Source organism: Garra rufa, chromosome 11 (genome assembly GCF_049309525.1).
Source record: "Garra rufa chromosome 11, GarRuf1.0, whole genome shotgun sequence".
NCBI classification, from domain to species: Eukaryota; Metazoa; Chordata; class Actinopteri; order Cypriniformes; family Cyprinidae; genus Garra; species Garra rufa.
Window position 1 is genome coordinate 27209761 of NC_133371.1, and position 144179 is coordinate 27353939.

At 39.1% G+C, this 144179-nt stretch overlaps 2 protein-coding genes across 3 annotated transcripts; one reads left to right on the forward strand and one right to left on the reverse strand.

Annotated features, from left to right (window-relative positions):
- Positions 1-37934: 37934 nt before the first annotated feature.
- Positions 37935-39708, forward strand: LOC141346020 (ras-related and estrogen-regulated growth inhibitor-like protein). Its single transcript, XM_073850941.1, has 4 exons — positions 37935-38013; positions 38139-38192; positions 38279-38355; positions 38746-39708. The coding sequence occupies exons 1-4, from the start codon at positions 37941-37943 to the stop codon at positions 39172-39174; spliced, it is 633 nt and encodes a 210-aa protein (XP_073707042.1). The 5' UTR covers positions 37935-37940; the 3' UTR covers positions 39175-39708.
- A 2798-nt stretch (positions 39709-42506) lies between these two features.
- plin1 (perilipin 1) lies at positions 42507-89829 on the reverse strand. 2 transcript variants are annotated; one of them, XM_073850611.1, is made up of 9 exons: positions 89612-89829; positions 89152-89347; positions 81960-82042; positions 80558-80659; positions 80395-80467; positions 71958-72148; positions 61853-61927; positions 60339-60530; positions 42507-45319 (listed from the first exon to the last, which is right to left on the reverse strand). In XM_073850611.1, the coding sequence occupies exons 1-9, from the start codon at positions 89654-89656 to the stop codon at positions 44960-44962; spliced, it is 1317 nt and encodes a 438-aa protein (XP_073706712.1). In that variant the 5' UTR covers positions 89657-89829; the 3' UTR covers positions 42507-44959. The 2 variants fall into 2 exon arrangements, with proteins under 2 accessions (XP_073706712.1, XP_073706711.1); XM_073850610.1 differs by having other exon boundaries at positions 80395-80659.
- Between the last annotated feature and the right edge of the window lie 54350 nt (positions 89830-144179).

Here is a 144179-nt window from a genome sequence, read left to right on the forward strand (position 1 = left end):
CAAAATCTGAGCGCACGGATTGGAAATTCGTGGGTATGGTTTGTTAATCCGTGGGCACGACTTGTTAAACCGAGGGAACAGTTTAAGAATTCGTGAGTACGGTTTATAAACTGAGGGAACGAATTGCAAAACCGTCCCCACGGATTAATTATTTTTCTTCTACAGGTGACGTAAGGGGCTCCGTAGTACGGGGCTCCGTACTGGAGCGATCTCTCTCATTAGAGAACTAGTGAGAGTAATGCAAAACCAGAAGTGGATCTCAATCGAGCGGAGTGATTTCAGAACGTATTGAGCGGGGAGGGGAAATCTCTGGCGCTCCGTTCCACTCATTCGCTCTTCCCGACCGGCTTAACTCCGTACAGTGCATTGCTTGGTCACTCACAAAGCTTGATGCTGTTGCTTTTGGAACTATTTTTGTTGGTGTTGAAAAAACATCCAAACTAACAGTTTACAACATACGAGTTCTATTAATTAATTAATTAATTACTTTTTGAACAAAAACAAGCACACCCACAAGCAGATTTACTGCAATGCTGATACAGAGTCCACTTCTAATAGTTCTTTTGCTCGTGTGATAATTCTTAATGGTATTTTTATTGATGTAGATTTAAAATGACTCACGTATGGTTATCTGTCATGCATGTACTGGCCCACAGCTTACTATGCAACTTATTTCTCAGAGCCTGACAGCTATAATCTCTGCTTATGTCTGCTGAGGCAGCTGCTTTATTTCATCAACACTCGTGATGTTCGCTTCTTTTCGCCTATTTTCTTCTTTTCGCCGTGAACTTAAGGCATGGCATGTTGTAGAATGAATGATTTAAGATCATTACACGATTATGTCACTCACATCCGTGTCACGTTTCTCGCCATGCACTACGTTGCACTCAAGTACTGTAAGGTTAAGGTTGAAAAAAAGGATTAGAGTAAACAAAATGAGCCAAATAAGTTCAGCAAGTTCAATACAAACATACAGTCATTTCCAGAGCCTGAAGTGTAAAACCAATTCAAAAGAAAAGGAAAGCATCGCTTTACTCACCAAGTATGCGCCCACGGTGCCCTGTGCCAACACCAGAGCGCATTCCGCCACTAAAAATATCTTAATATTCGAAAAACATGAGGGTTTTTTCTTCATATCATCCCGTTCAGGGTCCTCAGAGCTTCTTTGCTTTTTCACCTGCATCTTGAGCAATCCAACGGAGCGATAAACTATTGTAAACAGAGAATAAACGCTAAAAATCAAGCGTGTCTTTATTTATCTGTAGCACTGACTGTTGTTTACAGTCAGACTCTGAGCTGTGTGACAGGTTGTAGACTTTTCATTGAAACTCCGCCGATGAATGAAGCCGAAGTAAACTCTCCTCCTTTGCACACTATCGCGGAAACGGAGGGTAAAACGTGGCTGTTTTTTACTCCAAACATCTTTCTGTCCCTCTGAGACTGTCCAAGCTCCCGTCGTGTTAGTGTTTGGCCGTATTCCGTCACCATCGCTCTAGTCCGCAGGCTTGATTCTCCGCCTCGGTCATTATGACTGATATGTGAGCGTTGCTACCGGACGGCTGTCTTGTACAGTAACGACACATACATACCTCGGTAGAGGCGCTGTGCAGCAGGGATCATAAACTAAATGCTTTACTGACTACTGTAGTTATAATACAGGCATATGAACGGTAGATAAACAGCATGTTTTAAACAATTTCTGTCAGTAGTTTTCTTGGTGTATTCCGTTTGTATTACGCACCACGTCCCTGGCTTTTGACGCCTAGCACGTACAATTAACGTAACGTTTAAAACAGTTTTTTTGGTAATGTTTTGATGCGTAGGCTAATACATCATAAATTGAGCGACCTTGTAAGCATACTGTATATGTGACATTTTATGAAATGTCTTTTTCTGGAAGCTGAATAAATAGGCTTTCCATTGATGTATGGTTTGTTAAGACATGACAATATTTGGCCCAGATACAACTATTTGAAAATCTGGAATCTGAGGGTGCAAAAAGATCAAAATATTAGGAATTAGATTTTTAGAAAGTAATCTATGCTGCATGTATTTGATCAAACAGCCTACAGTAAAACAGTAATATAGTGACACATAATTACAGTTTAAAATAACTTTTTCTATTTGAAATATGATTTAAAATGTAATTTATTCTTTTGAAAGCAAAGCTGAATTTTCAGCAACCATTGATTTGCTTTAAGGTAGTTCTCAAAACTAATATAGGCTACTGATTTGGTGCTCAAGAAACATTTCTTATTATTAATGTTGAAAACATTTTTGCTGATTATTATTTTTGTGAAACATTCAAAAAACTTGTTATCATTCCAAAAATGTATAACACGTATAAAAAACAAAACAAAACATAGGCCTACTTCAAAGACTTGTTTTTATAAAGGAATATTTCTTATTATTATAAAAAAAAAAAAAAAAACTACAGCATATTGGTACTACAATGGCGTTTTAGTGCCACATAAAAAAAAAATACTAAGATTACGAGATTAAAGTTGTACATTCACGCCTCCTCGCATACAGCCATTCTAAACAAAAAGTGTCTTTAAAAATTTAAATCTATATACTGTTTTGTGAAAACAAGTGAACTAGATGATTTTCACATCATTTGGTAGAAAAAAACCTAGCCTACCACATCCAGTTCTCAAAAGTCCCGTGAACAAATATTCTGTATGTTACATGACCTTATTTCAGTGACTTCAAAAATGAAGTTTTTCACTATGCACGCATAAACGTTGTTTTCTCAAAAACTCAAAAATGTACATTCATGCTGCTTACATATTTTTGTAGTCCAATTTGTGCTGATTACAATGTATTTAGATTTAGGCCATTAATAGGTTTTTAACATACTGAAAAAAGCACAAATGTCAAGGCATGTCAAAACTTCTTCAGGGCCCCAAAACACCCTCAGACCCCAGAGGGTTAAGAAAAAAGTCAAATTTTTCTAAAATATTTTCTATAATATTCCTAAAATATTTTGACTTTAGTCTCATAATTTTGACTTCATTCTCAAAATATTGACTTTATTCTTGGAATTTCGACTTTATTTTCAAAGTATTTCGACTTTATTCTTGTTATTTCGACTTTATTTTCAAAATATTTTGACTTTAGTCTCGTAATTTTGACTTCATTCTCAAAATATTGACTTTATTCTTGTAATTTCGCCTTAATTTTCAAAGTATTTCGATTTTATTCACATAATTTCGACTTTATTTTCAAAATATTTTGACTTTAGTCTCGTAATTTCGACTTCATTCTCAAAATATTGACTTTATTCTTGTCATTTCAACTTTATTTTCAAAGTATTTCGACTTTATTCACGTAATTTCGACTTTATTTTCAAAATATTTTGACTTTATTCTTGTAATTTATATGATTCTCAAAATATTTAAACTTTATTCTCGTAATTTCAAAATAATGCAACTTTATTCTTGTAATCTCATCTTTATTTTCAAAATATTGTGACTTTTTTTCTCAAAATATGACTTTATTCTTGCAATTTAACTTTTTTTTAACGTGGCACTAAAACGCTGTTGTAATTTTAAAGTTATTAGGCAAAAAAAAGCATATTGGAATTACGACGGCGTTTTAGTGCCACGTTAAAAAAAGAAAGAAAGAAAAAAAAAGAAAAATTCTAAGATTATGAGATTAAAGTTGTAATATTCTGAGAAAAAGGTCAAATTTTGACTTCATTCTCGTAATTTTAACTTTATTCTCAAAATATTTAGACTTTATTCTCAAAATATTTAGACTTTATTCTCATAATTTTGACTTTATTCTCAAAATATTTAGACTTTATTCTCAAAATATTTAGACTTTATTCTCATAATTTTGACTTTATTCTCAAAATATTTTGACTTTATTCTTGTAATTTTGACTTTATTCTCAAAATATTTAGACTTTATTCTCGTAGTTACGACTTTATTTTCAAAATATTTTGACTTTATTCTTGTAATTTTGACTTTATTCTCAAAATATTTCAACTTCATTCTTGTAATTTTGACTTTGTTCTCGCAATTTAGACTTTATTCTCATAATTATGACTTCATTGTCAAAATATTGACTTTATTCTTGTAATTTCAACTTCATTTTCAAAGTATTTCGACTTTATTCACGTAATTTCGACTTTATTTGCAAAATATTTAGACTTTATTCTCGTAATTTCAACTACATTTAAAAAAAATATTTAGACTTTATTCTCGTAATTTATTTGATTCTCAAAATATTAATTTCAAAATACTGCAACTTTACTCTATTTATTTCATCTTTATTTTCAAAATATTTTTACTTTTTTCTCGAAATATGACTTTAATCTTGCAATTTAACTTTTTTTGTAAAGTGGCACTAAAACGCTGTTGTAATTTTAAAGTTATTAGGCAAAAAAAAGCATATTGGTACTACGACAGCGTTTTAGTGCCACGTAAAAAAAAGGAAAGAAAAATTCTAAGATTATGAGATTAAAGTTGTAATATTTTGAGAAAAAGATCAAATTTTGACTTTATTCTCAAAATATTTTGACTTCATTCTCGTAATTTTGACTTTATTCTCAAAATATTTCAACTTTATTGTTGTAATTTTGACTTTATACTCAAAATATTATGAATTTAATCTTGTAATCGTATTTTTTTTTAACATGGCACTAAATTGCCTGAATTACTGCAGCAATGCGGCGTGGCATGGAGTCGATCAGTCTGTGGCACTGCTCAGGTGTTATGAGAGCCCAGGTTGCTCTGATAGTGGCCTTCACCTCTTTTGCATTGTTGGGTCTGGCATATCGCATCTTCTTCTTCACAATACCCCATAGATTTTCTATGGGGTTAAGGTCAGGCGAGTTTGCTGGCCAATTAAGAACAGGGATACCATGGTCCTGCAGGTACTGGTAGCTTTGGCACTGTGTGCAGGTGCCAATTCCTGTTGGAAAATGAAATCTGCATCTCCATAAAGTTGGTCAGCAGCAGGAAGCATGAAGTGCTCTAAAACGTCCTGGTATACAGCTGTGTTGACCTCAGAAAACACAGTGGACCAACACCAGCATATGACATGGCACCTCAAACCATCACTGACTGTGGAAACTTTACACTGGACCTCAAGCAACGTGGATTCTGTGCCTCTCCTCTCTTCCTCCAGACTCTGGGACCCTGATTTCCAAAGGAAATGCAAAATTTACTTTCATCAGAGAACATAACTTTGGACCACTCAGCAGCAGTCCAGTCCTTTTTGTCTTTAGCCCAGACGAGACGCTTCTGATGCTGTCTGTTGTTCAAGAGTGGCTTGACACAAGGAGTGCGACAGCTGAAACCCATGTCTTGCATACGTCTGTGCGTAGTGGTTCTTGAAGCACTGACTCCAGCTGCAGGCCACTCTTTGTGAATCTCCCCACATTTTTGAACGGGTTTTGTTTCACAATTCTCTCCAGGGTGTGGTTATCCCTATTGCTTGTACACTTTTTTCTACCACATCCTTACCTTCCCTTCGCCTCTCTATTAATGTGCTTGGACACAGAGCTCTGTGAACAGCCAGCCTCTTTTGCAATGACCTTTTGTGTCTTGCCCTCCTTGTGCAAGGTGTCAATGGTCGTCTTTTGTCAAATCAGCAGTCTTCCCCATGATTGTGTAGCCTACAGAACTAGACTGAGAGACCATTTAAAGGCCTTTGCAGGTGTTTTGAGTTAATTAGCTGATTAGACTGTGGCACCAGGTGTCTTCAATACTGAACCTTTTCACAATATTCAAATTTTCTGAGATACTGAATTGGGGTTTTCATTAGTTGTCAGTTATAATCATCAAAATGAAAAGAAATAAACACTTGAAATATATCAGTCTGTGTGGAATGGATGTATACATTATACAAGTTTCACTTCTTGAATGGAATTAGTGAAATAAATCAACTTTTTGAAGATATTGTAATTATATGACCAGCACCTGTACATATACATTATCACTGTGGTGAAATGTTTTCTTATTACGAGAATAAATAAAATATTTTTTTGCTCAAAATGTTATGACTTTAAACATGAGTATTATATTTTATTTTTAATATTTATTTATTTTTTTATTAACAACAGACTTCAGTATTCTGTTAAACAGTTCTTGTCACTTCCGGTTCACACGTTTTGCATATGCGCTGTTAAATATGAAGATGCCTTCAAAGTAGATACCAAAGACGATCATAACCAATGTCATCACAAATGTGGATTGATATCTAAACGTTTTTTATTTTCATTCTTTTTTTTTTTTACTAACATTTAGATATACAAATCTATTAAAAAAAAAAAAAAAAAACTAGCCTAACTGCATACCTTAAAAGTCCATGAATATCACCATTACTTATTATGAATATTATGAGACCATGAGACCTGTTTATTGGGTTTAGTCAGGTGACGTTCGACCCTGTGGAACTATACAGTACAAAATCTCATAAGCAGTTCACATGCAGTATATGAGTTGGCCCCCTTGTAATTGTTTTATGCTGAATTATTATCAGACAGAATTTAAAGACGAATCATCATAAAGATAGTCCTACTTAAACTTTCACTGCAAGCTGACATAACATACTTAACAGCTTGCTTAACTCAACAGCTGAAGTTTTTACGGACTAGCTTTTTGTTTTTGATGAATCCCTGGCAAGTGTGATCATTTCGCAACATATTACTGCAGCAGATATGCCTCACAAATTGATTTTTGAATGAGTGTTATTTGTCTCTTTGAGATCCATCTGGTGAACAGCTACTAGTTTCATGAGTTTGAACAGAAGAATGGCAGCTGTGGTTAGATTACGAACACACAGTTCTGGTCAGAGTTTTGAGGAAGAAGAGTGTGAAATTCTGACTCATGCAAGGTTCAGTTATACAGTTAGAGACCGATGCTCACCACACTCACTTTGTGAGCTGCTGCACACAGGCCTGATGACACACTGCTGTGTTTGGTTACCATAGCAAACACGTTACAGCAGCTGGTAAGTCATAAAATCCTGTTTTCTTTCTCTAACTATTTTGAAGGTTTAACATGCATGGGTGTGTTTTTTAGGTAACTGAGAGAATCAGTGGTAAATAGATGAATAGCTAATACTGGCTTGTTAGTATCCAAGTGTATTTTAAAGGAATAGTTCACCCAAAAATGAAAATTCATGTCATTCCAAACCCGTAAGGAAAACAAAGATATTTTTAATGAAATCTGAAAACTTTTTGCAGACATTCATAACACATTCAAGGCCCAAAAAGGTAGTAAGGACCTTGTTAAATAGTCCAAGTGACATCAGTGGTTCAACTGTAATGTTATGAAGCTACGATAATACTTTTTCTGCGCAAAGAAAACAAAAATAACAACTTTTCTCAACAACTTTCTCAAAGAGTAGTTGCGTTGCTGTCTATGCAGGGTCAGAAAGCTCTCGGATTTTATCAAAATATCTTAATTTGTGTTCTGAACATGAACGAACATCTAATGGGTTTGGAACGACATGAGGGTTTTAATTAAAGGAGTAGACACTTTCAGAACAAAAATTTACAGAAAATGTACTCACCCCCTTGTCATCCAAGATGTTCATGTCTTTCTTTCTTCAGTCGTAAGGAAATTATGTTTTTGAGGAAAACATTTCAGGATTTCTCTCTATATAATGGACTTCTATGGTGCCCCCGAGTTTGAACTTCCAAAATGCAGCTTCAAAGTGCTCTAAACGATCACAGCCGAGGAAAGAAGGGTCTTATCTAGTGAAACGATTGGTTATTTTCTAAAAAAAAAATTACAATTTGTATAACCTCAAATGCTCATCTTGTCCAGCTCCGTGTACTCTGTTTAGAGATTAAAAAATATATAAATTGTAAATGTTTTAGAAAATAACTGATCGTTTCGCTAGATAAGACCCTTCTTCCTTGGCTGGGATCATTTAGAGCACTTTGAAGCTGCATTTGAAGCTGCATTTTGGAAGTTCAAACTCGGGGGGCACCATAGAAGTCCATTATATGGAGAGAAATCCTGAAATGTTTTCCTCAAAAAACATAATTTCTTTATGACTGAAGAAAGAAAGACATCAACATCTTGGATGACAAGGAGGTGAGCACACTACTCCTTTAATGACAGAATTTTCATTTTAGGGTGAACTATCCCTTTAAGTGAAACTTACTTTCCAAAAATTCCTTGAAATTCCAAAAAAAATCCTGGAAAGTTTTCAAAATGTCTGGAACTAAACCTGAAACTGAAATAAAAACAAATTCAACCTATCAAACAGTAATATTACTGTTAAACTATAAAAATGACAAAAGCACAGAACAAAATTACTAAATATCTAACTAATAAAAAAATGAAAGCTAATTCAAAATATTATTATACATAAATAATACTAAAACTGATGATGCAACATGTTTTACAGTTTGTTCTTTCAACAGGATATGAGTCAGGCACAAAAATGAATGTGGGTGTACCAGCCTGAATGGTGATGCAGCATATAAATAGACTAAATAAACATAAAGATTGCTTTTGCTCTATAGACATGTTATTTATAGGTTTATAAAACCTTTTCCAGACATTTTGCATTGTTTTATATGGATAAAAAAGTAAAACTAAGTGGAATTCTCTCCATTGAGAGGAAAGAAAAATAGTAGAAAAATATTGGTATTATAAAATTGTATTCACATTGAGCAGAGAAACTCGGGGGGTAAGATTCAAACGGAAAATCAATGCTTGGCATTGATTGTAGCGATGACATCAATGGTCTTAAACGGTATTTGACTCTTATGGAACAAGTGGTAGGTCTCCCATGAGGTCAATATTTCAGCACTATTGTGAGTGTAGCAACAGAGGTGAAACTAAATCTCATTTTAATGATCCAATCTGATGCTGCTGTAGGCCTGCTAAACTAAACGAGCCTCTGCTCAAACTGCGCAAATTATGTTTTTACAGCAAACTGGATGATATTAACATCAGAAATCAATCCTTTTATCTAATATGACAGGACCAAGAAAGTATTAATTCAGTTTTGAACATGTTGTGCTTGTTGGGCCGCTGATGTTACCTCTGAGACGTGTGTGGGTTCCCTGGCATTTCACTCTCAATTGTGAAATCATCAACCATGACAACGGATGATTCCTTGCAAGCTAGATATGACTTTTAAAAGCCTCTTTAAAAAAGAAACATCAGGTTGCCATTAACTCAAGTGTGGGTTCAAGCCTAATAGGACACAAATGCATCAAAACACAGCTTTATAAGATCCAAAAACATGCTTTTTTTGTAAATGGATTAGATGCAGAAACACTTACCATGCAGTTCCATCATGTACACGAGAGGAAAAATTTTAAATCACTTTTTCAGTCACAGACTTGACATGTAAGCATCCATTAGTAAATACAAAACATGCATTAAAGGTCCCATATCGTCAAAATCAAAATTTCCTGGCTTTTTTCATGATAACTAAGGTCTAGGGGCTATCTAACTACCATATGAGTTTCAAAACAGTCAATCCACAGTAAACTGCACACAGCCTGCTTAAAGTAGCTGTTCATTTTCACGAGCAGCTGTGACTTCCGTAACGATGTGACGTCCGATCGACTCAAGTCACCGCCTTCAGTCACAAACCAACGTCCCACCCTCCTTTTGTCAAACCCCCAGACAACAACGCATCCATTCCATTGAGCAACAACAACAGGAAAACAAGTGGAGAAAACCCTGTTCAGTCGATAGATGTCAAGCTACGATCATTACACAGGCTTCAGAACAACGTGAATATAAGAGACCAGCGGCACGTCAACTTCAGCCTCTTTCACACAGCGATTCCGGTAAATACACGGATAATGTGTCCCACGATTTGTTCCGGAATTGTTTAATTTGGTTCATTCACAGTTGTTTTCCGGAATCTGTGCGTGCTTTACACACAAACCATAAAGACATGTGACGTTTGGATGAGATGTAATGCGACGTGTACGTTTCACTAAACTGAAACTAACCTGAACAAACTGTGCTTCAGCGCTGATAGTGAGGAGCTGGCTCTGCCTGATGATCGCTGCTTCATTCCACTTTGCACGTAACGTTATTTTTCGTTGTGAAGAGTCGCTTGATAACGTGCATCATTACTACAACACTGCCTTTAGGTTCTGGCTTTGGTTCACACAGTTCCCGTAATTTTCCAGAATCAGCGCGCATTGTGAAAGGGGCTTTACTAAAGCAACAGTTATGTAGCCTACTGCATTCGGTGTTTGTAAAAGAAAAAACATTAATGATCATTCTAAAATATCCTGTTGAGTATCAGCTCTCTCTATTGCTCTGATATCGCTTACGCTTACAGCATACATGACCGTAGTTACCTGTGATTGGCCTGGTTGTGCGTCACTCAGAAAACAACAGGCCAATCAGAAGAGAGGCTCATGAATATTAATTAGATGGGCCAAAATCGACCTGTTTTTGACAGAGCTCCTAAAAAAGGAGCTGTAAAAATATATTGAGATGGATTTTGGCACTTATACCGCAAATATATATTCTTAAGGACATCAACAAATAAAATAAACCTCCAGAAATGTGTACGATATGGGACCTTTAAAGTGACTTGCTGGGGGGTGGAACATCTTCACAGCATAAGCAACCCTTCTGACAATGTTCCATATGGCCCATGCATTTTTCATGTGAATGTGAAAAACAATGTGACAAAAAAAAAAAAAAAGATGAAATACTGCTTTAATTTCTGTTGAGAATTATCTTATAAAATGATACTATCAAGAATTATGTTTTATATGGGCCACTCATATAAATATCCTTTGGGGAATTAATAAAAAATATTCATAAAGTCATGAAGTCATCAACTTTTGGTTTACATTACGTTCCTTTTTGCACGGAAATAAAATGGTGCTAATTGCAATGCTGTACCAGGTGAGCTACTGAGCAAGTTTACCATGTCAGACAAACCACACATTTGGAGCTGGTTATGTGATGCAAACATGACAATGTACAGTGCCTTGCAAAAGTATTCATACCCCTTCATTTTTTTCATGATTTATGTGCAGCCTTGTGATAAACTGCTTTAAATTACATTTTCCCCACATCAATCTACACTCCATACACTATAATGACAAAGCAAAAACAGGTTTGTAATAACTTTGCAAATTTATTAGAAATAAAAAACTGAAATTATTTCATTGCATAAGTATTCATACCCTTTTCTGGGACACTTTAGCTCGGAGGCATTAATATTGCTTTTAGGTGTTACTACACTTCGAGTGAAGTTAACCTGTGGCAAATTCATTTGAATGTGTATGATTTGGAAAGGCACACACCTCTCAATAAAAGGTCTAACAGCTGAAAATACATATCAGAGCAAAACCAAGCCCTGAGGTCAAAAGAACTGTCCGTAAAGCTTAGACACAGGATTAGGTCAAGGTGCAGATCTGGGGAGGAGATCAGAAAAAAATTCTGCTATATTGAGGGTTCACAGAAGCATGTAGCCTTCTTTATCCTTAATGGAAGAAGATTGGAACAACTAGGACTCTTCCTAGAGCTATAGTCTCCTGACCAAACTGAGCAACTGATGGAGAAGGACTTGTTTTAGAGTGGTGACCAAGAAGCTGATAGTCACTCTAGTTGAGCTCCATGATCAAATGTGGAGAATGTAGGAGAAACCTACAGAAGGACAAACATCACTGCAACACTCCACTAATCCAGTCTTTATGGCATTGTGGCCAAACTCAATCTTCTCCTTAATGAATTCTGGAGAAACCTGAAAATGTATGACAGAGCTTGAGAGGTGAAGAGGTGAGGACAAGAACGGCAGATAATTGCCAAATGCAGATGTGCAAAACTTGTTGCATCATACCCAAAAAGATTTGAGGCTGTAAATGTGCTTCAACGAAGTGCTGAGTTAAGGGTATGAATACTTGTGCAATGTGCTTATTTCAGTGTTTTATTTTTAATAAATCTGCAAAGGTGTTACAAATCTGTTTTTGTGCTTGGTCATTATGGTGTATGGAGTGTAGATTGAAGTGGAAAAAGTAATTGAAAGCAGTTTAACATAAGTCTGCAACAACAAAAGGGGGGGGAAATGAAGATCACCTTATTTGTTACCAGTTATGATGGTGACCAAGTCAATTGACTTCCCTTTAAAAAGAAGTCATACGACAGATTGCAATCAAGCAAAGAAGTTTCTTTCATGGAAGTCTTTAAAAATGCCTTTACTGTGGAATATGTATTTGTATACAATGCTAATAAAACCAAGCAGCAATAAAACATGTAAAAGTTAACTTTACTATCCACCCATAGAATTCTAAGAAAGAAAGAGCATTTAAAGCCCTTTCTAGAATTACTGCTTCAATTATATTATCACAACAACATGCCAGACAAAGGTTACATATAATCATTAGACAATTTAACAACAACATGCCTCTGCACAGCTCACTAAATTATACACACAATATCCAAGATAACCGAGCACATCTGAAACTGATTTGAAACTGTCTCCTAAGGAATTAAATTGCCTATATTATATAATAGATTCACTTCTGCATGCACCAAAGGACCTATTAGTTCAATTAAAAGATTTTTGTGTGAAACATCTTTGGGTTGGAACAAAAAGTTGATTGGCATTATGTATAAAACGATGAATACCAAGTAACCAAAATAACAGATAAACACACTCCCTGCTCTCCTGGAAGTATTTCCACTCCTCATTCCATGCATGGAAACTCCCTTTATACAAACAAAGAAATACAAACACTTGACATGTTTCCGGTATGGGTTCTGGTCTCATGTATTACACATGTGCACATAGTATCATAATATATTGTATTTTTACAGATTTCTTTTCCTTTTTCTTTTCAGAGATGATCAATAATTCAATATTTATTATTAAAAGAAACATCACACATTTGTTAACTTTATCCCATCTTAATATTTCACAGCTCAACAGCTGCGGGATATCAAACAAATTGAGAAGAAGTGTTTTCACATGCATTAGAGTTCTCCAGATGCATTAGTACATATCTAGGCACTCCATTGCCAGCACACATTATGGTGAAGGCAGTCAGCAGGCTTTATCGACTCTAATGACTTCTCCATGCGTAACGAAGGCTTGCTCATTACACTAATGTGCTTTATGGTGCACAAACTGCATGATATTATGACAACACCAGTGGCCCTATATTTTACTGGTAAGCACAAATGAAACACAGGCTCCCACAGCTAAAATCAATTTACATTTAATTAAATGGCCTGTCGTGTGTTTCATAATGAAAAGTGGCACTGTGGTTTCAAATAGATGCAGCAATAACGCTGTTCTGGTACAAATGGGAACAAATTATAAAAAGAACAAATTGATGGTTTGGTGTCATTGTGCCTCATTTGAGCTGTACTGATGGGCCTCTGAGGCTATAGGACAAAAATGTTGGGAAACACTGGCCTAGATTTCTCCACATTGTGGTTCTAAAGACTGTCTCACCGTGCCATACTCAGAGCCAACAGTCAGGCGCTGAGGAAATCTGGCCTGTGGCGCAACATAATTACTCACGCAAGCGGGATGGAATTTCACCTGGAGACTGAACATATGTGATGTCTCCAGATGCCAGCATTTAGCAGATACTACTGCAAGTTCCCTACAGATTCTTCCACTGACCATGAATGGAAGCCAAAAACTGAGTAAGTACATGTTCATGTAGTTCACAGTGAAATTTAGAGTTTTCCCTCAATAAAGTTGTTAAAGTGATAGTTACCCAAAAGTGAAAATTACTCCATGATTTACTCACCCTCAAGCCATTCTAGGTCTATATGACTTTCTTCTTTCAGATGAATATAACTGGCGTTGTCCTGGCTCTTCCAAGCTTTATAATGGCAGTGAATGGCTGTTGAGATTTTGAAGTCCAATAAAGTGCATCCATCCCCCATAAAAAGTGCTCTACATGGCGCCAGGGGGTTAATAAAGGCCTTCTGAAGCAAATCGATGTGTTTGTGTAAGAAAAATATCCGTATTTAAAACCTTATAAATCTTAATCTCTAGCTTCTGCTATCTCGTAAGAACCACGTTTTGTTTACAGCAAAGGAAAACCATGTCTCATCTTGGCTTATGTTGAAATCCCCTGACATTTTTCTTTACAAATCCTCGTTTTGTACTTATAATTTATGGCCAGTGTTTGGTTTTGCTCTCTCTTCTGCGCTTCTGCATTCGCCTATGTCCTACATCATCCGCTGGAACACCACTCTCTCGTGAACGACAGTAAGCGGAAGCTAGAGATTCTGGTTTCAAAATCTCAACAGCCCTTCACTGCCATTATAAGGCTTGGAAGAGCCAGGGCATTTTTTTTTAAATAACTCTGATTAGGCGTATGTGTAGTATGCGTTCAGTCTATGGGTGTCTGCGCAGACACACAGTGTTTGTTTACAAAGTGATATTGGCCACTACTGGCCAAGCATGCATAATACAGTTTTAGTCGTTTTTGCGGATGTAAACAGGGATTGTTTTGACAACACTCTTGTCTGTTCACAAATCTTTTCAAAAATATAAAGGAAAAACTTCCATTTTAAATACATGGTTGTTGTTTAAACGTACCCTTGATGTCCTTGACAACCTCTGTAGTGGCATTTTCCACTTAAAAAAAAAACAAACACAAGGGAGTACTGATGGATTTTATGTTGTAGAATAAAATGTAAAAAAAAATTATATACATAAAAAATTATACATATATTAAAACACACGCACGCACGCACGCACGCACGCACACTCACACACACACACACACACACACACACACACACATGTTGGGTTTACATGTTTTATGGGGACATTCCATAGGCGTAATGGTACTGTACAAACCGTATTTTCTATGGCCCTACACCTACCCTACACCTAAACCTAGCCCTCACAGGAGATTGGGCACACAAGCACACTCATGCTTTTCATGTTCATACTTTTCAGTTGGCCAAGATTTCTAAAAATCCTTTCTTTGTATTGGTCTTAAGTAATATTCTGAGATACTGAATTGGGGTTTTCATTAGTTGTCAGTTATAATCATCAAAATTAAAAGAAATAAACACTTGAAATATACCAGTCTGCGTGGAATGAATGTATACATTATACAAGTTTCACTTCTTGAATGGAATTAGTGAAATAAATCAACTTTTTGAAGATTTTCTAATTATATGACCAGCACCTGTATATATATTTTTATATATTTATATAAAATGTATTTATTTATTTATTTTTTAAACCACATACTGTGCAATGGAACCGGAAGTGCCTAAAATGGTAAAATGCTAACTTGTTTCTGAATTGAGGCCTACAAAAATACAGCATCCCTGCAGAACTCTTTAAGGACCTGGTTTGTGTGTGTTTTATACAAATTACTAGTTGCAGGCTGGCACTCCCTCATTCAGAATAATCCAGATTCATTAACAGAACAAATTTATATGTGTATCTGTTGTGGAAATTTAAGCTTGAAAACTTTTTCTCGCCACAAAAATATTTGACTTGCTTGGAATAATTAATGAATACCAAAGATACTGATCAGCTCCTGCCTTTCGTACTTCTTACTTTTGTACAGTCTTGATTGTTGAAAAGTAAAACACAGGTAGAAATTCACAGCACTGATTTTCAGTCTTCCCAGGAAAGGAGAATTTCAAACAATAACATACAAAGAAAACAGGCTAATAACCTCAGGGTCCAGCCTTGTACTCTCAAACATTCATGATAATACCTCTGATAAAAAGCAACAGCACCCTTGGGAAAAATCCTGATTATAAAGATACAACACTGGCATTTGAAGGCTTAGCAGATGTTGACTGAGAAAATGTCAGATGACTTTCTTTTTTCAGTATTGCTGTCCTAGCTATTATTAGAGCATCAATATCTGTTCTGTGTTCAAACCACCACACACACACACACACACACACACACACACACACACACACACACACACACACACACACACACACACACCAAGACTCTTCCATCTATTTTTACCTCGGTATCAATAGAGAGGCCAACATGTGCTTTTAAACTTCAGTGGCACTGCAGCGAGAGGGTTTCAAATATAGAGCCTTCCACATGTGGAATAATGGGTTGTGATATCCTGCCTGGGTAAATCACAACACTGTTATGCTGTCTCATGTTCTCAGAGGAAAGAATGACGCTAAGCATTCACAATCTCAAACGGTGTTGGTAGTTCTGTAGGTGTTATGTTCAATATTCAGGAGTTCAATAATCTGGAACAAACTGCTACCTAACTGCTTTTTCTGGAAGGTCCTGCCATGCATACCGAATTGTTGACTCTGAACCGAATCTGCACCTTTACTTCTGGGAAAAACAATAAAGCCACACACTGGTGCAAGAAGCAAAACAAGCTCAAATGCAATGGGAACGCCTCTGCCTATTGATTCCCTCAGCGAGTAAGCAAAAGCAAACAAAACAAAACTGAAAGGTGCTGAAGAAGTGACAAGCAACCTTTTACAGGTGCCACAAGACAGGCCGGACAAGTTTAGCCATTGTAAGTCAAAATAATGCTATTTAGTCAAATGTGAACTCGCCATCTGCAAGTCAGAGGGAAATGCAAACAGTATAAGCATTAGTAACTCAAGCTGATGTGTGGGAAAAGCTGGGGTCTACAGAGAGACATGTCATAGTGCCACATATTCCCATAATCCTCACAAATCTCCTATTTCTATGAAATCTGCAACTGAAGTTATTGGACATGAGGCATTAGTTTTTAGCATTTCAAATCCCTCTTCTGGTCTGTCCAAGTTATTATTTCCTCCACCATAGCTGAGAGGAAGGAGCATTATTTCTGGCAAAAATTTACCACTGGAAACAAACAAACAACAAACCACCAGCAACAATAAACTAACACATATTTTAGTTAGGCTTGCTCGGTTATTAATTCATTCATCTGTTTCCTGTTATTTATTTCAATTAATCACATCCAATGTTTTTTTATTTACACAACATTGAATCCTGAAATTCATTTAGATTCAACATAAAGAATATATATTTTAAATAATATTTGTTGTGAATCTCTTTTCTAACTTTATAGAAATTATATTTAATATATTATTTTATTAATATTAAAAGTTCTATTTTATTATTTGTTACTTATGGTAAAATAAATAACCATACCCATTCAACAGTATATTTAGAATTATCTAATAGTCCAGTGCTTTTTATGAGGGCTTATTTGCATGAATTCGTATGACCTTACTCATGCAATTTTGTAAGATTCCAGATTTTTCACAAATTGTACGAATTCATACAACCTCACTTGTACGATTTTCTATGATTTCTGTGAGGGGTAGGTTTAGAGGCAGGGTTATGGGTGGTCCTTCATATGAATCGCCACCTCAGAAAATATATAAGATTTTTCACAAAACAAATTTGTACAACCTCACTCGTACAATTTCTGTAAGGAGTGGGTTTAGGGGGGGGTCCTTTGTACAAATTCCTACAAATCTGTCAACTCTGAAAATACGTACGATCTTTCACAAAGCGTATGTATTCATACAGCCTCACTCGTACGATTTTGTGCGATTTCTGTGAGGGGGTAGGTTTAAGGGGCGGGATTAGAGGTGGTCCTTCATAATTAATATGAATTTACCACCTCGGGAAATACGTAAAATTTTTTACAAAACAAATTTGTACGACTTCACTCATACGATTTTGTAAGACTTCTGTTTAGTGGTCCTTACGAATTCCTACGAGTCTGCCACCTTAGATAATGCATATGAGTTTTCACAAATAGTACAAACTCGTATAACCATACTCAAAGACTTCTGTTTAGGGGCGAGGTTAGGGGTGGTCCCTAACGAATTATTCTTACGAATTAGCCAACTCAGAAAATACATAATATTTTTCACAAATCATACGTATTTGTAAGACCTCACTTGTATGATTTTGTACAATTTCTGTGAGAGATAGGTTTAGTGGCGGGTTTAGGGGTGGTCCTTCATAAGAATTCCTACGAATAGGAAACTTTAGATAATGGATAAGATTTTTCACAAATTGTACAAATTCATTTGATCTCACTCATACGATTTTGTGTGATTTCTGTGAAGGGTAAGTTTAGGGGAGGGTTTAGGAGTGGTCCTTCATACAAATTCCTATGAATTTGTCACCTTGGAAAATACATACAATTTTTCACAAATCACATGAATTTGTAAAACGATTTTGTGAGGTTTCTGTGAGGGAATGGTTTAGGGGCAGGGTTAGGGGTGGTCCTTCATACGATTTCCTATGAGGTTTAGGGGTGGGGTTAGGGGTGGTCCTATGCACAAACTCCTACGAATTTGCCACCTCGGAAAATATGTGTGATTTTTCACAAGTCATACAAATTTGTAAGACTTCACTCTTTCCTACAAGATTTTGAATTTCTACGAATTTTCCAACTTGGAAAATACGTAAGATTTTTCACAAAATGCACAAATTTTGACTTGATTTTGTACGATTTCTGTGAGGGGGTAGGTTTTAGGGGCAGGGTTAGGGGTGGCCCTTCATATGAATTCCTACAAATCTGTTACCTTAGATAACGCATATGATTTTTCACAAATTGTACAAATTCGTATGACCTTACTCATACGATTTTGAGGTTTAGGGGTGGGGTTAGGGGTGGTCCTTCATACAAATTCTTACAAATTTACCACCTCGGAAAATACGTTTTTTTTTTTTTTAATCTTACAAATTCGAAAGACCTCAAAGTTACAAGATTTCTATGAGGGGTAGGTTTGGGTACAGGAGTGTGTTTAAGGGTGGTCCTTCATACGTATACCTATTGCCACCTCAGGAAATACGTAAGTTTTTTCACAAACCGTGCAAAATAAAATGACTTCACCGATACGATTTTGTATGATTCTTGTGAGGGGTAGATTTAGGGGTGGTCCTTCGAACAAAATTCCAATGAAATTGCCATCTCTGAAAATATTTACGATTTGTCCAACCTCATTTGTACGATTTTGTACAATTTCTGAGAGAGGTAGGTTTAGAGGTGGGGTTAGGGGTGGTCCTTCATACTTATTCATACGAATTTGCCACCTTGGAAAATATGTTTTTATGTTAAGCTTTTTCACAAATAGTATGAATTTCATCAGACCTCTCTTGTACGACCTTGTACGACGAGGGGGTCCTTCATACAAATTTCTATGAATTTGCCACCTCACTCGTACAAATTGTGAACTGTACAATTTGTGAAACAATTTACGATTTAGTCACTTCGTAAAATATGTACAAAAGGCTATGAGATTTGGTTAAATAATCCTTAACTTGTAAATTATCAAACTATTTGCATTATGTATTAATAATTATATCAAAACATGATCATTCTTATACAATTTCATTTAAACAAACTATCATGTAAACCTTACTTTATGTGTTAACATTAATGCTAAATAAGTCATAAAATCACTAGTTTAAAACACTTAGTATCGAGTGGCTTCTTTTCACACATTTTATCATATTCAAAACCAGTCCACAGAAAATCCCCTTAAATCAAACCAGATAATGCGAAAAGTCTGCAGATTCTGCACATTACAAATTCAGCACACAAATTACCATCCATATCTGCGAGCTACGGGTTTGAAGTATTTTTGATGGTCATGCAATAGCTAAATTGTCCTCAAAATGACAGCCTCTAAGGCCCAAACGCCACCATTCTAATGCCCTGTCCCTCAAAGCACAAACTGACTTTTCTAATCCACATATTTATGTGATGTCTGCATTATGACCAGCGACACAGGATTAGCAATCATTAGCTGGGCACTTTCTCATGAACATGATATGTGCTTTGATTTCCGAGCACTGACAGTCTAAAATTGCACTTTATGATTAAAAGATTTCGGAAATTAAACTTCAGCTGGTAGAGAAAAGACTAGCGCTGAACTGTCACCGTCGGCGCTTCTGCACTCTAATAGCGTTGCCATACTGTGAGTGTTGGATCAACCCCCAGTTTTACATTTCACTGGGTAAATAATCCCTTTAATTAAACCTTCCCACCCAGGCGTTTAAAAGCTGGCAACTAGAAATAAACAGACATGCTATCAAATATCTCCACACAAGGGCCTACACACAGAAGTCTTAATCTTTATACATGGAGTTATTTTGCCATTGGGAATGACTGAAAATCTCCTCCTGTTTATTTATACCTCTAATTAAGAGTTTAAAATGAAGAAATAAAACGGCTGCTTAAAAATAATGTTTTGAAATCTTAAACCTTTAAAAATTAAAATGTGTGTGTTGTGATATCTATAAAAAGAGAATATCTGACTATGAGTATATTTGAAGTGCATCTTGGATGATCTGAGGGTGAGTACATTTTGATTTTTGGGTGAACTATTCCTTTAAGAGTGGTTTAAAGATACTTTTATCCCAGGGTGTGGCAAACGTTGAAACAGACAGAAAACCAAACAGTTCAGATAAATGATACTGTTATTCTTACTGGGAGTTTGATATTTATGCTGTTCTCTCCATGACTGATACAGTTTTATGAGCATGGTGGATTTTACAGCATGGGACAGACAAATTGCTATAACCTCCTTTCAAGAGCACATAAAATGCACTAAAGGGGCTCTGTTCTTTCTGCTGGCACAGAGTGAGTTGCCACCATGAAGGAAATAAACAGCATATTTAGCAATTCAGAGTCTCTCACTCTGGAAAACCCCAATAAATTCAGAGTTGAAAAGCTGCTGACTATGCTTTCACAGGCCTGACTATGACAGCAGTTTGGAGACAGGGTGCCGTGCCACCTCTCAATTCATTACAGACCCATTGGAAGTATGTGGATAGATGAGAATGCACTGAAGGGCAAACATAAATGTCTGTCATGTCATGACTGGAGCCACATCTTTTACTCAAAGTGGCACAGTTGTAAGCAATACATCTTAAAGGGATAGTTCACCCAAAAATTAAAATTCTATTGTTAATTACTCACCCTCACTTCGTTCCAAACCTGTAAGACCATCCATCTTCAGAAGACTTAAATTAAGATACTTTTGATGAAATAACCCTGCATAGACAGCAATGCAACTGACACATACCCATAAAGGTAGTATAGGACATCGTTAAAATAATCCAAGTAATTTGTATATATAAATATACAATGTGTTGCATTTCTAACTACACAGAAACAAGATTATAGCAAGTATAGTATACAGATTATAATAAAAGATTGTAATAACGTGTTTATTACATCTTTTTCTGCATAGTTAGAAAATACTGTACTTCGTTTGTGAAAATAGTTTTGATAGTTTGCATTTTCACACACACCCTGTTGGCTCACATCCTGTGCAGCTCTAAAGAAGGAAAAGACTCCTTGATTTCATTTGTCTTTTAAAACAATGCAAGCCAAGCATGTACTCACCCTTTACTCATGGCAACCGCCTCGGCTTTCATTCAGCCAGTGACATTCTAGAGATATTTATAAATGTTAAATAGTTGTCTCTGTGGACACAGTCAGAGTTGTTGCAATTCAAATGTGTCCGAGGAGAAAAATATGGGAAATACAATAGACATTGAGTCATTCCACTATTCATGATAATAAACTAAGCAGCTAAACGCATTGGTGCATTCATGTGAGCTGAGAAAGATAAACTTGAAATTGTTTAGCCAATTCCTGTTTAGTCTGTCACAGGTTTTACTGGCAGGTTAAAGGGAGAAAAAAAACTGATCGCCAAGGCAAAGGCAGTGCTATTCCAACAATCTGACCCAGGTTTTCCTCCAGTATGAAAAGTTTTTTAAAGCTTGGCCTTATCATACAGTAAGAGTTCTGTTATCCATTTTACAGTGTTTATTAATGAAGTAACGGCAGAGTTGCACTGAACCAATCATGCATGCATAGTAAGTACAAACAAGTGAGTATAAAAGGAGGGAGCAGGGGAGTATTGTAGTAGCTTTGGTGAGCGTTTAGGGACCATTTGAAAGCACTTACCATATTTGTGCTATGAATTATTCATTTGTTGCTTATCCCTCAAGCATGCACATATGCCAGATATCTAGAGTCAAATTCAACTAACACACATGCTCTGTTTCCAGACAACTGATTGGCTGGGTATTCATGTGGGTATGCAGACTTAGTTCTATAGTGATGGCAACTACAGCATTTTTTTTACAGAAAAAAGTTTCTTATTGCTTACCCATGCAGGCTGCATTTATTTGATCAAATGCATGTGCAATGTGAAACATAATTACAATAATAAAAAAAATCAATTTTAAGCTGAATTTTCAGCAGCCATAACTGCAGTATTCAGTGCCACATGATCCTTTAGAAATCATGCTAAATATGTTGATTTGGTGCTCAAGAAATGTTTTATTATTACCACTGAAAATAGTTGTGCAGCTTTCTTTCTTTCTTTATTTGTGCATGAATGTATTTATTTATTAAGGATTTTAAATGTTAACATTTTAAGAACACAATTTATTTTAAACATAAATACTTTTTAAGTAAAATTTTACTCTTTACTTTCACTTTTGATCAGATTGCATCCTTGCTGAACAAAAGTGACTTTTCAATAAGGTTTATTATTTAACATTAGTTAACTACTTTAGTTAAAATGAATTAAATTAACAATACTTCTACAGCATTTATTAATCTTAGTCAATATTACTTTCCACATTTACTAGTGCATTATTAAAATCAAATTGTCACAGTCCTGTCTGTTTTTTCCACATGGTCTCTCCCATTGTCTTCCCCTGTCATTCTGTCATTATTGGTTTCGCCCTCATCAGCCTGTCATCCCCGTCACCTGTGTGTAATTATTAGTCATCTGTGTCACCTGTGTTTATTCATCTAGTCTCCCTTTATAAGTCTGTCTGTTTCTTGCGTTCGCTGTCGGTCTTTATATTGTTTAGATGTTTTACGTGTGTGGATGTTCCTGCCTGTTCTGCTTGTCACACTTGAAGATTTATATTAAATATCATTTTTGTTTGTTATCTCGTGTCCCGTCTCGTCAGTCCAGCACTCCAGACCCTGACACAAATGTTGTTTGTTAACATTAATTAATGCACTGTCAACTAACAATGAACTGTTTAATAAATGTATTGTTCATTGGTTCATGTTAGTTAATACATTAACCAATGTTAACAAATGACACTTTATTGTAAAGTGTTACCATATTTTTTTCTTTAAAAAAAAAATATGTGAACATGAATTAGCAAATGAAAAAAAATTGGCCTCCTTTTTACATGCAGGTTGCCAGATCTGTGTAATAAAACAAGCCCAATTGGTACTCAAAATTAGTTTGGTTGTGATTCTGGAGGAATGGGGTTTAGCTTCAACTGACAGACTGAAAAAACAACTCATGGTAACAGTATGAAAGTATCCCAATTCTGTAGGAAAATTTGGCAACACTGTTTTTGAGGTTCTCAGAGGTGAAATCTTAGATGAGTAAAATTATATAGTGGTGAACAAAAACTACAACAAATATGGTTTCTGTGTTCTCATTTGCCCCAATAACAATATTTTGTCCGATGTTAGTTCCTAATACCTAATGCATTAATACCTAATGCATCGTATGCCATTTACTCCAAGTTTGTATGATTCTTATGGTCTTCATGAAATATCTGCAACATACTTTGGTTAAAATTCTTCAATGGTCATGCAAAACAAAACAATTTTCACCTTGACAAAAACAGCTCTGTTCACAGCGACCCGTTTCAGTGCATGGCTCCTTAACTTCATTGTCACTGCGGCTACAGATTCACGGGAGTATACAGTGAGAAATTTTTTTTTTGATCCCCTGCTGATTTTTTAAGTTTGCACCCTGACAAAGAAATGATCAGTCTATAATTTTAATGTTAGGTTTATTTAAACAGTGAGAGACAGTTTGATCCCCTATCAAACAGCAAGATATCTGGCTCCCAGGTGTCTCCTAATCTCAGTTTGTTACCTGTATAAAAGACACCTGTCTACAGAAGCAATCAATCAATCAATCAGATTCCAAACTCTCCTCCATGGCCAAGACCAAAGAGCTGTCCAAAGATGTCAGAGACAAGATTGTAGATCTACACAAGGCTGGAATAGGCTACAAGACCATCGCCAAGCATCTTGGTGAGAAGGTGACAACAGTTGGTGCGATTATTCGCAAATTGAAGAAACACAAAATAACTGTCAGTTTCCCCCGGTCTGGGGCTCCATGCAAGATCTCACCTCGTGAGTTTCAATGATCATGAGAACGGTGAGGAATCAGCCCAGAACTACACAGGAAGATCTTGTCAATGATCTCAAGGCAGCTGGGACCATAATCACCAAGAAAACAATTACAGTAGTAACACACTACGCAGTGAATGATTGTGAACTGGGTGAAAGTGTTGTGGTCAGATGAGACCAATATCAAGCTATTTGGCATCAACTGTGTTTGGAGAAGGAAAAATGCTGCCTATGGCCCCAAGAACACCATCCCCACAAGAAACGTGGAGGTGGAAACATTATGCTTTTGGGGCGTTTTTCTGCTAAGGAGACAGGATGACTGCACCGCATCAAAGGGACGATGGACAGGGCCATGTACCGTCAAGTCTTGGGTGAGAACCTCCTTCCCTGCATTAAAAATGGTTTGTGGATGGGTATTCCAGCATGACAATGACCCGAAACACACGGCCAAGGCAACAAAGGAGTAGCTCAAGAAGAAGCACATTAAGGTCCTGGAGTGGCCTAGCCAGTCTCCAGACCTTAATCCCATTAAAAAAACTGCGGAGGGAGCTGAAGATTCAAGTTGCCAAACGTCAGCCCTGAAACCTTAATGACTTGGAGAGGATCTGCAAAAAGGAGTGGGACAAAATTCCTCCGGAGATATGTGCAAACCTGGTGGCCAACTGCAAGAAACGTCGGACCTCTTTGATTGCCATCAAGGGTTTTGCTAAGTCATTTTAAATGCGAATAATACTAATGTCACTCATTAAAATGCAAATAAATTTATAACTTGACACTGAAATGTGTTTTTCTGGATTTTCTCTCACTGTTTAAATAAACCTTAAAATTATAGACTGATCATTTCTTTGTCAGTGGACAAACATACAAAATCAGCAGGGGATCAAATAATTTTTTCCTCACTGGATACACTTGAAGCATTTGTACAGCATCACAAAACTCTGTATTGCTTATGAGTCATTGTTGCCGCTACAGTTGCTCGAGCATGGAGAAAATGGTGACTAACTGACTAAGGGCGGAAATATGCAAATACGGGACAGTCAAATCAGTGTCATGGGCAGGGGCCTGAGCAGTGTGATGTCATACTACTCTGAAAATCAAAACGGCTTGATAATTAAAACTGTTTTGGGGATTAACAAACAAGGAGTGAATGTATTTTTATCACTGTAGGATGGTTGTGTCCACACACTGCTAAAACACACTTATATGCAAAAGTGAAAAAAGTGAATTTCGCATCCGATGTCCTCTTTGCAAATTAATTCTTATTGTAAAGTGATACCATTATTCCTTTTGTTATGATTCCGTCAGAATGAAATATACAAATTACCCTTTCAGAAAATTTCCTCATGACGCACTCAAGCAACAGACATGAGCAACAGGATGTCTCATTTAAATTCAGCGGCAGTTTCTCATTGATATACACACAACGATAAAGGGACGGGTAATGGAAAGTACGACACGCATTAACGTTGAACTGATAACACTTTCTGGCATATTGAGGAGTGCAAGGAACAGCTTCCACTCCCTTCTCACCAAAATACATCTAGTGGCACTACAAGCAGCTGTTTGTGAAAGGCTGGGCCGTGCGATTCTGCCTCCTCGCTGCACAGCTTGTGGCTCTACAGCAAAGTAGCTCAAGCGTTTCCTTCCTGAGGGGGATATGAAAAAGCAATGGGCTCATCTTTTCCTTTTGTAACGGTTCCTCTGCAGATGTCTAATGATGTCTAATGAAAGCTGTGCTTCACAAAGGACAGTGGTTAACATCTCAAGACAGGCAACATGTAGGGTCAAGAAGGGGAATTGGCAAGGAAAAGAAGAAATTGTTGAAAAAAGTAGTTATTTTTGTTTTCTTTGCACACAAAAAGTATTCTCGTAGCTTTATTAAATTATGGTTGAACCACTGATGTCACATGGACTACTTTAACAATGTCCTTACTACCTTTCTGGGCCTTAAACATGTCTATGCAGAGTCAGGAAGCTCTTGGATTTCATCAAGAATATCTTAATTTGTGTTCTGAAGATAAACATAGGTCTTACGGGTTTGGAACAACATGAGAGTGAGTATTTAATAATAGGATTTTCATTTTTGGGTGAACTATCTTTAAGCTTAACAGGTGACATTACAATAACACAACAGGTCATTTTAATTTCCACGTAGTATCTCCATGCATGACCACCATGAATCACCTGTAATAAAACAGCAGAAAGGTTTGAAAAAGATACGAGTGGCCTGTGTTCAGAAAGGGCCAAACATATTCCTTTGAAGATTATCCTCACCTACTGAAATAGCATTAAATCTCATCACTCACAGTTCAAGATGGGCAGTTCATTGGACGGTTCCTTAAGAAAATCCATCCAGCTTAATTGAAGTGTCTGAAACCCATCCATGAATTTGCAAGAAGGGAATCAAAGTGTCTCAACCTCTCTCTTCCATCATCTTCCTGTGGGAGTCAACAGCACATCTGGGTTGCAGAGAAAGAAACGCTCATTGTACAGCACTAAAGACCTCTGCCTCAGCACAATGGATATTACTGAAATTAAATGCAGTTGAATTAAATCAAATGTGCTAATGGGTTGATAGAAAGATCTGTGTGTGCCACTGCTTCTAACAGACTTGTAATAAGCATGCAGCTTTGACCTGCTTGATTAGTCTAATATGCAAAAGCATGTACTTTGACTATAATCAAATTATTTTGCTTTAACATTAGACACATTGTATAAATTTAGAATTTGAAATAGTTATTGATTGCTACTTTAAAGGTCCCATATTGTCAAAATCAAAATTTCCTGGCTTTTTTCATGATAACTGATGTCTAGGGGCTATGTAACTACCATATGAGTTTTAAAACAGTCAATCCACAGTAAACTGCACACAGCCTGCTTAAAGTAGCTGTTCATTTTCACGAGCCACTGTGACTTCCGTACAGATGTGACGTCCGATCTACTCAGTCACCGCCTTCAGTCACCAACCACCGTCCCATCCTCCTTTTGTCAACCCCAGACAATATTGTGTCCATAACATTGCTAAGCAACAACAACACGAAAACAAGTCGAGAAAACGCTATTCAGTTGATAGATGTCGAAACTACATCATTACACAGGCTTCAGAACAATGTGAATATAAGAGACCACTGGCACGTCAACTTCAGCCTCTTTCACACAGCGATTCCGGTAAATACACAGATAATGTGTGCCATGATTTGTTCCGGAGTTGTTTGATTTGGTTCATTCACAGTTGTTTTCCGGAATCTGTGCGTGCTTTACACACAACCCATAAAGACATGTGAGGTATGGATGTGAGATGTAATGCAACTTGTATGTTTCACTAAACTGAAACTAACCTGAACAAACTGTGCTTCAGTGCTGATAGTGAGGAGCTGGCTCTGCCTGATCGCCGCTTCATTCCACTTTGCACGTATTTTTTCGTCGTGAAGAGTCGCATGATAACGTGCATCATCACTACAACACTGCCTTTATGGTTCTGGCTTTTGTTCACACAGCGCTCGTTCCCGTAATTTTCCAGAATCAGCGCGCATTGTGAAAGGGGCTTTACTAAAGCAACAGTTATGTAGCTTACTGCATTCAGTGTTTGAAAAAGAAAAAACATGAATGATCATTCTGAAATATCCTGTTGAGTATCAGCAGGCTAGGCTCTCTCTATGGCTCTGGGCTCGGCTAAAGCATACATGACCGTAGTTACCTGTAGTTGGCCTGGCTGTGCGTCACTCAGAAAACAACAGGCCAATCAGAAGAGAGGCTCATGAATATTAATTAGATGGGCCAAAATCGACCTGTTTTTGACAGAGCTCCAAAAAAAGGAGCTGTAAAAATATATTGAGATGGATTTTGGCACTTATATACGGTGGCCTCAAATATATATTCTTAAGGAGATCAACAACTAAAATAAACCTGCAGAAATGTGTACAATATGGGACCTTTAATATTTCCTTCTACAGAAGGAAACAAGTGCTTCTGGGAAACATGTAAGTAACTTCTGTAGATTCTGAAGTGCGGTACTAAATGAAAATATATATATATATATGATATTTAGGCAAACTAAATTTTTTTTACACATTTTCATTTTGTTCAAATTTTACACCCCTGGCTCTTAATGCTTTGTTTTTTCCTTCTGGAGCATTAGGAGTGTTTGAACCTTCTGTAATAGTTGCATACGAGTCCCTCAGTTGTCCTCAGTATGAAAAGATGGATCTTAAAATCATACAGTCATTGTTTGAAAGGGTTCAAATACACAGAAAAAAAAAAAAAAAACAAGAACTGAAGAACAGCGGACAGTTTAACTGCTCAGGACAAACAAGGGACTCATGAACAACTATCACTAAACAAAAAAACACAGCTGTGGATCATTCAGGTAACAACACAGTATTAAGAATCAAGTGTATGAAAACTTTTGAACGGGGTAATTTTTTTAAATTCAACTATTTTTTAATTCAACTATTATTTTTCTCTTGTACGTCTTTTATGTGAAATATCTTATTCAGGTAAGTGCTAAATAAAAAATAACATGCATTTTGTCACAGTCGCAAAACTGATTCTCTCCAGTGTTGTCACTTTAAATAAACTGAATGGAATAATGTTTAACATTTACAAGAGGCTGTAAGTCATCGAAGTCGCTCTTTGGTTTGCTTTGGACAATTTATCTATAAGAATTGTAAATCCAATATATATTTCATACAGGCCTTCTGCTTAAACGGTCTAATCTCACACCTTTACTCAGCCAATATGCCATACACTTAAATCAGGAAAGAGTGGAATTATCAAATATGGAAGAGGGTTTAGATTAGTCCATAAGAAGATTCATTTGCATAAGCGCAGGCACGGACTCAGCTGCTTTACTGGAACTGGCTTTGCATGAATAAATGACTGAAATAAGTGGAGGTTTAGAAGTATTGGGTTTGTAAAAGGATATCAAAGTTCATGCAAAATCCACCAACTGCAAATCATTAGTCTGGTGTCTGTTATCATTTAAATGCCCAACATTTTCTCAAATGAACACTTGCTTTGAATTAACACTTATTGCATCCGATACTCACTTTTTGGTTGTGGGACAGCAGTGTGCATCAATTCTGTAGAATGGCCCATACATATATATTTTTAGCAAAGTTAGTGAAGCAAAACTGAAATCATATATAAACTAAAATAAATAAAATAAATTAATAAAATGTTAAAGCTCAGCCTGTATGGGAATAAATGTCACTCACCTGTGTGGTATATGATCTCTGGGATATACAGTCTCGAAGACACTCCTGCAGTATTTCACACATGTGTGTGGCAATTAGAGCAAATATAACCTCTGACAGCTCAGAAATTGAAGAAGTGGCCCCAGGGTGCGTACAATATTATCTACATTCCCTTTGGTACCACCAGCGTATAATATATATACTTCATTTCACAGGGCATTAAAACATTTTCCTAAGAGAATCATAATGACCTCGCACGCTGTGCACTTCTAACCCTGCAGCGAGAACGCAGAAGAGAATACCACATTTTGCTGTCTGTCAAGCATGTAATGAGCTAGATCACATTATATGTGTTCATATGGCCAATTTCTTGTCATTGCTTTGACTTTTACAGATTTTTTTTTAAATATAGATGGCTAAAAATGGAAACATTCAACAATTCAGGTGAGACTAAGCTGTGCACGGGTCATTCATAAGCAATTCATAAAAATATGATTTGAGTGTGTTCAAGAGAGGACAGTTTTAGAGTTTTTCATTTCACCAGAGTGGCCTCGAATTAGTTTGATAGGGCCTGTTTTATGAGATCAGTATGGAAATAATAATTGTAGCTTTGCCACTGGGCTCTAGGTGGGTAATAGAGAAGAAGAATTTAAGATAACATTACTCTTTTAGATTACAAAGTAAATTAATATAAATTAAATATTTGAACTCTATTCATCTGCAGTATCTTCAACACACAAACAGCCTTAAACATACAAGAACAGTCCAAAAACAACAAAAAAAAGATATTAGATGATTAAGACCTCAATGTATCATCACAAGCCGCAGGGTTTAAATTGGTTTTGTCCGTATATATATATATTTTTGCTCTTAAAGATTTGATAACAATTGACTGCCGTTATATGACTGACAGACCACAACGGTTTAAGTTAAAAGTCTTCATTTGTGTTCTACTGAAGAAACAAAGTCACCTACATCTTGGATTCCCTAGGGGTAAGCAGATAAACATACCATTTTAATTCTTGGGTGAACTATCCCTTTAATATACTTCTAATTAGCTATGAAAAATCATTAACAAACCATATAAAGTTTGTGTGATTCCAGGCTTAATAACTCATAACTATAATCCATTTGAGCATATAGCAGGGTTTTTAAAAGATGAAACACGTGACCTGACCTTTTCAAAGCAGACAGGCTAGACTTACAAGTTGACATTTTGAACCAGTACAATGCGTACCTTTATTTGCCTCTAATAGCACCTTAAAGGGATAGTTCACCTAAAAATGAAAATTCTGTTATTAATTACTCACCCTCATGTCGTTCCAAACCCGTTTTGCCCTGCATTGAGAGAAACGCAACTGACACATACAAGGCCTAGAAAGATAGTAAGGACATTTTTTAAATAGTCCATGTGACAACAGTGGCTCAACAGTAATTTTATGAAGCTACAAGAATACTTTTTGTGCACAAAAATAACAACTTGATAGCCAGAAATCAATCTTAGGGGCAAATAGTACGTATAATTGAACTGATATGTGGCCTTGCATGACTCCAATTTTGATTAGTGGAAAAAAAGAGTGCGCAGCTTCACGCCATCAGTCACAGAAGAAATGAATCACACATACCAACAGCTCAGTCAGGGAGGGACAGCAGGAGAAGTTTATGAGGACCCCCTAGATACTGAAAACTTTAGGCACAGGCACTATTTAAAGCATCCCATCAGGTAGTATTACCGCCTGGCATGGGAGCAGAACAACTTCGGACGACAGAGACGTGCAGACTGAGTGTATGACTGAAGGTATAGTACAGGCAGTAGTTCAGGGATGATTTACAATTATATTTACATACCAAAGCAAATTGTCAAAGAACCAACTACAGAAGTGGAGAAATATACAGTCAAGCCCGAAATTATTCATACCCCTGGCAAATTCTGACTTAAAATTACTTTTATTCAACCAGCAAGTTTTTTTTTTTTTTTATTAGAAATGACACCAGACGTCTCCCAGAAGATAATAAGACGATGTACAAGAGGCATCATTGTGGAAAAAATTATTACTCATCTTTTATTTACATTTGAACAAAAAGTGGCATGTCCAAAATTATTCATACCCTTCTCAATAATCAATAGAAAAGCCTTTATTGGCTATTACAGCAATCAAACGCTTTCTATAATTGCTGACCAGCTTTTTGCATGTCTCCACTGGTATTTTTGCCCATTCATCTTTAGCGATGAGCTCCAACTCTTTCAGGTTGGAGGGTCTCCTTTCCATCACCCTGATCTTTAGCTCCCTCCACAGATTCCCAATTGGATTTAAGTCAGGACTCTGGCTGGGCCATTGCAGAACGTTAATGTTTTTGTCTGCCAACCATTTCTTCAGCACTTTTGCTGTGTTTTGGGTTGGTGTCGTGCTGAAATGTCCACTGGTGCCCAAGGCCAAGTTTCTCTGCAGACTGCCTGATGTTGTTGTTGAGAATTTTGATGTATTGCTCCTTTTTCATGGTGCTGTTTGCTGTGATTAGGTTCCCTGTTCCACCGGCTGAAAAGCACCCTCAAAACATTAGGATCCCACCACCATGTTTGACAGTGGGGATGGTGTTCTTAGGGTTGAAGGCTTCTCCTTTTTTACGCCGAATGAAGGCTACATTATTGTGGCCAAACAAGTCAATTTTTGTTTCATCTGACCATAAAACAGAAGACCAGAAGTCTTCTTCTTTGTCCAGATTTGCATTTGCAAAGCCAAGCGGGCTTTTACGTGCCTTATCTGGAGAAGTGGTGCCCTCCTTGGTCTACGTCCGTGGAATCCAGCGGTGTGCAGTGTCCGTTGGACTGTCTGCCTTGAGATGTTGCCACCAGCAGAGCCCAGATTCATCAGGATGGCCTTGGTGGTGATCCTTGGATTCTTTCCCCCCGCCCCTTACTATCATCCTGGCCAGCACAGGTGTCACTTTTGGCTTCCGACCACGTCCTCTGAGATTTTTCACAGTGCGGAACATCTTGTATTTTATATTAGTATTTTGCACTGTAGCCACGCAAACTTCAAAACATTTAGATATGATCTTATAGCCCTTTCCTGACTTGTGAGCAGCCACAATGCGCAGCCGCAGGTCCTCAGTGAGCTCCTTTGTCTTAGCCATGACTGTCCACAAACCAACAGCAGAGAGCTTGTTTTTCACCTGTTGAGTTGATTAAAACAGCTGTTCCCAATGAATCAGGGTAATTAGGATGCTTTAGAACAGCTTGGACTATTTGGAATGGTATAGAACTTTGGATTTTCCCATAGACTGTGACAGTTTGCAAAGGGTATGAATAATTTTGGAAATGCCTATTTTTGTTCAAATGTAAATAAAAGCTGAGAAATATTTTTTTCCACAATGATGCCTCTGGTCAAGCCTGTGTCATTTCCAGTCCAAAAAAAACTTGCTGGTTAAATAAAAGTAACTTTAAGTCAGAATTTGCCAGGGCTGTGAATAATTTCGAGCTTGACTGTATACTATATTGCCAAAAGCCAAAAGTTCTAATGAACAGGTTTGACTAATTTAGTAATTTCCATGAGTACAAATCTTAATGTTTAAGCATATAATGATATTCTAGGGGATTGTGTGCTTAATTTTACAGCAACAGTTTTGAATTCTTTTCATTTCTAACTTGACAATGCCTTTGTGTATAAGGCAAGGTTCAAAAGGAAATGCGGAAGACCTGATTGGTCTGAACACCTCTGGTGGGACTTTAAATGCAGATCTTGAGCCAGAAACTCATCACCCAACACCAATGACTTGTACATACACTATATGGATTGGGACACCCCTTCTTTAGAACAAAAAAAGACTCTTCCAAAAATGTGGCAACAAAGATGGAAACAATTCATGTATTTATAAATTGTATTTTCATCTCTGTTGCAACCGTTTTGGAAGTGTCAAAAATGACTGTAGCCATAATTACAAGTCATTGGTGTTCGGTGATGAGGTTTTGGCTCAAAGTCTGCATTTAAATTCACCCCAGAGATGTTTAGCTAGGATTAGGACATTACTTTCTGCAGATAAGTCAAGTTCTTCCACACTGACTGAATCATTCATTTCTTTTTGAACCTTGCCTTATACAAAGAGGCTTTGTCATGTTAGAATAGAAAACGGTTGCTATCAAACTAAAAGAACACAACCCCCTAGAATATCATTATATGCTTAAACATAAGGATTTTTACACATGGAAATTACTACAGTAATCAAGCCTGTTCATTAGAACAGGGTGTCCCGATACTTTTGGCAATATAGTGTACATTTTTCTTTGTGTGTGTGCTTTAAGGGTGTGGGGTGATTAAGTGCTTGTGGAAAAAGTGTGTCTTCAGCTGCTTCTTGAGGAATTGCCAAGGATCCCAGCCACCCAGACAATAGCATGTTCTCACTGCTGCAGTCAGGAAAATGGTACTATGTTCTTTGGACCAGTACATAAATCATAAGGAGCTACTTCCTCCAGGCCACCCATATCTTTAATGAGGATGCTGCATGCTATGGCCACACACAAACTAGAAGTGAAACACTGTGGGCACCTTCATCTGTGTGTGAATGCTTAGCATACAAACGGCCATTATTCAATAAAGCAACATATGCTTGCATATGCTTGTATTAACACTATATGCATACTGATGAAGGTGCCCACAGAGTTTCTGATCTGGTTTCTGTGTGGCAATATCACACAGTGTGCTATTTTAGATTTTATATGCAGTATTATCAGTTCTGTATTTTATTTTTGATTTTGCATGATATTATTAAGACACATATTTATTGGTGAACTTAATCTAAATACTGCAGACAAACGTTTTTGTTCTCATGAAAAGATGTCTAATTATTGTGATTATACTGCACCCTAGTGGTCAGATATGGACAATGCGATCTTACAGTGAATTTCTTTTTTACCTTTCCTGGCTTTCATCACAGGAGAAACAAATTGTCACTGATCAATGCTGTCATCATTCATCTGTAAGAAAAAAAAAACATTATAGTTTTATACTGTGGTGTAAACTCCACTACTCTCTTTTTAAACTTCACTTTTAACACTTTATGGATAGAGTTAATGTTTTAGTTCTTGGTGTGAACCATCATTATTGTCCAGAAAAAAACAAACAGTTAATTTAACATACAGCATGCCACTAGTAGTATTCCTTATGAAAATTAACCATGATTTTACTACAAATAAAAAACAAACAAAAAAAACCTGGTAAATACAAATTAACCATGGGTTTGCTACCCGTAGTTTAACTATGGTATCCTAAAGTGAAACTGTTTTTATACAAATATAATAAAAATCCATGGTTCATTTTCATATGGGATAATACATTGAAATGTGGTTTTACTGTATTCACTTTACCATAAATTTTTTTAGAAGTTTTGCACTTACGTCACGATTTGGTCAGTTACCTGGATGCACGGCCATATTGGCAATACTCAGATGTAAAGAACAGCATGGATTGCATGGTAAATGTACTACTGAATACATTTTCCTGCAAATGTTATGCTGTCCATTGAAAAATGTGTGGAAGCTATTTTTTCATTGTGTACCACTTGCATAAACACCGCACACGTAGGTGCTGACAAAGTGGTTTCGCGGGCTATGTGGTGTCAGAACTCTGAACTGGCAGTACATCATTTTAGTACGAGTTCATGAGTGGGAAGTCACGGGTTTGACTGCCGTTCGGGTGCACTTTCACGGGTAGAAGGTTGGAAAAACACGAGTAACGGGTTGCCTGGAACGTGGCATTAGTAAGCAGGAAAGGCCGCAATATTTTGACACACTTAAATTAATAGGTGGTAAAGATACGTACGAGCAGTATTAATAAGTTATTAGCCTAATATTTCAACTACCTGACCGAAAATGATAAAAAACAAACAATGTTGTCAAGATTCTTGCTCTGGAAATCCTAGATCAGTTTGGCCAACCACAAACACCTTTTGTCCCTCAGACAGTTTTTTGCACTTGTCTCTTTAATTTGTTTTAACTTTTGGCAGTCTGTAGTATTTTAAAAGTTTTTCCCAGTCCGACCGATTAGTATACAGCCCAAAATATGACAATAATTGACCATTTTCAGCAGCAATAATAAGCAAAATATGAGAGTTTTGTTCAGTTCACTAGCATTGTTTACGCTTAGTGCCGCCAAAATGGCCAAGCCATGAAAACTCTCTATGGACACTCTACCAGGGCTGCCAACTCACACAATTGACACTTTTGACACGCTCTCACGCCACACATCCATTTTCTCACACAGTCAAAAGCACCCTCAGTTAAAACTATAATAATATAAGATATTGGCTAAACAGATTTGGCAAAAGCTCCAGTGCGCATTTGTCTTTGTGCTCTGGAAATCGCCAAAAGCGCTGAGCAATGTAGCCAATCACAGACATATCTGTTGATCTAGACCGCCTGTGATTGGCCATTGCATTCTGAATTCACTCACCTTTAAACGCCAGATTTTTTCCTGGCCTGTAAACTTGCCAGTCCTCTCACTGTAAATAAGCGGTTCATTAAGGGACTTCTGCGATAAACTGAAGCGACACGTTTTTAGTGATTATTAAGGAAGGGCTATTGCGCACTCCAAGGCTACATATAATCCGTTCAGAATTTGAATAAAAGTTTTGTTTTTCGTCCTGCTAATGGCTGTATACCCGGTACAAGAAGCAAAGTTTCGGTGGTGATAAATCTCTCATGAATGAAGGATTCATTTTCGAATATGAGAAAAATATAATTTCTCACAACAGCATTCGAATAGATTAACAGAAAAATATTTTAATTTTTGTGTCAAAATATTTTTTTAAATGCGGTTGCAATTTATAAAAGTATAATGACTAAATCTTGAAATTCTTTTACTGTACATTGCTTTTCTTGTTGAGGTAAAAAGTTAACAGTTTTGTAGCACTGCAACAGCTACTTTACATCATTTTATGATAAAAACACAGTATGACTTTATATACATATAAAGTAATAATAATAAGAAGAAGTCAGACAATTCTGTTTTTGATTTAGATGTGTAAATGATAAAATCAAATTTAAATTAAAAAAAACTGCTCATGAACATGTGTCAGGGTTTACTGGTGGTGGCAGGCGTTAGAGTGATGACTCGAGATGAACAGAAGTCGATCCAATGAACGTGTTTATTAAACATCAACTTGAAGAGCACAAAGACCAGTAAACATAACTTTAAGACGACACAAAGCAAACTGGAAAAGGAAACAACTTATAAAGGGTGAGACTGATTACAAACACAGGTGACACAGATGACTAATAATCAAAGACAGGTGATACAGATAATGATTAAACAAGGACTAAACCAAATGATCAACAACAGACGGGGGAAGACAGAGGGAGAAACCAAATGACCAGTGCAAAACAAAGACAAACAACCAGAAACATGAGGATTTTCGTGACAACATGTGTGTAGCATCTTTCTTTGTATCAAGATTAAAATGCAGTGTTTAGTTCTAATTTTCAATTTATTATTACTTTTTTTATTATTATTAAAAAGGTTTAGTTGTTGTAGTAGCAGCCTCTGCAAAAACAGTTTCATGGCCAAGAAAAAATATTTATGGCTGGTAAATTTTCTCAAATCACCAAAAAAATTCATTTGTATCATGATTAAAATGGCAAATATGGCAAAAAAGTTTTAGGGCCTGCTTGAATGTGTAGAAATTATAACAAAAGTATTGTAATTCCCCTACTGTAGAAAAAGGTAAAATAACATACCGGTGAAATACTTGTTTTTATTCACTTTACAGAATTGTTTTCAATATTACTGTCGTTAGAATAATAATATTAATTTTTTATTATTATCATTATTCTTTTTAAATTCTAATTTGTTTGGTTTCTAAATTGTGGGAATTGTGGGAATTCTCACTCCAAGCTGAACTCAAAAGTTGGCAGCCCTGCACTTCACTGTTTGCTCTACAAACCAATGTGTTCATAATTAAGATAATACATCAAAATAATATGGTAAGACACATTTGCAATATCACGCAGCAAACTAGTTGTCTGATACAGCTAAAATAGCTGGATGCTGATGACCCAAGAAATTTACAAATGGCCGCACCTGCTCTTACGGAAAAATAAGGTAGATAGCTACAGTAGCCTACTATAGATAGCTACAAATTGTTATTTAAGTTTTAAAATACACAAACATTATTATAATTTATAATGAAACAAGCATATAAAGTAATTTGCTTAAGAAACACGTGTGACGACTTTATACTTTATACTTATAAAAAACACTATATAGTTTATATAGAAAAACCTAGCAGGTGGTTTCACGTTAAAAGCAGAAGCAATCATTCTCTAACCCATAATGGCCTACTTACACCACCTTGTGGCCTAAAACTGGTTCAGTGTCTGAACAATCCATGTAAACAGCGACTACAAATACAGTATTCACAGTCTCCTTAAAGCAAAGTATGGCAATTAAATGCCGATTACTGACAAACAGACCTTATTTTTAAGGCAACGGACATTCAATATTTATTGTGATTTCTTTGATTTATATGCTCTTTGCAGTTTATGAAACTCATCGGAGGGCACACCAGCGTCACGGGAACGAGCATGTATAAGCTCCGCCTTCCCCGCAACTTTGTTGACTGCTGCGGACACGCGCCAGATCACTCGCAGCATCTCTCAGAAGGACATGACTAGACTAAACGGACAGAGAATGGACGCAAACGTCGTGGTACTCGGCACAGACAATGTGGGAAAATCTGGTAAGTTTATTTTTTAGAAGGTATGCTATGATGTACATTCATAAAATGCATTTATTTCTTCTTCAGACATCTCTTGTAACTTTGTGAACATCTTGCCCTATGCTCACATGACTTGTGTTTTGCAGCACTTATTGTCCGATTTCTGACTCGGAGATTCATCGGGGAATATGGCGATATCGGTATGTTTTCTTTTCACTGAATGATTTATAAGTTTTCCTTAAGATTTTTACATTTCATTATAACTACTACTCTGGTTTCTCCAAAGAGTCCCTTTATGCTCACAATGTTGTTGTGGATGGACGAGAGCAAACTTTGAATATCTGGGATGCACCATATTCACAGGTGATTCAGTGTTTCAGTTGTAAAATGTAGGCTATTTTGTCAACTGTTCAATATTTTTAGTTTTATTCTTATTATTTAATTTATATACTGAATTTTATTCAGATATCTCTGGTGAACAAAGCATAAACCTGCTTAAGATAATGTGCTGGTCTCAAAGCCTGGTCGGAATTGTTTGTTTGCTAGATTTATAAGGTGTTTGGACAGGGTTTTGTAACTTGTCAGCCTAGGTAAACCAACTGTATATTTGTTTGTACAGGCTGGAAGACCATCTTAATCCAGCTTAGACCATCAGACCAGCTTAGGCTGGTTTCATGTGTTTTTTTCTGCATAAATCTAAAATGTTCTAAAGTGAATAACAAATATTAAATACACTATGTGAAATCTTCTCAGCAGGATCTGTCTTCCGAGTCCTTGATGTGTGAGAAAAGAGTCCAGTGGGCAGATGGCTTTGTGCTGGTCTACAGCATCTGTGACCGAGCCAGTTTTAACGCGGTCTCCAGACTCATTCAAATAATCAAAACCACCAAGGACATTCTGGGCTTTGAGAAGATGCCCATCGTTATTGTGGGAAACAAGAGGGACCTACACCATCGGCGTACGGTCCTCAGCGAAGAGGGCAGGCTGCTTGCGCTCTCTGCAGACTGTCAGTTTTATGAGGTCTCGGCTGCTGAGAACTACCACAGTGTCCTTATGGTTTTCCATGGGCTGTTGGATCGCATCAGGGAGTCCAGGGTGTCTGTGAAAAAGTTAGCAGGGATCAAGGGCATTGTGAAGAGCATGTCTGCAGTGTTCGCCCGCAGGCGAACAGATTCGCTGTGAAGCTGATGGGAGCTCTGGAAATAACACTTATGTGGTCTAATATGACCTATTTTAGATCCGCTGAGAGGGACGAGCTGTTGCTGTGGCTTGCATGAGAGTCTGGGATCTCTCATGTGACTACAGCTGGATCTTCTGCGTGGGCAAATAAGAGATTGCCCTAGTATGTCTGCTAAGGTGATGGCTTCCATTGAGAATGCTGAAATCGGAGAGTTCTCAATAAAATGCTTAAGTTGTTATGTGGCAGCAGATTATATCAATCATAAGTGGAGTGAATATGCCATTGAATGAGGGTAAATATGTAATTTAACCTCCTTTTCTTACTTCAAAAGGAATAGTTTAGCTAAAAATGAAAACTTGCTGAAAATACACTCACCCTCAGGCCATCCGAGATTCAGACCTTCAGAGTTTTTAATCTACACAGATTTAAAGTTTAGTATTTGTTCAACAGTGGATCCTCTGGTGTGAATAGGTGCCGTCAGAATGAGAGCTGATAAAAACATCACAATAATCCACAAGGAATCAACATAAAGAACTGCTTTGGATTGTTTTGGACTTCACAAGATCTGAATTGATGACTGTCGTGTTGATTGCTTGTGAACTATTGTGATATTTTTATCAGCTGTTTGAAATCTCATTCTGACAGCACCCATTCGCTGCAGAGGATCCATTGGTGAAGAAGTGATGTAATGCTAAATTTCTTCAAATCTAGAGTTTATAGCATGCAATTCTGAGTAAAAAAGTCAGAATTGCAACAGATACATTTGCAGTTGTGAAAAAAATTCTGTAGAAAAAATAAAAATTTCAAGTTTATATTTTGCAATTCTGACTATAACTCACAATTGTGAGTTTATATCATGCAAAAAATAATCAGAATTGTGAGGTATAAATTCGCAATTGCGCAAAAAAAGTCAGAATTGGAAGATAATTGTGAAAAAAAAGTCAGAATTGTGAGGTATAAACTCGCAATTGCACGAAAAAAAGTCAGAATGATAAGATGTAAACTGGCAACTGCGAAAACAAAAGTCACAATTGCAAAATACAAACTTGGAATTCTGAGAGAAAATGTCTGAATTTTGATATTATATCTCGCAATTCTGACTAAATCTCGATTGCGCCAAAAAGTCAGAATTGTGTGATATATATTCGCAATTGCGCAAACAAAGTCAGAATTGTGAGATATTAACTCGCAATTGTGTGGAAAAAGTCAGAATTACGCGATATTAACCTGGAATTGCGGAAAAACTCAAAATTACGAGCAAATTCTGAGCAGAAAGTCAGAATTTCAAGATATAAACTCACATGCACGAAAAAAGTCAGAATCACGCAATATAAACTCACAATTACTCAGAAAGTCCAAATTGTGAGATATAAACTAGCAATTGAAAAGATACCAGCTTAATTCTGAGGAAAAGTCCGAATGTCAAGTTTAAGTCAGTTCTGACTAAGAATTGAGATATAAACTAACAATTGGGCAAAAAAGGTCAGAATTGCATGATACAAATAATTGCAAAAAAGTCAGAATTGTGGGATATAAACTCGCAACTGCGCAAAAAAAGTCAGAATTGCAAGATACCAGCTTAATTCTGAGGAAAAGTCAGAATTGTGAGTTAAACTCTCAATTGCGCAAAAAAAGAATTGTGAGATATAAACTCGCAATTGCGCGAAAAAAGGCAAAATTATACAATATAAACTTACAATTGCGCGAAAATGTCAGAATTATGCGTTATACTCACAATTGCACAAAAAAGTCAGAATTGTGAGATATAAACTCGCAACGGCGAAAAAAACGTCAGAATTGCAAGATACCAGCTTAATTCTGAGGAAAAGTCCGAATGTCAAGTTTAAGTCAGTTCTGACTAAGAATTGAGATATAAACTAACAATTGGGCAAAAAAAGAGTCAGAATTGCATGATACAAATAATTGCAAAAAAGTCAGAATTGTGGGATATAATCTCGCAATTGCACACAAAAAGTCAGAATTGCATGATACAAATAATTGCAAAAAAGTCAGAATTGTGGGATATAAACTCGCAATTGCGCAAAAAAAGTCAGAATTGCAAGATACCAGCTTAATTCTGAGAAAAAGTCAGAATTTCACGTTTAAGTCGGTTCTTAGTCAGAATTGTGAGTTAAACTCTCAATTGCGTAAAAAAGAATTGAGATATAAACTCGCAATTGCGCGAAAAAAGGCAAAATTACACGATATAAACTTACAACTGCGCGAAAATGTCAGAATTAAGCATTATACTCACAATTGCACAAAAAAAGTCAGAATTGTGAGATATAAACTCGCAACTGCGAAAAAAACGTCAGAATTGCAAGATACCAGCTTAATTCTGAGGAAAAGTCCGAATGTTAAGTTTAAGTCAGTTCTGACTAAGAATTGAAATATAAACTCGCAATTGCGCAAAAAAAGTCAGAATTGCAAGATACCAGCTTAATTCTGAGGAAAAGTCAGAATTTCAAGTTTAAGTCAGTTCTTAGTCAGAATTGTGAGTTAAACTCTCAATTGCGCAGAAAATAATTGTGAGATATAAACTCGCAATTGCGTGGAAAAAAAAAGCCAGAATTGCAAAATATAAACTCGTAATTGCAAAAAAAGTAAAAATTCTGATTTTATGGCTTTTATGAGTCACAATTGTGAGTTTATATCATGCAATTCTGAGAAAAAAAGTCAATTCTGACTTCTTTTCTCCAAATCTGTTCAGATTAAGAAACAAACTCATCTACATCTTAGCTGGCCTGAGGATGAGTACATTTTCAGCAAATGTTCATTTTTAGCTGATCTATTCCTTTTAAACAGGAAAGATGTCAGTGCTTCTGCAAGTAATCATGAACGCTTGAAGAAGGTAAACACTGTTGTGATGACGATCGTGGGAATCTTTCATGAGTCAATGCTAATGCGCTATGGCCTAAAAATATAAGATGACGCAACACAACATTGTCTTATGCTACATTAATCAAAAAAAGCCTCCAATAGTATCAGGTTTTATCATTCAAGGAGCTCAAGGAGGCCGTCTTGCAGTTTAATTACAATGGACTGTTTAATGATTGCGTCTGTGTGCATTCAGATAACAGCACAGAATGTGTTTTTTTCCCCCAGCTTTATTTCTAAAGCTGTTCAAGTGCTTTATGGAGAACATGTGTTGGTTTCTAGACCACAAGCTTTAATAATTCTTGTGCTGTAAAGCTAATGAATCAAAGGAATACTTCCCCTGAGTGCCATTTTACAGTGCAATGTTACAATCAGAAAATGAAAATGCTGTATTTGTATTGTTGAACCAAAATCAGGTTGTCAAAGTATGTTTGTGGTTGATGAAAGATTCCAGATAGAAGTTTAAAAGTAAAAAATTGCATTGAATACATGGTGTACAGCTGACAGTTTATGTACATGTGTATTTATTTATCAACAATCTAAACAAATATTCATTTTATTATACAGTATATTCATAGACCACAATCAGGCATTACAAGTTTGCATGTAAACATTTTGATCGGCTCATTGTGATATGACTAAAAAGGCATTTTGACAAATTAAGTTCAATGTTAATATTAGTTCCATAAATAATCCAAAATGACTGAATAACCTTTGCTGTAATAACTTGCTGTAATTGTCATTCTTTAAAGTGGAAAAAACTCTGAGGGCTGAGGAACAAACAATATGCAGGGATATGGTCAAATATGGTTGTGAAGTATAATTTATTCCTGAACTTAATGGGTTGGTCACAACTTTGCAGTCTTTGCTTAATGAACCTGTCATGTAATTATTAAATCTCATTTCTCACATCTTGGTTTTTCAAGGGACGTCTTACTGAGAAAGTGTATTATCACCAATTGCTGTGACTGTTAATACAATAAAAGTTTTTTTTTTAAAAATAGCCTTGTGTCATTAATGAGATTTGCACCATCTCTGCAGCAATTATAGTTACTTTTATATAATCAGTCACAATAATGCAAAATAACTTTATGTGATTTTGCTAGAACACTTTTTATTCTACTGAAGTCAAGACTTTCAAAGTTTTTTTTTTAGATAATTGTGAGATATAAATTTGCAATTGCAAAAAAAATCAGAACTCTGAGATATAAATTTGCAATTGCAAAAAAAAGTCAGAACTGTGAGATATAAATTTGCAACAGTGAGAAAAAAGTCAGAATTGCGAGTTTATACTTGTGAGAAAAAAAGTATATCATGCAATTCTAAGAAAAAGTCAGAATTGCGAGAAAAAGTCAAAATGATGAGAAACAAACTTGGAAATCTGAGAAAAATGCAATTGCGAGTTTGTATCTCACAATTCTGACTTCATAAATTGCAATTGTGAGTTTATATCACGCAATTCTGTGAAAAAGAAGTCAGAATTGCAAGTTTATATCACAATTCTGAAAAAAAAAATCAGAACTACGAGATATAAACTTGCAATTGGGAGAAAAAAAAGGCAAAATTGCAAGATTCAAACTCGGAATTCTGAGAAAAAAGTTAGAATATTGAGTTTATATCAAGCAAACAATTCTGTAAAGGAAAAAAGTCAGAATTGCGAGTTTATATCTCACAATTCTGAGAAAAAAAAGTCAGAACTCTGAGATACAAGCTCAGAATTGTGAGATACAAACTTGGAATTCTGAGAAAAAAGGTTGGAATTGCAAGTTGTATCGCACAATTCTGACTTTATAACTTGCAATTGCGAGTTTATATCACACAATTCTGAGAAAAAAAGTCAGAACTGCGAGATATAAACTTGCATTTGAGAGAAAAAAAGTCAGAATGGCAAGATACAAACTCGGAATTCTGAGAAAAAAGTTCAAATTTTGAGTTTATATCAAGCAAACAATTCTGTAAAGTAGAAAAAAAAAGAATTGCAAGTTTATATCTATTACAAGGTTATATTACACAATTCTGTGAAAAAAAACAGTGAGATATAAAATTGTACTTGTGAGAAAAAAAGTCAGAATTGCAAGATACAAACTCGGAATTCAAAGAGAAAAAAAGTTAGAATTGCAAGTTTATATCTCACAATTCTGAGAAAAAAGTCAGAACTCCGAGATATAAGCTCGAATTTGCGAGAAAAGAAGTCAAAATTGCGAGATAAAAACTTGGATACAAAGTTGGAATAGCAAGTTTGTATCTCACAATTCTGACTTTATAACTTGCAGTTGCAAGTTTATATCATGCAATTATGTGAAAAAAGTCAGAATTGGAAGTTTATATCACAATTATGAAAAAAAAAAAAGTCAGAATCGCAAGATACAAAAAAAAAAGTTAGAACTTTGAGATATAAGCTCGGAATTCTGAGAAAAAAGGTTGAAATTGCAAGTTTGTATCTCACAATTCTGAGAAAAAAAATCACTAAAATAATATATAAAAATAAACTCGGAATTGAGAGAAAAAATGTCAAAATTACGAGATACAAACTTGGAATTCTAAGAAAAAGGGTTGGAATTGCAAGTTTGTATCTCACAATTCTGACTTTATAACTTGCAATTGCGAGTTTATATCATGCAATTCTGTGAAAAAAAATTCAGAATTGCGAGGAATCTGCATAGTAATCTTGTGAGATTATCTCGCAATTATGAGGAAAAAAAAGTTAATTGTGAGACTTAAACTCACAATTTAGAGAAAAAAGTCAGAATTGTGAGATAAGTGAGATTTTGTGGCGGGAATGGGCTTCCGTAGTTGACGTGCCCCTCTGCCAGCACTTTAGAAATCATGCCCAATGACTGCTTTGCATGACAGACCTGCAGGATAAATACTGAAAACTGCATCCCACTCTTGACTGTCTATGCTCCATTCTCATTCTGCAGTAGGGGAGGCGTTTCTGCTGTTTTGCACTGTACGAGTATAAGAAGATGCTAAGGAGGAGATCTGGGTGCAATCTGTCCTCTGGGATCTGTGGTTGGGTACTTTCTTGTTGCTGCCACCAAGAACTACTTTCTGCTGCATAGGAATCTGCTTCATGACCTTCTTCTTCAGTAGACGGGTCTCCTCTGATATCTCTTTGAGCTCTGTAGCTTTAAGAGGCTGCTTTTGAGAGTTGTGCATGTGGTCTCTTACATTAGACTCTAGCACAAGGAAGCCACTCACACATTCTTCTGATCCATCTTTTTCCATCAGTTGGGAACCTCCTTCTGGCTTGGATGATCGCCTAGGAATCTGTTATAAAAGAAAACAAAGCCATTCTTTAGTTTTCCACATGTGAAGGCTCTCAAAGGTAGCAGAAATTATGGAATTTGGCAGTCAAGTACTACTGTTCATTCACATGAATGTATAAGCATTAAAAACAAGCAGGTGTCATCTAGTATTCTTGATGCTCAGACAACAATAGAGATTAAGATTTCAGAATGAGGCATTAGCATATACTAAACACTGAGTTAAATTTAAGTCCCACTCATATAAACACCTTGACTTGCAGAATATCTGCTTTGTTTTCAATGGCTAGGCCTGAATGAGGTTGGTCTGTCTTTTACTCATTTCAAAGACCATTTTTTTAATAACACTGTAAACCTATTATTTTTGTGAGTAATGATTCTCTAAAATACCAAATGTCCTTAAAAATACCATCAGGATAACACGAGTCACACAATATCTCCCAGTATGTGGACAGATATCCAGCTGCTAGAGGGCAGAGTAACTTTGGTGCCAGACCTATTGGAGTCTCCTCCTTTTGTCTAGCTATTTTATGGGATCCCAAACAGTCCCAGGCCAGGGGTTAATTAGGGAGGGACGGGTCTGTCTGTAGCCAATTACAGCTCTTTGTCAAATTCCCTGACCTCTATTGCCTCTAAAGTCTAAGTGACTGAGCTATGAGCTACAGTGAAGACTTAAGATCTCCTTTATTAAAGGATTTTTATTTTTATCAAAACATACAAATAAACCACAAAACACAAAAGACAGAACAAAACAAAAACAAAATTGTAAAAACTAAATAAAACATAAAAATTAAACAAATATAAATAAAAAATAAATAAACCACAACACAACACAAAATGAAACAAAACCAAAAAATAAACCACAAAACAAAAACAAACTTGTAAAAACAAAACACAAAAGCAAAAAACAAAACAAAACAAAAAACGCAAAAGCAAACCAAAACAAAAATAAAAGCAAAACAAAGAATAAATAAACCACAAAACAAAACAAGACAGAATAAAACAAAACAAAACATAAACAAATATAAAAAATAAAATAAAAATAAATAAACCACAAAACAAAAACAAACTTGTAAAAACAAAAATACAATACAAAAGCAAATAAAAACACACAAAATAAGACAAAATGAAACAAAACAAAAAACAAATGTGTAAAAACAAGACAGAACAAAACAAAATAGTAAAAACAAAAGCAAAACAAAAAATAAATAAACCACAAAACAAGACAGAATAAAACACAACAAAAACAAATTTGTGAAAAACAAAGCACAAAAGCAAAGCAAAACAAAACACAATAAATAAATAAATAAACAAACCACAAAACAAAAACACAACAAAAACAAACTTGTAAAAACAAAGCACAAAAGCAAAAAATAAACATAAAAGAAAAATGCAAAAGCAAAACAAATAAACCACAAATCAAGACAGATTGAAACAAAACAAAATCGTAAAAACAAAACAAACATAGACAAAAAAACCCCACAAAACAAAACATAAAAATGAAAAACAAAAGCAAAACAAAAATAAACAAATTACAAAACAAGACTGAACGAAACAAAACAAAAACAAATTTGTACAAAAACAAAACATAAAAATACAACACAAAACAAAAACAAACTCGCAAAAACAAAAGCAAACCAAAACAAAAAATAAAAGCAAAACAAAACATGAATAAACCACAAAACAAAACAAGACATAATTTAACTAAACAAAACATTACAAACACAAAAGCAGAAACAATAAATAAACCACAAAAATAAATAAACAAACCACAAAAAATAAATAAACCACAAAACAAAAACAAACTTGTAAAAACAAAACACAAAAGCAAAACAAAAAAACACACAAAAAACACGAAATAAAACAAAATAGTAAAAACAAAAGCAAAACAAAAAAATAAATAAACCACAAAACAAAACAAGACAGAATGAAACAAAACAGAAACAGATTTGTAAAAACAAAGCACAAAAGCAAAACAAAACACAATAAATAAATAATTAAGCCACAAAACAAAAACAAACTCTGAAAAAACAAAGCACAAAAGGAAAACAAAACACAAAAGTAAAACAAAACAAAAAATAAACAAAAACAAACAAGACAGAACGAAACAAAATAAAAAACAAAACAAACTCGTAAAAACAAAACACAAAAGCAAAACATAAACAAAAACCAAAAGCAAAACAAATAAATAAACCACAAAACACAACAAAAACAAGACAGAATAAAAACTAAAATAAACCAACAAAATAAATAAACCATAAAACAAAACACATAACAAAACATAAAAATGAAACACAAAAGCAAAACAAAAATAAACAAACTACAAAACAAGACAGAACGAAACAAAATAGTAAAAACAAAAGCGAAACAAAAAATAAATAAACCACAAAACAAAACAAGACAGAATGAAACAAAACAGAAACAAATTTGTAAAAGCAAAGCACAAAAGCAAAGCAAAACAAAACACAATAAATAAATAATTAAGCCACAAAACAAAAACAAACTTGTAAAAACAAAGCCCAAAAGCAAAGCAAAACAAAACACAATAAATAAATAATAAAGCCACAAAACAAAAACAAACTTGTAAAAACAAAGCACAAAAGGAAAACAAAACACAAAAGGAAAACAAAACAAAAAATAAACAAACAAACAACAAAAACAAACAAGACAGAGCGAAACGAAATAAAAAACAAAACAAAATCGTAAAAACAAAACACGAAAGCAAAAAACAAACAAAAATAAAATGCAAAAGCAAAACAAATAAATAAACCACAAAACACAACAAAAACAAGACAGAATGAAACAAAAATAAACCAACAAAATAAATAAACCATAAAACAAAACATAAAAATGAAACACAAAAGCAAAACAAAAATAAACAAACCATAAAACAAAACAAGACAGAATGAAACAAAACAGAAACAAATTTGTAAAAGCAAAGCACAAAAGCAAAGCAAAACAAAACACAATAAATAAATAATTAAGCCACAAAACAAAAACAAACTCGTACAAACAAAGCACAAAAGGAAAACAAAACACAAAAGGAAAAGAAAACAAAAAATAAACAAACAACAAAAACAAACAAGACAGAACGAAACGAAATAAAAAACTAAACAAAATCGTAAAAACAAAGCACGAAAGCAAAAAACAAACAAAAATAAAACGCAAAAGCAAAACAAATAAATAAACCACAAAACACAACAAAAACAAGACAGAATGAAACAAAAATAAACCAACAAAATAAATAAACCATAAAACAAAACACATAACAAAACATAAAAATTAAACGCAAAACAAAAATAAACAAACTACAAAACAAGACAGAACGAAACAAAACAAAAACAAATTTGTAAAAACAAAGCACAATAAAGCAAAGCAATAACAAAGCAAAATAGCAAAAATAAAACAACCACAAAAAAATAAATAAACCATAAAACACACAACAAAAGCCAAACATCCCATAAAATAAAACACAAAAGAAAACAAATTAGAAACAACTAAACCACTAAACAAAAACAAAACAAGACCGAATGAAACAAAATTTAAAACAACATAAAAAATCTAAATAAAACAAAGAAATTCAAAAACAAAAAATAAACCACAAAACAAAACTAAAGAACTAAAAAAAGCAAAACAAAAAATAAACCACAAAACAAAACAAGACAATGAAACAAAACAGAAACAGATTTGTAAAAACAAAGCACAAAAGCAAAGCAAAACAAAACACAATAAATAAATAATTAAGTCACAAAACAAAAACAAACTCGTAAAAACAAAGCACAAAAGGAAAACAAAACAAAAAATAAACAACAAAAACAAACAAGACAGAACAAAACAAAATAAAAAAACAAAACAAAATCGTAAAAACAAAACACGAAGGCAAAAAATAAACAAAAATAAAACGCAAAAGCAAAACAAATAAATAAACCACAAAACAAACAAAACACAACAAAAACAAGACAGAATGAAACAAAAATAAACTAACAAAATAAACCATAAAACAAAACACATAACAAAACATAAAAATAAAACACAAAAGCAAAACAAAAATAAACAAACTACAAAACAAGACAGAACGAAACAAAACAAAAACAAATTTGTAAAAACAAAGCACAATAAAGCAAAGCAATAACAAAGCAAAATAGCAAAAATAAAACAACCACAAAAAATAAATAAACCATAAAACACACAACAAAAGCCAAACATCCCATAAAATAAAACGCAAAAGAAAACAAATTAGAAACAACTAAACCTCTAAACAAAAACAAAACAAGACAGAATGAAACTAAATTAAAAACAACATAAAAAAAATCTAAATAAACCAAAAAAAAAAAAAAAAACAAAAACGCAAAAACAAAAAATAAACCACAAAACAAAACTAAAAAACTAAAAAAAAAACAAGCAAAAGCAAAAAATAAATAAATTACAAAACAAGACAAAACAAAGCAAAACAAACAAACAAAAAAACAATATTGTAAGTTAGGCAAAGATTTATGGCACAGGGCCTAAATGGGAAGGTTGTGGCACTGAAATTCAAAAGGAAAGGCCAAAGAAAGTTTTTGTGCAATTTTCCGCAGCCAGACGGATTACAGTACCTTATCTACTTCGAACGTGAAGAAACGTGTGGCCTTAGCTTTTCACCGTTAACACTGCGGTGCTATCACAGATCTTCCACTCCAGATTTTCCACTCAGTTAAACTCACACAGATCCTTAAGAAACACGCAGACACAAGCATCCACCTATCTCTCCCTCTCACTTCTACAGATAAGCTCAAGAGCAAAAACAAAGAAACTCAGACAAAACAACCTAGATTTTCATAGAATGATAAGATCATCTCTGAGACGTGACTCAGTAACAGAGTCTAACCAAATTTAAAGACAACATTATGTGTAGTAAAGGTACCAAGGAAATAACATGTGCCCAAAAGTATTTTAGTCACTGAATATCGTTAATAAACATGAATTTATGCAACTGTACTCATTAGTTTTTGGTCACATTGTTTTTATGCAGTTTGTTGTATCACAGGCGTCATCTTCCAGCTGCTTTCTGGGTACTGTGATGTAATAACCACCATCTCTGTACCCAATTCTATCAGTCCACATATGTGATGTCTGTGCTAGCAGTCTGTGGCTAATTACAATATCAAGCAACCAGTGGGGTTTGTTCTACTGGTGGACATGTTCCTGTAAGACTCGCCGGCTGTTTTTCAAGGAAATCGAGACCAATATAGCAAGAAGAAAAATGGACAACTTTGAATGATTCATTAGATTCTCTCTGATTTCATCTGGTAGACACACATATAATTAATCAAGAGATCTAAAAGATCTTTTTTATTACATCTTGATGACTACGAGGTTAAAGAATCCACTGCACCTGGGAATAGGTATTAGGCATGTCAGGAGAAACTAAAGCTTTGCTGAAGATCTTTATGAAGCTGTAAATCTGAATGAGTGTTTTTAATATCACATGTAACTTTAGAGTTTTTTATAGACATTGCCAGGTGTTCAATCAAACTCTGCAATTGTTCACAGACAATGAATGAGAAGAAATGAGAATTTATAGCTTTGAGTGATTCAAGGTTGAATTTATTGTAACATTGTGCTCAGTTCCAGTTTTGACCTGCATGGTTCATAAGGATAAAAATAAAAGCAATTCTGATTAAGCTCAAAGACGTTTGAGCTATGATCAAATTCATTCAATCAATTCTACATTCTCATTCTGGTTTGGATTTTATTTTCTTAGTAGGAGGATTTCCTGTGTCAACTAGATTGACACGAAAGAGAAGAAATTGTTAAAGTCATTATTTTTGTTTTCTTTCACAAAAAGTATTCTCTCAGCTTTATAAAACTATGGTTGAACTACTGATGTCTCATGGACTATTTTAACAATCTTTTTACTACCTTTCTGGGCTTTGAATGTGTCAGTTGCGTTGCTGTCTATGCAGGGTCAAAAAGCTCTCCGATTTCATCAAAAAATATCTTGGGTGAGTAATTAATGACAAAATTTTCATTTTTGGGTGAACTACCCCTTTAAGTAATGATAATCATATCTCTCCTCTTTAGATCCATGACAGTTTTGTAAGCCAATAGGACAAATTCTTGGTGTGATTCCATCTGGATCATTTCTGCTATTTTGCAACAGCCAGAAAACAAAGATATAAAGCCAAAATGTTAAAGATTTTAAGGACTTCAATCAGATCTCATTTATCGAACAATTTTTTTTTTCAAATTCTAGATAAAGATAAATAGACAAAGAAATAAAGACTAATAAAAAAATGGCAAAAATAAAGTGAAGCCCATACAAAATACAAAATACAAAGTACACTACACTTTTACTATAGTAAAACCACATTTAACTTTTTAAGGCATTTGTATTTGTGCCTACTTTCTCATAAACTATCTTTTCAGATACGTGATTTGAAGTCTGAATAATGATTCGTGAACCATCATTTCAGAACAGGACTCAGAGCACGTATCATAAATCATTTGATTTAGAACGGGACTTTAAATCGCGTATCGCAAATCATTTGATTTGAACAATTTAATTTGCAAAATGATTCACAAACCCGTTCTGATCTAAATCAAGTGATATGCACTCCAAAGTCCCGATCTGAATCAAAAGATTAGCAAAGTTCCGTTCTAAATCCAATGATTCGCGATACATGGTTTGAAGTCCTGACCTAAGTCAAATGATTTGTGAACCCGCTCAGAAAGTCCCTATATAAATCAAATGATTCCCGATATGCGATTCACGAACCATAATTTCAGATTAGGACTCAGAGCATGGATCACAAATCATTTGATTTTGATCAGGACTTCAAATTTTATTGCAAATTTTTGATTTGAATAATTTAATTTGCGAAATGATTCAAAAACCCGTTCCGATCGAAATCTAATGATTCGTGATACGCGGTTTGAAGTCCCAAACTAAGTCAAATGATTCACAAACCTGCTCAGAAAGTCCCTATCTAAATAAAATGATTTGTGATATGCAATTTGAAGTCCCGAAAAATGATGTGCACACCATCATTTCAGATTAGGACTCGGGGCACAAATTGGTCTTCAAATTGCGTATTGCAAATCATTTGATTTAAATTATTCAGTTTGCAAAATGATTCACAAACTCGTTCCAATCAAATTCAAATGATTTGTGATACGCGCTCCAAAGTCCTGATTTGAATCAAATGATTTGTGAAGTTTCGAGCTAAATCAAATGATTTGTGATACACGGTTTAAAATCCCGACCTAGGTCCAATTATCGCAAACCCACTCAGAAAGTCCCTATATAAATCAAATGATTCGCAATACATGTTTTGAAGTCCCAATCTGCAGAATGATTGGCAAACCATCATTTCAGATCAATACTCAGAGCATGGATCGCAAATCATTTGATTTAGATCTGGACTTCAAATTGCACATCACAAATCATTTGATTTGAATCATTCAATTTGCGAAATCGCGAAATGATTCACGAACCCGTTCAGATCTAAATCAAATGATTTGCGATATACGCTTTATCCCTATCTGAATCTAATGATTCGTGAAGTTCCGATCTAAATTAAATTTTGAAGTCCCGATCTGAATAACGATTCACAAACCATCCTTTCAGATTAGGACTGCGATTGTGAATTATGTGATTTAGATTGGAGCTTCGCAAATCATTTGATTTAAATTAGGACTTCGGAGCATTCGGAGTATCACAAAGCATTTGATTTAGATCGGAACAAGTTTGTGAATCATTTTGCAAATTGAATGATTCAAATGAAATCATTTGTTTTACACTATTTGAAGTCCTGATCTAAATCACATGATTCGCAATCGCAGTCCTAATCTGAAATGATGGTTTGTGAATCATTATTCAGATCGGGACTTCAAATGGCGTATCGTGAATCATTTAATTTATATAGTGACATTCTGAGTGGGTTCACGAATCATTTGACTTAGGTCAGGACCTCAAACCGTGTATCGCGAATCGTTTGATTTAGAATGGAACTTTGCAAATCATTTGATTCAGATCGGGACTTTGGAGTGCTTATCACTTGATTTAAATCAGAATGGGTTCATGAATCATTTCGCGAATTAAATGATTCAAATCAAATGATTTGTGATCCGTGTTCCGATCCTGATCTGAAATGATGGTTCACGAATCATTATTCAGATCGGGACTTCAGATCGCGTCACAAATCATTTGATTTAGATAGGGACTTCCTGAGCAGGTTTGCGAATCATTTAATCTAGGTTGGGACTTTAAACCATGTATCGTGAATCATTTGATTTAGATTGGAGCTTCGCAAATAGTTTGATTTAAATCGGGACATCGGAGCACGTATCACAAAGCATTTGATTTAGATCGAAAAAAGATTGTGAATCATTTTGCAAATTGAATGATTCAAATTAAATCATTTGTGATGCACAATTTGAAGTCCTGATCTAAATCACAAGATTCGCAATCACAGTCCTAATCTGAAATGATGGTTTGTGAATCATTATTCAGATCGGGACTTCAAATCACGTATCGCAAATCATTTGATTCAGATAGGGACAAAGTGTGTATTGCAAATAATTTGATTTAGATTTAGATAGGGACTTCCTGAGCAGGTTTTCGAATCATTTGACCTAGGTTGGGACTTTCTGAACGGGTTCACAAATCATTTGACTTAGGTCAGGACCTCAAACCGTGTATCGCGAATCATTTGATTTAGAATGGAACTTTGCAAATCATTTGATTCAGATCGGGACTTTGGAGTGCTTATCACTTGATTTAAATCAGAACGGGTTCATGAATCATTTCGCGACAAAGCGTGTATCACAAATAATTTGATTTCATAATTCAAAGATTCAAGATTCAAGATTCAAAGATCGATTCAGATCGGGACTTCGTGTATCACAAATCATTGGATATGAATTCTTCAATTCGCAAAATGATTCACAAACCTGTTCTGATCCAAATCAAACGATTTGTGATACGCGCTCCAAAGTCCCGATCTGAATCAAATAATTTGCGAAGTTCTGATCTAATTTAAATGATTCAAAATTAGCGATTACCGATTAGAGTGCTTCAAAACTCAATCATTTTGCATGAAAAAATATGTGCTTATTGAAAAAAACTAAACACAATATTATTCAATAACTCAAGTATCTTTTCAGGAATATTGTTTTTTTAAGGGTTTTCCAGGCCTTAAATTTCAAGTACTTCAAGCACTTTAGCTCCTTGTACGAACCCTGCATTAGGCTGACTTCTAATTCCAATATGCAAAGAAGATGAGACATTAATTTTAGAAATTTTGAGAGATTTTCTCTGAAATATTCCAACAAAACAAAACAAACAAAAACATGCATTCATTGTGAAACAAGTCATGTACTCAAAAAACATATATCATAAGAAATGATACAAAAAACAGATTCATAGTTAGGTTGAGGACAGTTTGACAATGCCAGAATGTCACTCTTAAACCCTGGATTCCTGAATAACGTCAGCGACAAGCCACCAAAGGAACATCCAAGAATGAACTACTTATTCATGATTGAAACTATTTGTTTCCATATCAGCTGACGTCTCAGATTTGTGTGGTTGTCTGGCATTGTCATTAACTACATGTTTGCCACTGACGCTGCATAGGAAAAATAAATTACTCTGACACATACAATGAATGTTGGACACTGCAGATAACTGACACCAAAAAATGACTAGCCTGTTATAAAGGGCAAAGCATCTTGATTAATAATCCATTTACCAGAGAGTCTGATATTAAAGTCAATAAGTAAAGTAAATATGAAAGTCAGAATGAGATTGTCACAGTGTGCCCTCAGTGGTATTTAAAATATTAAATACCACTCAGGGCACCCTATGACAATCTTATATTGACTTTCACAAGTGCAATAAAGAGTTTGTCAGGCTCTGCGGGGGTCTGGAATGTGTGAACTATATAAAACACTCTGTGTTTATGTGAACTCTCTTGCTAAAAAAATTACCAAAACAACTGATTGAACTGTTAAAAAAATTCCAGTTATCCGATATCGCAGCTCCTTAAGCACTTCAGTGGAGCCTGAAAAGGTCATTTGCCAATCTGATTCCCAAATATATTTCTAAACACGGCTTTCCTGTATCCCCCCTTACGCTTGTTACGCCACACAACAGCTTTTTGTGTTTTTATGTGTTGTGTCATTTATATAAACACTACCAGTCCAAAATTTTTGAACAGTCAGATTTTTTATGTTTTTAAAGAAGTCTCCTTTGCTCACCAAGCCCACATTTATTTGATCCAAAGCACAGCAAAAACAGAACAAGTTTAAAATATTTTTACAATTTAAACTAACTGTTTTCTATTTGAATATATTTTAAAATCTCATTTATTCCTGTTATTTTAAAGCTGAATTTTAAGCATCGTTATTCCAGTCACATGATCCTTCAGAAATCATTCTAATATTCTCAATTGCTTCTTAGAAAACATCGGTTTTTAATATTATGCTGAAAACAGTGGAGTAGAATTTTTTTCAAGTTTCTTTGATGAATAGAATGTTCAGAAGATCAGCAAAATAGAAATAGAAATCTTTTGTAACATTATAAATGTCTGGTATAGTGCATAAATAGTAATGTTACAAAGGTTTTTTTATTTCAAATAAATGTTGATCTTCAGATCTCCATTAATCAAAGAATCCTGAAAAAAATGTCCTCAACTGTTTTAAATATTGATAATAATTATGAAAAAAATCTTTCTTGAAAATAAATGATTTCTGAAGGATCATGTGACACTGAAGACTGGAGAAATGATGCTGAAAATTTAGCTTTGAAATCATAGGAATAAATTACATTTTAAAATATATTTAAATAGAAAGCAGCTATTTTAAATAGTAAAAATATTTCACAATATTACTGCTTTTGCTGTATTTTAAATCAAATAAATGCAGGCTTGGTGAGCAGAAGAGAATTCTTTAAAAACATTTAAAATCTTACTGTTCAAAAACTTTTGACTGGTAGTGTATTTGCTTATTTTATTTCATTTATACAATTAAAATAATAAAAAAATAATTAAAATAAATAAACTGATTCTACTACATAACTAATACCTAAAATGAACTGCTGTCAAAACCAGACAGGAGCAGTATCTCCTCATCTGCCTGCAAAAATACTCAGATCTATAATACAGACGACCTCTACCTCATCTGTTTTTGATTAAATCCTCATGTGGGCATCTCCTTTTCACACAACGCTTCATAAATGCCTAGAAAACATGTCCGCACACGTGCTCGCACTGTGCCATGGATGCCCTGGTTTGTCAAAGAAAGTGAAACTTAACCCGTTTGAGAATAAACAATACAATACAAGCAGAATTAACACGATTTTCAATTAAATTGCATCTATAGGAACGGTAGACTATAGAAGAGGCCTTTCATGGGCAGTACTGAAGTGTGTTGTGACAGGTTGCTGAAGTGTCTACAATGTGAAGTGAGGTAATGAGGACTTTTACAGGACACAATGGGGTCAGACAACCACTCTGCCTAGCAACACCACAAAGAGAGACAGTCACAGACCGAGGACCGCCACGCTTCACGCTTAACAACCAGAAGTGTTGCAGCTCGATTCAGACAAAGGTTAACAGGTTACAGCTTTCTGCTGTGCACATCTCCAATATCATTTACCTTTTCTTAGGAAGGGATATAACTGCAGGAGGACTGGAAATATGGTTGTGCTATGCTATGGTTATTTATTTATTCTTTAAAAAGATGAAGACCAGAGTTGTGTTACAATTATAATACAGCACTGTTAAATGCTTGAATCTAAGGTGTGCAATTACTTTCGGGGAAATGCACAGCAAAAGTAGTTCCAGGCAGGTCTTGAAAGAAAGATTTTATCATGTCATGGGCTTTATCACATCAAAAATTTATATGGGTTTGAATGGAAACTTCTCTTTAAATGGCTTCCAAAATGCTTTCAAAATAGCAGATCTTTTATGCTTCTACAAAGGCATTTGATCTTGGAAGCAAAATGATATTTGCACTGAGTGTGTTAGAACAAACGGGTGTAATTTTTGAGAGGAACACAGGAAGTTCTCAGTAATCAAGTGAAATGAATCTTTGTCACTCAGCCTTTAAGAAATAAGCCCTTGTGGCTGTATTCCTCAAACAAATCAGAGAAAGAAAAGCATTCATAGATTGCAAGATTTTTAATGTGTTTTAAAGAAGTCTCTTTTGCTCACCAAACCTGCATTTATTTGATCCAAAACACTGGAAAAGCAGTAATATCGTGAAATATTTTTATTATTTAAAATAACTGCTTCCTATTTGAATATATTTTAAAATGTAATTTATTTCTGTGATCAAAGCTACATTTTCAGCATCATTACTCCAGTTTTCAGTGTCATATGATCCTTCAGAATTATTCTAATATGCTGATTTGCTGTTTAAGAAACATTTGTATTATTATTATCAATATTTAAAACAGCTTTTTGTCAGGATTTTTTGATGAATAGAAATATCTAAAGATCAGTATTTATCTGAAATAAAACACTTTTGTAACATTAAACACTAACATTATATGAGTCAGTATAATTGTTTTGGGAAATAAATTATAGAAATTAATACTTTAATTTAGCAAGGATCAAAAGATGATAAAGACATTTATAATGTTACAAAAGATTTCAGATAAATGCGGTTCTTCTGAATGTCCTATTCATCAAAGAAACCTGAAACAATTTTGCTGAGCTTTTCAACATAATAATAATAATAATAATAATAATAATAATAATAATAATAATAATAAATGTTTTTTGAGCAGCAAATCAAAATGTTAGATTGACTTCTGAAGGATCATGTGACTGGATTAATGATGCTAAAAAACAGCTTTGAAATCACATTTAAAAATATATTCAAATAGAAAATAGTTATATTTATTAAAAAGTAAAAATATTTCATAATGTACTTTGAATGAAATAAATGCAGGCTTGGTGAGCAGAAGAGACTACTTTAAAAAACATTAATAATCTTACAAAAATTTTGACTGGTAGTGTATTTTCTTTCTTTTTTAAAAATATATTTAAGCAATGATATTGCTTTTATAAAATATGGTTTTAATAAACAAGACGTTAACACTGAGCAACTTAAGCCTTTAAAATTTCATATTAAGAAGTGCACTTGAATGCAAAATTGTAGACTTCAAAAGGGACTTCAAAAAACAAAAATCTGTAATAAGTAAAAAGTATACTTCCTTTTCACCAAATACAATAGATATTACTTTTACAGTGTAAATATTTGCCAAAGCAGAATTAAAGAAGTAGAATCCATATTTTTTAACTAATAAGTTGGCTGAATGATTAAATGACTACCTCACGAATCATTGATTTTTTTCCTGAATGAATCAATATTCTGAAGGAATTGGTTTAGTTAATGACACATAAATCTGTTGTATTAAAACAACTATACTTTTCTGCTCAGTAAAGCAAAATGACTAACTAGATAAACTGCTTAAATTATCCTTTTGCTTAAAGGGATAGTTCACCCAAAAATGAAAATTACCCCATGATTTACTTACCCTCAAGCCATCCTAGGTGCATATGACTTTCTTCTTTCAGACGAATACAACTGGAGTTTAGTCCAATGAAGTGTATCCAATAAAGTCCAATAAAGTGCATCCATCCATCATGAAACGTACTGGGAGTTAATAAAGGCTTTCTGAAGTGAATTGATGTGTTTGTGTAAGAAAAATGTCCATATTTAAAACTTCATAGCTTCTATAAAGCTATATGCTTCTGCTAACTGTCGAACGTGCGTTTATGAGAGAGTGGCGATCCAGAGGATGACGTAGGATGTAGGCACAGTGTAAGCTCCGGTGAAGTGACGAACACAGAAGTAAAAGTTATTAAAAGTGCAAAACAAGGATTTTTAAAAGAAAATTGTGGAGGATTTCTATAAAACCCAAGAGGTGACTGATTTTCCTTTACTGTAAACAAAACTTGGTTCTTATAAGACTAGCATATTCTTACCGGAGCTTACGCTACACACACGCATGACAGTGACAGATTACGGTTTATAAAGTTGTATATATGGATATTTTTTCCTACATAAGCTCATCAATTCAGAAGGCCTTTATTACCCCCCGGAGGCACGTGGAGCACTTTTTATGATGGATGGATGCACTTTATTGGACTTCAAAATCTCAACACCCATTCAACACCCTTAAAGGTCCACTGAAGTGCCTTGAAACACGCAGCGTTATGTTATGTGGTGACGTACTTTTAACTGAAACAAAAACATATCGCCCAGCCCCGCCCACTAATTTTGAATAGCCAATAGCGTTCCATTAATATCTGCTCGGGCAAGAGCCGTTGAGCTCGGTAAAGCCGCATTTGTAAGCTTATGACAGCCACAGACTAATAAATTACCCCACAGATTCAATATGAAACTTGCTAAAACGAAATAGTGATCATAATCATGCTGAGGCTGTGTAATTTAATACATGTCGTCCGCACATGATCTGCTCCGGGTTAATGCGTCTCTGTGTAGGGGGCGGGACATTACGGACTCGAGAGAGCATTTGATTGGACAGAACGTTTGATGAGAAACTGAAGTGCACGGTGATATCATCCAAATCCTTGATTCATATTGGCGGAAGTGACGAGACTGTAAGTTTTGAATGCCCATATCTTGTCAAAGCGAATTTTGTCTTTGTTTTGCAGCATACTAGCTTATAGATAACCTTAAGGCTAATATATTCATACTAAAAGCCAAAAAACTTTAATTTTGATTTCAGGGGGACTTTAAACTTACAAAGTTGTGAAGAAAGGTCATAATTTATTGAAGTAATTCAATGTTGCTCTCAGTCTAGACAGAATCTATACTGGAAATATCCCCCTGATATGCAGAGCTGGGTGTGTGATCACAGCAGGGGCGAGTCGAGGTGTGTGTGTTTGTTTGTGTTGAAGAGGGTCTATGCACATGTGAAGAGTCCACGTGAACTAGATTCCAGTCAGTTCAAAGCACGTGAGGGGCCAAATCAAATCAAACCCGAGGATGACTGACTCACTCACCAGCCTGTAATAAGAAAGATTGTGCAGCGCTCTCTCCCTGACTGAGCCAAAGGACCGCAGGACAATGCTGACTCCCTCCTCAGCCAGGTTGAAGCTGGTTTGATGGGTTTTCGTTACATTAGCCACCACAGACCTATAGACCTTCAGTAACTGCTGCCCTAATCCACTGACCAGCCTCGGTAGCCCATTATCCTGCAAGAGAAAATATATGTGTATGTGCACAAGTATCTTAAAAGATTAGCTCACTTCAAGAATTTAGTCAAAAAGAAATGTTTTTGAGAGAAAAAAAACATTCCAGGATTTTTCTCCATGTAGTGGACTTCAATGGGGATCAACAGGTTGAAGGTCCAAACTGCAGTTTCAGTGCAGCTTCAAAATGCTCCACACAATCCCATCCAAGCAATAAGGGTCTTATCTAGTAAAACGATTGGCCATTTTAAAAAAAAAATACAAATGTATATACTTTTTAACCACAAATGCTTTTTCTCAGGTAAGACCCTTATTCCTTTGCTGGGATGGTGTAGTGCCCTTTGAACCTGCACTGAAACTGCAGTTTGGACCTTCAACCTGTTGGCTCCCATTAAAGTTCACTATATGGAGAAAAATCCTGGAATGTTTTCCTCAAAACCCTACTATTTATTTTTGACCGAAGAAAGAAAGACATGAACATATTGGATGATATGGTGGTGAGTAAATTATCAGGAAATTTTTATTCTGAAAGTGAACTAATCATTCAGTATGAGTGTGTTGGGAAGATTAAGGAAACAGACAATCCAACATTTTTCTTATGCCAATTTGGAGGACTGTTAGTGAACTATACAAAGGCTTGCCAGGTCTTCTAGAATCAAGTGTTGCATAATATTCCTTATATCTTCTTGCCTATCATTATACAGTCAATTCTGTAAAATCTCACGGACAAAAAAGGTCTATTGTCTATTGTCAATAGTGTAGTGAAGCAGTTTGAACACAAGTTTTGCTTTGCAGTGTGTAAATTACTGGACATAAATAGAGTTTTCAAGTTATTTTTTAAAGAACTGAAGTGAAACTAAAAAGGCTAAAGGTTTAAGTGTATATATTGTCATGATCGGGGCTGTGGGTCTCCCCTCAGCCTCCTGAGGTCGCTGTTCACACTGCACTTCTGATAGCGTTCACCTGTCCTTGTCGTTAACACTGATTCACTCACATCTGTTCACTATTATCCGGTCTTTAAATACTCTCACCTTTCTCTCCTGCTTCATGTCTGCATTGTCTTTTGTCTTGTATGTACTGTTCTATTCTTGATCCTGGCCTTAGACTTTGTTCCCTGTTTTGTTCAGTTTATGCTTAAGTTTATGTTCAGTTGTGCCATGTTGGCCTTTTGTTTGTTTGTTTATTGTTTTATTATTAAATACTACTCACCCTGCATTTGGACCCAGACCTCCTTTCTCTCACGTGACATATATGTGGTAATTATTTATAATGGTCTTAATTTACAATTTATAGCAGATTTAGTGATGCTGAAAAATGTCACTAACCTCGAGCTGCTCATGCTCATTATTGGCCATCATTAAATTTCCTATGGTTTTCACTGTCCTCATGGTATATTCAACCTTCAAAAAGAACCACAAGAACATCAGGTTTTACACCACAGGCATTAGTTATATTTTGTTTTTAATTTAGTTTTTTTTTAGTTAGTACGACTTTTTTTTAAGAAGGACACATTCAATTGAATTTAATTCAATTTAATATATTATTTAAAATAAATGCTGTTCTTTTGAGCTCTATCCATCATAAAACTTTAAAAATGTATCACAGTTTCCACAAAAATAGTAAGCAGCACACACACACACACACACACACACACACACACACACACACACACACATACATACAGATTTAAATTATACATTTTTCAAATGGCACTGACTGTATATGACACAAATGTTTCAGGAGTTAAGGACACAGAATAGGGCACATGTTTATTCTATAACTGTTTTTTTCTATTTGAGTTTATGTTAATTTGAGTTTAAGATTGCCTGTTTTTTTCTATGGCATTGATAGACACCAGCTTGTCACAGCTGTCTTACAGTTTTTTCCAATTGCTAACACACTAAAATGACATGCACAGCACAATTATTTAAACTGACACACAGAGAGCAAAACTTCTTCTCAAGTCTCCAAAATTCTAAACAAATTTTCTGCTTTACACACATTTTGCAATTCAAAATGACACTTTTTAAATGCACTGAAAACAGTTCTCTGCATAAGACACAACAATCTGACATAAAGTCACATGCTTGCCATTTCAAAACCCTGCTATTCAAAATGACACTGCATGAGCTAATTGGCCAATTACATGTGCCACCTATCCAAACACCTCAATGGTTAATTGTGAACACTTCAATCAGGATGTAAGCACTGTAAAAAGACCACAGCTGAGAACTTTTTTTTTTTTAAACTGTAATTTTATTTTTCAGTTTACTGTTTTTTTGTAAGAATATTTGGTAACACTTTCTATGAAGCCCCTATTTATAACACATTATAAGGGTATTTCTAAGGCATTATAATAAATGCATAATGCATTATAAGAAACCTTATAATATGTTATACTATCTCATGAATAATCATAATAACAATTATAATACTTGAGTATTTGAGGTTATAACTTTTAAGATTATGATCATTTATAACACACAATGAACGGCATATTAAATCTTTTTAATTTATAATGGACTATATCATATTACATTTATTTTTTTACATTATATTACGCTTTATTTTGATGGTCCCCTAAGTCTATTGACTATAAGCTTAAACTTTCTAACTACATGCCAACTAACACTCCTTAGAGTATTAGTAGGCTTAGGTTATGGTTGGGCTAGGTAGAATGTTCATGTACTTGCAAAGTTACTTATAATATAACATAATAGTTTGTCTTTTGGGGAAACATCGAAATTTAGTGTTAGCATATATTTAGCATAATAACAATTACTGCTAGCTGACATGCAGTTGCAGAGTTACTTATCAAAAGCTGTCTGAAGGGTACCATCAAAATCATCAAACTGTTCATATTACACATTTATCTAAACTGATACCTGATCTTAGGGTTCTTTGGGAAATATTATAATTACTTATAAGTGGTCTTTGTATGCTTTAAGTAAAGTGACATGAGAAACATGGCAAGATATGAGACTTATAATATGTTATAACTATGTGGAGGTAATCATTCTCTTAAAAGCTATAATCACAAAAAAGTACAAATTATAATACATTAAAACTGTTCTTATGAATACTCATGAGATGATATAACATAATATAAGGTTTTTTATAATTCATTATGCATTCATTATAATGTCTTAAGAATACCCTTATAATGTATTATAAATAAGGGCTTCATAGAAAGTGTTACCGAATATTTTTGTTCAGTCCCATGTAAATATATCTGCTGTGCATATGTTGCACTGACTTGTTTACTGTAGTGAAAAAAAATAAAATAAAAAAATGTTGCAACAGGATGTGTGTGTATCTGCATATTTCTGTGCATGTGAACAATCTGGTACATATTTTAGTATTATGGCAAAGCATACTAAAGATGGGGGTGCTTTTCATTATGCCCAAGAGTGTGTAGTTGGTTAGGCAAAAATCTGGTAATATGAATGAAGTGTGTGCCATTTCATGCAAAAGTTTGATTTTGATAATGCTATGTGTAGTTTCGGTTGCAGTGCTTCATTTTACAGGATATATGAGGTATTTTGCAGTTTGGGTGTGTGGTTTTGTGAATTGTGTTAAGTATTTTGATAAAACCAGACCAGTTTGAAAAATTGTGTGTTAGCAATTGGAAAAAACTGTAATTTTAAATCAGTATTTAACCTCAAAATGATTGTCACGTATCTGGTCTATCCTGTCATCATGAACTCTTGCACCACACATCATGGACTTCATTCCCCACAAGCCACTGCACTAATCACTGCATTCACCTGCTCTCACTTTACTGATTACTGCTCACAGCTGCACCTCATCACACTGACTGCATTTAAGCTTCACACACACACAGCCACTCTGCGAAGTCTTAAGGTGCGTTCCATTCGACCGTAAGTGGACTGCGAAGTGGACTTCACAGGGTATTCCGCCATCTTAAGTGAGATTCCAAACCGAAGGGAGCGAACATGTTCAGTTCGAAGGGCACTGCGAACGGCATAGGGAATAAGGGAACATCGCTACTTCACTTCACAGGAAGTGGACGGGGAAAACTACCCAACTGTCATTGCGCACCGCGTCACCAGTTCGAAGTAATGATGGAGCAGAGCCGTTGGAGTTTTTTTAAAGGCTCTGAAATGGAGCGGTTGCAATAAATGTTGTTATTATTATACAAATTAGAATGTTTATGAATGGTTATGGCGATTCATGTTACATTTGCATATTGTATTTTATGAATGAAAGTAAAACTGGCGAGGTGAAGATCTGTCTTGTTTTATTTAATGTTACCACAGGATAGTTAAATATAGGCTGTGTGTGGGGGAAAAAAGTGCGTGAGATAAGACCACAAAAATCTGTTAATCTGTTAACGGTCTAAACATATACATTTGGACTATATTTTTTTTTTAGATACATACGTTTATATGTATTTTATATGTATTTAAATTTGAAATTAAAACAAATTACAATATTTATTTATGTTAAATCATAATCTGCATGACCCTGCCGTTGATTTGCTTTGATGACGTTCCAGGGCATTCCAAATGAGCGATTATTGTCAGCGAAGTCCACTTCAACAGATATACCGTGCTAAGGGAGTAGGGAGCAGTGAACACTGCATAGGGACCCTGTCGATCGGAACGCACCTTTATTGTTCCTTCTGGTCATTATTTCCGAGCGTTTATTCCCGTGTTTGATTTCCTGTGTTTTTGATTCCCGGACTCCTTCCCGTGTTTTGATTCTCGCTGCCAGCCCCGACCTTTCTGCCTGTTTTGACCACGATTTCTGCCTGCCCCTTTGTGTTTGTTTGTTTGGAATAAATGCTGCGAATGGATCCGCACGTCTCAGTCTGACCCTTCCTTGTGACAATGATCTCACTAAAACAAAAAACGGTGCTAAAGTCAGATTTTGTGGTGCCTGTTCTTTAAATTTTTAAGTTTTATCTTAATTCATGATGAAGGGTTTTGAAAGCCTGAAATTAATCAGTGTCTGGTCTGGTTTACATATTTGAAAATATTTAACAGTTGAAAACATTAATTAGAAATTTAGAAAACTAATCAAAATGTAATCAAATGTAATAAGTTACATTACTTTAACAAAGTAATTAAAATAGTTACAAAATAAAATTAGCATTAGTGCGCAATTCCATAAAAGCGCAGATGGGAGGGGAAAATTCTGCGTGTGATTTTCTGATAATGCACACATTACAGAACACAGACACATACAGATTTTTTTTTCTATAATGACCAACACAAATTACCGCCTGCTTTTTTTGGCTGTTAAATAATGCCGCAAATACTGAAAGGGAAACTTTTGTAAATGCATATTCAATAAGGTCAGACGAAAAAATAACTGTATCCACGCCTTTTCAGCACTAATTCTTCACTGAACGTCTTCAGTAAATCCTGACAGTACTATTTTAACTCCAAAAAAAAAAACGGTTTGTGCTGGTGCAAGCTGTTAGTAAATCTGGCCCTAAAATAGTGATCCTAATCATGCAGAGGCTTTGTAGTTTAATACATACCAACTCACGCATATGATCTGCTCTGTGCTCTCGCGTCTCTGGACCGGAGCCAAAGTCCTGAGTACACTGTGCGCGCTTCAGCGGTGTGCATGACACAATACAAAACCAGACCACATTTGCCCCAATGGAAAGCAAATCAACACTGTCTGAATCATTCCCTATCACCTACATTGTGCACTATGCGATTTACCATACAGAAAACACTAACACTGTGAACAAGTGACCGATCTCAGCCACAGCTTCAACATCTGTTTATAGTGTTGGGGGCGGGACGCTACGGACTCTAGAGAGCATTTGATTGGACAGAATGTTTGATGAGAAGCTGAAGTGCAGCATGATGTCATCAAAATCATTGAGTCTGTCATGAGTCTGGGCTGCGGGTTTTCCCCGTCGCCGCTAGGGGTCGCTGTCTCCCTTCCTCCTGCACCCCACTCCTCTAATTGGACACACCTGAACTCATTTACACTCACAGCTGTTTCCCATCACTCAGGTCTTTATAGTCTCCTCTCTTTCACCACGCGGTGTGGTTGCATTGTGCTTTCTGGGTTCTGGTTCCTCTTCAGTCTGTCCTGCTCTTAAAGTCTTGTGTGCCGTGTTGGCCTTTTTGTTTGTTTATTTTGTTATATATTCATTAAATAATTCTCTACTGCATTTGGACCCAGACCTCCTTTGTATAACGTGACAGAATGCAGACATCGCAGATGGGTCCAGCGGGGAAGATTTTTTTCGGGGAGGCGGCGTCCCCCCGTTTGGCAGCGGCGTGCGCTCGCTTGGGGGCGGCGACCACCCACTCTGTTCCTGAGACAGCGGGGATGTCTTTTGAGGAGGCGTCGGCTGCTCGCTTCGAGTTCCTCTACACCTGTCTGGCGCGGATGGACGCCTATAGTGCCGAGGCTGCGCGGAGGTGCCCCTGCTTTGCGGCGGGGGCGGAGACGCTCTTCCGTGGGAAGGCGGCGGCGTCCGCTATCTCGGTCCCCGAAGCGGCGGCGACCGCTATCTCTGTTCCTGACGCGGAGATGACCGCGCTGTCTGTTCCTGATGCGGAGATGACCGCGCTCTCAGTTCCTGACGCGGAGATGACCGCGCTCTCAGTTCCTGACGCGGAGATGACCGCGCTCTATGTTCCTGACGCGGAGATGACCGCGCTCTATGTTCCTGACGCGGAGATGACCGCGCTGTCTGTTCCTGATGCGGAGATGACCGCGCTCTCTGTTCCTGACGCGGAGATGACCGCTCACTCTGTGCCTGACGCGGTGGTGACCGCTCTCGCTGTTCCTGATGCGGCGGTGACCGCTCTCGCTGTTCCTGATGCGGCGGTGACTGCTCTCGCTGTTCCTGGTGCGGCGGTGACCGCTCTCGCTGTTCCTGATGCGGCGGTGACTGCTCTCGCTGTTCCTGATGCGGCGGTGACCGCTCTTGCTGTTCCTGATGCGGCGGTGACCGCTCACTCTGTGCCTGACGCGGTGGTGACCGCTCTCGCTGTTCCTGATGCGGCGCTGACCGCTCTCGCTGTTCCTGATGCGGCGGTGACCGCTCTCACTGTTCCGGACGCGGCGGTGACCGCTCTCTCTGTTCCTGACGAGGCGGTGACCGCGTTCTCTGTTCCGGACGCGGCGGTGACCGCGCTCTCTGTTCCGGACGCGGCGGTGACCGCGCTCTCTGTTCCGGACGCGGCGGTGACCGCTCTCTCTGTTCCTGACGAGGCGGTGACCGCGTTCTCTGTTCCGGACGCGGCGGTGACCGCGTTCTCTGTTCCTGACGAGGCGGTGACCGCGTTCTCTGTTCCTGACGAGGCGGTGACCGCGTTCTCTGTTCCTGACGAGGCGGTGACCGCTCTCACTGTTCCGGACGCGGCGGTGACCGCTCTCTCTGTTCCTGACGAGGCGGTGACCGCGTTCTCTGTTCCGGACGCGGCGGTGACCGCGCTCTCTGTTCCGGACGCGGCGGTGACCGCGCTCTCTGTTCCGGACGCGGCGGTGACTGCTCTCTCTGTTCTTGACGAGGCGGTGACCGCGTTCTCTGTTCCGGACGCGGCGGTGACCGCGCTCTCTGTTCCGGACGCGGCGGTGACCGCTCTCTCTGTTCCTGACGCGGCGGACGCGGCGGTGACCGCTCTCTCTGTTCCTGACGCGGCGGACGCGGCGGTGACCGCTCTCTCTGTTCCTGACGCGGCGGTGACCGCGCTCTCTGTTCCGGACGCGGCGGTGACCGCGCTCTCTGTTCCTGACGCGGCGGTGACCGCTGACGTTCCTCTAGCGGTGAGGCCAGCTCACGTTCCTCTGGTGGCGAGACCAGCTCACGTTCCACTGGCTGCGGTGCCCGCGGACGTTCCACTGGCGGCGAGGCCAGCTCGCGTTCCACTGGCGGCGAGGCCAGCTCGCGTTCCACTGGCGGCGAGGCCAGCTCACGTTCCACTGGCGGCGAGGCCAGCTCACGTTCCTCTGGCGCCGGTGTCCGCTCACGTTCCTCCGCTGCACGGGCCTGGCCCGCCATCCCTCCCCCTGTTTCACCATTCCTCCGCTACACCTCCCTCCACACACTTGACTCATGGAACGTCTGGAAGCCATTCCGTAGAGGAGGGGTACTGTCATGAGTCTGGGCTGCGGGTTTTCCCCGTCGCCGCTAGGGGTCGCTGTCTCCCTTCCTCCTGCACCCCACTCCTCTAATTGGACACACCTGAACTCATTTACACTCACAGCTGTTTCCCATCACTCAGGTCTTTATAGTCTCCTCTCTTTCACCACGCGGTGTGGTTGCATTGTGCTTTCTGGGTTCTGGTTCCTCTTCAGTCTGTCCTGCTCTTAAAGTCTTGTGTGCCGTGTTGGCCTTTTTGTTTGTTTATTTTGTTATATATTCATTAAATAATTCTCTACTGCATTTGGACCCAGACCTCCTTTGTATAACGTGACAGAGTCATATTGGCGAAAGTGAGAGACTGTAAGTTTTAAATGCTCATATCTTCTAAACGTGAATTTTGTCATTGTTTTGTTGCACACTAGCTTATAGATAACTTTAAAGCTAACATATTCATTCTATAAGCCAAAAAACGTAAATTTTGATTTCATGGGGACTTTAGAGGGATGGTTCGGAGTAGATTTGACTTCATTGCTATGCACTCCGAAGCCCATGTAAATACCCCATCCAACGTTTTTTTTTACCTTAGTCAAACATTGAGGGAGATATCAGAGTTTTTCGAATGGCTTGCTACTGCCCTACATGGTACATGTGATGTATCTCGTAAATTGCACCACTAAACGTGCACGTAATCTTACCAAACTTCTACAGTAGTGTAAATAGGATATGTACTCACAAAACGCTGCATCGGAAAATTTGTAAGTCCACCATGAGTGTTTTAAAAACTAGTTTTACCCGATCCCTTCTACTCTCACAAAACTACAAATGGTGACACGTCGACGTCACTTCCCTGCTTTGGGAAAAGCACGTAAAAGTCCACCTTCTACGTCTGTGTGCATGTCAACGTATTAGCTTGAACTTTTACCAAACTTTTACGTTTGGTAAGATTACGTGCACGTTTAGTGGTGCAATTTACGAGATACATCACATGTACCATGTAGGGCAGTAGCGAGCCATTCGAAAAACTCTGATATCTCTCTCAATGTTTGACTATGGTAAAAAAAAACTTTGCATGAGTATTTACATGGGCTTCGAAGTGCATAGCAATGAAGTCAAATCTACTCCGAACCATCCCTTTAAGGCCCAGAAAGGTACTAAGGACATTGTAAAACAGGCCACTATTACAGTTTTTCTCAATTGCTAAAACACTATAACCAGTCTTTTGAACTAAAATTTCAAAACTATAATGCCATTTTTGAAAAAGCACACCCATTTCCTTAAACTATAAACACTATTCCCTGCTTTGACACATGAGTTATATTTGGTGAACTGTTACTTCAAAACTCTACACACAAATCCCTACATTTCTCAGTGCTTACACCATGAGGTCATTTAGAAAGCACAAGCATTCAATATTGTTCACTCAAGTCTGCGAAGTTTGAGCTCAATTAGCACACAATTACCCAACTGGAAACACTAGGAGTCAAAATTTAGCACACACCAATCAGAACCTTCGATGGAGATAAAAGGATAAACGTTTTTCTCAGTCACTTTGGTGCATTTCTCAGATCAGAAATGAAATATACATTTGTCTGCAGTTTCCTACATTATCAGTTGCTATTGTCATGTTGCTCAAAATGTATTATATACTGTAGTTCTCTGTGCAATAGTCTTACCCCTCAAAACATCAAGTCATTAGCTCATCGTATAAATCATTACCTAAATGCAAAATTTTTGATCTAGTTGTCCTAAATTGTCAATCATATATTCTACACATTTCTATTAGACTTTTTGTAAATTTGCCATGAATTATTCAAGTGAATCTTGACTTTCACTAATGAAGATAATATAGATCAACCAATGATAAAGCAGTTCTCTGAAATAGATCAAAGGTACATCTCATGAACCTTCCATTGGAAAGCATATAGACAGAGGACAACACAGGAGTTACAAATTCTGACAGTGGACTTTCTTATTTTTATTTTCACCTTTGTGCCCATATTTCTTTTTTTTCTGTTTCACAATGACGTTGTGTGCTTTTATTTTATTTTTTTATTTTTTGTCAGACCACTAGTACAAGTGTAACTGTGAATCCTATCCAGTCTTTTTCAATCAATATCCCACATACAGTAATGTGTAATTTTGAAGAGGAAGAGTAGGAGGTGAAAGAGGAAGAGGAGGAGGAGAAGGAGGACGATGACGACAACAACATGGAAGAGACAGAGGAAGAGCAAGGGCAAGAAGACAAGCAGTCTCATATATTTTAGTTGATGAGTGCCAGGGTTGGATCAGGCTTGCAAGAGGATTTTACCCCTGCTGCCTGGCCAGGGCTAATTTAGCCTGTGATGCTGAAGAGGTTCTTTGGCCTGTCCCAGACCAAAGACAGGATGCTGGGCAGAATAATTATTTTGTTGTTTTTTGCTGTTTTGTACTGTACTCTACAGTGCATTAAATTAAGGAATAAAACACTTGCAAAGGAATAGATTTGTTGTGTTCATCATGTGAAAAGTTCTTTATTTGTATTGTTTTTGTAGTATTGTTTTGAATTTATCTCATCAGTGTGTAAAACTGTGTTGTAGTGTGTTTGTTTTTGAGGATTTGTGTGTCATGTCTGAAAGCAAAGTTTGGTTTTTCAGCAAGATTGAATTGTTTTGAGTGGAGAGCTTCATTTTGACCTCAATATAGGAAGTTTGGGGAAATGAGTTAGGAGTTGTGGATTTGTGTTTAGAGTTTCGCAAATAAGAGGCATAATTTCAAGAAATGTGTTTAAGCAATTGAGAAAAACTGTAATAAAGAGACAGACATAAAATGAAAAAATTGTTAAAAAAACAAATGGGCCTTGAACGTGGTTGTGTTGCTGTCTATGCAGAATCAGAAAGGTCTTACAGGTTTGGAACGACATGAGGGTGAATAATTAATAACTGAATTTTTACTTTTGGGTGAACCGTCCCTTTAACTTTTTTTCCGAAGCTCCCTCTTGTGTTTCCCTGGCTTGATCAGTCCTTACAACTGTGTTTATAATTGGCAGTTTGACAATGTTACTACAGCAGGAGAATGCATGTGTTGGGGCATGTGCTGAGTTGGGCTCTCTGTTTGGGTCTGCTGGCGTAGCACAGTGTGGAATCACAGTAATTTGCTGTACTAATTGAGCGAGAGGTATGCGTAACTGCGGTTTCCAAAATGAAGGAGATGTACAACCCAGATGGCCATTAATTTGTGGTGGCTCTGTGAAGAGTTGTACACAATTACATAACCTAACACTTCAATAAAGAACATGTGCGCAACACTGAAGCCACATTTTGCTCTTGGAAGGACAAACTAACACTTGAATACGGTTTGCTACTTACCAGTGGACTCACGCCAGGGATCTGTGTGACCAGTCCCTGACCTTGACGTTTGGAGCGTTGGAGCTGTGCAGCTGCCTTCTCAAACGCCCGTCTGCAGATGGTGCCGGCCAGCACTCCCAGCCTGCTGAAGCTGGGCTTTGGGCCAGAGGCTCCAACATCAGGCTCCTGCTCTCCCATACTCCCATCATCCTCTACAAAAAAAAAAAAAAAAAAAGTCCTTACATCTTATGTGAGGATATAAAAAGCAGAAGGGAGGAATTTTGACTGCTTTCATGCTTTCTTATAGTGGTCCAAACACTCATCTTATTCACTCAGTCTCTGTGACAACAAGATTAGTGGGAAAAGGGTCACAGAATGGTTAAAATGACTTTATCCAATGGAAATACAAAATAGTAGGAAGTAAATTGTGGAATTTAAAAACCTCAATGGAATGGACAGATAGGATAAGTTGAAAAGGCTATTAAAATTGAGTAATATATTTATTTACTATATACATATAGTAAATATATATATAAATAATTGTAATTCAATAAATGTAATTCATAAGATATAAACTCACAATTGCCAGTTATAAAAAAAAAAGTCGGAATTGCGAGATATAAACTATATAAACTGACTTTTTCCTCAGAAATGCATGATTTAAACTCACAATGTCGAGAAATTAAATCAAAATCGTGAGATAAAAACTCAAAAAGACTTTTTTCTCGCAATTCTGACACAATTCTGACTATTTCTAATTTTAAGGGGGGAAAAAGACTGATATGTTCTCAGAATTGTGGCTTTATATCTCACAATTCTGACTTCATTTCTCAGAATTGAGAGTTTGTCTTGCAATTCTGACTTTATTTATTTATTTTTTTAGAATTGAGATTATTTTTCAGAATTGAGTTTATGTCTTGCAATTCTGACTTTATTTCTCAGAATAGTGGAGTTATTTGTCAGAATTGAGTTTTATTAACGTTTTATTCATCAAAGAATCCTAAAAAGTATTACAGTTTCCAAAAAAAACTGTTTCCAAAATTGATAATAAAACAGCATATTAGAATGATTTCTAAAGGATCAAGTGACACTGAAGATTGAAGTAATGATGCTGAAAAGTCAGCTTTGCATCACATAATTAAATTACATTTTAAAGTATATTAAAATAGAAAACCACTATTTTAAATTGCAATAATATTTTCTGTATTTTAAATTAAATAAATGTAGCCTTAATGAGTCTTTAAAAAGCATTCAAATCTTACTTATGCAAAACTTTTGAATGGCAGTGTACCATTTCATATTTTTCTTTTATATTTTTTCCATTACATAAATTGGCTTGTGCATGCTTCACTGTGACACCATCCTTTATATGTGACAACTACTGTGACAACTATAGCACTGGTTTCCCACATAGTGGGAGGAAATGTATTCATTCAGGCTAGAAAATACAAAAACAAAAAGATGGCAGAAGTAAAGAAAGAGAGTTTCTTTCTTAGCACTATACCTTTAGGGCAGATATATAGAGGATCTAAATGCATAAGGGTTAAAAAGAGAAGTTCCTCAGGAAGCACTTCCTCTGGTTGTATAAACAGAACAAACAGCACCCAATGTAATAACGCCACACATGACCACTAAGCTCAGGGCTACAGAGGCATTCAGGCCCTCTCGCTCAATATCCAACATTAAATGCAATCAAATTCAATTTACAAAGGCAGACAAAACACACGCTAAACAGATTCTCTCCACTGAATGTACCATTAAACATGGCCACAGAAAGACAGAAGCATGAAAAAATGCTCTAACTGTATTGGGATAGAAATAACCAGCAGCGTGCTGCTTCTTTAGGGCCACGTGAGGAAGGAATTATCCCGTTCGACACACTTTCACACTCATGGATAAACAAAGGTTAAACCAAATGGTTTCACTTTCTAAGAGAAACCATTGCCTCTGAGCAAACAGGTATGTAAGTCACTAAAGTAAATTATCGGACCACATACCATAATGCACTGAATGCAGAAGCTAAACAGGTCAAGAGCACATGTACTGTAACTCGTGTCTATTGGGTAACATTTCATTAAAGGAACAGTTCACCCAAAAAGAAAATTAGCTAAAAATGTATTCACCCTCAGGCCATTCAATATGTGGATGAATTTGTTTCTTCATCAGAACAGATTTGGAGAAATTTAGCATTACATCACTTGCTCACCAATGGATCCTCTGCAGTGAATGGGTGCCGTCAGAATGACTGTCCAAACTGTTAATAAAAACATAATAATAATCCATAATTTATGCAAGTATACTCAAGCTGTGTGTTAGTACTATTTAACTTCGAATTATTGTTGGTAGATTTTGATGTGAGAGGACAACAGTCAGTGTTATAATCAATTATGGACAATAATATTGTGGCCAGAAGCAATGTTTTATAGATAAACACAAAATGATGGATTTTTTTTCTTACAAACATGCAGCTTCTCACTTTAAAAGATGTTAACTGATGGCCTGGATTTGTATAGACTGCTTGTGGATTATTGCAATGTTTTTATCAGCAGCGAGACTCTCTTTCTGACGGCACCCATTCACTGCAGAGGACCCATTGATGAGCAATAAATCTCTAAATCTGCAAGAATTCGCCAAATCTGCTCAGATGAAGAAACAAACGCCTCTACATCTTGGATGACCTGAGTAAATTTTCAGTAAATTCGAATTTTTGAATGAACTATTTCTTTAAGATGATGTAGTTACATGTTAAATGTACTTACTATAGTAATGACAATATATGAAGCATAGTTACAAGCAACTTAATGTAAACCAAACCCTAATTAATTAAAAAAAGAGCTTTTATTTTTTTATTTTCAATTTTTTTTATTTATTTTTTTGCAATTTTGTAATGTATTACATGTATGTAATATTTAGGTTTAATGTATGTTTCAGTTTTAGTTTTAGCTTTAGTTAGTTTCTATTTACCTCCAGTTAGTATTTTGGTGCTTCATTTTAGATTTATTTTAGTAAGCTGCCATTTTAGTCAGTCCATCCATTCAGCAACTGTATTCATTTTGTTTAATGTTTTTTTTTTTTTTTTAAGTTTTAGTTTTATATAATCACCATCTTTTTTTAGACATCAAACACTGAGAGCGAAGCACCAGGGATCAATTCAAGCCAAAGCCAAAGTTCAAAGCCTGAATAGTTCAGTTTCATAAGATAGCTGAAGGTCTCACATGAATAGATACTAAATAATAATGTGATGAAACACCCTCTTTAAAACATCCTGTTAACAGATGATGCAATTTATAGCCATGAATGTGAATACGTGCCTCCGGACACATCTCTCTAGAAGAGCAGATGCACAGTGGACACTTAAAGATGAAATATTATAATAAACAGACAGAAAGGCTACTACAGTTCTTCCAGGCAATGAGTCACTAAACTAGATCAACACTTATTCAATCCAGGGCTCTATATTAACTTTATCTATGGCTCTATGACTTGAACCACAACAGAATGAAAAAGTATAATATAATACAATAAAATAATATTGCAAATGGCATACATTTAACAGATACAATTGCAAAATACTGGTCTAACTTAGGGGTGTCCAATCCTGCTCCGGAAAGACCACTGTCCCGCAAAGTTGAGCTCAAACTCCAATTAAACACATCTGAAACAGCTAATCAATGTCTTCAGGCAACTTCCAGTCTGTCTGGAATGACATGAAGAAACAGAACAAACTGAGACAGACTAAATCGAGAAGAACTGTGGCAATATCTCCAAGATGCTTCAGGAGACCTACCTGCAAAGCTACCTGAAAAACTATGCACAAGTGCACCTATAGGGTAAAAGCTGCTTTAAATGCAAAGGATGGTCACACCAATTGATTTAATTTAGTTACTAGAAGTTAACTGATAAAAACACACTACAGCAAAATATTGATTAAACTGACTTAAACCCACTTAACCCATGGTGAAAATACTAGTGTTCTAATAATTTTGGCCATCACTGTAAATATAAATAGTATGTCATTATTTTGCAGATTAATAACTATGTTTTTCATAAGGAGTGTTCAGCAACAGAGAGAAAAAAGAGGGTGAAAGCAATGTAGTCAAATTTATGGTTTCAGTGACATCTAGTGTCCACCTTTAAAAGCACATGCATTTTGCTGGAGCCACACTGAATTATTTGAAAAGAATAATTCATGACATATGACTTTCTTCGAAGGAATACAAATATAGGAATATTCAACAAATAAATACAGCTATATACTGTAAAAAGAAAAGAGCGATAGTTAAAGCGATAGTTTGACAAAAAAATGAAAATTCTGTCATTAATTATTCACCCTCTTTTCCAAACCCGCAAGACCTTCGTATATACGCATACATTGTTATACTCTTGTGAACATGCATCAAAGACGGACACGGAATAGTAGAAGGTGTTGAATAAAGTCATTATTTTTGTTTTCTTTGTGCACCGAAAGTTCATAAAAACTTCATAAAATTACAGTTGAACCACTGATGTCACATGGATTATTTTAACAATATCCTTACTACCTTTTTGGGCCTTAATTGTGTCAGTTGCATGGCTGTGTATGCAGGGTCAAAGAGCCCTTTGGATTTCGTCCAAAATATAATAATTTGTGGGTTTGGAATGACATGATGTGAGTAAATAATGACAGATTTTTTTTTTTTAGGTGAACTTTCCATTTAAGCATATAGAGTATGTCACAAAAGTGAGTACATCCCTCACATTTCAGCAACCATTTTACTATATCTTCTCGAGGGACAATACTATAGAAATGAAACTTGAATATATTTTAGAGCAGTCAATGTGCAGCTTGTATAGCAGTACAGATTTATTGTCCCCTGAAAATTACTTAACATACAGCCATTATTGTCAAAATAGCTGGCAACAAATTAAGTACACCCTAAGTAAACTTGTCCAAAGTGTCAGTATATTGTTTTAGTGGCACCACTGTTATCTGGCACTGCCTTAATCATCCTGGCCATGGAATTGACCAGAGCTGCACAGGTAGTTGCTGGGATCTTCTTCCACTTCTCCATAATGATATCACGGAGCTGCTGGATGTAAGACACATGGTGCTTCTCGTTCTTATACTTGAGGATGCCCCACAGGTGCTTAATAGGGTTCAGGTCTGGGGACATGCTTGGCCACCCCATTACCTTCACCTTCAGCTTCATCAGCAAGGCAGATGTCATCTTGGTGGTGTGTTTGGGATCGTTAGCATGCTGGAAAACTGCTGTTCGGCCTAGTTTCTGGAGGGAAAGAATCTTGTTCTGCTTCATAATGTACAGTACATAATGGAATCCATGTTTCTCTCAATGAACTGCAGCTCCCCAGTACCAGCACCATTCATGCAGCTCCAGACCATGATGCTACCACCACCATGCTTGACTGTAGGCAAAACACAATTTTCTCTGTACTCCTCACCAGGGCATCGCCAGTTCGCCACACATGCTGGACACTAGGGCTGCACGATTAATCAAACGATGTTGTGAGGCGCGTTTAGTCAATGATGCCGGTACTTTGATTAGTAGTAAATCCCCATCACGTGCGTTCAGCTGGAGCGGCAATTCAAACACCCCAGCGTAAATCACTGACAAGCCACGCCAAATCGCGCTCAAAATCGAATTCGATTTTGAGCGCGATTTGGCGTGGCTTGTCAGTGATTTAAGGCTGTGTGTATTAACTGCCGCTCCAGCTGAACGCAAGTGATGGGGATTTACTACTAATCAAAGTACCGGCTTCATTGACTAAACGCGCCTCACAACATCGTTCGATTAATCGTTGCAGCCCTACTGGACACCATCTGAGCCAAGCAAGTTTATCTTATAGTCTCATCAGACCACAGGACATGGTTCCAGTAAGTCATGCTCTTGGACAGGTTGTCTTCAGCAAACTGTTTGCGAGCTTTCTTGTGAGCCAGCTTCAGATGAGGTTTCCTTCTGGGACGACACCTATGCAAACCGACTCTTTGCAGTGTGCGGCGTATGGTCTGAGCACTGACGAGTTGACCTTTAAAGCAATGGCAGCACTCATGCATCTGTTTTTTGAAGCCAGGTTCTGCACCTGATGCACAGAAGAAGTGCTCAACTTCATTGATTGACCCTTGCAAGGACTGTTCCAAATGGAACCCATTTTGTAAAACCTCTGTATGACCCTGACCACTGTAGTGTAATTTGGTTTCAGGGTGCTACTAAACAACAATTCTAATTCTTGTCATGATCGGGGCTGTGGATTTTCCCTCAGCCACATGAGGTCGCTGTTCTGACACTGCAGTCCCTTGATTGTTTCACCTGTCTTTATCATTAACACTGATCACCCACATCTGTTCACAATTATCATCTGGACTATAAGAGATCCCACTACTCACTTCGGATTCATGTCTGCATTGTCTTGTGTCTTTTATGTACTTTGGTGTTCCTGATTCCCTGGCTTTGGATTGTGTTCTAGATCTTGTTTATTTTGTGTTCTAGTTATTAGTTTGTGCCGTGTTGGCCTTTTTGTTTGTTTAGTTTGTTTTTTTATCATTAAAAACCCCTTTACCTGCATTTGGACCCAGACCTCCTTTGTTGTACCGTGACAGAATGCAGACATCCAAGATGGGTCCAGCGGGGAGGATTTTTTTTGAGGAGGCGGGGGACGCGCGTTTGGGGGCGGCGACCACCCGCTCTGTTCCTAACACAGCAGGGATGTCTTTTGAGGCGGCGTCGGCCGCTAGATTTGAGTTTATTTACGCCTGCCTGGCCGAGATGGACGCCCGTAGAGCCGAGACTGCACGGGTGCGTTCCTGCTTTGCGGTGGGGGCGGAGAAGCTCTTCCGCGGGGAGACGGCAATGTCTGTTGTCTCCATTCCTGACGCGGAGGCGACCGCTGTCCCTGTTCCTGACGCTGAGGCGGCTGCGCGTTCTGTTCCTGACGCTGAGGCGGCTGCGCGTCCTGTTCCTGGCGCTGAGGCGGCTGCGCGTTCTGTTCCTGACGCTGAGGCGGCTGCGCGTCCTGTTCTTGACGCTGAGGCGGCTGCGCGTCCTGTTCCTGGCGTTGAGGTGGCCGCACGCTCTGTTCCTGGCGCTGAGACGGCCGCGCGTCCTGTTCCTGACGCTGAGGCGGCCGCGCGTCCTGTTCCTGACGTTGAGGTGGCCGCACGCTCTGTTCCTGGCGCTGAGACGGCCGCGCGTCCTGTTCCTGACGCTGAGGCGGCCGCGCGTCCTGTTCCTGACGCTGAGGCGGCCGCGCGTTCTGTTCCTGACGCTGAGGCGGCCGCGCGTCCTGTTCCTGACGCTGAGGCGGCCGCGCGTTCTGTTCCTGAGGCTGAGGCGGCCGCGCGTCCTGTTCCTGGCGCTGAGGCGGCCGCGCGTCCTGTTCCTGGCGCTGAGGCGGCTGCGCGTCCTGTTCCTGACGCTGAGGCGGCCGCGCGTCCTGTTCCTGATGCTGAGGCGGCTGCGCGTCCTGTTCCTGACGCTGAGGCGGCTGCGCGTCCTTTTCCTGACGCTGAGGCGGCTGCGCGTCCTGTTCCTGGCGCTGAGGCGGCCGCGCGTCCTGTTCCTGGCGCTGAGGCGGCCGCGCGTCCTGTTCCTGGCGCTGAGGCGGCCGCGCGTCCTGTTCCTGATGCTGAGGCGGCCGCGCGTTCTGTTCCTGACGCTGAGGCGGCCGCGCGTCCTGTTCCTGGCGCTGAGGCGGCTGCGCGTTCTGTTCCTGACGCTGAGGCGGCTGCGCGTCCTGTTCTTGACGCTGAGGCGGCTGCGCGTCCTGTTCCTGGCGTTGAGGTGGCCGCACGCTCTGTTCCTGGCGCTGAGACGGCCGCGCGTCCTGTTCCTGACGCTGAGGCGGCCGCGCGTCCTGTTCCTGATTCCCTGGCTTTGGATTGTGTTCTAGATCTTGTTTATTTTGTGTTCTAGTTATTAGTTTGTGCCGTGTTGGCCTTTTTGTTTGTTTAGTTTGTTTTCTTATCATTAAAAACCCCTTTACCTGCATTTGGACCCAGACCTCCTTTGTTGTACCGTGACAATTCTCAAAACCTCAGAGTTCATTGCCATGAGATGCCATGTTGAACATGCAGTTGTCAGTATGAGAGAATTGTACTTAAAGCACCTAATTTAAACTAATATAATACAAAATCCACAGTTTTGTATGGTCCTGTCAAGCAGACAAAAAAATAAACATGATGAATAGGACATGTTGCTTTGCATGGTTAAACAACATACTGCTGTTATAACTACTGCTGGGTGTACTCACTTTTGTTGCCAGCTATTTTGACAATAATGGCTGTATGCTGAGTAATTTTCAGGGGACAGTAAATCTACTGATATACAAGCTGCACACTGACTACTCTAAAAAATATACAAGTTTCATTTCTATAATATTGTCCCTTGAGAAGATAAACTAAAATGGTTGCTGAAATGTGAGGGGTGTAAACACTTTTGTGAGATACTGCAAAAGAACAGAGTACCTGTCTCAGATGAAGATACAGGAAGGACAAAGTCGACCAGGTTTTCCATCAGACTTATAGCCCTGTCAGCTCTCTGTTTGGTCAGGCAGACAAGCTTGCTGTTAAGGACATAATGTATGCCGTCACTTAAGGCATTCTTACTCTGCTGGTACCGAGTAGATACCTTGTCCAACACAAAATTAGAGGTCTGTTTGATTGGACAGGCAACACTATCCTTAGCGGTTTCCAAAGTTGATGACATCAGCTTTTTCATGCCTGCTGCCAGCTGTTGTGGAGGAAGCAAAAAAAAGTTTTTTGTTTCATATACAGCTGAGGCAAAAAGTTTACATACAACTTGCAGAATCTGCAAAATGTTAATTATATTACCAAAATAAGAGGGATCATACAAAATGCATGTTATTTTTTGTTTAGTACGGACCTTAATAAGATATTCAGATGCTCCAGAAGGAAACCCAATGCATTAGCCATGGGGTGAAAACATTTAGAATTTTAACATCACAGTAAATGTAACTTATTTTGTCTTCTGGTACAATCATCATTCTGTTCAAAAGTTTACACTCCCGGCTCTTAATGCATAATTTTTCCTTCTAGAGTATCAGTGAGCATTTTAACTGTCTGTAATAGCTGCATATGAGTCTCTCAGTTGTCCTCAGTGTGAAAAGATGGATTTCAAAATCATACAGTCATTGTTGGAAAGGGTTCAAATACACAAAAATGGACTCACGGGGACTCATGAAATATCACTAAACAAACAAAGAAAAAAAAAACAGCTGTGGATCATTTAGGTTTAGAATCATGTGTATATAAACTTTTATAAACATTTTTATAAACTCACCTATTATTATCTCTTGTGGACTATATTTAAACATCTTTTATCTAAAATATCTTATTCAGGTCAGTACTAAATAAAAAAAATGTATTTACAATGCTCCCTCCTATATTAGTAAAATAATAATTTAGTAAAATTAACATTTTGAGGATTCTGCAAGGTGTATGTAAATGTTTGACCTCAACTCTACAACCATTTTACTATATGTGACCCTGGACCACAAAACCAGTCATAAGGTTAAATTTTACAAAACTGAGATGTATACATCATATGAAAGCTCAATAAATAAGCTTTCTATTGATATATGGTTTGTTAGGATAGGACAATATTTGGCCGAGATACATCTATTTGAAAATCTGGAATCTGAGGGTGCAAAAAATCAAAATACTGAGAAAATCACCTTTAAAGTTGTCCAAATTAGGTTCTTAACTATGCATATTACTAATCAAAAATTACATTTTGATCTATTTACAGTAGGAATTTTACAAAAAATCTTCATGGAACATGATCTTTACTTAATTTCCTAATGATTTTTGGCATAAAAGAAAAATCAATAATTTTGACCCATACAATGTATTTTTGGCTATTGCTACAAATATACCCCAGCGACTTAAGACTGGTTTTGTGGTCCAGGGTCACATATGTCTTGCATCTTGGCTAAATGTCTACCCAGAGTTAAAACAAATCCAATTAACAACTTACAGAGAAACAGTTTTGGACATTTGAAGCACATTACCTCTGCAGGTGGGCACTGCAATGCTGGTACTTTCTCCTCCAGGTGGTCTAATACTCTGCAGGCCACAGAGTTGGCTGATACAACTATGAATAACACAATTTTCATGTAAATGCAGAGCGTCACTGTTTCATAACTTGGTTAAATGTATTAACACATATATTAATGTAAGCATATGCTGATTCATTTAGCAAAAAACATGAACAGTTAATTTCAAAAAGTTTCCCCAGCTAATACTAAGCCTTACTAACACCTCCAGAACTCATGAGGCTGACCTTTAATTTCTGAAATCACTGCTGAAGTGATCTGGAACGTTTTTGTTGCCTTGTAAATGCCTTGTTAATGTTTATTAAAAGAACAGATCCACTATGTGGATGAAATATTGCATATTTAATGTACACTACTTATTAAATGTTCGTTTGAACTTATGAGCAGGGTCATTTTTATAAATTCAACTATTATTTTCTCTTGTGGACTGTATGTAAATGTCTTTTATGTGAAATATCTTATTCAGGTCAGGACTAAAAAAAAAATAACATGCATTTTGTAAAATAATTACCTTTTGGAAGATTTAGCAAGGTGTATGTAAACTTTTGACATCAACTGTATATTATATTATTAGATTTCTGTATATTATGCAGCAGCGGACTACAAAATATTCAGCTACTAGCTCATTACAAAAAGGAAGTCTACACAGGCAAGTAAGAGTGCTAGTAACATGTAATTACGTCTCTCAGCTGATTAGTCTTGCGTAAAACTCAAGTGGACCCTTGAAGGATTCAAATATTTAACATTATTGCCCAATTATTCATCTAATCACAAACACGGTGAGATCAGAGTTCAGTTTTGCAATGCCAGACTATAACCCTGGCTACACTGCGTTTCTCAACTTCTATTTGAATTTATGTTACAAACATATTTGTACAAAATACACAAGAGGACAAGAAACACACTTGCAAAAGATGATGCAACTGAATAGGACTTGGCCTATTTATTGTTATTTTTCAAGTTAAATAAGTGATCTTTTACTAGAATCCATTACTATCAATTAGGATCACTATTAAATGACATCCAGTGCAATGAACAGTTCACGTTTCAGATTTGACACTGACTTGAAGCACAGCATCCTGGCGGACATGTCAGAAGTAATTCATGAGTCATACTGTGTCTAGACAGACTCTCCCCCACTTGAGCATCAATATCCACGTTTGAAGAGCAAAACAGCTCATTAACGTCTCATCGGATTACTTCTACTACTACTAAAACAGACTTTATTGAAAAGCAAAAATAAGCTATTAGTGTCACGACCACACACAAAGGGAGAAGGTGAGTATCTTTCAAGGTATTTATTAACAAACGTGCACAGTTCAACACACGTGCAATCAGGTGAGTAAAGGTCTCTGTGGTCAAATCTTCAAACAAACACAACAGGTGAGTTCAAGTTCATAAGGATCATAGCGTTAGCAATAGTCACTTCCCTCTAACACGATTCACGTGTTTCACAGGAGAACATCAGAGCAATCCACGAGGAGCACAGGAGAACATCGGAAGAATCCACGAGGAGCACAGGAGAGATAACAGGAGGGGGAGAAGATCCACAGAGAAGCATCCATGCAACTTCGATACCAGCCGGTGAGTGAGTGGCAGAGGTAGGTATATAAAGGGTGTGGTGATTGCTGGTGCAGGTGACGGTGATTAGTATTCTGGTGATGGTTCACGGGTGTGCTGTGGTGGTGATTGGCTGGTTGGTGGAGGATCGTGGTGATTGGGGCTGAGGGAACGTGCAGAGGGTGTGACATCACCCCCTCCTCCACGGGTGACTCCAGGCACCCAAGAACGGCGACGGGGACGACCACGACCTCTGGGAGCTGGGCGTTCGGGATGTTGGCGGTGGAATTCCTCGAGGAGAGTCGGGTCCAGGATGTCGTCACGGGGTATCCACGATCTCTCCTCGGGTCCGAACCCCTCCCAGTCCACTAGGTACTGGAGCTGGCCGTTCCGCCGCCGGGAGTCTAGGATTTCTTGGACTTGGTAGATGTTATCTCCAAGGATCTCTGGCGGGTCGGGAGGAGGAGGTGACTCCGATTCTGTGGAGGAAGGGAACAGGGGTTCAGTGTGGCGTTTGAGTAGGGAAACGTGAAACGAGGGGGCGATTCTGTAATGTGGAGGTAGGTTTAGACGGTAGGTGACAGGGTTGATCTGTGAGTGCACGGTGAAGGGCCCTATGTAGCGGGGACTCAGCTTCCTACTGGGCAGCCGGAGGCGTATGTCTCGAGTGGACAACCATACCTGGTCCCCGGGGAGGTAAACTGGGTTGGGTAACCTACGGCGGTTGGCATGTTCCGTATGCCTCCGTACTGCCCGCTGGAGATGGACGTGCGCTGAGTCCCACACCCTCTCGCTCTCTCGGAACCAGTGATCTACCGCGGGCACCTCGGAGGACTCTCCAGTCCATGGAAACAGAGCTGGTTGATAACCTAGAATACATTGGAATGGGGTTAGACCAGTAGAGGTTTGACGGAGGGAATTTTGCGCATACTCAGCCCACGGTAGATACTGGCTCCAGGTGTTTTGATGTTGGGAACAGTACGTCCGAAGGTAGCGGGAGATTTCCTGAATTTTCCGTTCGGTCTGCCCGTTCGTTTGAGGGTGATATCCGGATGACAGGCTGACTGTGGTACCCAGAAGTTGGAAGAAGGCCCGCCAGACCCTGGAAATGAATTGGGGTCCCCGATCGGACACGATGTCTTCTGGGAGTCCGAAGTTCCGGAATACATTGTGGAACAGTGCCTCTGCGGTTTCTAGTGCTGTGGGGAGACCTTTGAGAGGTATTAATTTGCAAGCTTTCGAGAATCGATCGACTACCACTAAAATTGTGGTGTAACCCTGAGAGGGGGGCAGGTCTGTGGCGAAGTCAATGCCCAAGTGTGTCCAGGGTCGGCGGGGAATAGGTAACGGTTGTAATTTACCTTCGGGTAAGCGGCGTGGGGTTGTGTTGACGGCGCAGACCGAACATCCTTGGACGTACCGTTCCACTTCCCTGCTCATGTTGGGCCACCAATATTTCTGCTGGAGGAGCGAGAGGGTTCGCCTGCTGCCAGGATGTCCTGAGCCGGGGGACGTGTGCGTACTATCCAACAGAAGGGGTCTGAGACGGCTTGGGACATAGACACGACCCGGGGGAAGCTCCGGTGGTGCAGGTTCCTCGAAGGTGGCGGCCCGTATATCTTCATCCAGCTGCCATAGTATGGGTGCGAGAAAGACAGATGGGGGTAGAATTGGATCAGGATCGTCAGAGGTAGGTTCAGGTGAGTGCATACGTGATAGGGCGTCTGCTTTGGTGTTTTTATGGCCGGGTTGGTAAGTAATGTTGAAATTGAATCGGGCAAAGAATAATGACCAGCGAGCTTGGCGGGCATTTAGTCTCTTGGCGTGCTGAATGTACTGGAGGTTCTTGTGGTCGGTTATTACGGTGAAGGGGAACTGGGCTCCTTCCAACCAGTGCCGCCACTCTTCGAGGGCGAGCTTTATGGCCAGCAGTTCGCGGTCTCCAATTCCATAATTCTGCTCAGCTGGGGTGAGTTTTTTGGAATAGTACGCACACGGATGGAGGGATCGGGGTTCATCAGACCACTGGGACAGCACAGCTCCTACGCCCACGTCCGCCGCATCTACCTCCACCACGAAGGGCCTTGAAGGGTCGGGGTGCTTGAGGATGGGAGCGGTGGTGAACATTTGCTTTAGACGGTCGAAGGCTTGCTGAGCCTCTGGAGTCCACTGTAGTACCCGGCGTCCTCCCTTTAAGAGGGAAGTGAGTGGAGCCGATAGGAGGCTGTAGTTCTTTATAAAGCGTCGGTAGAAGTTAGCGAAGCCTAAGAAACGCTGAAGCTCCTTCACCGTCTTGGGCTCCGCCCACTTGGCCACTGCGTCCACCTTGCCGGCTTCCATGCGAACTCCCTCCGCAGTGATCACGTATCCGAGAAAGGAGATGGAGGGCTGATGGAATTCACATTTTTCTAATTTTAGATAGAGTTGGTACTCACGGAGGCGTTGGAGAACCTGACGGACGTGGTCTTGATGTTCTTTGAGGTTACGTGAGTAAATGAGGATATCGTCAATGTAGATGATTACGAATCGATGGAGGTAGTCGCGGAAGATTTCGTTCATGAAATTCTGAAATACGGAAGGACTGTTAGCCAGGCCATAGGGCATCACCTGATATTCATAGTGACCGGTGGGGGTGATGAAGGCGGTCTTCCACTCATCTCCTTCTCGGATACGGATCAGGTTGTATGCACTGCGGAGGTCGAGTTTGGTGAAGACGCGGGCTTCCCGTAGTTCCTCCAAGGCAGCTGGCACTAGAGGAAGTGGATAGGCGAATTTCACCGTGGCGTCGTTGAGCACCCGGTAGTCTATGCAAGGTCTGAGCCCACCATCCTTCTTGGGGACGAAGAAGAAACTGGATGCTGCTGGGGACGTGGAAGGTCTGATGAACCCCTGTTGGAGAGCCTCCTGGATGTAATTCTCCATGGCTTCCTGCTCAGGACGTGAGAGGGGGTAGATCTTCCCGTGGGGTAGTTTGGCGCCTGGCAGCAGGTCGATACTACAGTCCCAGGGCCGGTGCGGTGGTAGTTGTGTGGCCCGTTCCTTGCTGAAGACATCGGTGAAAGACTGATAGACGGGGGGAATGGCGGTGGCGGATTGAGTGGCAGGGCTCTCTATGGTGGTGGCGTGCAGAGGGATAGGACGGTATGGAGACTCTGCATCTGACGAGCAAGGACGGTAGCCGTGGTTCTCACACGTCTTGCCCCACTCCAGGACTTCTCCTGTGCTCCAATCTATGCGGGGTTGGTGCTTAATGAGCCATGGTCTGCCCAGGATGACATCCACGTTGGCTCGCGGGAGTACCAGGAGGGTCAGATGTTCACGGTGGTTGTGTTGGGAGACGAGGGTCACTTTTCTGGTCCGGCGAGATATCTTACCATCGCCCAATGGTGAGTTTTGGATTGTGGTAATTTGGTATGTGACCTCATTTTGAACGGTGGGAATTCGATGTTTAGCAATGAAGTGTGATGAAACAAAATTGCCAGCCGCTCCGGAATCCACGAGCACATAGATGGGGAGAGTACGAGAGTTTACTATTAGTTCAGCGGTAATATGGGGTAAGAGAGACATGGCCGGAGTAATAGATACGGTACTCACCATTGGACGAGGCGGGCGGACTGGACAGGCACTGATGAAGTGAGAGGCTTCTCCACAATATAGGCACAGACGATTATTAATTCGTCGTTTCCTCTCCGCAGGATCCAGGCGATAGGAGTCAGTAATCATAGGCTCTTCCGCATCTCGTTGGGGTGACGGTGTTCGGAGTGGAGGGAAGCTGGGTACCGACTTTGTAGAAGGACACGCTGAGAGATGTTGAGAAATGCCTACAGCCTTCTTAATAAAGGTTTCCAGCGGCACATTGTCATCGTAAATAACCATATGCTTGCGGATCTGGGGTTTAAGCCCCTTACGGTAGGCTGCTAGGAGAGCTACTTGGTTCCAACCACTGGTGGCCGCTAGGGAGCGGAAGCGCAGGGTGTATTCATGGATATTGGACGCACCTTGATTCAGAGTGATCAGTTCGTCGTGCACGGAAAGGGGAGTGAGCGCAGCTCCAAACACGTCCTTGAAGTGGGCAACGAAAGCATTATAGGAGATTAAAGCGTCGCTCCGTGAATTCCAGAGTGCGTCTGCCCATTGGAGTGCCTGTCCAGTGAGGAGGGAAATCATAAAAGATATTTTAGAAATTTCGTTAGGAAACTGGTGTGCGTTGGCTTCAATATAGAGGGAACTTTGCAGGAGGAAACCATTGCAACCACCCGGGTCTCCGGAATAACTCATGGGGCGAGAGAGGGGCGTGTTGGAAATCGTCGTTGGAGCAGCAGGTAGAGATTGACGAAGGACGTTTACCATATCCGCAAATGGATCGGGGGTGTCTTCGGTGATAGCGGCGCTCGCCTCCATGAGTGACGCGGTGAGTTAATATTTTACGGGCTGGTATCCTGTCACGACCACACACAAAGGGAGAAGGTGAGTATCTTTCAAGGTATTTATTAACAAACGTGCACAGTTCAACACACGTGCAATCAGGTGAGTAAAGGTCTCTGTGGTCAAATCTTCAAACAAACACAACAGGTGAGTTCAAGTTCATAAGGATCATAGCGTTAGCAATAGTCACTTCCCTCTAACACGATTCACGTGTTTCACAGGAGAACATCAGAGCAATCCACGAGGAGCACAGGAGAACATCGGAAGAATCCACGAGGAGCACAGGAGAGATAACAGGAGGGGGAGAAGATCCACAGAGAAGCATCCATGCAACTTCGATACCAGCCGGTGAGTGAGTGGCAGAGGTAGGTATATAAAGGGTGTGGTGATTGCTGGTGCAGGTGACGGTGATTAGTATTCTGGTGATGGTTCACGGGTGTGCTGTGGTGGTGATTGGCTGGTTGGTGGAGGATCGTGGTGATTGGGGCTGAGGGAACGTGCAGAGGGTGTGACAATTAGGCTATTCATTTAGTTTTGTTCTGCCTATATTCCACAGACTGATTTATTGCCAAACTAGAAACTTGAACTCATTTGCTTACTGAATGTCCCAAAAACACAAATATGTGACCCTGGACCACAAAACCAGTCATAAGGTTAAATTTGACAAAACTGAGATTTATACATCATATGAAAGCTCAATAAATAAGCTTTCTATTGATGTATGGTTTGTTAGGATAGGACAATATTTGGCCGAGATACATCTATTTGAAATCAGAAATCTGAGGATGCAAAAAAATAAAAATAGAAAATCACCTTTAAAGTTGTCCAAATTAGGTTCTTAACAATGCATATTACAAATCAAAAATTACATTTTGATATATTTACAGTAGGAATTTTACAAAAAATCTTCATGGAACATGAACTTTACTTAATTTCTTAATGATTTTTGGCATAAAACAAAAATCAAAAATTTTGACCATGTATTTTTGGCTATTGCTACAAATATACCCCAGCGACTTAAGACTGGTTTTGTGGTCCAGGGTCACATATATTGTCTACAAACCTCACTAATAAGTCACAACTTTAACAATGAAGTTTAAACTTTTAATCAGTTAAAAACCCGATCATGAGTTTTATTAATAATACAGAAGATTTCACTTACGCTGAGGCTCCAGTACATGGAGGGCAGGCTGAATGCTCCGAACAGCCAGGTTGCCAGACCTGCTCACACCTTTCTCATACATCCCACACACAGAACGTAAAATGGGATGAGACTGCTTCGTATGGATGTATGTCTTCTCAATGGATTCCAGAACAGCACTGACAGATCCAAGATTGCGGATTCGAAGAAACACATTCTGTAAGAAAAAACTCATCACAATTCTGAACAACAAAGTTTTGTTTTTTAGCTTTCTACCTCAGTCTGAACACCAGTCATACTTTATGAATTGGTATTAGTAATAACTTTAAACAACCTATACCACATGCTGATAAACAGCACTGACCCTCAAAAAGAACAAATCTATTCATATAAAAAAACAGCACAAGACAATAACTATAAAAATGAAAAACTAATCTATCAGCAGGAGGACAGCAACTGCCACTTGACTTTGAAACATTACCTGTTCCTTCAAAACTTCACTGGTGTCCTTTTTCTCAGATGTCATCTCCAATAGCCTTCAGAGAGCTGCTGAAATATGTAGAGAGAAACTTCAGCTGGTCTAATCTCACGTGCAGACAAATATCTCGTGACAGAATTATTAGATTATGAGTTTTGCTGCATTCTCAAGTAATGAGTAAGTCTAGTAATCTCAGTAAAGATTCTAGACTGCAATCAGCAAATCACAGTAATACACTGAGTCTGAAATGAAATACACCCACCCAGTGAACACTGGCAACCCTTCTATGATTTCAAAATCTCTCCGTAAATGTGTTTTTATTGGTTGGCTAATTCCAAAGACTGTGTTTGCTGTACTCAATATATATTCAATAGATTATACAAATTTCTTACCTGTAGAGCCATACATCTTGCTGCTTGACTGGAAGTTAGCATCATGAAAAGATTTAGTTAAAATAGTCTTAAAATGGTTTACTCTAGCTAGGCACTCAACCTGGCCAAGCTTATCTCCTACAGCTAGCTTGACTAGCAGGAAAACAGTTAAGTGTTAACTGTTGACAGTACGGAAGAATGGAATCCTGTTTCCGTCACTGAATAAAAAATATTTTAAAAAGTAATTGTGATTTTTCATCTCACAATTCTGACTTGTTTTCTCGCAATTGCTATTGCTATTTTACATCTCGCAATTCTGACTTTTCTAGTTATAAAATTTGAGTTATAAAGTCAGAATTGCGAGACATAAAATCAATTCTAGAGAAATACATTTTCAGAAATAAACTCACAATTCTGAGAAATAAAGTCAGAATTGCGAGAAAAACTCACAATTCAGATTTTTTTCAAATTCTTTTCAAAATTGTGAGTTTATATACATTGTGACCTTTTCTCAGAATTGCGAAGTAGAAATAAATTTGCAATTCTGAAAAATAAAGTCAGAATTGTGAGATAAACTAACACGTCTGACTTTCCTTCAGAATTGCAAGTTCATATGTTTATTTTAAATATTATTTATTTAAATATTATTTATTTTTCAGAATTGTGAGATAAAAACTTGCTGTATTAAAAATGGACTTTATAACTCACAATTGTGAGTTTATATGTCACAATTCTGACTTTATAACTCGCAATAGTTATTGGCCAGTCTGACCAGCAAACCATTTTAGGCCTTGTCCACAATACGTTTTCGTTTGAAAATGCGCCTTTTTTCTCCGTTTTGGCCTTCCATCCATACTGAGACGGCGTTTTAAAGAAAATGTACTTGCGATTGCAGTTTGCGGCAAAACCATCGGGAGTGAATGCGACTTGTATGCGTCAGTGAAAGGTGAGATATTTTCCTAAAAAAAATAATCCTGCAAGATGAATTGCATAAAAATGTACCATGTCTGTTCCGTCTGTATCATCTCAGCGACATTTTTTGATGCTGTAAGCATGCGCACTGAGGTTTGGAAGCCCTTTTCCGCCACTGAATAAAAAAATCTATAAATATTGCGACTTTTTAAATCACAATTCTGAGCTTTTTTCTCGCAGTTGCGAGTTTATCTCAGAATTCTGACTTTATATCTCGCAATTGCGAGTTTATATCTGAGAACTGTGACTTTTTTTCTCGCAATTGCGATATATCTTAGAATTATGACTTTTTTCTCGCAATTGTGAGTTTATATCTCAGAATCCTGACTTTTTTTCTCGCAATTGCGAGATTATATTTTAGAATTATGACTTTTTTTTCACGCAATTACGAGTTTATTTCAGAATTCTGACTTTATATCTCACAATTGCGAGTTTATATCTAAGAATTCTGACTTTATAACTCGCGACTGTGAGTTTATATCTCACAATTCTGAGAAAAAAGTCAGAATTGCGAGATAAAAAGTCACAATATTTATTTTTGTATTTTTTTATTCAGTGGCTTCCATACTAAGGCGAATTCAATGTTTTCTGTGGATGAGAAGCTTTTGGAAAACGCTTGAAAAAGCTAGTGTGGACGAAGAGCGTTTTAGGAAACACTGTTTTCAAATGTCACCGGAATGTAGACTTCAGCCTTAAACTGGATGTTTTTTGTCTGTTTGTTTTTAGCGCCTGCTAAAAAGTCCAGCCTGGTCTTAGCTGGTCAGCAGGATGGTTTTAGAGGGGTTTTGGCCAGCTACTTCGATCTTAAACCAGCTAAGACCAGAAAACCAGTTTTTTTTTTCAGCAGCGGTGTATAGTATGGTGGCCTAATAATTGATAGTGGCTTTCAACTAGGTTAAAATACTCATATGTGACCGCAGAGAGACATTTCACCTTTTACTTTCGCCATATAATTATCGCCACTAGATGTCAGAATTTGTCCAGCTCTAGTTGCTTTAATATTCAGATTAAACATGAGAATCTAAGGTTTGGTTTATCTATATTAGCTGTTCACTAACATTTCAGATGTGTTGACAAAAAGAAGGGACAGTTGTCTATAGGATGTAAACTGTGTGGACAGAACAAAAATGTCTGTGTGTGTGACTGATGTTTTGTGTATTCAGTGATATTTCAGTATCACTGTTAATTGTTTTATTACTTTTTTTTTTTTTACATATTTTATGTTTTCACTAATTTTAGTAATTTTGTTTCGTTTTTTGTAATTTTATTTGTTTTTATTTGTCTAAAATATAGTAGTAAATTTTTTTTTTTAATTATGTATTAACTTTAGCTTAACTAGTTAGTTTAGTACTTCAAGTTAAACTAACATTTATTTTAGGTAAGATTTATTTTAAGAAACAATAACAGTCATGATTCAGTGTGTATCCAAATGTATTGAAAAATACGGTCTAAATCAGCCATGCAGTACAACCTTGTTTCTCTCCAAACTGAATTATATTGAGGTTCTTTATTATTTAAGAGTATCATATAACTTAATATTTCATTTAGTTAAGGATGTTATCAAAACTATCCTTTTAGTCCAGCTCAATAACATATAAATGCATTCTAAGATGAATACAGCCATACAGAAACCTCTCAATATTATTCAACTTGGAAATGACGACTACATTCTCGGATTCCCTTTGAAAGGAAAACAGCTTTAAGAACTAGTCATTTCAAAAGGGACAACTAATTGACCTTTAAAGATTATACTAGCTCATTGCACACGCTAAAATAACATCACACATTATTGTTTGGATAAAAATTAAACCGTATTAGACAGGCTGAATAAAAAAGCTTCTCTATAACCTTGAGATAATTGTATTAGTTTAGACTTGGCTAGATTGCCTGTAATGAATGTATGTCTATTCTCCTAAACATGGATGGATCCAGGCAAAAATGACATTGTCCATCAAGCCAACTAAATAATTGTGATCTGCATTTCAACATCGAGACAGAGGTGAACAGGAGTGCTTGTGCTGATAATAGACTCCGTGTGTGTCTCTCTCAGTGATGTGCATCCAGCTGTCTGTGTTAATAATAGCATCTGAAATGTGTTTACAGTCCTTGGAAGGATTGAGAGCTGATGGTGAGAAAAGATTTTGGCTAAAAAAAACAGATATGGAAGACGAGTCCGATGCCAATCAAGGCCGATATAATCAATAGTGATAGCACTACTAATAAAGTCGTCGAAAACACCAAAGAGAATGGACAACAAAATAATTCAAAAGAAAATTGTTGTGTCCTCAAAGTTGTTGTGGAAACACAAACACTCACTAAGGAGTTGCCCATAGAGGCTCAAACCAATAAAGACACAAAACAACAAAAACCAAAGAAGGGGCAGTGGGAGATCAAAGGAAGAAGAAAAAAAAATTGTCATACCGCAGGGATGAAAAATAGATAGGAAGACAAGAATTAAGAACAGTATGATCATTTCAAAGATAGATGGAAACTGCTGTTCTGCGTCTTAGTCAGCTTTTATGCTGATCTGTTGTACCACAAGAGATTTTAAAATTGTTCTTTAAGCTTTCTATTCCTCTGAGAATCCTGAATTGTTTCCACAAAAATCATAATCGGCACAACACTGATAATAACAATAATAGACACAATGTTCCTTGAGCACCAAACTGAGAGGTGAAAAGGTGAGGCGAAGAATATCAGATAATTGCCAAATACAGATTTGCAAAACTTGTCGCATTATACACAAAAAGACTTTAGAACAGGCTGTAAAGGTGCTTCAACTAAGTATTGAGTACTGAGCTTTGTGCTTATGCACTTATTTCAGTGTTTTACTTTTTAATACATTTGAAAAGTTGTCAGAAATCTTGTTTTGTGCTTTGTCATTATGGTGTATGGAGTGTAGATTGATGTGGGGAAAAAGCAAATTAAAGCAGTTTAACATAAGGCTGCAACATAAAACAGAAAAAAATGAAGGGCTATGAATACTTTTGCAAGGCACTGTATGTATTTAGATACGTTAGAATGCCAATCAAGGCTGATATAATCAATAGTGATACCAGTACTAATAAAATCACTGAAAGCTTGTATTTATGTGGAAAAGGCATATTAAAGGAGCTGAAAAAAAGCAGTTTAACATAAGGCTGCAACATAACCAAACATGAAAAAAATATGGTATGAATACTTTTGCAAGGCACTGTATGAATTTAGATAAAACAATACAATGCCAATCAAGGCTGATATAATCAACAGTGATACCAATACTAATAAAATCATCAAAAGTGTGTTTATTGATGTAGGAAAGGCAATTTAAAGCCGTTTAACATGAGGCTGCAACATAACCACACATGAAAAAATATGGTATGAATACTTTTGCAAGGCACTGTATGTATTTAGATACAACAATAAAATGCCAATCAAGGCTGATATAATCAACAGTGATACCAATACTAATAAAACCATCAAAAGCATGTTTATTAATGAGAAAAGGGCCATTTAAAGCAGTTTAACCTAAGGCTGCAACATAAAACATGAAAAAAAAAATGAAGGGGTATGAATACTTTCGCAAGGCACTGCATGTATTTAGATACAACATTAGAATGCCAAAGGTCAATATAATCAATAGTGATACCAATACTAATAAAATCATTTAAAACGTGTAGATTGATGCGGAAAAAAAGCAATTTACAGTTTTTCTCAATTGCTTAAACACATTTCTTGAAATTATGCCTCTTATTTGCGAAACTCTAAACACAAATCCACAACTCCTAACTCATTTCCCCAAACTTCCTATATTGAGGTCAAAATGAAGCTCTCCACTCAAAACAATTCAATCTTGCTGAAAAACCAAACTTTGCTTTCAGACATGACACACAAATCCTCAAAAACAAACACACTACAACACAGTTTTACACACTGATGAGATAAATTCAAAACAATACTACAAAAACAATACAAATAAAGAACTTTTCACATGATGAACACAACAAATGTATGCATTTGCAAGTGTTTTATTTCTTAATTTACAGTAATGTACTGTAGAAAACAGAACAAAACAGCAAACAACAACAAAATAATTATTCTGCCCAACATCCTGTGTTTGGTCTGGGACAGGCCAAAGAACCTCTTCAGCATCACAGGCTAAATTAGCCCTGGCCAGGCAGCAGGGGTCAAATCCTCTTGCATGCCTAATCCAACCCTGGCACCCATCAACTAAAATATATGAGACTGCTTGTCTTCTTTCCCTTGCCCTTCCTGTCTCTTCCATGTTGTCGTTGTCGTCATCATCCTCCTTCTTCTCCTCCTCTTCCTCTTTCACCTCCTACTCTTCCTTTTCAAAATTACACATTACTATAGGTGGGATATTGATTGAAAAAGACTGAATAGGATTGAAAGTTACACTTGTACTAGTGGTCTGACAAAAAAAAAAGCATTACAACGTCATTGTGAAACAGAAAAGAAAAGGAAATATGGGCACAAAGGTGAAAATAAAAATGAGAAAGCCCACTGTCAGAATTTGTAACTCCTGCGTTGTCCTCTATATATGCTTTCCAATGGAAGGTTCATGAGATGTACCTTTGATCTATTTCAGAGAACTGCTTTATCATTGGTTGATCTATATTATCTTCATTAGTGAAAGTCAAGATTCACTTGAATAATTCATGGCAAATTTACAAAAAGTCTAATAGAAATGTGTAGAATATATGATTGACAGTTTAGGACAACTAGATCAAAAATTTTGCATTTAGGTAATGACTTATACGATGAGCTAATGACTTGATGTTTTGAGGGGTAAGACTATTGCACAGAGAACTATATCATACATTTTGAGCAACATGACAATAGCAACTGATAATGTAGGAAACCGCAGACAAATGTATATAATCAGTTGTATGAATGTGCCAAAGCAATCACAACTTGATCAGAAGAAAGAGAAGCTTTTTATGATGTGCACAAGAGACTAGATGATGTGGATGTTGAACAAGTAGTTTTGGCAATTTCATTTCTGATCTGAGAAATGCACCAAAGTGACTGAGAAACACTGTAAGCTGACTTTGGCTCTTTTATCTCCATTGAAGATTCTGATTGGTGTGTGCTAAATTTTGACTCCTAGTGTTTCCACTTGGGTAATTGTGTGCTAATTGAGCTCAGACTTCGCAGACTTGAGTGAACAATATTGAATGCTTGTGCTTTCTAAATGACCACATGGTGTAAGCACTGAGAAATGTAGGGATTTGTGTGTAGAGTTTTGCAGTAACAGTTCACCAAATATAACTCATGTGTCAAAGCAGGGAATAGTGTTTAATGTTTAGGGAAATGGGTGTGCTTTTTGAGAAATAGCGTTATAGTTTTGAAATTTTAGTTCAAAAGACTGGTTATAGTGTTTTAGCAATTGAGAAAAACTGTAAAGCAGTTTAACATAAAGCTGCAACATAAAACATGAAAAAAAAAAATGAAGGGGTATGAATACTTTCGCAAGGCACTGTATGCATTTAGATACAACATTAGAATGCCAATGAAGGTCAATATAACCAATAGTGATACAAATACTAATAAAATCCCTGAAAACGTGTAGATTGATGTGAAAAAAAGCAATTTAAAGCAGTTTAACCTAAGGCTGCAACATAAAATGTGACGAAAAATGAAGGGGTATGAATACTTTCGCAAGGTACTGTATGCATTTAGGTACAACGTTAGAATGCTAATGAAGGTCAATATAACCAATAGTGATACAAATACTAATAAAATCACTGAAAACGTGTAGATTGATGTGAAAAAAAGCAATTTAAAGCAGTTTAACATAAGGCTGCAACATAAAATGTGACGAAAAATGAAGGGGTATGAATACTTTCGCAAGGCACTGCATGTATTTAGATACAACATTAGAATGCCAACGATCAATATAATCAATAGTGATACCAATACTAATAAAATCATTTAAAACGTGTATATTGATGCAGAAAAAAAGCAATTTAAAGCAGTTTAACATAAGGCTGCAACATAAAATGTGACGAAAAATGAAGGGGTATGAATACTTTCGCAAGGCACTGTATGTATTTAGATACAATGTTAGATTCGAATGTAGCTATATACTGTATCAATATCAGTTTGTCCGACAGCAGTCCATAAGTTCATTCCTGTGATGGAAATAAATGCATATTTATGAAATTCTAGGTCATTTAAATATTCATTTGAAGAATAATATAATAAACGGTATCTTTTTGTTCTGTCTTTATTGACTGCATATGTCTTGTACTTCAGTAAAGCACATAAAAACCTCACATACAAAGAATTCTCTTGACACACTCACACACAGACGTCTCCGTCATTATCCCTCTTCTAAAAGGTGTTCATCAAGGACTATTATTAACACTATTAAAGCAAGCACAAATCTTTACTCCAGTAATTTAAGTAGTGTTCCAAATCCATTAGTGCAAATGTGCCCACCTCTATTTGCCACTTCCAATTAAGTCACCGAACACTATTCATGTTTTCTCAGCCGTGAGCTGGATCTAAACGGTGTGTTCCAACAGCAAGATATTTCAGAACAAATATGAAAACCTTACCTTGATCTACAGTATGGGATCATGCACAATAAGAGATCAAAAGATTCAATAACAAGCCATAAAAGACAGTTCGAGATAGGAGAGGTACACTAAAGTATGGTACAATTATATTACAAACATACAGCTTTTCACTTCACAAGACATTAAATGATGGACTCGAGTGGTATGGATTATTTGTGAATTACTGTTATGTTTTAATAAGCTGTTCAGACTCTTATTCTGACAGCACCCATTTACTGCAGAAGATTCATTAGTGAGGAATCACCTACATATTGCATAGCCTGAGTCTGAGTAAATTTCCAACTAATTATTTATTTTCCAAAATGATGCTTTTTAATGTTTCATACCATCGCAGTGAGAATCCACAATGTTTAGTGAATGCCTGTCAATTATTAGTTTATTATATATATGAATGTATAGGAATATTAAAACCTTTCCCTGCAAAATATGAGTCACAGCTGCAGTCAAATGGAGTTAATCTGATTATCAAGTCTGTGAGCCTATTAATAGAGCAGTATGTCACTGAATAATAATGAAGCTAATATATTGTGTCTCCCTGCAGCAAATTCCCCTCTGAACTTGCTTCCCACGAGCATAGAGCTGATGTGACTCACTAAACTCCTGTATACATCCTCTGAAGCTCGTGTGAAGTGAACACAGCAGGGGCTAAAAGGTGCCATCCTGCTTCTGTCTCACATCTGAATCTACCGACAGCCACTGGAGAATCATGTCTCGTAGTATGATTGATGCACACACTCATATCAACTGACACATCAGGAATCTTGCTTTTTTTAATGGGTACATTGCATTGCAATTATCATTTAGTCTGAGTAGGGACGGGAGTCATAAAGAAACTAATGATGCAATTGTTTTAACTTCCGTTAATGATTATTTTATACTTTTAGGGATTTTTAAAATACACTGTAAAAAGATTTCACTAGTTTCAACTTAAAAACTTAAGTTCAGCAGCTGCCTTAAAATTTTAAGTTAAATCAACTTAAAACTAGGGCTGTCAAATGATTAAAATTTTTAATCAGATTAATCAGACTTTTCAGTGGATTAATCATGATTAATCACTATTTGCAACTACACCTGAATCCTAACCATTTTTTTTTTCTGAAATGCATACCAAAAAATAAATAACAGGACACAGATACATCATTTTCCTATTTTCATATTATGTCAGGGCCGGCATCGGGCCTGTTTTAGGCTACTCCTTATTTTTTATATTTTAGACATCCATCAATTATGTCGCGCTGGTGGAAACAACACAATACTTTCGCTTTTACTTTCGAGACCGAGTCGGATGGCGCAACTGGAAGAGATCCGCGTTCAATCGCACGCAGTAGGCTGAAACTTGCCACAAAATACCGGCAAAAATAAATAATAAATGTGTCGGGGAAAGAGTAAGGACATATCTGAATTATTTATTAAGAAAGTGTATTCTGAGTCAATGTCGCAAAGATCCTGCAATCTCATTTTTGGACGCGCCTTGAGAGAGACATTTATCGTTAAGGATTACATAATAAACAAGTTTTTGTTTTCGATTTGTTTTATTTCGTTAAGTAATAATTTAAAGCTTTCTATAGATATGTCTATCATGTCTGTGAGGCATGCATTTAGCTGTATTTTTGTTAAGCACGGCTGTTCAAGAACGAGACGACAGAAAGCGCATCATTTGTTTTCTTTATTTTATAAAAATGCTGCAACGTTTTTTGATGTATTACTCTTTCCTTTGTGAGCAAAAATGACGGCTAATTTTAATTATCTTCCACTCTCCACTCTGTCACGGTGTCAGTCACTGCTCTTTCGAGAATTAACCCAGCATAACAAGGCAGATGTAATTCCCAAAACATAAGAAAAACGAAAGTTTCATACGAATTCTGAATGGATTATGGCATGGAAAGTGCAAAGCGCGCTCCCTTTATTATCACTAAAAGCGTCACAAATCTTAGTTCATAGAGATCTCACAACGTTCCGTTATAATCAATAAAGCTTTCTAAACTACACAATGAATCTTTTATTTACATCGCGTCTACACTTAGTCATGAGATGAACAATGCTGGATCTTCGATTGCTTTGCTTTCGTTTGAGGGTAAGCTTGGCTAACCACTCCAGTTGCAGAGGGGCTGTCCAAAGGCTCACCTTGCTCCATCTCGCCTCTAGCTCCCCAGCCACTTTCCTGACAAATAATTTGTCACACTGTGCAAGTGTGCATGCGTGAAATGCGTTAAAAAAATTAACGTAATTAACAACAACAAAATAATTAACGCCGTTAACGAGTTATTTTTGACAGCCCTACTTAAAACTTTAAGTTATTTCAACTCACGACACTAAAATTAGTTAAAATGACTTGTACTTGTTGATTCAACTTATGAGTTGAAATTACTTGTAGTTTTATGTTGATTTAATTTAAAATGTTAAGGCAGCTGCTGAACTTGTGTTTTTAAGTTGAAACTGGTGACAACTTTTAACAGTGTAGAGACGTGAGATGTCTCATGGACTATTTTAACGATGTCAATCTTTATCTTCTACATACTTCAGAGCATCATTTAAGATAAGCCACACAACAAGAGATGGTGAAGTTGTCTATATGGAACTGAAAAATAATGATATGTTCTCGGAAGTAACACAGCAGAACAGCACATATATCAGTCAGCAGGGGATCCATCTTCGCCATATCACAAGAAGCCCATATGACACATCAATCCTTCTGTAATTCTTCAGTACATTGCATGACATTTCAGTCCTTCCACTAGAAACACGACATAGGACTCTAGAGCACACTCTCTATGGGATAATATCTGTCCCCAACATGTCGTCATCATCCATGAGAGGTTCACCTCCTACCCACTCAAACAAATTACCTCCCTGCCATGATTTTCCCTCTTCCTCAATCTAGCTTGGAGAATATTTTTCTACTTGGTTGGAAAGCTTAATATCTGCACTCTTATCAGCAAGTCTTGAGGCGTGCAGGCTGTTGGCATGCAGGAGATATTCCTCCAGAGCATCAAAATATCTCTGTCATTCAGGGTGATATATTCCCCATTGACAGGAAACATACACTGGGTTACGGATGAAAAATCTGGCCCAAATCCAACATGATTGACAAGATTTCCTAAAACTACTAAATTTTATTATAGATAGACAGACAGACAGATAGATAGATAGATACCGTTTTGGCGCTGGTTATTGTGGAGTGACAGATTGCTGTAGCACCTCAGTTTAAAGGGGTCATCGGGTGCAAAACTACCTTTTACATGTTGTTTGAACATTAATGTGTGTTGGTAGTGTTGACAAAAATCCACCCAGTGTTTTTTTTTTTTAATCTTTAAAAGTAATATCCCCTTTTTAAGGGGTAAGTGTAGTAAGTGACTACTGCTATGTTCATTATTACATCCAACAACAGAACACCTCAATCGCTCAATTAGAGTCTTCCTCTGCACCTGAGTCACACAATGGCAATTGTATTCGGACTGTTCCAGCTCGGTGAGGGCGGGTCTAAATGGAAAGTGCCAATCCTGATCTACATATGCATCTAAATTTGTGTGAATTATTCGTGATGCAGCTTCACCCACAGCAGAAGTGAGTATAAGGTTTTTTTTATGCATCTTTGCAAATGGCCTTTCTTAATAAACTTGTTGGCAAGTTTCACCAATAAATGCGGCTAAATGCAGCTAAAAGCGGCTAAAGTAAACATAATCCCAGAGAGGGGCGGGGCGAGCAGAGCTCGGTGGCATTTAAAGGGGCCATGTCTTAAAATGAGCTGAAATTTTGCAGAGCTGATTTTGACATGGTAAAAGGGTGTTTTTTTTACACTACTATTGAGAATTTTTAACCAAAGTATATTAACCCTTTCAGTGGTGAGTTTAAAATATTCTAGCGGACCCCCCAGAGTAAGTTTTTTCAAGCGACCGTTATTTTAGAACGTTGGCCCTTATTGTTTCCATGGCGACGCGTCATGCTTGTCACGTGACACAACACAGACACAATAACACTGTATGACAGATAGATCGCTTTTATTTCGTTTTTCCTTTTTTATTCAGAATACTCATACACTTGCTTACCATGCCATGAACTATCTGATATTCCGATTCACAAATATGTATGAATTAATGTGTTTCGTCGTTTACAACCCTATATAAATTCTCTGGATCGTGATCAATAACGTTGTTCGCGCTGCCGTTCAGAGAGTCCTGTCAGCCAGATTTACAGCACGTATATTCATCAGTTTCTCCCGAAATACATGCAAGTAAGTGGCTGGTGAACTAGAAGAGGAATAGAGTGAACTTTTTAGTTACTATGTGTATGTGATATGAATAAAACACATCGGCAAATTATATTTGAATAGATTGCTATTTGCTGCTTTCATAGACATATGTGTGTATTTTACAAACTCTAAATGTCTCGTTTTACTAGTACTTATGTGTATTTAAATCTCTGAAACCTAAAATAAGTGTTATGTGGTTAAAAACACTGCATAGTTGTGATTATATGACAAGCACAGAGCTCGTCTGTCTCTGGCTCAGTGCCAGCCAGCGCGCCAAAGCGCAGTTTGAATTTTACAGTTGCGTGACGTCACCAAACGTTCTAAATCCCATATGTGGGACCGTACTCCCATGCAGGGGCACAGAAATTAGAATCCCATATGTGGGACCGTACCGTTCAAAGGGTTAAGAGACTTTTCATTAAGACCCTAAAGAATCATATGAACTTGTGAAAAATGGGCATCCGATGACCCCTTTAAGAAAAGCAGGAGGACAAAGGGCATGTGAACTGATCGTCTCCTCCACTTTACTACTAGTTTCAGCACAAAATAAACATGAATAAACATCAAAAGGTATGTTAAAAGAAATCTGTATCCTGTCTCATGTAATTCTTCAGTGTTTCAACCACACAAAGACGTCAATATAACCAAAGAATAATTGACGACGGGCCGTTGAATTCTTAGAAAATAATGCACACCCGAGGTGGTGATGCAGCCATGAGTGTGCATTATTTTCGAAGAATTCAACGGCCCGAAGTTAATTATTCAGCTTATACTATGGTTACAACACCTCAAGACATAGATCGGATGATATATTTCAAGACATTTGTCTGTTTTTTGTCCTTAAAGTGCTATTGTGAATGGGATTAATTTCTTACGCAGCTCATCCAATGCCTCCATTGCTAATTCCAAAACGTCATTTTCGACCTAGTAACGAAGCTTGAGCCATTGAAAGCAGACTAATGCAGTTAATAATGAAGTTTAGACAGACAGGCAGATGGACGAAGAGAGCGAGATTAAGCTCATGAATTACCTCTCTGAGTCTGTACGTCTCTCAAAAGTGAACGGCAGCAGCGTCTCTACTAATAGTGAAACTTTAAGTTCATTTTCCTCAGGACCACACCATTGTTACCTCGCTTGTGAAAAATGTCATGTAGTTTTTAAGTTGTTAATTGTCAGAGCAGTGCTAACAACACTAGCGCGTATGCTAACATGGGTGCAAACTGTATGGGCCCAATCATACGCCCAGCGCAATGGGGCACCAGGCGCGACGCAAGTGATAAAAGTAATATTGTGGCAGAAACATGGAAATGAAGTGTCGTTTTTTTCTATTGTTTACTGTATTTGTTTGTCCATTATTGTTGTTTTTTGTTATTTTGAAGTTTTAGGCTTAAGGACCTTTGAAATAACTGAAATCGTGAAACAAAGTGATATAGACATGTAATGCGGTCAAGAGTTGCCTGGAACTACGTTCGCTGTGCGTTTCCCTAAAACTAATAATGCACACTTTAGAACATTCATCAGCCAATCAGATTCAAGCATTCAACAGCCCTGTAGTATAACAGCTTATAAACAATGTAAATAAAGTCCCATTTACCTCAGAAAAAAACATATTCGTTGATCATAAACTTGTTAGTCAGCTAGGAAACTCATTTTGATATATATGCACCATATAACATATTCATTATAATTGTTTACTTTTCTTTTTTTGTTTGAATAAATCTGTCAAGTTTTTGTGACAGCCACCATTTAAAAGTTTACGTTTAAAAAAAAAACTAATTGGAGTTGAAATATAACTATGTACTGTATTATTATAAAAACTTAATGGAGTGTAATTTGAATACAAATCAGTTCATTTTAACCTTAAATAGTAATCTGTTACAGACTGATCTAAAATAGTCGATATCGAAGAGGAAATCAAATGGCAAGCTTGTGAATCAGAACTGAATCGAATCGTGAAATTTGTGTCAAAACCCAGCCATGATAGATAGACAGACAGACAGACAGATAGATATTTTAGTCGGGATCTGGCAGCAACAGCACATTTCTCAGTTTGGGTCAGCAATCGAGAACAGCTTTTGCATGAAATCACCCACAATGCCAACAAACTAATGAGAATATGGAACAATAATGATGATTTATAGCAACTGAGCAACAAAGCTGTTATGAAGAGATCCGCTCCCGTGAATCTCTTCAGAACTGGCAAACTTCTGCAGAAAATTACTATTGTTTGGCAAATAGACAACAATTTATGGAAAGTTACATATGCAATACCAGCATTTTATTATGTAAGCTTTATGTTACAGCTCAAACGAAAAGGGAGGTGATGTTTGTCAGGATTCTTGTCTGTTCTGTCATGTTTTTCCTAGTGTTTCCCCCCCCCATATTTCCCATGAAATGGTTTAGTCCTTGTTTTCCCCTCTAGTTTTTAGTCTCTATAATCAAACATTTAGGTGGACATGTCCTGTTACGGGGGTGTTTTACTGTTGCAGAAAGTGGAAATCATGACCGTATGAAGGATATCATAGATTCTTTGAAGTATCAGGTCATTTTTTGTGACCTGTTGTGATTGTGAATTGTGATGTCTTTGGTGCAAAGACTGAAGTTGATGATCAATAGACTTTCCTGCAAAACAATAATCCCTAAGTATACAGTGCCTTGCAAAAGTATTCATACCCCTTCATTTTTTTCACATTTTGTTTTGTTGCAGCATTATGTTAAACTGCTTTAAATTAGTTTTTCCCCACATCAATTTACACTCCATACACCATAATAATGACAAAGCAAAAAACAGATTTGCAAATTTTGCAAATTTATTAAAAAAATAAAACACTGAAATAAGTACATTGCATAAGTATTCATACCCTTAACTCAGTACATAATTGAAGCACCTTTACAGCCTCAAATCTTTTGGGGTATGATGTGACAAGCTTTGCACATCTGCATTTGGCAATTATCTGCCATTCTTTGCCTCACCTTTTCACCTCTCAAGCTCTGTCAGCTTGGATGGGGGCTGGCAGACATTTTCTAGAGTCCTAGTTGTTCCAATCGTCTTCCATTATGGATCATGGAGGCTACATGCTTCTGTGAACCTTCAATGCAGCAGATTTTTTTCTGAACTCTTCCCTAGATCATTGCCTTAACGCAAGTCTGTCACTGAGCTCTACAGGCAGTTATCTTGACCTCAGGACTTAGTTTTTGCTCTGATATGCATTTTCAGCTGTTAGACCTTTTCTGAGAGGTTTGTGCCTTTCTAAATCATACTCATTCAAATGAATTTGCCACAGTTTAACTGCACTGGAAGTGTAGTAACATCTAGAAGCAATATGAATGCTCATGAACTAAATTTCGAGTGTCCCAGAAAAGGGTATGAATACTTATGCAACGGGATCTTTTCAGTTTTTTATTTTTAATAAATTTGCACAAATGTTAAAAACCTCTTTTTTGCTTTGCCATTATGGAGTAGGGAGTGTAGATTGATGTGGGAAAAAGGTAATTTAAAGTAGTTTAACATAAGGCAGCAACATAACAAAATGTGAAAAAAAAATGAAGGGGTATGAATATAATTTCACAAGGCACTGTACATCCAAATGTAGAATGTTCTTGAATGGGCCAAGACTGCAGTAGAGAGGAGACAGAAGCTTCTAAACACTTACAAGCAGCGTTTATTGGTGGTTTTAGAGAATAAAAGATTCTGCACCAAATTTGACTTTTGGGGGTTGAATAATTTTGAACATGAACGTTTTTCTTTTTATTATTCATCAACTTACGTTCTCAGAATTACTCAAACCTGTATTAATAAACTTTCTCTAATAGTGTACTGATGTCTTTGTTGAATTGTTTTCACAAAATTTTGTTCTCTGCAGCAAAATGTCTTGTAGGTCAAGGGGTTGAATAATTTCGATTGCAACTGTAAATATTTAAATATGTAAACTCTTTTTTTAATGCACATTGTATAAGATCTTGAATCATGAGTTTTAAAGCAGAGGTCAGGCAAGGGCTGTCCACTGCAAATCATAGCAGCTCTTTTATGGATCTTTTTCTCCACCAAGCCACCAATAATTGTAAATATAGGTAAATATCTGTAGAATTAAGGGTTTACAAAAAAGCAATGGCGTGAGAACAAATGCAGCTTTTAAAGCTGGAAAGTAATCATTTTTGAAAATGGTACTTTCACAGCTAACAATGACTATTCAGCAGTTTTGTGCATAAATGGCAGGCAGGTGCTGTAAGTGGGAGGACGGCTTTTGATACAAAGAGCCACTTTGGTTCTTGCAAATTAACAACCTTGGGTCTTGAGTAGCAGCTGTCAGATGATGTACAGTAATAATTATTTTATTGAACTGACCAAAAATACAGCATTATTGAAAGGCCTACCAAAAAACCACCTGTCTGAAAAAGTTATCTAGCATAGATTCTAAGAAATGCTACAAGAGAAACTCAGCTGAATGCTGCAGGAACAATAAGGCTTTAGAAAAAGTGTAAGCTTAACATGAAAAACACAACTAGGAACTAATGCACTGCTGAATGAATTGCATGTATGATGCATCATATTGCATCATTGCTTCATATTACCATTTCCAACAGTCTGTCTGCTTTAAAAATCTGACCTAATGAACACTCTTCATTATGTCACAATTCATATTTTTAGCAGGTTGTAACCATCTCCTTAGTGACAATGACAAAGAATGGTGCTATGATTTTGTTTAGTTCACCTCATGGTCAGCAGAACTAATCAGAAATGCCAGGCATTTTACTCATTGTTAAAGCTATTTCCACACAAACCGCTGTGCATCACACATGCAGTTTAACCACGGTGGATATGAATACATCTGCCACCTCCACACGCACTGGAGCTAATAAACGCTTATGTGTAATCCGCTTGTTTCCTAGAAATTGAGGAAAGTTCACTAGAGAATACTAGAGGGTGGAGTGTAGTGAAGCTCAGAGAACTTCAAAAAAAAAAAAAAAAAAAAAAAACTACATTTAGAAAGCGTGAGAGAAGAAAATTATGAGGAGAGCTTGAGTGGGTGAGCGAGGTCTAATGATGGAAATTATAGATGTGCTTAAAGAGGGCACTGTGTTACCTGGTAATATATTCTTAAAAAAACTATTTTTTCCAGAGATAACAACCCCCTTGTTATCTATCTATCTACAGTATCTATCTATCTATTTGTCTATCTGTCTATCTGTCTGTCTGTCTGTCTGTCTGTCTGTCTATCTATCTATCTATCTATCTATCTATCTATCTATCTATCTATCTATCTATCTATCTATCTATCTATCTATCATGTACAGTTGAAGTCAAATATTTACATACACCTTGTAGAATCACAAAATGTTAATTATTTTACTAAAATAAGAGGGATCATACAAAATGCATATTATTTTTTATTTAGTACTGACCTGAATAAGGTATTTCACATGAAAGACGTTAACATATAGTCCACAAGAGAAAATAATAGTTGAATTTATAAAAATGACCCAGTTCAAAAGTTTACATACACTTGATTCTTAATACTGTATTAAGTATTAAAAATACTTTATTTATTTATTTATTTATTTATTTATTTTTTTTCAGTAAAAGTTGTTCATGAGTCGCTTGTTTATCCTGAACAGTTAAACTGCCCACCGTTCTTCAGAAAAATCCTTCAGGTCCCACAAATTCTTTGGTTTTTCAGCATTTTTGTGTATTTGAACCTTTTCCAACAATGACTGCATGATTTTGAGATCCATCTTTTCACACTGAGGACAACTGAGGGACTCATATGCAAATATTATAGAAGATTTATTACACGGCTCTTTGGAATGCTTGATTCTGATTGGTCAGTTGAGACATTTGCAGGTTCCTTCTTTTCAAATAATCACCGCTCCAAAGTAATAACGCATAGCCGGTACTACTTGTATGTTTAAAATCCCTCCGTGCCAACAAAGATTACCGTTTGGCGCCATCTTGTGACAAACACTGGACAACCACAATTAACAATGGAAAATTTCGACATTAATCTATTTAAATTGTCTTACTAACGTACATAGTTTAAATGTTAGTCACGTGGTACTATATCGTTTCGCGGAAGGATAAAAATGTTAATTTAAAACAAATATGCCAATAAAAGGTTTCAAATTCATATTCATGTCCAGTTTTTTTCCTTATGTGGCAAGTAGCCGTGTATTAAGCGGGATAATGTACAGGCAGCCTGTAGTTATCGCGAAATAAGCCCCTTCAGTGTGATACAAGACCCTCCGCTTCACGTCGGGTCCTGATCACACTGTCGGGGCTTATTTCTGCGATAACTACCGGCTGCCTGTACATTATCCCTTACTTATTCCATGGAATGTCTGGATACTGGATTCTGATTGGCTGGCAGGTGTGCAGTAAAACCGTTTAATGCACAGGTAGTTCCAAGTCAGTTTAATCACCGTTCTATATTAATGCGCTGCTTTAATTGATGCAAGCAGAAGCACAGAGAGAGAGAGAGAGAGAGAGAGAGAGAGAGAGAGAGAGAGAGAGAGAGAGGAGATCGCATTGTGCTGCGCACATACATAAACTTCTTGTCAGCGTTTGCCTGCGATCCTTATTAAAATAGCCTAGATACTAGATCGCTACATTATATTCCTCAGCAACGGGGCGGTAAAGATGCTGTTTTTGAATGAATCGTTGTTTGAAGAGAGAGACGCACAGCATGCAGGCAGGTAACGTTACGCACACACACAACTGTCATCTCTCTTGCCTTCACACTCTCTCTTGGTCGATCGATAATCTACTGAAACAAATGCTATTTTTCATTCAAATAAATGTGATTTTACCGGACTATTTAATCTCTGTGTCTGATTTGAAGCGGCCAGAATGCTAGAGCTGCGTGTCATAACTGACTAAAATAACCGTCTTTTTTATCCATTCAGTCAAATTTTGCGCTGCAAATATCAATCCTAGTTTTAATTTGTCTATAACCATGGAATAAGCGGGATAATCAACGGCTTGCCGTGCGTTAAAGGATTTAAAATGCACGACGTGGAGGCTAATAACCGCCCGACGCGAAGCGGAGGGTGGTTGCCTCCGCGAAGTAAAATCCGCATTTAAAATCCTTTAACGCACGGCAAACCGTTGATTATCCCTTACTTAAACACTCACTGATGCTTCAGAAGAAAAAACAATGCATTAGGAGCCAAGGCTGTTTTGAACGGAATGAGGATGTGTACATTTTTCTTATTTTGCCTATATATCATATTTTTTCATTTAGCATTGCCTTTCAAAAGCTATAGAAGGTACTTACATGTTCCCCAGCTCTTTTTGCATCGTTTTCCCTTCTGAAGCATCAGTGAGTGTTTGAACCTTATGTAATGGTGCGTTCACACCATACACAAATGAATTACGCTTTTCACGCATAGTTGGATGCTTGAACATTTTGAGTTTACTTGCTTCATTTGCGCATGAAATTCACTTTAAAACAGACACAAATTCACATCATAGGAGGGGCTTCTGGCACTCGTCAGCAGAAAGTAGTTCCGGAAAGTAGACCTCCTCACTCACTTTCTTCCAAGCAAGATCTTTTTTATTCCCGTTTCACTAGTTCGCTTTTGCATATAATAAACAGCATAAAAGTTAAGCGTGTTTGGCGTGCTGTCCGGGAGAGGGCTCCGAGCTCGGTAGTCATTCCCGAGCCCGGGGCACTCCCCCTGCCCAGGGAGAGGGGTCCGAGCTCGGCATTTGGCCCGAACCCAATAGCGCTCCCCCTTAGCTGGAGGTGAAGAGAAATGAAAAAAAAAGGGGGGGTGGGAGGGATGCTGGAATCAGAGATAGCTGAAGGTAGGACTGCTTGGTTATTTAAAGGGACTGTAGTAATTAGATAGGGAGAGTGATTGGATAGGGAATGATTGCTGATGATGAATTGGCCGTGTTAATTATCTGCGCGAGCTCCTCCTGAAATTTGTTAATGAAACATCACTTCACTAGTTCGCTTTTGCATATAATAAACAGCATAAAAGTTAAGCGTGTTTGGCGTGCTGTCCGGGAGAGGGCTCCGAGCTCGGTAGTCATTCCCGAGCCCGGGGCACTCCCCCTGCCCAGGGAGAGGGGTCCGAGCTCGGCATTTGGCCCGAACCCAATAGCGCTCCCCAAAGTGCAAAATAACTGCAGGACAGCAGCCAGATGACCCCCCAAAAAGCTTAACTTGGCTGAAGGGATGCTGGACGTTTGGAAGTAGACAGAGTGTGGGAGGAGCTTCTGCGGGCATTGCTAGAGAAGAAGCATTTTGCGGGAGTGAAACTTGAGGCAGGTGGAAATTATGAATGGTGCTTTTGAGGGAGCGGGCATAGCTGTTGCGTGGGGAAAAAAAGGCGGTGGCTGTAGCGGGGCTTGCATTGCTGCGCGTATAGAAAATAAGCGGGGGCTTCAACGAGAGCCATGCGTTGCAGGGTGTGAGAGAAAAGCGGGGCGAGTACTGCTATGCCGAGCACTGCTGTGCGTAAGAGGGGCTCCAGCGGGGGCGCGCATTGCTGCGTGTGTAGGGAATAAGCGGGGGCTTGAACAGGAGCCATGCGATGTTGAGCGTGACATGAAAAGCGGGGCGAGCACTGCTGTGCGTAAGGGGGGCTCCAGCGGGGGCGCGCATTGCTGCGTGTATGGGGGAAAAGCGGGGGCTTGAACAGGAGCCATGCGATGTTGAGCGTGACGGGAAAAGCGGGGCGAGCACTGCTGTGCGTAAGGGGGGCTCCAGCGGGGGCGCGCATTGCTGCGTGTATGGGGGATAAGCGGGGGCTTGAACAGGAGCCATGCGATGTTGAGCGTGACGGGAAAAGCGGGGCGAGCACTGCTGTGCGTAAGGGGGGCTCCAGCGGGGGCGCGCATTGCTGCGTGTATGGGGGATAAGCGGGGGCTTGAACAGGAGCCATGCGATGTTGAGCGTGATGGGAAAAGCGGGGCGAGCACTGCTGTGCGTAAGGGGGGCTCCAGCGGGGGCGTGCATCGCTGCACGTATAGGGGAAAAGCGGGGGCTTGAACAGGAGCCATGCGATGTTGAGCATGACGGGAGAAGCGGGGCGAGCACTGCTGTGCGTAAGGGGGGCTCCAGCGGGAGCGCGCGTTGCTGCGCGTAGGGGAATAAGCTGGGGTTTTAACGAAGGCAGGATGTCCCAAGGAAAAGGGGGCGCAAAGGGGGTGGTTGAAGCGGCTAGAGATGGCGTGGACGGGGGTGGGCTGGCGGTAGAACGGGTTGGCCGATTAGGGTTTGGTGGGTTTCCTTGATGAAAGCGCGGTCTGATCGGATATAGCTTTTGAAAGCTTCCGATGTCCACCGGCCGAGCGCTTGGATCTGCTGTTGGGAGAGGCCTTTTTGCGCGGCTGTGGTTGCCGCGCCTATGCGGAATGAATGGCTGGAGAAATTGTCCGCTGGAATGCCGGAGAGGAGCAAGATGGATTTAAGGTGCTTTTGGAACCAAAAGCGAGTGGCGGGGCGGTTGGAGTCGTCTGTAAAAAGAGGGTCGGAGGGGAGTCTGGATTGGGATTTCCTGAGCTGAAGGAAGGCAAGGAGGGTTTGGAAGGGTTGGAGGGGAGATTGAAGGTTGAAAATATATATGAAATGGCCTTTCTTAGTTTGGTCTGTCTTACTTTGTTTAATGAAGTAAGAGATGGTTTCACCGTCTAGAACTGCTAGATCAGAGATGGTGGGGTGGATGGCTGGGTTAAAGCCAGATGTAATGGCGAGCTCAGAGCATCTGAGGAAACCGAAAAAAGCCAGGATAAACATTGCGTCTAATGTGCGGGCGGTATGGATAGAATGGTAACCATTACGGAGCGTGGATATGCATTTGGTCAGGATCTTAAGGGTGATGGGTTGTCTAGGGTCTGGGCGGCTGGGCTGGGTTTTTTGTATGCCTTTGATGAGGAGGGATGTCTGGGAATTGGAGATATGGGGAGAAGGTGAGCCGAATACCAATTTGTGAAAAAATTGGACTCCGCTTAGGTATCCTTTGATGGAACTGGCTTTGAGGTTTTTATTGGAGTTGAGATGTGAAATAAATGAAGTGACAGTGAGCAGGGAAAAATCGGGGAAAGGTAAGCTATAGGCGGCGTGGAAAGTTTTAAAGCATTTCCACGCTGTAAGGTAGGATTGGAGAGTCCTGGGGGAGACTGCTTGGAGAATGGAGTCGATGGATGCTTCGAGAAGAGGCCTTAGGGGGTGGTTTATGGGAATATCAGTTCTGAATAAGGAGGGACTGGGGTTGGGAGCGGGTCCGCTTCTGGAGCCAGCGATCTGAATTTCTGAAAAGCAAAACGAGAGAGAGAGTCAGCGATTTGATTTTTTGAACCGGGGATGTGTTTTGCAGTTATGATAAATTGGTCACAAGCTGAAATCCAAATCAAACGTCTGAGCAAAGGCATGAGCGCGGGGGAGTGGGAACGGCCTTTGTTAATGCAGTGCACGATAGCTTCGTTGTCGCAGTGGACGACGATGCTGGTGGCGGACCACTCTTTGCCCCATAGGAAAGCTGCGGCCACTAACGGGTAGAGCTCAAATAGTGCTGAGGATGAAAGCTGCTGAGGCAAATCTGCCAACTCGGGGGGCCAGGTAGAAGCGAACCAGCGGCCCCGGAGAAAACCTCCAAAGCCGACGGAAGGGGCGGCGTCGGTATATAATTCGATATCGATTGGGGAAGAAACCAAATTGCTGTAAAAGAATGATAAGCCGTTCCACTGTTTAAGGAAAGAAATCCATAAGCTGAGCTCATTGCGGCAAGAGTCAGTTATGGAAATGCGATCCTCAAGGGCGTGGGCGGAGGAGGAGAGGGAGAGGAGATGGGAGATGAAGGGGCGGCCTTGTGGGATGATGCGCATCGCGAAATTTAGATGACCCAGAATGGATAGCAGCTCGCGTTTTGTACAGCTACAATTTGTTAGCAGGGTGGAAGCTACTAGAATTGTTCTGTCAATCTTTTCTTTGGGCAGGGAAGCTAGGAATTTTTGGGAATCTAAATTGATGCCCAAAAATTCGATGGAAGTGCTGGGACCCTCGGTTTTGTCTTGAGCGAGGGGAATCCCGAGTTCTGAGAAAAGCTTTTGGGTTGTCAGGAGGTGTGCGGCTGGGACGGAATCTGGGGGTGAAATGATTAAGAAATCGTCTAAAAGATGGATCAGATAGGGTAAATTGTAATTATTGGAGAGGATCCAGCAAATTGCCTCTGACAGCGTGTCGAAGATTTTTGGACTGCTTTTGCAACCGAATGTGAGGCGTACAGCGAAATAGAATTCGTTTTTCCAGCGAATGCCGAATAAGTGCCAGAAATCTGGGTGGATGGGCATGACTTTGAAGGCGGAAGTAATGTCGACTTTGGCCAACCAAGCGCCGCGACCTGCCTTTTTAATCAAGGTAGTGGCTTGGTCGATGTCGTGGTAGTGAAGAGAGAACTCTTCAAGCGGAATGAGGCTGTTAATGCTAGGGAATGGGGAATTATGCGGGGAAGAAAGGTCAATTATGAGGCGTTTTTTGCTTGAGAATTTTCTGGTGGCGACGCCGATGGGGCTGACTCGATAGATGCTAAAAGGAGGGACAGAAAAGGGGCCTATCATGAAATTTGAGTCTATTTCTTTTTTGATTAGGCCGTCCACTGTTTCGGGTTCGGTGAGAGCGGGGTGGAGATTTGGGCAGATGAGGTTTTGGGAGGGGAGGCTCAGGACGCCGGGGTGGAATCCATGGGTGAGACCTGAAAGAACATAACATACAAAATGAGGATCGGGGTGGTGAAGCAATTCAGCAGATAAGCGGGAAACATTTACGGGAGTCGATAAATATCTTTTTTGGTTTTTATTTGCAGCTTTGTGTACAGGACAAACCATACGTGCATGAGCACCGCCACAAAAACTGCACACATGCATGAAACGGCAGCGCTGTCTGGTGCACCTGCCGTTGTTGAAGTCATTGCAGACTTGGTTGCTAGTGGAAGAAGGGGGGTGGCGAAATGTGGGAGTAGGGGTAGCTGGGGTCTCCATGAGACGCGGGACGTAGCTCGTGGATTTGGGTTGGGATGGTTCGGGGCCGGGAGGAATGGACGGATTGATAAAAGTGCAGTTGGAAGTAGGGTGGGAAAATGAACGGCAAACTGCGCAGGAGATGTTGCGGCAGCCCAGGAAGACTCTGCTATGGAGCTCGGTGTCCAGAGCTCCCCAGTAAGGACACTGGTTCCACTGGGCTACGCGGATGGCACATTTGGCGGCGAACAGCTTATGGTAGGTGTAAAAGTGGGAACCTCCGAATGACAGCGCGAGCTCAGCGACTATTGCGAGATAATCGCTGAGTTCGCGCCTCCTGTGGGGAAAAACGGTGCAGATGATTTCTGCGTAACGGGTGAAAGCCATGGTGAACTCGGCAAAAAAAAGAATGCGTGACTGTGCGGGTGCGGAATTTTTTAAAGTGACTGAAAAATCGCCAATATTGATTTGGCGATCGGCAGGTGAGGGTAAGATTGGTGACAACAGGGTGAAAAGATCTACATCCGCACCTGCTAAAATCTGGGTCCTGATTGAGTTGGGGACTGGGGGAGGTTCCAGCGCTAGAGCGTTTGGCGGGGCTGGAAGGGGAGTGGCTGAGGCCAATGAGAAGGGAGGGCGGACCTGAGGAGGGAGGAAAGTGGCTGCGGGGACTGGTAGCGGCTGTAAGCGTGCGCTGCGGCCGTCTCCTGAAACGGGAAAGGGAGGAGGGAAGAGAGGGGGAATGAGAGGCACCGGTGCTTGTGGCATGAGCGGGGGAATGCTGGTGCTATGAGTGGAAGGCGGGGCTGCGGGCCATGAAAAGGGGAGAGAAAGGAGAGGCACGGGTTGCGGACGAGAATCGGCCACGGGAGTGGGCGAGTTCGTGCTGCTGCGGCGGCTCGTGGAGGCGATGGCTGGCTCTCTGCCAGCGTGAGCAGCAGGTTCCCGCTTCGAAGGTCGAGCTGGGTGGCCATGGCTGGAGACTGCGGTGTCCGGGGCGTGGCCCGAACTCGGTGACGGCCTTCTGCTGCGTCCTGACGTCGTGTAGGGGGCGCTGCGGCCTGAGCGCGCCCTGCCTGACGCCCTGGTGGGAGGGGTGGATGCTGGTTTTTCCTGCTGCTGGAGAGATGAGTAGAGTGCGAGGAGTTCTGCTTTTGAGGAACGGCGTGTAAATGATACGCCGGCGCTGGTGAGGGCCTTACGAAGCTCGGCTATGGTCCATTTCTCCTTGGCTGGGGTGCAGGAGAAGGCTGAACCGTAGGAGGACGCTGGGGATGATGCCCGGCGTTTGGAAGGTGGTGGAGACGGCGTGAGCTGGCGTCTCGGAGTGCGAGCAGCGGTGGTGCGTGAGGGCCTGCGGCCCCGTGATGCAGCCGCGGGCTCGCTTGATGGATCCTGCTGGGCGCTGGTGGCCTGAGCGGCGACCTGGATGGAGGCTGGAGGAGCTACAGGAAGCTCGGCGTCTGAGGAATAATCCTCGGAGGAGTGAATCTCAGACATGTTCGACGGCAATGATGCTGGAATCAGAGATAGCTGAAGGTAGGACTGCTTGGTTATTTAAAGGGACTGTAGTAATTAGATAGGGAGAGTGATTGGATAGGGAATGATTGCTGATGATGAATTGGCCGTGTTAATTATCTGCGCGAGCTCCTCCTGAAATTTGTTAATGAAACATCACTTCTATAAAAGTACGAAGATGTATCTTGCAGCTCAGAGTATCTACATACAGTGACAATGATTTTTTCCTCCATTGTTGTTTTGGATTTCTGCCTCCGTCACTACTAGAGCAAGCTCCTGATTGGTTAATGCGGCACAAATTTTCACCAAAGTTCAGATTTTTCAACTTGCGCGAATCACGCATCAAATGCCTGAAATGCTCAATTCGCGCCACAGGGAGGTCTATCGCGTCTTTGCAGTGACTTAACAGGTAAACCACTCGCGCTTAATGGTGCGTTCACCCCAGACGCGACTTGCGCAAATAAATCACGCTATTCGCCCATGGTTGGACGCTTGAACATTTTGAGTTTACTCGCTTCATTCGCACGTGAAATTCACTTCACAACAGACGCGAATTCGCATCAAGGGAAGGGCTTCTGTCACTCGTCAGCGGGAAAGTAGTTGTACTGTAAAATACGGCAAATAAGCTCAATTTGCTGGCTTTATCTGTCACGGGAGAGAAGGACGAGATCTGGGTCCAAATGCAGGGAGTATATTTAATAACAATAAACACAAATAAACAGAACAAAACAAAACCAAAAGGCCAACACGGCACAACACAACTAGAACTGGGCAAGATACACAAAACAGGGAACAAGATCAAGAGCAGGGATCCGGCACACAGAGACACACATACCAATACACGAACACAATGCAGACTCAACAGGGTGGTGGGAGAGTGGAGATTATAAAGACAATGGTGATTGTGAACAGCTGTGGATGTGATGAGTGCTGATGACAAGGACAGGTGATAACAATTAGGAAGTGCAGTGCAGGGAACAGCGACCTCAGGTGGCTGAGGGAAACCCCACAGCCCAGATCGTGACATTAACTAGCTTGTAGACTCAATATGTATATATACATAGCTCAAATTGAGTAAAGACCGTTTTTTTACAACTTACCAGATTGTCCGACCTCCTCACTCACTTTCTCCCAAGCAAGATCCTTTTTATTCCTGTTTCTATAAAAGTACTAAGATGCAAGCTCCTGATTGGTTAACGCGGCGAGAATTTTTGGCAAAGTTCAGATATTTCAACTTGCGCAATTTGTGCAATTCGCGCGAATCACTCGTTACGCACATCAAACGTCTGAAACACTCAATTAGTGAATCACGCCACAGGGAGGTCTATCGCGGCACGAATGTTCGCCAAAGTTCAGATTTTTCAACTTTTACGTGAGTCAAACGCCTGAAATGCTCAATCCGCACTGCATTATTTTATATCTATCTCAATACTTTCAGTTCAAAAGCCCTGTTTTGTTGTCGCTTCAGTTTACCATGAAAAGATTTTTTTCTCTGTATCCTTTAGAAATCATTCTAATGTCTTAGCAGGCAGTTGAACAGTTCACTTCTACTTAATTAAATGTGGAAAATGCAATATATTCTTTTATTACTTGTTGAATTATTGAGTATACTTGCGTTTCTATTCTAGGCATGGGTGTGCATTTCTGTCTTGAAAGAAGACAGTCAACTGGATCAGACATCAGGACAGTGATAGAAGTGGACGGCTCAGATGCACAACAACAAGAGACAAGTACATCAGAGGCTCTAGTTTGAGAAACAACTCATAGGTCCTCAGCTGGCAGAATCAGTACAGACCAAATAACATGACCATACACATAAACAGCTAAAATCTGCAATTAAGAGCAAAAATGAATTCTTTGTGAAAAAGAAGTGTGTGTGTAATAAAAACAGCTGTCTATGCAGGGCCAGAAAGTCAAAGAAATGACAAGTCACTAATGACAATTTCATTCACTATAATTATCCTATCTTTTAATACCATAGAATTGTCAAACATGAAAAACTTCCACAATTTCAATATGGATTATGTACAATTGGCGAGAGTAGGAGGATTGGTGACATGCCATTAGGAAGCGATACAAAAAGCATGCAAGAAACTCTGAAAAGAATAATAAACTCACTACCTAGTCTGCAAAGTTGTCTTTTCTTCAAGTAGAGGATTCATCAATGAAACAGAATTTATTTGCAATAATACATACGGTATGGAACAGCCATTTATGTCTATCCATCGGAGTCAGGACCTCCCAGTCAACACGTGAGATCATGCGATGATCACAGTGACATCACACAATCCTCATACTGTGATCCTCACCATGTGTGTAAAGCGTGAGCTCAATGTGAGTTCATCTGATCCTCATACTGTGATCCTCACCATGTGCATAAAGCGTGAGTTCAACGTGAGTTCATCTGATCCTCATACTGTGATCCTCATGTGTGTAAAGCGTGAGCTCATTGTGAATGCTTCACATTCCAGACCAGTTGGCGGTGGTAAATGCACCATCTAAGCTGGTCTTCCAACCACCATAGAACATGTAAAGAAGAAGAAAAAGTTGTGCATGGTATTGTATACAGAAATGGTGAGTGGCCTATTTACATACTTTTAGATGTGCAATGTGGTCTGGTCTTTTTTTTTAGCAGAGTACTGCTCACACATGCTACATGTGCACCAGCCATTTTACCTATACTAATTGTTTGGTATGTGATATATCAATTAGACATTATTTATTTATACAGACATAAAACATCATTTGCTATATAACAATCTAACTTTACAATTTTTCAGATCTGAATACTAAGATACTCCAACAAATTCAAATGCTGGAATAGAGAGACAAGCTGTCATCATGAATAACTTGGCAAAAGTTAAGTCTGTTCTCATGAAGCGGGCAGAAGAAGATGCCTATGAGGAACTTTTTAAACAACAACAGTGCTCCAGCTTTGAAACGTTTGAAGCCTTCTGTCAGAGGCTTGAAGAAGACAAAAATTATCGAGAGCTTTATGTTAGTACTACTATATAAATTTAGCATTTATTTTTACAACAAAGCCACAGTTTTATTCTTTTTTTTTTGCAGCAGATACCATGTAAAATAAATGTTGAAGCCTGGTATATTTTAATCATGACAATATTATGTATGTTTTTGTCAGGTACACTATCTCATCCATACTCACGGCAGTGATCACAGTATGAGCACACAGTGAGAGCGCAGTGACCTCACAGTGACCACAGTATGAGCGCACAGTGACCACATTATGAGCACACAGTGATCACAGTATGAGCACACAGTGACCACATTATGAGCACACAGTGACCACATTATGAGCACACAGTGATCACAGTATGAGCACACAGTGACCACATTATGAGCACACAGTGATCACAGTATGAGCACACAGTGACCACATTATGAGCACACAGTGACCACATTATGAGCACACAGTGATCACAGTATGAGCACACAGTGACCACATTATGAGCACACAGTGATCACAGTATGAGCACACAGTGAGTGCGCAGTGACCTCACAGTGACCACAGTATGAGCACACAGTGACCACATTATGAGCACACAGTGATCACAGTATGAGCACACAGTGAGTGCGCTGTGACCTCACAGTGACCACAGTATGAGCACACAGTGAGAGCGCAGTGACCTCACAGTGACCACAGTATGAGCACACAGTGAGAGTGCAGACCTCACAGTGATCACAGTATGAGCACACAGTGAGTGTGCAGTGACCTCACAGTGATCACAGTATGAGCACACAGTGAGAGCGCAGTGACCTCACAGTGACCACAGTATGAGCGCACAGTGAGAGCGCAGTGACCTCACAGTGATCACAGTATGAGCGCACAGTGACCACATTATGAGCACACAGTGATCACAGTATGAGCACACAGTGACCACATTATGAGCACACAGTGATCACAGTATGAGCACACAGTGACCACATTATGAGCACACAGTGATCACAGTATGAGCACACAGTGACCACATTATGAGCACACAGTGATCACAGTATGAGCACACAGTGAGAGCGCAGTGACCTCACAGTGATCACAGTATGAGTGCACAGTGACCACATTATGAGCACACAGTGACCACATTATGAGCACACAGTGATCACAGTATGAGCACACAGTGATCACAGTATGAGCACACAGTGAGAGCGCAGTGACCTCACAGTGATCACAGTATGAGCGCACAGTGACCACATTATGAGCACACAGTGATCACAGTATGAGCACACAGTGACCACATTATGAGCACACAGTGATCACAGTATGAGCACACAGTGACCACATTATGAGCACACAGTGATCACAGTATGAGCACACAGTGACCACATTATGAGCACACAGTGATCACAGTATGAGCACACAGTGACCACATTATGAGCACACAGTGATCACAGTATGAGCACACAGTGACCACATTATGAGCACACAGTGATCACAGTATGAGCACACAGTGATCACAGTATGAGCACACAGTGACCACATTATGAGCACACAGTGATCACAGTATGAGCACACAGTGAGAGCGCAGTGACCTCACAGTGATCAATGAGCACACAGTGATCACAGTATGAACGCACAGTGACCACATTATGAGCACACAGTGATCACAGTATGAGCGCACAGTGACCACATTCTGAGCACACAGTGATCACAGTATGAGCACACAGTGATCACAGTATGAGCACACAGTGACCACATTATGAGCACACAGTGATCACAGTATGAGCACACAGTGAGAGCGCAGTGACCTCACAGTGATCAATGAGCACACAGTGATCACAGTATGAGCGCACAGTGACCACATTATGAGCACACAGTGATCACAGTATGAGCACACAGTGACCACATTATGAGCACACAGTGATCACAGTATGAGCACACAGTGACCACATTATGAGCACACAGTGATCACAGTATGAGCACACAGTGACCACATTATGAGCACACAGTGACCACATTATGAGCGCACAGTGACCACATTATGAGCACACAGTGATCACAGTATGAGCACACAGTGACCACATTATGAGCGCACAGTGACCACATTATGAGCACACAGTGACCACATTATGAGCACACAGTGATCACAGTATGAGCACACAGTGACCACATTATGAGCGCACAGTGACCACATTATGAGCACACAGTGATCACAGTATGAGCGCACAGTGACCACATTATGAGCGCACAGTGACCACATTATGAGCACACAGTGATCACAGTATGAGCGCACAGTGATCACAGTATGAGCACACAGTGACCACATTATGAGCACACAGTGATCACAGTATGAGCGCACAGTGACCACATTATGAGCACACAGTGATCACAGTATGAGCGCACAGTGATCACAGTATGAGCGCACAGTGATCACAGTATGAGCGCACAGTGACCACATTATGAGCACACAGTGATCACAGTATGAGCGCACAGTGACCACATTATGAGCACACAGTGATCACAGTATGAGCGCACAGTGACCACATTATGAGCACACAGTGATCACAGTATGAGCGCACAGTGACCACATTATGAGCGCACAGTGATCACAGTATGAGCGCACAGTGACCACATTATGAGCGCACAGTGACCACATTATGAGCACACAGTGATCACAGTATGAGCGCACAGTGACCACATTATGAGCACACAGTGATCACAGTATGAGCGCACAGTGACCACATTATGAGCACACAGTGATCACAGTATGAGCGCACAGTGACCACATTATGACCACACAGTGATCACAGTATGAGCGCACAGTGACCACATTATGACCACACAGTGATCACAGTATGAGCGCACAGTGACCACATTATGACCACACAGTGATCACAGTATGAGCGCACAGTGACCACATTATGACCACACAGTGATCACAGTATGAGCACACAGTGACCACATTATGAGCACACAGTGATCACAGTATGAGCGCACAGTGACCACATTATGAGCACACAGTGATCACAGTATGAGCGCACAGTGACCACATTATGAGCACACAGTGATCACAGTATGAGCGCACAGTGACCACATTATGAGCGCACAGTGATCACAGTATGAGCACACAGTGACCACATTATGAGCGCACAGTGACCACATTATGAGCACACAGTGATCACAGTATGAGCGCACAGTGACCACATTATGAGCACACAGTGATCACAGTATGAGCGCACAGTGACCACATTATGAGCACACAGTGATCACAGTATGAGCGCACAGTGACCACATTATGACCACACAGTGATCACAGTATGAGCGCACAGTGACCACATTATGACCACACAGTGATCACAGTATGAGCGCACAGTGACCACATTATGACCACACAGTGATCACAGTATGAGCGCACAGTGACCACATTATGAGCATTAACCACATTTAAAAAATTCAGTTTGGTTTTCCAGCTTTACACTTATGACTGCAACTTGACTCTACATTGAATCTAATGGAACAACTTTTACCTCACAGCATTTTAGCGTATCAAGACCTCTAAAAAAGATGCGCTTAATATGTTTTCCTGCAGTCTGAAATGTCCTTTAACCCCTCCATTATCCAGAAACACTTTAAACTATATTGCAACTCTGCGAAATCTTTAGTGGAAAGTCTTGCTACTCTACACACAGTGTTTTGTCATAACTCCAGCTCTGTGCCGACAGTTTAGCTTAGGTGCACACTTTTTGTTAAACCCTGGGAAAATTTATTTGTCACATATTTTTTGCAGCCTTACAATTCTCAGCCTACTGTAGTACAAAATGTTAACAGTTCATTCTTTTCACATTTACTTCTTTGCAGGACTGAAAACCATATGGTAATGGAAATGCTATTTTTGTCTTTAACTCAAAGGAATAGTTCATGCATTTATTTTAAACCATCACTTCTGGCCAAAATGCAGGTCTATAATTCATAACAATGCTTCCTCCAGTGAAAAAGTCTATCCCCCGTTGTCCTCTCACATCAAAATCCTCTCACATCAACATCTTTGTTTAGAACTGTTTTGGACCGGTTTTACTTGTGAACAGTGGAAACAAGATGAAAGCAATATTATGGATCGAGATCTCATATTTTAGTCAGAAACAATGTTTGAAGTTTAAAAGATTTTCAATTTACAAGATGCTAATTGATGTATGGATTAATCATGAATTATTTTAATGCTTTTATCAGCTGTTGGAAATCTCATTCTGACACCACCCATTCACTGCAGAGGATCTATTTGTGAGCAAGTGATGCAAGGCTAAATTTCTCCAAATCTGTTCCGATGAGAAGATGGAGAGGAAATGAGGCAAAGATAAGATCAGCAAGTGATGCAAGGATTTAGATTTGGATTTGAACTTGTGTCTCCATAAGAGCAGACAGCGGTATATGTCAAAGTTTGTGTTCTATCTGCTAAGGCCATGAAACTGAACTCTTTTTCTTTTTTGTCTTGCTTGCCTCCACCAGTCAGTGGCCAAAAGTTATTTGAAAAATCTTTATTCTGGAGTCAGTTTAAAAAGTATGAATGTACAAAACATTATGGAAAAAAAACAATTATACAGGTGCATCTCAATAAATTGGAATGTTGTGGAAAAGTTCATTTATTTCAGTAATTCAACTCAAATTGTGAAACTTGTGTATTAAATAAATTAAATGCACACAGACTGAAGTAGTTTAAGTCTTTGGTTCTTTTAATTGTGATGATTTTGCTCACATTTAACAAAAAACCCACCAATTCAATCTCAACAAATTAGAATGTGGTGACATGCCAATCAGCTAATCAACTCAAATCACCTGCAAAGGTTTCCTGAGCCTTCAAAATGGTGTCTCAGTTTGGTCCACTAGGCTACACAATAATGGGGAAGACTGCTGATCTGACAGTTGTCCAGAAGACAACCATTCACACCCTTCACAAGGAGGGTAAGCCACAAATATTCATTGCCAAAGAAGCTGGCTGTTCACAGAGTGCTGTATCCAAGCATGTTAAAAGAAAGTTGAGTAGAAGGAAAAAGTGTGGAATAAAAAGATGCACAACCAACCAAGAGAACCACAGCCTTGAGAGGCTTGTCAAGCAAAATCGAATCAAGAATTTGGGTGAACTTCACAAGGAATGGACTGAGGCATGGGGTCAAGGCATCAAGAGACACCACACACAGACAGGTCAAGGAATTTGGCTACAGTTGTCGTATTCCTCTTGTTAAGCCACTCCTGAACGTCAGTGGTGTCTTACCTGGGCTAAGGAGAAGAAGAAATGGACTGTTGCCCAGTGGTCCAAAGTCCTCTTTTCAGATGAGAGCAAGTTTTGTATTTCATTTGGAAACCAAGGTCCTAGAGTCTGGAGGAAGGGTGGAAAAGCTCATAACCCAAGTTGCTTGAAGTCCAGTGTTAAGTTCCCACAGTCTGTGATGATTTGGGGTGCAATGTCATCTGCTGGTGTTGGTCCACTGTGTTTCTTGAAAACCAAAGTCACTGCACCCATTTACCAAGAAATTTTAGAGCACTTCATGCTTCCTTCTGCTGACCGGCTTTTTAAAGATTTCATTTTCCAGCAGGATTTGGCACCTGCCCACACTGCCAAAAGCACCAAAAGTTGGTTAAATGACCATGGTGTTGGTGTGCTCGACTGGCCAGAAAACTCACGAGACCTGAACCCCATAGATAATCTATGGGGTATTTGCAAGAAGAAAATGAGAAAAACAAGACCAAAAAATGCAGATGAGCTGAAGGCCACTGTCAAAGAAACCTGGGCTTCCATACCACCTCAGCGGTCCCACAGACTGATCACCTCCATGCCACGCCAAATTGAGGCAGTAATTAAAGCAAAATGAGCCCCTACCTAGAACTGAGCACATATACAGCAAATGAACACACTTTCCAAAAGGCCAACATTTCATTAAAAATTTTTTTATTGGTCTTATGAAGTATTTTAATTAGTTGGAACTTTCTTAAAAAAAAAAAAAAAAAAAAGGATATACTTTTTAACCACAAATGCTCATCTTTCACTAACTCTGTGATGTGCATCTACAACTTACATTACATATTACATACTCTAGTTCAAAAAGGTAGGGTAGGGCAAAAAACTCAAAATTGTCATAGTTGTTTTAGCTTTTTTTGTAAAGGGCATTTGACTTTCTTTGCATGTTCGATTTGTTAACACTGGTCACGCGTGACTACATAATGCGTAAGGTCGAGCTAGTGCAAGACGAACATTTGTGGTAAAAAGTATATACATTTTTCTTCTCTATTTTTTATTTTTTTTTTTTTCAGAAAATGACAGATCGTTTTGCTAGATCAGACCCTTATTCCTGAGCTGGGATCGTGTAAAGCTGTATTGAAGCCATTTGGACCTTTAACCCATTGGCTCCCATTGAAGTTTTGAAGAAAAGTTTTTCTCAAAAACCTTCATTTCTTTTCGACTGAAGAAAGAAAGATATGGACATCTTGGATGACATGTAATTGAGTAAATTATCAGGATTTTTTTATTCTGAAAGTCAATTAAACCTTTTACCTTTTCTTTATATACTAGCAGTGGAACATAGCACTACAGTTACTTCAAGAAGAACTGTAAAGAAACACATTTTTTTCCTGTGTGATGTATCCCATTTAATAATTACAAGAATATAACAATATAATTTTTAAGGGCATGTGCTGCTTGGCACAAAAAACCTGCTTTAAAAAAAAGAAAATATGAGTTCCTTTATCACCAACTGAAAAAAAAAACACATAGGTCTCAAAACGAACATAAAGACCTTGTATCCTGTGATCATTTACTGACTGTTAGGAGGGGCATGTGCAACCTCTTATAATTACGGTTTGTATTGTATTCAAAGCAATTTTCTGTTTTTGAACAACATAATTTCAGATCTCTCAAGTAAAAATAACCACAGTAAATTGTATGTGATGTGGAAAAAAATGCATTTGTATTTCATTGACGCTGCTGTATAAGATCAGACAGAAATGACCTTGATACATTTCCTCTGGGAGTGTAATCAACAGTCCAAGTAAAACTGAGACAACTTTGTGACACTCTATAACATCTCAAACTGCCAGAAGTGTCTTGGGAAGACACACAGAACCCTTGTATCATGAAGTGTCCCTTAATACACTCGCTTTGATCATATCATTACAAATTACTTTACAACAAGATTAAAGAGAAAAAAAATGTTAAAATGCTCCATTTGGCTTTCTTTTCTTTTTTAAATTCTTGTTTTTAATCAGCTCCGTCTGGCAGCAATATAATCTTGATTCTTTAATAATGTCACTTATTACTGTCACACTATATGCAGTACAATGAATTAATTTAAGTAGGACTTTTATATTTTACATTGGTTATCAAGTGTTGTGCACTACCTGATCTCATGACAAAAATGTGCAGTTGTCACGTATCTGGTCTATCTCATCATGAACTCTTGCACACACATTCTGGACTGCAATCCCCATAAGCCACTGCACCAATCACTGCACACATCTGTTCCTCGTTTTCCACTGAACTGATTGCTGCACACACCTGTTTCAAATTTACCTACATGCATTTAAGCCACTCACACACACAGCCACCTTGCGAAGTCTTATTGTTCCATATGGTCGTAATTCTAAGCGTTTTTCTCTGTGTTGGATTATCTGTGTATGACTCTGGACTGTGTACCCCGTTGACGATTCCTGCTTCCTGCCATTGCGACCATTGCCTGTCTATTGAACTGTTTCCCGGATTACCTACGTTGTTCCTGTTTTCTGGTGATTACTCCTGCCTGTCGACATTTCTCAATAAATGCTGCAATTGGATCCGCACGTCTCTGACCCTCTCTGTGACAGAAGACTTCGCCAAGTAAGGATCCAGCGGCTTTATGGTGTCATTCGGTTCCAGCATGAATCCCACGGTACAGATCATGCTTCTCAAGCAGGGTGAGCGGACAATCGAGGATTATGTCATGGCCTTCATCGAATTGGCAAATCTGTCGTCTATGGATGAGATTTGCCTAATGATTTTTTTTCGTGGAGGACTCTCAGAGCCATTGGCTTCCCACATGCCAAATTTTGAACCAGACTGGACTCTGCACTATTACATGGATCTGGCTCTTTTGTTGTGTGGCTCTCCGTTTACTGTGGGTGAGGTTGAGCCACAGCACAAGATGGCTACCCCCAAGTCAGAGTCTCCGCTGCCAGAGCGCCCTCCAGTGACCGCGCCACCAGAGCGCCCTCCAGTGACCGCTCGCTCAGAGCCTGCTCTTCCAGAGTCTCCGCTGGAGACGCCCAGCCCTCCTGAATCTCCGCTGGGGTCGTCCAGTTCTCCAGAGCCCGCTTCACAAGAGCGTCGTCCAGAGCCCGCTTCACAAGAGCGTCGTCCAGAGCCCGCTTCACAAGAGCGTCGTCCAGAGCCCGCTTCACAAGAGCGTCGTCCAGAGCCCGCTTCACAAGAGCGTCGTCCAGAGCCCGCTCCTCAAGACAGCCTTCCAGAGACTCCGCTGGTTCAGCCCAGCCTTCCAGAGCCTCCGCTGGTTCAGCCCAGCCTTCCAGAGCCTCCGCTGGTTCCGGCCAGCCTTCCAGAGCCTCCGCTGGTTCCGGCCAGCCTTCCAGAGACTCCGCTGGTTCCGGCCAGCCTTCCAGAGCCTCCGCTGGTTCCGCCCAGCCTTCCAGAGACTCCGCTGGTTCCGCCCAGCCTTCCAGAGACTCCGCTGGTTCCGCCCAGCCTTCCAGAGACTCCGCTGGTTCCGCCCAGCCTTCCAGAGACTCTGCTGGTTCAGCCCTGCCTTCCAGATACTCCGCTGGTTCAGCCCAGCCTTTCAGAGCCTCCGCTGGTTCCGCCCAGCCTTCCAGAGACTCCGCTGGTTCCATCCAGTCGTCCTGAGATTCCTGTCTGCCCGGTTCTGGTCACGGAGCTCATGCATGGACTGTTCCCACCCACCCTCCCTGCTGCTCCAGTCCTGCCACCTCTGTCTCCTGACAGTCCCTCTGCTCACCCACATCCCACCTTCGGTGCAGAGGACTTGCCGTGGGACTGCCAGTCTCCATCGGTGTCCAGACTGAAGGATCCCTCACCATCACCTCCAGTCTCAAAGTCCTGGACTCCACCTCGGCCCTCCGACCCTGCGGCTCCACCCCGGCTCTGTGCTCCCTCGTCTCCGTTGTCGGCCGTCGGCCCACCAGCTCCTCCGGGCTCCATCGTCTCTCCGGCTCCGCCCCGGTCAGTCGTCGCCCCACCTTCGCCTCTGGACTCTACTCCTCCGGCTGCGCCTCGTCACTCCGTCCTGCCAGCTCTGTGGACCTCCTCCCTCCCGTGGGCACAGCCTCGATCCTCTGTCACTCCGGCTCCGCTGCGTACCTCCGGACCTCCATCTCCGCCGGGGTCGCCAGAGCCTTGGGTTCCGCCTTGGCCCTCCGGATCCTCTGTGTCGCCCAGGACCATCGACTCTCCGGTTCCGCCTCGGGCTCCACCGGCTCCACCTCCTTCGGTCGTCCCCATGCAGGAGCCAACCCTTCCTCTGCCATGGCTTCTCCCTCCGTCGGCTCCGCCTCAGTTCGTGGTTCCAGTACCCCTACATGGACCTGGCCCTCCATCCCTCCCCCTGTTCCGCCTCCGCTCCACCACCCTCCAGGTTGTATTAGGTGGTTAGAGCGTCTGGAAGCCGCTCCTTGGGGAGGGGCTCTGTCACGTATCTGGTCTATCTCATCATGAACTCTTGCACACACATTCTGGACTGCAATCCCCATAAGCCACTGCACCAATCACTGCACACATCTGTTCCTCGTTTTCCACTGAACTGATTGCTGCACACACCTGTTTCAAATTTACCTACATGCATTTAAGCCACTCACACACACAGCCACCTTGCAAAGTCTTATTGTTCCATATGGTCGTAATTCTAAGCGTTTTTCTCTGTGTTGGATTATCTGTGTATGACTCTGGACTGTGTACCCCGTTGACGATTCCTGCTTCCTGCCATTGCGACCATTGCCTGTCTATTGAACTGTTTCCCGGATTACCTACGTTGTTCCTGTTTTCTGGTGATTACTCCTGCCTGTCGACATTTCTCAATAAATGCTGCAATTGGATCCGCACGTCTCTGACCCTCTCTGTGACAGCAGTGGTGTAAAAAAGTGTTGGCCCCTTAATGATTTTTTTTTTTTTTTTTGCATGTTTGTCACACTTTAATGTTTCAGGTGGGAAAAAATCCAAACCCACATGGCCCTGTGTGAAAAAGAAAACATGGAACAGTGGTGAACCTTCCCAGGAGTGGCTGGCCGACCAAAATTACCCCAAGAGCGCAGTGACGACTCATCCAAGAGGTCACAAAAGACCCCACAACAACATCTAAAGAACTGCAGGCCTCTCTTGCCTCAGTTAAGGTCAGTGTTCATGACTCCACCATAAAAAAGAGACTGGGCAAAAATGGCCTGCATGGCAGAGTTCCAAGACAAAAACCGCTGCTGAGCAAAAAGAGCATAAAGGCTTGTCTCAGTTTTGCCAGTAAACATCTTGATGATCCCCAAGACTTTTGGGAAAATACTCTGTGGACTGATGAGACAAAAGTAGAACTTTTTGGAAGGTGTGTGTCCCATTACATCTGGTGCAAAAGTAACACAGCATTTCAGAAAAAGAACATCATACCAACAGTAAAATATGCTGGTGGTAGTGTGATGGTCTGGGGCTGTTTTGCTGCTTATGGACCTGGAAGACTTTAATGGAAACATGAATTCTGCTGTCTACCAAAAAATCCTGGAGGACAATGTCCGGCCATCTGTTCGTGACCCCAAGCTGAAGCAAACTTGGGTTCTTCAGCAGGACAATGACCCAAAACACACCAGCAAATCCACCTCTAAATGGCTGAAGAAAAAAAAATGAAGACTTTGAGTGGCCTAGTCAAAGTCCTGACCTGAATCCTATTGAGATGCTGTGGCATGAACTTAAAAAGGCGGTTCATGCTCGAAAAACCTCCAATGTGGCTGAATAACAACAATTCTGCCAAGATGAGTGGGCCAAAATTCCTGCACAGCGCTGTAACAGACTCATTGCAAGTTATCACAAATGCTTGATTGCAGTTGTTGCTGCTAAGGAGGGCCCAACCAGTTATTAAGTTTAGGGGGCAAACACTTTTTCACACAGGGCCATGTGGGTTTGGATTTTGTTTTCCCTTCATAATAAAAAAACTTAATTCAAAAACTGCATGTTGTGTTTACTTGTGTTATCTTTGATTAATATTTAAATTTGTTTGATGATCTGAAACATTAAAGTGTGACAAACAAACAGGAAGGGGGCCAACACTTTTACACACCACTGTACCTGTGGGAACTTTTTCGCAAGACACCAATAAGTACATATCACTGCACTTTTCAACAGAAATGAACACTAGAGATGGTAGAACAAAGGGCACTTGTAATCGTTTTCGCACACAATTATGATTATAGCTCCATATGTTTCACTTTACAGACATAACAAGCTTGCTCGGTAGCTCAGCCGGCACGGAATTGAACTTAGGATGTGGAATTCTTGGGTATGAATCATGTGAAAAACATGACTCACGATGAAAGAGCTGAAAGATGGGAGATCGAAAAACAAGCTAAAATGGTATGCTTGAAATTGCGTTTTTACATCACATTCACTTTTGTTCATACTATCGAGTAGATTTAGGTGCAGTGTAGATGGTACATTATTTTAAAACATCACAAAGCATTAGTCACACAAAACATTCTATATGTACGTTCATCTGTTCCGGGGGAAAAACAAACACTCTTTTAGAGCCACTCAGTGGACATTTCATATCAAAGATGTTTTCAGATGTTTTCCTTTAAAATCTCTCTTTATCCTTATTAGAATAACAAATCAAATAAATTAACAACATAATAACATGAGCAGTAAAAAAAAAAAAAAAATCAGGCATTTAAAGATGTTCATAAAAATAAAGATTTCATAAAACCCCAGAGATCAAGGTTTCCAGTTTTTTGTTTACACAACCAGAGCGAGTTTGCAAATGCAGATGGTAATTTCCATTACACTTGGCACAGTGGGACACTGCTGCGATTTTTTTTTATAAAAAAAGGCCTATGAAGAAGTTATTTTTAAGCACTTCTGTTTGGAACACCACAACATGATGCAACATGATTGCTCTCCCTCAGGAACACACTGTTAATGAATGAAATTAGAAAAGAGCCGAAAGATTTTCAACGTGACACCATCATAGGATGCACCGTCTGTACTAATTTCTGGCCTCTTAGAGCAGTGCTGTTTATTAAGAAGTGGACATCGCCTGGGGAGTTCAAACACAAAATAACAGGTCGTATAAATTTACTGAACAGTGGCCCTTGTTGGGCCCGGACATAGGCATGGGCAAGGTGGCACAATGCCCCCCTAAATGCTGTGACTGCCCCCCCCCCCCAACATAAAGGCATGCAAAATTCAGAATTTCATAAAACAAACAAACTAAATAGCCTTATGTTATTTATCTTATTTACACAAAGGCATGTCATTTCTGTCTCTACATGGTCGCGCGTTTACAATGTCTCCTCCGCGAAAACACGGACGGGATCGCGGACTCCATTCATAAACACTTTACTATAGCGTGGAATACCACGGAATTCGTCGATTTTTGGATTAATAAATCAAAAGTTGGTCTGTCACTTAATTCAAATCGCGATATGGAAACTGAAATGCAAAAAGACTGGAAAAAGAATTCAAAAAGACTGATGATGATGGCAATGTAGAGTTTGTAGTCCTCTCCACCGTTTGCAAATATCTACACGGGTATAAGAATGCCTTTCCTCAGCTCCATCGCATGTATGTGACCTCCGTTGTGATTGGAATATCATCTGCATCATGCGAGAGCTCTTTCTCCACTTTGTCTCGTGTTCTTACTCCCTTCGGCCGCACTATTGCTACATGAAAGAAAAATAAATTTAGTTATTCTGGCTCAGGAGAAGGGCATAACCACAGGCCTAGATATGGATGCATTTGTTAGTCTTTTTGCACAGAAAAGCAGACGACTGATGCTTTAATGATTGTTATAAGCCATGCTGTGTACAGAACTAAGAAATAAAAACGACAAAAAATACACAAAAAAAGAAATAAAAAATATATAAATAAAATAAAAGGCAAAAAAATAAATAAAGGATAGACAGACAGACAGACAGACACATTTAAAAAGTAAAAAAAATAAATAAAAAATAAAACATAAATGCAGCCTCAAAATGTCACAAGCCAGTGTCCTATTTGTGCCGGTAAATGCAGAGGGTAGGGCATCAAACATAAAACCTATAAGACAAATCAAATGGATCAAAGGAGAAGATAGAGATATGGATAGGTGGACTAATATGATGACAGCATAGTTAGTTTTCTTTGCATAGATAATTAGAGAAGCTCACCCACACTCGCCCAACCAATATTCTACATGCACCCCCTACTGGGGCTGGCTAAATCCAGCCCTGGCCCGGGCAGTGGAAAAAATATATTTTCTGTCTGAGGAATTTGAGTCTGGTGAATGTCAGGAGGACACTGCAAAAGTTTAAAATGCAAAAAAGAATAATCTGGGCTGCCCATAGCTGTACATGACTTTGTGGCAGCCCTTCTCTAAGAGATGTCTTTTCTTGTTCTAGCATGACAATGCCTTAATAATCGCATTGCATTGTGAGATGAGAAGGGAGGAACTTCACAAGCCCTCAGAGAGACCAATTAAATGAACTGGAATGGAGACTGTTAGCTTGTCTTGGTTTTAATTAATCCACAGTTTTAATTATATTATTATATGATTGATGTTTTAATATATTTTGCCACTTTCCCAGCCAAATCTTTTGTGCAAGTTCACAAGTTTTTGTACAATTAAGGATAACCATATAGATCTATATACAGCTGAGATCAAAAGTTTACATACACCTTGCAGAATCTGCAAAATGTTAATCATTTTACCAAAATATGAGGGAACATACAAAATGCATTTTATTTTTATTTAATACTAGAATTTATAAAAATTACCCTGTTCAAAAGTTTACATACACTTGATTCTTAATACTCTGTTGTTACTTGAATGATCCACAGCTGTTTTTTTTTTGTGATAGTTGTTAATGAGTCCCTTGTTTGTACTAAACAGTTAAACTGCCTACTGTTCTTCACCTCCGTGAAGTTGGCACCCCATAAAAAGAAATAATGACCAAAACTATGCCATTCGTTAGTGCTACGTTTGTGCTGATTTGTGCCGCAAAAACGAACGTTTGTGCTGGTTTGTTGTTTAAGATATTAAACAACTCCGTGAAGTTGGCACCCCATAAAAAGAAATAATGACCAAAACTATGCCATTCGTTAGTGCTACGTTTGTGCTGATTTGTGCCGCAAAAACGAACGTTTGTGCTGGTTTGTTGTTTAAGATATTAAACATTATTTTTTTGACCGTATGACGTCACTTTCCACCCCATGTTGTCCAAATCGCTCCAAACCGGCGCAGTTCGTTTGTGCTCGATTTGTGCCCGTTTGTGCCGTTAAAATAAACACTGTATCTGTTTTCCTTCCCTAGATATAACCAAAATATTTTCGGGGCTGTGACGTCACTCTCCACCCCAGTTCCTCTAAATCACACAAAACTGGTGTCATTCGTTTGTGCTCGATTTGTGCCCGTTTGTGCCGTTGAAATGAACGTCAAATATATTTCCATTTCTTAGAAATAAAAACAATTCGGGGCAGTGACGTCACTCTCCACCCCATGTCGTCCAAATCTTTCCAAACCGGTGCCGTTCGTTTGTGCTCGATTTGTGCCCGTTTGTGCCGTTAAAACAAACCTGGTATCTCCGAGCCCTTCTTAAATATAATGGGGGAAAATACTTGTTTGGGACTGTTAGGTAAGGTGCCATTCGTTTGTGCTCGATTTGTGCCCGTTTGTGCCGCTAAAATAAACATTGCATCTAATTCTCTTCCTTTGAAATAAACAAGCAGGGTGTTTTATAGCATATTTTACACGGAGCTCCTGCAGATTTACACTGCACTTACAGTGTATAAATAATATTATGAGATTAATAATAATAATAAAAAAGAAATTAGAACAGAAACATGAAATTACAGAAAAAAATACAATGACACTTTTGAATGTGAAACTAAATTGCCAATAGATGACAGCATGCTCCTGTTTTAATGAGTGAGTTGTAAGTCATTTATTCAATGGAGGTATGAAACACGGCTGATTCAATCTGGAAGGAAGAACTGTTTTTATGAATGGGTCAAGGAAATTACAAATAGAGCCAGTCCAAATCGCCTCAACCCGGTGCTTCTACAGTACTTCTATACTCTTTGATATTATGTCGTGGCCACGAGATATTAATTCGTGGGAACGACATCCTTATGTCGTGAGAAGATAGATGCAACGATGAGGGAACGACATGCATTTCTCGAGGCCACGAGTTAAGTACATAAACAAACCTGCGTGACCATAGTACCCCCGATTAGATAGGTTTATTAATATTTTATTTTGAGTTAAATGATTGTATCAATTATTCTAGAAATTAATACAATATTAAATTATTATATTAACAATAGGCGATGCTGTCTGCGCGCGACGTAGAGAGCATTCAAAAGTTTATCATGAATAAATAAAGTGCATCAAATAAAATGGCCCTACAAGAAATATTTTATGCATCCCACAATCTTGTCCATTAACTGATCCTATTTTTTCCGTAATATTTGTATTATTCGTTTATATTCGTTATTTTTCCTTTTATTTCGATTTCTTTACTCAACGTTCTTAATGTAAATGATACTGTAAATGCTGGACATGCCAGTAAAGCTTTGATTATGCTATATGACTGGGATTTTTACTGGAATGCAGTTTATATGTTGAATTTAACATATATTTCATTTTATTTCGTCTAATTATAACTTATATAAATAGTGTTTCACGTAGTTTCATTTGTAAATCGTTTATGGTCACAGACAGGCATAAATACAATCATAAAAACAAAACTATTGGCATAATTGTCGTTCACAATATTTGCTAAATATATGGCAAATAACATATAGTCTACACAACGTCATTTAGATAAAGCGATACACAATAAATAAAAAAATATAGCTCTAAGTCACTTATCATTTATTATTATTATTATTATTAGGCTATTATTATTAGGCTATTATTCTATTATTAACTGGTTAGGGCTATATTTTTTCACGCCTGACAATTAGCTACCAATTAAGTTTGACTTTATGATTGCATTTACACCCCTGTGTGACGATAAACGAAAATGTTTTTATTTATAAATGAAACTATAGTCTACGTGAATGATTCATTCCTCAGTGAAACACCATAGTATTATATAGTCTAGTCTATATAGACGAAACAAAATAAAATATATGTTCATTTCAATTAACTTTAAAACTACAGTAAAAATCAGTCATAGCCTAATAGCCGTATATAAACGAAAATTAAAATATATACAATAATAATAGGCTAATCATTGTTACAAACGGGATGACTGAGAGTGGGGATCCAAATGCAAGGCTTTATTAGACGAGGTCAAAACAGACAGGGTCGATCACCAGCAAACATCAACAGCAAAGATAATCCAATAGCGTAATCCAAAGAACAAGCGTGAGTCAAAATCCAGGTGAGCAGTCCAAAGGAAACAATGAAATGAAGACCAGAAACTAGAAAACTATGACTAAGACTAGGAATAAACTGACTAAGACTATGACTATGAAAACAGGGAAAACAAACAGGGAAAAATGCTCAGTAATGTCCACAAATGTAAATCAATACTTCGCAATGTGTGTGTGTGATGAGCTGGCTTTTATGTCTGGTAAACAGGAAGTAACCATAGAGGCAGCAGAGGGAGCAGCAACAGTCAGTGGGGGTAAGGGCTCCCTCTGCTGGCCTGGCGTAACATAGCCCCCCCCCCAAGGAGCGGCTTCCAGACGCTCCAAAAAACAACAGGAGGAAACAGTCCAGGGGAGCGGTGGGGGGGCCAGGAGACTGAGGCAGAACAGGTGGGGCAAAGGCCCTCCAGAGCAGGGCAGGAGATTCAGGAGCCCTCCAGGGCAGGGCTGGAGGCAGAGCAGTCCTTTGAGGTGGAGCAAGAGTCTTAGGAGCCCTCCAGGGCGGAGCAGGAGGCTTAGCGACCCTCCGGGGCAGAGCAGGAAGCGTAGAAGCCCTCCAGGGCGGAGCCGAAGGCGGAGCAAGGGGTTTAGGAGCCCTCCAGGGCGGAGCAGGAGGCGGAGCGGCCCTCCAGGGCAGAGCAGGAGGCGCAGGAGCCCTCCAGGGCGGGGCAGGAGGCGCAGGAGCACTCCAGGGCGGAGCAGGAGGCGCAGGAACCCTCCAGGGCGGAGCAGGAGGCGCAGGAGCCCTCCAGGGCGGAGCAGGAGGCGCAGGAGCCCTCCAGGGCGGAGCAGGAGGCGCAGGAGCCCTCCAGGGCGGAGCAGGAGGCGCAGGAGCCCTCCAGGGCGGAGCAGGAGGCGCAGGAGCCCTCCAGGGCGAATCAGGAGGCGCAGGAGCCCTCCAGGGCGGAACAGGAGGCGCAGGAGCCCTCCAGGGCGGAACAGGAGGCGCAGAAGCCCTCCAGGGCGGAACAGGAGGCGCAGGGGCCCTCCAGGGCGGAACAGGAGGCGTAGAAGCCCTCCAGGGCGGAACAGGTGGCCGCATCATGGACTGGGACCTGGGGAGAACAGGGATAGAGGAGGCAGACAGAGCAAGGAGAGAAGTAGAGAGTTCACGGGAGAACGTGGCCTCCATAGCCGTGACCAGGCAGACGAGAACTTCAGGACCGACTTTCGGGGCGGTTCCTGGGCAGACAGAGACTTCTGGAACGGCCCCAAACGCCAAGACAGAGATGACAGGGAACCTAGGCGGTGCAGGCAGAGCAGGGAGTCTTGGCGGGGCAGACAGAGCAAGGAACCTTGGCGGAGCAGACAGGGCAGGGAATTTTGGCGGCGCTGGCAGAGCAGGGAGCACTGGCGATGCGGGCAGAGCGTGAAGCCTTGGCTGAGCGGGCAGAGCGTGAAGCCTTGGCGGAGCGGGCAGAGCGTGAAGCCTTGGCGGAGCGGGCAGGGCGCGAAGCCTTGGCGGAGCGGGCAGGGCGTGAAGCCTTGGCGGAGCGGGCAGAGCGAGGAGCCTTGGCGGTGCTGGCAGAGCGAGAAGCCTTGGCTGAGCGGGCAGAGCGTGAAGTTCCGCTATGGACGCCACCTCCGAAGGAGGTATAGGCGCAGCGGACATGCGTGCAGAAGAGCTCTCCAGAGCAAACTTGTGGGCAGACTCATGGGCAGAAGAGGCCACTGGGGCACAGTGTGCAGCCCACACACTCAAAATGGCGATAGCCATAACAGGTAACACAGTTGGCGGAGGAATGCCCTCCGGGTCATTGGGCGTGGGGCTTGGGAGCGTTGGCTCTGTGTGACTTGGGAGCGTTGGCTCTGCATGGCTTGGCAGCGTTGGCTCTGCATGACTTGGGAGCGTTGGCTCTGCATGGCTTGGGTGCGTTGGCTCTGCATGGCTTGGGAGCGTTGGCTCTGTATGGCTTGAGAGTGAAGGCTCTGGATGCTCAGGGGAGATGTGACTTGGCAGTGAAGGAGTAGCTATGACCTGACTCGTCATGACAGGAGCAGCAGTGACTTGATTTGGCGTGAGAGGGACAGCTGTGGCTTGACTTGGCTCGGAGGGAACAGCTGCTTGACTTGGCCTGACAGGAACAGCAGCTGTATCTTGACTTGTCCTGGCAGGAACAGTGACTGTGACGTGACTCGACTCGGCAGGGACAGCAGCTGTAACTTGATTTGGCGTGACAGGGACAGCTGTGGTTTGGCCTGGCTCGGAGGGAACAGCTGCTTGACTTGGCTCTGAAGAAACGACTGCTGCGACATGATTTGGCCTGACAGGAACAGCAGCTGTATCTTGACTTGTCCTGGCAGGGACAGTGACTGTGACGTGACTTGACTTGGTAGGAACGGCAGCTGGTGCAGGTTCGAGAGAAGCAGATATGACGTTCACAGGCAATGGCTTGGTTGACGTGGCGTGAGCAGACGCTGGCTTGGTTGACGTGGCGCTAGCAGATGCTGGCTCGGCTGACAGTAAGGGACCAGCTGAACGAGCCGACCGCAGTGGTGGGTCCTCCAAGCTAGACATTAGTCTCTGATACATCCTGGGAGGGTGAGAGTCTGACGCTGTAGCCACCCTGTTAATAACAGACTCAGGTATGGCGGCCATCTTGCGTGCAGGTTCAAGCGTGGCGGCCATTTTGTGTGCAAGCACGGGCGTGGCGGTCATCTTGGGTGCAGGCTCTGGCGTGGCGGCCATCTTTGCAGCAGGCTCTGGCGTGGCGGCCATCTTTGCAGCAGGCTCTGGCGTGGCGGCCATCTTTGCAGCAGGCTCTGGCGTGGCGACCATCTTAGCAGCAGGCTCTGGCGTGGCGGCCATCTTAGCAGCAGGCTCTGGCGTGGTGGCCATTCTGACCGGGAACTCAGGAACGGAAGCCATCTTATGAACGGGCCTTGGAACGGCGGCCATCTTGTGAGCAGGGTCTGGAAGAGCGGCCATTTTGGGTGCAGACTCAGGAAAGGAGGCCATCTTATGAGCTGACTCGGGAAGGACAGTCATCTTGTGATCGGGTTCGGGGGTGGCGGCCATCTTGTGAACAGGCTTGGGGGTGGCAGCCATCTTGTGAACAGGTTTGGGGATGGCGGCCATCTTGTGATCGGGCCTTGGGGTGGCAGCCATCTTGTGAGATAAGTCAGACGTGGTAGATTTCTTGTGAGCTGGGTCCAATCGGGTGTCCATCTTGAATGCGGACTCAGGAAGGATGGTCCTTCCGAAAGCTGATTCGGGAAAGGCGGCCATTTTGTGAACGGGCTCCTGAAAGGCAGACATCTTATGAACAGGCTTTGAACTAGCAGATATCTTGTGCTTGGGCTCGAAGCTAGCAGACATCTTGTGCTGTGGCTCGAAGCTAGCTGACATCTTGTGCTGTGGCTCGAAGCTTGCAGACATCTTGTGCTGTGGCTCGAAGCTAGCTGACATCTTGTGCTGTGGCTCGAAGCTAGCAGACATCTTGTGCAGAGGCTCTAGGCTGGCAGACATTTTGTGCTGTGGCTCTGGGCTAGCAGACATCTTGTGCTGTGGCTCGAGACTAGCAGACATCTTGCGCTGTGGCTTTGGGCTAGCGGACATCTTGTGCTGTGGCTCTGAGCTAGCAGACATCCTGTGCTGAGGCCCTTCTAGTACTCCCACAGTGAACGGAGATCCACAATGCGACAACACAAACTCAATAAACTGTGCGAGGGTCCAACTAGGGTCCTCATCGGGTAAATTGTAACCGATATCTGTGTCCAACCCACTCCAAAAACACTCCTTCATTAAGGTCTCATCGTAAGGTGCCAGATAACAATAAGCAATGAAATCCCTCACATAATGCTCGATGGGACGGCCATTTTGAAAGATGGAGCAGAGCAGACTTACGGGGTTGGACAAACTTCCTGCTGAATCCATTCTTGATGGGTTGTTCTGCTGGTGGTGAATAAAGCCGCTGGATCCGGGTGTGGCGAAGTATTCTGTTACAAACGGGATGACTGAGAGTGGGGATCCAAATGCAAGGCTTTATTAGACGAGGTCAAAACAGACAGGGTCGATCACCAGCAAACATCAACAGCAAAGATAATCCAATAGCGTAATCCAAAGAACAAGCGTGAGTCAAAATCCAGGTGAGCAGTCCAAAGGAAACAATGAAATGAAGACCAGAAACTAGAAAACTATGACTAAGACTAGGAATAAACTGACTAAGACTATGACTATGAAAACAGGGAAAACAAACAGGGAAAAATGCTCAGTAATGTCCACAAATGTAAATCAATACTTCGCAATGTGTGTGTGTGATGAGCTGGCTTTTATGTCTGGTAAACAGGAAGTAACCATAGAGGCAGCAGAGGGAGCAGCAACAGTCAGTGGGGGTAAGGGCTCCCTCTGCTGGCCTGGCGTAACAATCATAATAGAAATTGCTACTACTAGCCTACAACTGCCAATAATAATAATACGAAAAAAAGACGATCAGTTAATAGAAGGAATGTCATGTAGGCGTATTCTGTGTGACGATAAATGATTTCCAAATGAAACTACTTGAATAATTCACTCTTCAGTGAAACACTATTTTGTCTATTAATTAGACTAAATAAATTAAGCTACAATAGATGGTAAATTCAACCTTTAAACTGCATTCCAGTGCAAACCCCAGTCATAGAACCTTACAGTATTAGGCTACATTAAAAAAATTAAGTAAAGAGATCGAAATAAAAGGAAAAATAACGAATATAAACGAATAATAAAAAAATATTACGGAAAAAATAGGATCAGTTAATGGACAAGATTGTGGGATGCATAAAATATTTCTTGTAGGGCCATTTTATTTGATGCACTTTATTTATTCATGATAAACTTTTGAATGCTCTCTACGTCGCGCACAGACAGCATCGCCTATTGTTAATATAATAATTTAATATTGTATTAATTTCTAGAATAATTGATACAATCATTTAACTCAAAATAAAATATTAATAAACCTATCTAATCGGGGGTACTATGGTCACTCAGGTTTGTTTATGTACTTAACTCGTGGCCTCGAGAAATGCATGTCGTTCCCTCATCGTTGCATCTATCGTCTCACGACATAAGGATGTCATTCCCACGAATTAATATCTCGTGGCCACGACATAATATCAAAGAGTATAGAAGTACTGTAGAAGCACCGGGTTGAGGCGATTTGGACTGGTTCTATTTGTAATTCACTGACCCATTCATAAAAACTGTTCTTCCTTCCAGATTGAATCAGCCGTGTTTCATACCTCCATTGAATAAATGACTTACGACTCACTCATTAAAACAGGAGCATGCTGTCATCTATTGGCAATTTAGTTTCACATTCAAAAGTGTCATTGTATTTTTTTCTGTAATTTCATGTTTCTGTTCTAATTTCTTTTTTATTATTATTATTAATCTCATAATATTATTTATACACTGTAAGTGCAGTGTAAATCTGCAGGAGCTCCGTGTAAAATATGCTATAAAACACCCTGCTTGTTTATTTCAAAGGAAGAGAATTAGATGCAATGTTTATTTTAGCGGCACAAACGGGCACAAATCGAGCACAAACGAATGGCACCTTACCTAACAGTCCCAAACAAGTATTTTCCCCCATTATATTTAAGAAGGGCTCGGAGATACCAGGTTTGTTTTAACGGCACAAACGGGCACAAATCGAGCACAAACGAACGGCACCGGTTTGGAAAGATTTGGACGACATGGGGTGGAGAGTGACGTCACTGCCCCGAATTGTTTTTATTTCTAAGAAATGGAAATATATTTGACGTTCATTTCAACGGCACAAACGGGCACAAATCGAGCACAAACGAATGACACCAGTTTTGTGTGATTTAGAGGAACTGGGGTGGAGAGTGACGTCACAGCCCCGAAAATATTTTGGTTATATCTAGGGAAGGAAAACAGATACAGTGTTTATTTTAACGGCACAAACGGGCACAAATCGAGCACAAACGAACTGCGCCGGTTTGGAGCGATTTGGACAACATGGGGTGGAAAGTGACGTCATACGGTCAAAAAAATAATGTTTAATATCTTAAACAACAAACCAGCACAAACGTTCGTTTTTGCGGCACAAATCAGCACAAACGTAGCACTAACGAATGGCATAGTTTTGGTCATTATTTCTTTTTATGGGGTGCCAACTTCACGGAGGTCTGTTCTTCAGAAAAGTCCTTCAGGTCCCACAAAATATTTTGTTTTTCAGTATTTTTGTGCATTTCAGCCCTTTCCAACAATATCTGTATGATTTTGAGATTCATCTTTTTACATTGAGGACAACTAAGGGACTCATATGCAGCAATTAGAGAATGTTCAAACGCTCATTGATGCTCCAGAAGGAAAAACAATGCATTAAGAGCCAGGGGGTAAAAACTTTTGAAGAGAATGTGTACATTTTTTTTATTTTGCCTAAATATAATTTTTTTTTTTTCATTTAGTACTGCCTTTCAGAAACTACAGAAGATACGTACATGTTCCCCAGAATACAAAATAAGTTAAATTTATCCTGATCTTCCAGTTCAAAAAGTTTTCACCCCCCGGCTCCTAATGCATTATTTTTCCTTCTGGAGCATCAGTGAGCATTTGAATCTTATGTAATAGCTGCATTTGAGTCCCTGAGTTATCCTCAGTGTGAAAAGATGAATCTCAAAATTATACAGTCATTGTTGAAAAGGGTTCAAATACACAAAAATGCTAAAAAACCAAAGAATTTGTGGGATCTGAAGGATTTTTTTGAAGAACGGCGGGCAGGTTAACTGTTCAGGACAAACAAGGAACTCATGAACAACTATCACTATAAAAAACACAGCTGTGGATCATTCAGGTAACAACACAGTATTACGACTCAAGTGTATGTAAACTTTTGAATGGGGTAATTTATATTAAAGGAGAAGTCCGGTGTGATATTGACCTAAAGTGTATTGAATCATGATACCGAATGTGAACGTACCTTGCATATGTCATCTTGGTTTGTGTCCTGCAGTCTGAAATCTGGGGTTAGTTAGCCGATGCTAACAACAGGTTGTCAATGAGAGTGAATAGGGCATCGGAGTAGCCATGTAAATAAATCACTGTTTTATGCCATTTACGAGGCACAAAGTAGCTCCACACTTCATTGGTAGACTTCCAAGGGCCCTGACATTTAAAACGAGACATTGAGAACTCATAAAAAGCACCGGTAGTTTATTTACGAGAAGATTTATACAGACAGTAACTGCAAGTAATTTAGCGGCCGCCACCATCTTGAATTTAGTCATGATAAGTCGAGTGACGAGCAGGAAGGAACTTATCAGGTTATCAATTTATCATGTTGTAGTTTCCTTCCTGCTCGTAACCCCAGATTTCGGACTGCAGGACACAAACCAAGACACACTTGGTATCATGATTCAATACACTTTAGGTCAATATCACACCGGACTTCTCCTTTAATTTTCTATTATAACTTTTTCCCTTTGAAATGTAATTAATTCCTGTGATGTCAAAACTGGATTTTACCGACAGTCTTTAGTTTCTTGAGATGCGCTGCTGCTTTATATTTTGTTGTGATACATTTTTACAGGATTCTTTGAATAAAAAGTTCAAAAGAACAGCATTTATTTTAATGATTTCTTGCAAATATTTCAAAACACTTAATAAAAAAAGTTAACTGTAGGAAGCCAAGATAACAGGAATCCAATTGTGATCAGACAAACAAGCCCATAAGGGTTTATTTTCATGTTAAATTAGCAGCACAGAACGACTAACTTCATTCACACAGTGAAGCAATCACAATTAAATTGCATCTATTATTTAAAAAAAAAAAAAAAAAAAAAAAAATATATATATATATATATATATATTAAATCATGGACCGGTAGCTATTATTAAATCTGATTCAGTATGTAATTTCTTTATATATTTAGCACCAATCATCTAGGACAAAAGCTGCTTTAAATGCAAATAGTCACACCAAATACTGATTTGATTTAGTTACAAAAATAAAAATCTCACTGGATTATTACAATTAACGACAAAAGGAATGTTTGGAAATGTAAACTGATATTTCCTACTTACACACAGCAAACGATAGAAATAAAAGGCTTAAAACCATTTTGCTACACAGTGCAAATTGTAGCCAGCACTAATATTGTGGGCACATTTCCACCATTATCATATTTGCATAATTTGTTCTACTGGGCCGGGCACTAAAACAATGTAGACAGCGTGTGCAAATAAATGCCGCTATCAGGCGGTAATTTCCTCTAAGCAGTCATTCAGAGTCAAAAAAGGAAAACTCTCTTGAAACGTTAGTTCACATCTATTGGTTAAAGTACTGTAGTTTGGTAACAAGCTGGTGTTTTTCATCATGCTGTGATGGCAGTTGTAAACAATCCACCGTCTAGCTGCCATTTATGTCATTCACAGTCCCTGCTTCTGATTGTGTTTGTAACACTGCTTGTTAGCCGTACATTTCACATTTTAGTCTTCTTCTGGTCTGTTTTTTCTGCTTGTTAGCTTGGTGAGCAGTGCACTTCAACAGTTCAGACTGTGCTCCTCTTTGACCTTAACATTACAAGCCAAGATGAGAAATATGGCTTTTTACGGATGAACTCCATTACACTCTCCAAGCTGTCTGTGTAGGTGGGCCGCACCTTCTGCATCATCAGCACCTTCTGACAAGGCTTGGTACTTAATATCCTCTTGTGTCTGTGTACCTGTCACTTGTGATATTCAGCAAGAAAATGTCGGTGGGTTAATTTCTGCGACACATTCGCCCCTCATTGCTTACTTCTTTTTCTGCTGTGGTGCAAGATCAAATTAAAAAAACATTTAAATGGATTTTTCCCTTCACCCATCTTAATGAACTACACAGAAATCTATCAACTTGAAATGTTCATGACAGAAATGTATTAAAGATGTTTTTAAATGGTAATTGTGAGATTTAAAGGGACAGAAAATTCTGTCGTTACTCACTTTCATGTCGTTCCAAACCCGTAAGACCTTCGTTCATCTTCAAAATACTAATTAAGATATTTTTGATGAAAACCCGAGAGCTTTCTGACCCTGCATAGACAGCAACTGACATGTTCAAGGCCCAGAAAGGTAGTAAGGACATCATTAAAAGAGTCCATGTGTCATTTGTAGTTCAACCGCAATTTTATGAAGCTACAAGAATAATATTTGTGCACAAAGGAAACAAAAATAACGACTTTATTCAACAATTTCTTCTCTTCTGTGTCAGTCTTCAAAGCGCTTTCATGAGAGCACCATGACAAAATTGTTGAATAAAGTAATTGATGACAAGTTTTTAATAATGACAAGTAATTAATGATTAGTTTCTTCTGGGTGAACTATCAACTAACAATTACAATAAATAAAATTTTATATAAAAATAAAAAAGAAA

Coding starts and splice junctions, on each gene's coding strand:
- LOC141346020 (XM_073850941.1), top strand. CDS start 37,941: ATGACTAGACTAAACGGACAGAGAATGGACGCAAACGTCGTGGTACTC. Junction 38,193..38,278: donor CGGGGAATATGGCGATATCG/GTATGTTTTCTT, acceptor GTTTCTCCAAAG/AGTCCCTTTATGCTCACAAT. Junction 38,356..38,745: donor GGGATGCACCATATTCACAG/GTGATTCAGTGT, acceptor AAATCTTCTCAG/CAGGATCTGTCTTCCGAGTC.
- plin1 (XM_073850610.1), bottom strand. CDS start 89,656: ATGACATCTGAGAAAAAGGACACCAGTGAAGTTTTGAAGGAACAG. Junction 80,660..81,959: donor TGCAGTGCCCACCTGCAGAG/GTAATGTGCTTC, acceptor CCTCCACAACAG/CTGGCAGCAGGCATGAAAAA. Junction 61,928..71,957: donor TCCCTGGCGTGAGTCCACTG/GTAAGTAGCAAA, acceptor TTCTTTTTGAAG/GTTGAATATACCATGAGGAC.